Below are 144179 nucleotides of genomic sequence, written 5' to 3'. Positions count from 1 at the left end.
TCAAACTTTACATTTTGTACCTGCTCATCGGCTATTTGTCTTCCGTGGTCCCCTAATTTATCACAGTCCATGTATTTACAGATAAGGTAGTTGTCTGCCTGTAAATAAATATTTCTTCCCTCATCCAAAAGAACACAGTGACCACCCCTTTGTGATTGATATCTATGCAGTGGCGGTTTCACAGCGTGTATCTTCATTTCCACAGATTTGTTTGTTCTCATATCATGAATTATTTTCTCATGAGATCTTATCCTGCGCTCTTCTCTTCTTGAAAGAACCGTGCATGATTCTGGTCTGTGAAGTAGGTCATATTCGACTTCAGCCATGGAAGGCTTGGGGATGAAGGACCGTCTGTTACTCATGTCGCCTTTATAACCTGTTTTTAGCAAAACAAATAAACAGTATATAATAATATCAATGCACCATTAGGGCTGTCTTTACATTTTACATTTTAAACAGTTTACATGTTTTAGCCATTCATTTTGTGCAAAATACATTTATTTAGAAATATTTGATCAGGAAACATGCACTGAGATTTACTATTTATTCAAGTATGCTAAAAGGTTAAATATCACAACAAGGCTTGTATAAATCTGTTAAGACACAATGAATAGGTGTACTTGTTAATGCCCAGAGGCTGACATGAAAGCCACATGTAGTATAATTAGAAAAAAAATAGCAGCCTATGCATCAGCAATATTTCAAAGCGCAATTGCTTTCAATCACTATGAACAATGTGCATATACACACACACACACACACACACACACACACACACACACACACACACACACACACACACACACACACACACACACACACACACACACACACACACACACACACACACACACATATATATCTATATCCATTGTGTGACTTTAACTGAGGAATGATTAACTCTGGATCTGGAACACGGATGTAACTATAGCCGGAGCAGCTGGTACAAGATACCCAATGCCCAAGGCTTCAAGGCAGGGGTGGCCAACTCCAGTCCTCAAGGGCCACCAACAGGTCAGGTTTTCAGGATATCCCTGCTTTAGCACAGGTGGCTCAATCAGTGGTTCAGTCTTTGACTGCATCACCTGGGCTGAAGCAGGGACATCCTGAAAACCTGACCTGTTGGTGGCCCTTGAGGGCTAGAGTTTGCCACCCCTGCTTTGAGAGCTTGATTGCCCAGGCTCCAGTCATACTGGGTATTTTTTAGATATTGTTTGTATTTTCCCTGGTGCTGGTTATATGGCTCCAGCAGGAGTGACTTTTCACTGCTAGGCAGCTGTCAATCACCACAGCGCAGTGATCCTTAGCAGTGGAGGACAGGACTGGGGGGCGTAGAGGGGGAGGCGTGTACAGGTTCGGAGGGAGCTTGTCACCAAGGCCCACTCTTCACTCGTTCCATCCCTAGTTCGAAATGCTGCACAGTATCATCATGACATGAGTCAGTGACGTCCATTTTTCTTTTTTGCCAGGTGTGATTTTGGCTGCGACTATTCTTTATTGCTTTCTTTTGTCAGGCTAGCATGTTTCCTAAATTGGTGCACACATTAAAATGAAACTCCTGAGTTCTATAAATGTAGTAGAATAAATGAAATGTGTTCCTCATTGGTACCTGCTAGAAGGTAAGCCATTAGGCTGGCCCACGTACCACTCCCTGTAAGAATGTAATGTTTAAAAATCAATTATGTATGCTCATTATTTGCAATATTAATGGCCAGAATAACACACATAGGGGCCGATTCACTAAGCTACGTTAATTAGCGCTGAAATGGGTTACATCGCTCGGGCGAAAAAGGGTGAAGCCATAAGCGCTATTCACTTAGGCTGTTTGGCGCGTTTTCGGCCTGCCTTGCCCAAAAGGGCCATAGCGCGCGATCACCTTCTTCCCCCCCTGATATCGTGCTTAAAGTTAGATAGCACGATAACTATTATAAACAAAGCAGCCTGTAAGAACTGCATGGAGACGCTGCGTCTCCATGCACGGCTCTTACAGGTGATCGTGCTGTACAAATATGATTTTTAATACTAGTGTACATGAGCAGGTGGTCTCCTGAGCTGAACCGCATTGGTTTTAGGTCCGAGGACCCCCTACTTCAGGAGATACAGGCCCCGTTATGGGGTGCCAGTATCCCCTGCAGAATGTAAATGTCCTGGTCACAAGACACGGGAGCTTTACAAGTGCAGGGGATGCTGGCACCCCATAACGGGGCCTGTATCTCCTGAAGTAGGGGCCCCCCAGACCTGAAACCAATGCAGTTCAGCTCAGGAGACCCCCTGCACATCTACACTAGTATTAAAACACCAATACTAATAAATAATAATTCATTACCGTAGCGGATAGCCGCTTTGGTAATGAAGCTGCATTAAAGTACATTTTAATAATAGTGTGCGTGAGCAGGGGGACCCCTGAACTGAACCGCATTGATTAATGGCTCAGGGATCCCCTGCTTCCCGAGTTACAGGCCCCGGTATGGGGCATCGGTGCCAGTGTCGGCGCCATCTTTATAGCGTCCAAGACATGACGTGGGCTCTATAAAGATGGCGGCGACACTGGCATCCGATGCCCCTTACCGGGGCCTGTAACTCGGGAAGCAGGGGGTCCCTGAGCCACAAATCAATGCGGTTCAGCTCAGGGGACCACCTGCTCCCGCACAGTATTAATAAAAATACATTAAAGCAGCTTCATTACCTTAGCGGCTCTCCGCTAAGGCAATGAAGGGGTTAAGGCATAATAGCATGTTTATTGGGGACAATTGCCCCCAATAAACATTGCTATATACAACACACCTCCCCCCCGCCCCCTAACACATACACACTACAGTAATGGGCAAAATTACTATTATCCACATATGGATAATAATGCATTTGCCCATTAAATATACATTAATCACAATAAATACAATAAAAACATTTTGTACTCACCCTTGTCCGGCACCCACGATGAAGGTCATCCTCATTTTCCTCACCTTCCATACACTGGGGTGCTGAAAAATATACACAAGAAGAAAAAGAGCCAAACTAATGTCCCCTAACCCCTTAATGACCTTAGCGGCTAATAACCGCTACAGTCATTAAGGGGTTAAGCCACCCTGTCCCGATACCCACCCTTCACCCATTTATTTGTACAGTGGCTTTATCATGTGTGTATATATATATATATATATATATATATATATATATATATATATATATATATACTGTATATGCATGATTAACCAATATACAAATAAATGGTTAAGGATATACTGTACATGCCGAAATACAAATCTATCCCAATATCAAACAGCACCAAGCAAAATCCATATCTAAGAAAGGCAAATAAAAACACTCAATTTGACAATGTGTACATGATACAATTAATCTGTGCATCATGTATACTATGCCAACCAATGCTCCAAATCAAATACACTATTCCAAACACGATACAAATACAATCATTAAAGAAAAACAAAGCATCTCAACACAATTAAATTACCATCAATTAATCCAATCTCCAATCAATTACAATCCAAATCAATTACACACTTCAAATCCTAAAAACAAACCATTGTGAAAAATAATCTATGTCAAAGTAACCATCACACTAAATCTAGCTTCCAAAAATAAGACAATGAAATAATCTATAGCAAACAGCCTTTAAATAAACATTTGAAAAAATGAAATGTAGATTAGAAACACATTTTTACACAAAGCAGCAAATTGCAATTCCAAAAAACATCAAAACAAGGCAAGCAAACAAGTTTTTATTATACCTGTATGTATGTCCAAATATAGTTTACAGACATAAATACAGGTGCAATAAAAGAGCATCAAAAACAATTGAATAACATTAAAAATCAACATACAATACAACCACTGACTTGTCCTGTATTTATGTATATCCATAGTGACATACATAAATTCAGGGGAAATAAATGGACATAAAAAAAATGAACGTCATGAAAAAAATTTAAAAAAAAACCTGTAAAATAAAAATAAAATACATTTGTTTTGTTTACTTACCATTAGATGAACCACTCACTGAAATCAATGGGAACCGGAAGCTCTCGAACAAGTAATCCAACAACAGGAACCAGGTAACCATAAATAAATAAACCCTTACAATCCACAAGTGTCTGTATCTTCTTTCTTCTATTTGTAATCCATAGTGGGGGTCTTCTCCATCTTCTCCTGTCTTCTTCCGGGTCTTGTTATCTTCATCCGCCACGCCCTGATCTTCTTTCTTCCATAGGCGGTCTTTCCTCCTTGCCGTCTAGCTTCAAAATGAGACGACATAGGCTTTTATAGGCCTATGATGTCACATTTTCGTCATATGGTTCTCACGGTCCTGATTGGGCCGTGAAAACCATGTGATTTGGCCGGAAAAAAAAAATTTGATGACGTCATTTAAAGGCAGTGACACCAGCTAATCAGAATGGCTGTGCTTCAATTGCCTTTAAGATGACGTCACCCAAACAAACATGGCCGGCCTCACATGGTATGGTAGCCAATCAGAGTTGGGATTGAGTTCCCACGCTCTGATTGGCTACCATACCATGTGAGGCCGGCCATGTTTGTTTGGGTGACGTCATCTTAAAGGCAATTGAAGCACAGCCATTCTGATTGGCTGGCGTCATTGCCTTTAAATGACGTCATCAATTTATTTATTTTCGGCCAAATCACATGGTTTTCACGGCCCAATCAGGACCGTGAGAACCATATGACGAAAATGTGACGTCATAGGCCTATAAAAGCCTATGTCGTCTCATTTTGAAGCTAGACGGTGAGGAGGAAAGACCTCCTATGGAAGAAAGAAGATCAGGGCGTGGTGGATGAAGATAAGAAGACCCGGAAGAAGACAGGAGAAGATGGAGAAGACCCCCACTATGGATTACAAATAGAAGAAAGACACTTGTGGATTGTAAGGGTTTATTTATTTATGGTTACCTGGTTCCTGTTGTTGGATTACTTGTTCGAGAGCTTCCGGTTCCCCTTGATTTCGGTGAGTGGTTCATCTAATGGTAAGTAAACAAAATAAATGTATTTTATTTTTATTTTACAGGGTTTTTTTTTGTTTTTTTCATGATGTCCATATTTTTTTTTAATGTCCATTTATTTGGCCTGAATTTATGTATGTCACTATGGATATACATACATACAGGACAAGTCAGTGATTGTATTGTATGTTGATTTTTAATGTTATTCAATTGTTTTTGATGCTCTTTTATTGCACCTGTATTTATGTCTGTAAACTATAGATGGACATACATACAGGTATAATAAAAACTTGTTTGCTTGCCTTGTTTTGATGTTTTTTGGAATTGCAATTTACTGCTTTGTGTAAAAATGTGTTTCTAATCTACATTTCATTTTTTCAAATGTTTATTTAAAGGCTGTTTGCTATAGATTATTTCATTGTCTTATTTTTGGAAGCTAGATTTAGTGTGATGGTTACTTTGACATAGATTATTTTTCACAATGGTTTGTTTTTAGGATTTGAAGTGTGTAATTGATTTGGATTGTAATTGATTGGAGATTGGATTAATTGATGGTAATTTAATTGTGTTGAGATGCTTTGTTTTTCTTTAATGATTGTATTTGTATCTTGTTTGGAATAGTGTATTTGATTTGGAGCATTGGTTGGCATAGTATACATGATGCACAGATTAATTGTATCATGTACACATTGTCAAATTGAGTGTTTTTATTCGGATTTCTTAGATATTGATTTTGCTTGGTGCTGTTTGATATTGGGAGAGATTTGTATTTCGGCATGTACAGTATATCCTTAACCATTTATTTGTATATTGGATAATCATGCATATACAGTATATATATATATATATATATATATATATATATATATATATATATATATATATATATACATACATACATGATGACGCCACTGTACAAATAAGTGGGTATCGGGTCACAGTGGCTTAACCCCTTAAAGACTGTAGCGGTTAATAACCGCTAAGGTTATTAAGGGGTTAGGGGACATTAGTTTGGCTCTTTTTCTTCTTGTGTATATTTTTCAGCACCCCAGTGTATGGACGGTGAGGAAGATGAGGATGGCCTTCATTTTGGGTGCCGGACAAGGGTGAGTACAAAATGTATTTATTGTATTTATTGTGATTAATGTATATTTAATGGGCAAATGCATTATTATCCATATGTGGATAATAGTAATTTTGCCCATTACTGTAGTGTATGTGTTAGGGGGCGGGGGTATTTTTTTATAGTATTGTTTATTTTTGGGGGGCACACCATTGGTACCGCAGGCCCGCGGATGGCCGCGGAGACCCCCGGATGCCCGCTGGGACCCCCGGACGCCCACAGGGACCCCCAAACACCCCGCGGGGACCCCTGTAGTCCCACGGGGATCACCCGTGGACCCCCGCGGGGTTAGCCGGGGACATCCGCGGGCCTGTTATATGGATGGTGTGCTTGCAAAAAGGTAAACAAAGAAATATTTTCTAAGTCCAGCTCCTTTTGCACCTGCCTTTAGCTGGCGCGTTTGTTAGGCGCGTTTTTTAAGGCCGATTCACTTAGCGCTGCTTAGGGAGTCTCCTGTACTGGCAAAAAGCAGCGCAATAGCCTGATCGTGAGCATTTTGCGCCGAGGGCTGAAAAAATCCCTTTTAAGAGCGATAAAGCGCAGTTATCACTGCATAGTGAATCTCACTGCAGCTTTATCGGTCTTAAATGTACTTTGCGCTCTTAAAGCCACTTAACGGAGCTTAGTGAATCGGCCCCATAATGTGCCCGCAATGACACTTCATTTCTTGCCATGAATAATGGCCCACACTCTTCTCAATGGTGAATTTAATGGGCATGTACAGTATAACTGAGTATTTAATGAAACTGTCAATAATTAATAATGGACAATATGCAATGTATCACTCCTGTAGGCATTAGGTGCAATGTATAGTTGTTTATGTGCAATGCAGAAACTATATTTATATCTAGAAATTATGTGGCCTAAACCATATAGCTAAGGCATTGAAAATTATGTGTTACTTGGTAAGGATGTACAGTATTTAAACCAAATGTTTTTATATTTTATTAATTTTCCATTGAAATATAATACTGGTTATATTTGCTGAAATGAACAGGAAGTCACGTGGCATATTTTGTTCTGCAATCTGTTAAATACTATTTAATCTAACTATTTTATATTTGTCTTAGTAGTGTTACATTTACCCATAGCTATTCATACATTGAATGTTGTCTGTCTAGTAAAAATAAATAAATAGAGTCTATACTTATCTTTACCATGTGAATATAAATGAATAAATTCAGAAGAATGCAACAAGAAGCTTTGTCGAGTTGCTGTGTCGAACTCGAGGGACTCTATCTTTCCAGTCCTATGATATATTTGGATTTTGATTTGCTAAGCGCAGTTGTCAGAAGGACTTAGCTATACAAAGAGAAATATAAGCTTATGTAATTCTGTGTCAGAAAACTTACCTTTGTTAAACTTTGACAATTCTTGTAAAACACTGTTGTGCATATCTTCCCAGTGTGCTGTGTGCTTACAGTCTTGCGGATTTGGAACTATCCTTTGGATGTTGTTTGAAAGACAATCTACATCATTAGCTCCAGATATATTTCCCAAGGAAGCAGGCGGGCAGGGAGGATAAAACTGAACCAATCTACAGTTTAGACAGATAAAGTAGCTCTCTTTGAGAGTTTGTTCTTTCTGTTTCCCATTGGTTCTAAAAGACATGTCTAAGGCATGGGGATTATATCCTGGCTGTAATGTTGGTGGATCACTGTTCTGTTCTAAAGGCGGTTTCTCATTGCTGGAAGAATCCACAACAGACATTCCGTTTATCTGACTTTCCTGATTTAAATGGAATTGAGGATATCCGTTGGAGAGGTAATTTGCTGTCCCAGGATTACATGGGATTCGCCGAGTGTTTAACGACAGCACTTTCCTGGTGTCGGATCATTTGGTTTGTTTGGCTGGAATTTAAAGTTCAAGATGATGGTAACAAGGCAAGTTAGAGCAATTGTTCCTGTGGTAAATGAAACAAAATAGTGTTATCAATGAGAGGAACACACATATTACAAATGATAAATATACAATCCGGAAAAATGTTCTCTTCCGTAGAGATGTGTCAATGTCTTTGAATGGGCTTTTCAAAATTTGGGGGCAATTTCTCTTAAAATTAGCATTTTCGCAAATTAATTTGTGATAGTTCACATTGCTCAGAAATTCACGAAAAACACACTGAGGCGAGACGATTTCACTAGATTAACGTACATTTTATTGCAGATTTCGACAGAAATGTGACACTTTTTGCAAGACATTAGCCAAATTGACTGTAAGTGACAGTGTATATAGTGCATAAGGGAGTAACTCAGTGAGTAACGACACTGACTGGCACTGAGTGTGAAGCATGGGAGCCTGGTTCAATTCCTGGTGTCGGCTCCTTGTGACCTTGGGCAAGTCACTTTATCTCCCTGTGCCTAAGGCACCAAAAACATAGATTGTAAGCTCCAAATGGCAGGTACTGTGTCTGCAAAATGTCTCTGTAAAGCGCTATGTAAAACTAGCAGCGCTATACATGAACAAACACTAATAATAATATAGGGCTAAGGGATCTCGCATATTGACTTTTAATGTTTGACAACAAAATATTTGGCGAACTTTGCCATTTTTGCAAAAACGTGTTTATTTGTTTTTGTGAATTTCACCTGATTCACAAACTTCAACAATTTCTCACGTATCTACTCTGTCATGAAGAGTAAAGGCCATATTTACTAAGTGGGGCTAAGTCATAGGACCTGTTACGGTGCTATAAGAAACCTTACAGCAGCATATGATGTTATGACTTACAACCACGTAGAAAGTACTTCCCACTCAACCAACTCATGTAACCAACCTGAAAGTCCTGTTCTTGGACATCTGTATTAAGTTTGATACTTGCAGATTTCCATTCATTTGTATAATGACATTAATTGTAATGCATCAAGTCACTTGTAGTTGTAGAATGCTTTATCAAAAATATGGTAATGGTTACATTGGCGGATTTGATGATAATTTCACAGCATTAATTTACTGGCTAAGATGTTTAAATATAAATGGATATTTACCAGACTTTCATTTTTTTGTATTTTATTCAGAGAACCCAGAGTGAGAGAAAAACTAAAGTACCAAAACCAGAACCTAATAGGAATTGTAGCAATATTAATTATGTGATCTGTATTACCTGCAAGACATACAGCAACTACTAAAATTACATTTTTAAAGGTAGAATGGATTGTCTGTATTTGTGACACAGCCTTAACACCTGTCTAAAAGGGCTCTAATAGAAAAGCTTCCTGCGTAAGCTGCAGGGGATCTCTGTAGCCCTAAGGAGCTGTGTGCTGATCAGCGAGGGATTCCAGGGAACCAGAACCTCTATTCCAGGATGCAGTGGACCCTGGAACCCGCCAGAGGTTGCACCCCATGGATACCAACCCAGATCCAGATGGAGGGAAAGAGCCCCTGATAACAGGTACCTCTTTGGACTTTGGGTCAGAGGTTGGAAAGAGGCCTATCCTCCCAGCCCTGCACATAGGGACTGGCAAGTATGAGTCGGCCCTTACACAGGATAGTCTGTTTTGTATATTTGCATGCTACCTTCAAGCTGTGTTATTTTTTAATCTACGGGCTAAATAAATACCAATGTTTATTTCCCCCAAATCTATGTCTCCCTGGTTATACCTCTGCACTTGTCTCCTACAGTATCTTTTAAAATAACTGTTATATTGTGGGATGCAGGCAAACAGTTCCTCTCTGTCAGTTGAAGCACAGTTTGAACAGCTGGGTTGCTGGAATAACTATATTTCACCACCGAGGCATTTCTTTGCGCTTTCTCCTAGGCATTATTTACTTCATCATTCTTGGGGTCCAGGAGTACCCCTACGTAAATCAGCAAGAGCCTGGTTCAGCAATTACTGCGTGACTATTCCGTTCTTCATCCACCAACTATTTTTCAACATTTGTTTTTTCTCCTACTGCCTGTTGTTTTTCTTTATATTCATTGACCTATATTCTATTCATTATCGTATGTTTTATCATTGTTGGTATCTGTTGGTTTCAACACCGTAAACTCTGATTCTAATTCCCACAAGAGTTCTCGCTGAGCACACGACGTGGCTTGTTTTCTTTTTAACACTTTGCTGGAATTGCTGCAGTAAATATTATTCCCATTTTTTCAGGATTCTTGCTGCAGAAGATGTACAGTTTCTTAAAAGGTCAAATAGATCTTGAAGTTCACAAGTGCAGTTCCACTGATTATGATCCAAGCTTAGAAAGTATAAGCTGCGAGAGCAAAGGAAATATGTCCGGAAGGATTGTTAATCTATTCTTAGAGAGATCCAGTTCCCTCAGCCGGAGAAGGCCATGGAATGCATCTTTGTCGATGAAGCTAATAAAATTGCTAGATAAATCCAGATGCTTAAGATGGTACAGTGTATGGGTCCTAAAACTTTGATATGTCAGGCTAGTAATCTGATTCCCATTTAATACAAGTCTGATAAGATTCCTTGTGCTATTAAACCAGCTTTCGTAAACGCTGCCCAAAACATTGCTTTTGAGCTGTAAGAATTCAAGATTTTGACGAGGAAGAAAGGTTTTGCCATTAATGGAGACAGTTGATATTTGGATGTGATCCAACAATAAAGTCCTCAATTCAGTGAGATTATTAAAAGCTCCTGCTTTTATTCTCTCAATTTTGTTACTAAGTCTAAGCAGCGTTAGATGTGAAAGCTTTGAAAAGTTGGAGATGTGAATTAAAGATATATTTCCATCTGTAATAATGAAAGCCTTTGTATTTGTAGGAGCGGCTGTAAAAGAAAGTGTGTTCATCTAAAGGGATGGAAATATTTCAATGCAATGCTTCATTTACGAAGTGAAATGAAAGTTTGTGTTTATGTGTTTATCTTTTAAATTACTTTTATTAGCGAACTATTATCCTGAGCTGTGAAAAGCACCTTGAAGAGTCAATATCCCATTTTTTATAAAGCCATTTTATTCCATAAAACACATTCGGGTGATTGGGATGTGAGGTGCGTTTCCGGTATGCGTAACAATGCTTGAACGTGCCCATCCGTAATAGAAAATAAAGTAAATTGCCAGCTAGTCACATAGTCTAACTTCATTTATTTATTCGCAATTTCACATTTTCAAACATTTAAAAAATTCAAAAATATTGTTATAAACAACTGCAAATGCGCAGATGGTAAATCCTACACTGTCTGAAACCTGTTCCCAAAGTCACTGTGAAAGCATTACGCACTGTATATGTCCCAAGAAAGGAGGTCTGCTTACACACCAACTGAAGCCCACCCATTTATTCTGCCAAGCACACTAATCTACCCCCCACAAAGCTTACCCCTTTCAAGCACACACATCTACCCTCCCACAGCTTATTCCCCCTCCCCCAAGCATACCAATTAGAAGCCATATAGCTTCCACCCCCAAGCATACCAATTAGACGCCATACAGCTTCCACCCCCAAGCATACCAATTAGATGCCATACAGCTTCCACCCCCAAGCACACCAATTTGCCATCCCTAGGTAGCCCCCCCCCAAGCACACCAATTCACCCACACCAGCTTTCCACCCCCAGCACACCAATGTACCCTCCCCCACTCAGTATCCCCAAGCACACAAATGTATCCTCCAGACAACGTACCCTCTCACAAACACATCAACTTACCCCCCCCCCACACAATTTACACCTCCCCCCAAGCAACTAAAAAACCTTGGGGCGGGGTGTAGGAGGAGGGTGAAGGGGGGTAGGGGGTAGGTGCCTCCTGGGAGGGTGAGAGGTTAGGTCACTGGGGAGGGTGAAGGGGGGGTGAGAGGTTAACCTCTTGTATGCCATAGAGGTTGTACCACTATGACATACATTGGGTAGTTACAGTAGGCTATTTGTATTAACCCCTTAGTTGCCGTAGTAACCATAAAGTCATGTATGTACATTAATGGCACTATATAAATAGAGACATACAATACAATGTATAATACATGCCTTCATGGTCTCTATGGCTTACAAAAGGTTAATACACAGGTCTTGGGTACATTTTTTGGCCTAGCCCAGGGTATTCACTTTGCTAAGGGGATATAGGAAGTCAAAGTGGCCCACCAGAACCCTGGACAAGGCCGAATTATATTTTGCTACCTGGCGTTGGGAACTGTATAAACATGACCTAAAAAAGGCATTAAATCCCAGTGTAACGGCTGCTGTGGGTGTGCGTTGAGGTGGTCCACAGGCCCATCTCTTGCACATCGTTAGCTGTTTTAGCTTTAAGCCGGCACTTAATGCCTCGTTAGTCAGCTTTGAATATCCCCATTAGCACTTAACGAGTTTAGTCTTAATGGTCTTCGGAGGATTTAACCCCTATAGTTTAGCGGGTGTTTTTTGGTAAAATACAAAATAAAAAAATTCCACGACTGCATTTTGGATAGTTTTGCTCATCTGCCGTCTGGATTAAAAATGCTTCTATCAGATTCTGTGAAATGATATTCGTCTGCTGTGCGAATTGACGTGAAATCTTCTCTATTGAGAATATATCCTCACTCCCCTCTTCCCAGCCAGTTAACCCTTTATTCACTGCCTATTCATCATGATCATTTCAATGTTGAATACAGTGAAGTTGTCTTCACTTTATTGTAGTTATAGAAGAGTGTCCGAAGGCGAGTTGGGAGTTTATTTAATCTGGCCCATAGTGCTGTCGGATTGGATTCAAACAGGAATTAGCTTAACATCTCCGTGTGTACTAGTGATTTGACAATCACTTGCCATATCTAGGTGTGATTAGCACCAAGATCTCAGGGAGAAGGATAAAAAACAGCTCCATCTCCCTTTGTCCTTGGAAAAGGTTCTTTATCACCTTGTTTTTCATCTAAAGGAGTCTGTAAACGCTGAAAATCCTTCTCCCGATCCCTGTGTGTGGAGCGGTGCACGAGCAACCATGTAAGATACATTTGAAATTCTTACAGCTATAATCTTCTGTATTAGTGACAGGGTCCTTACCGATGATGCATGGTAATCCTTGACAGACAGTTGCATCATCTGAACAAACGACACAAGGAGGAGGACAGCCCGCTACTAACTGAAACGATGTTGTGAGCAAGAAGAGAACGATACCTGAAACATACATTAGATGACAAATACATTTGTTACTTAAACCATTACTAAATCTTATCGATTGGTTGAGACTCTGAGATAACCACTCCCTGTCCCCTTCACATTGATCCTGGATTATTCATTATTCAATACCCCGGGGAGTAGAAAACATAGTTACATAGTTACATAGTAGATGAGGTTGAAAAAAGACGTAGGTCCATCAAGTTCAACCTATGCTAAATTTAGACAACAGATACTTTATCCTATATCTATACTTACTTATTGATCCAGAGCAAGGCAAACAAAAAACCCCATTAAGGGGAAAAATTAATTCCTTCCTGACTCCAAGAATTGGCAATCGGATTAATCCCTGGATCAACATCCTTCCCATGTATACTTATTTGGTATATCCCTGTATACCTTTCCCATCTAAAAAGATGTCCAACCTTTTTTGAACAAATCTATTGTATCTGCCATTACAGTCTCCATGGGTAATGAATTCCACATTTTAACTGCCCTTATTGTAAAGAACCCTTTCCTTTGTTGCTGGTGTTCCTGATAAACTCGAGTCCATAACTGTAAGGAAATGTTGGTTCTGTCCAAAGGCGGCTGTTATATAGTATATTTTGCAGCACTCTGGTGCATTGATTAGTTACGATTAAGTGCCATTTAATTGATTGCAGGTCCATTAGCAAACGTGGATGTAAAAGTAAAGTATTAAGCAATCCAGCCAATGTGTTATATTTTATTTTGTTATACCACATGGCCTCCCAGAATAAGACTATGTTGGTTATATCTTCTGCTTTCTGAGTTTATGAAAAGCTTGGTTTCCCTTTCAAATTCATATTTCTGACTCTCCATCAATTTTGAAGACATCTGAACACATTATTTTTTTTAACTTTTTACCTGCCCCTCCTGTGAAAGACGCATGGCTTCCCGTGATTTCTATAAAAATGAGCAGAATTTGTGGCTGCTTTGAATACATCGGGAGTATATCATTGGACTGTAACAGTGCTGATTCTAGCACTAGGGCACGGAATCTCTCTCTGACTTGAATTCCGTGCCATAGTACTGAATCGCAACTGAAAGATACCGGTAGACACCCTTTGTGTAATGCTAAGCAATGACTCCAAGAACTGCTAAGTCCATTAAGTACAGTATGTACGATGACAAAAAGAACAGCTGATTTTATTCAGTATACAAACATTTGTTATTAAGCTGTGGTATTTCCTCCTTTGTCAACAGGGAAGGCCGGAATTTTCCGAAGTAGTTTCAAGACTAGAGGAATGTCTCTGCAATATTGAGGTAATATTTTAAGTACGCTTAGATGCCATTACTAATTACAGTTGTGAGTATTTTGGGGGTTTGTCATTAAACTGCAATAGTACCGATCAGTGCCCGAGCACATGGAAATTCTCATTGAAAGCAGTGAAAGTTTTGTGTGACGGTGCCCTGATCGGCACTATCGCAGAATAACCCGTCCTTGATTGTAAAAACAGAAGGTCTTCTTAGATTTGTTTTATTGCCTCATCCTGTTAAATCCATGGCAGCAGAATTGCTTTCAAGTTGGTTTTGAAGTGATATATAGAGCTACTATTAAAAATAACAAACTTCATGTTTATAAGTTTCTGCTTTTGTCAGCGACAATTGTTTAATATCCCTAATGAATGAGAAATACTAAGATCCAGGTTTACAAATCACGCCATCTTTGAAGGTTTGTTTTTTACTGAGCCAGTAAATAGGACATTATATTATTATAGCCCCTTTAAAGCAATTTAAGTGCGATTAAATCCACCAAAGACTAGTGTTACCTGTTATTGTGCGTTTCATCTCTGGATGTAACACTAGTGATCTTCATTTTCATAAATCTGAGCCATAGAATGCTAAAATCCTATCTATGGGTTTATTTCTCTTTCTTTACAGCTGAATGGTTTGTTTGTATATTAAGTGACCAATTCCGACATTAAAGATGTAGGAGCTTATTCAAAAGAGTGCAATAGTATCGATTCGGCACAACCGCCCCGGAAAGTCTTTGCGCAATTACCACAGCCCCACTATTATTAAATAAGCCCTAAATATTTTTGCCCGTTGTCGTTGCAGGTAAATAATTGTAGGCGGTTACAGAACTGACATTCGGTAGTGTCACACTTAATGATAAATGCAGTTTGTCCTCCTTCTGCACGTCACATATCTCGCAGTCACAAGTCGCCCGACTAGTTGAGGAGCGCTGTATAAATATATCCTGCTGCAGAATTCCTGGGGAGCAGCCAGTATTCCTGTTTTGTCGGATATATTTCATTCATTGTAGTCACCCCATGATTTCCTTATGACGAGGTAGCGTGGCGTGTGAGCAGGAGCACTGTGTGAGCACATTTTTATGCACAATATAGATTTTAAATTAGGGATAACTACATCTCAGTACTTCAGAACAGTGACAATATATTATAGTTCCTTAATACAACCTTTTCCTCTATGACATTAACTCCTTCGGTGCCACGAGTGTTTGTCACCTGCGTGGCCGCACACATTTCCAAACTTTTGGTATACATTGGTTTAAGTCTGATTCCTGTATCCGCTTTATATGTATGGTCACATATAGTACGGCACACCTGTGAGCATGTGACCTGCATACAGGGCAAGGGTTAATACGCAGCTCACAAGCTGTCCCACTTCTCACCGTCGCAAAGGTCCCTCAATTGAACAATATCTCGCGTCAATCCGTCCCCATATACCACCTGTCACGCACAGCACACAAGTGGGCACGTGACTCAGGCTGAGGACCCGCTGCGGTTGGCGGCGCGCGTGGCCGCGCATGCGCGGGCCACCAGCCCCTTACCTCAAGTCTGCTGGTCCCCGCTGCCTCCTTCTGACGGGGCTGACTGCGTGTTGTGACGCGTCAGCCGGCCGAAGCTACAAGCTTCTGGTGATTAAGCGCTGACTCGTCACGTGGTGCACGAGTCAGCCAATGGGGAGGAGGAGGGGAGGAGGAGGGGAGCTGCTTGATGGCTGCTACGCATGTACCACTGACACCAGTTAACTCTCCCCCTCTCTCATTGCTACATTAATGCAAAACGGAAATGTAATTTTTGAGCAAATTAAATATACATATGGGCATGTTATCTTCTCAGAACCCTCTGACTGCATTGTTGTTAGTGTGCCTGTGTGTGTAATGGCCCCGCCTCCCATGTCATGGCCGCGCCCACCCAACCCGTTTTGGTCACGCCCCCCGCGCCAAAACAAGTTCACTGCAGACCGCAGATCGCGGTGCAGTGACTTGCACGCGCCGCCGGCAAGCAAGGCGGCCGTGCGGGCGCTTGCAGCAGGGCCTTAGCCTCAGATATGCAACCAGGGTTAATACACACGGCTACTCTAGCCAACTCGCCTTTCTCCTCCGCAGGGTACTTTCAATGAGTTAATATTAACCCCTTACTCAATTGCCATCATATCTATATGCTGCCACCACCCAAGAATTATGCAAAAATATATAAATTAATATATCGATTTATTATCGAAAAAAAACACTTAACCCACAAAAATCTGTTGTAGCAAAATCTGTCCAAAAATGTTAATACTCTCTCTAGAGCGTGCGACAGTTCATTCAGAGCCCCAAAGCATTACTTATTAAAGAATGTGTTAAAATAACAGGAAAAAAATAGCGTCTGTTCCAAATGCGCTTTGGGAAAGAGAGTTATTACCACACATCAGTTACTGAAATGTTACGCATGTGTGTGACCATAACACGGCGCCCATGAGCATGTTACAATGTTAAATGAATACACATGCCCAACTGCCATTTGCGACTGTTACAGTAGAGATGGCTGCTCAACCTTCTGCCTCCACTGCTGGGGCTGCTCAACCTTCTACCTCCACTGCTGGGGCTGCTCAACCTTCTACCTTCACTGCTGGGGCTGCTCAACCTTCTGCCTCCACTGCTGGGGCTGCTCAACCTTCTACCTCCACTGCTGGGGCTGCTCAACCTTCTACCTTCACTGCTGGGGCTGCTCAACCTTCTGCCTCCACTGCTGGGGCTGCTCAACCTTCTACCTCCACTGCTGGGGCTGCTCAACCTTCTGCCTCCACTGCTGGGGCTGCTCAACCTTCTACCTCCACTGCTGGGGCTGCTCAACCTTCTACCTCCACTGCTGGGGCTGCTCAACCTTCTACCTCCACTGCTGGGGCTGCTCAACCTTCTACCTCCACTGCTGGGGCTGCTCAACCTTCTGCCTCCACTGCTGGGGCTGCTCAACCTTCTACCTCCACTGCTGGGGCTGCTCAACCTTCTACCTCCACTGCTGGGGCTGCTCAACCTTCTACCTCCACTGCTGGGGCTGCTCAACCTTCTGCCACCACTCATGGGGCTGCTCAACCTTCTGCCACCACTGCTGGGGCTGCTCAACCTTCTACCTCCACTGCTGGGGCTGCCCAACCTTCTGCCTCCACTGCTGGGGCTGCTCAACTTTCTGCCTCCACTGCTGGGGCTGCTCAACCTTCTACCTTCACTGCTGGGGCTGCTCAACCTTCTGCCTCCACTGCTGGGGCTGCTCAACCTTCTACCTCCACTGCTGGGGCTGCTCAACCTTCTACCTCCACTGCTGGGGCTGCTCAACCTTCTACCTCCACTGCTGGGGCTGCTCAACCTTCTGCCACCACTGCTGGGGCTGCTCAACCTTCTACCTCCACTGCTGGGGCTGCTTAACCTTCTACCTCCACTGCTGGGGCTGCTCAACCTTCTGCCTCCACTGCTGGGGCTGCTCAACCTTCTACCTCCACTGCTGGGGCTGCTCAACCTTCTGCCACCACTCCTGGGGCTGCTCAACCTTCTGCCACCACTGCTGGGGCTGCTCAACCTTCTACCTCCACTGCTGGGGCTGCTCAACCTTCTACCTCCACTGCTGGGGCTGCTCAACCTTCTACCTCCACTGCTGGGGCTGCTCAACCTTCTGCCACCACTCCTGGGGCTGCTCAACCTTCTGCCTCCACTGCTGGGGCTGCTCAACTTTCTGCCTCCACTGCTGGGGCTGCTCAACCTTCTACCTTCACTGCTGGGGCTGCTCAACCTTCTGCCTCCACTGCTGGGGCTGCTCAACCTTCTACCTCCACTGCTGGGGCTGCTCAACCTTCTACCTCCACTGCTGGGGCTGCTCAACCTTCTACCTCCACTGCTGGGGCTGCTCAACCTTCTGCCACCACTGCTGGGGCTGCTCAACCTTCTACCTCCACTGCTGGGGCTGCTCAACCTTCTACCTCCACTGCTGGGGCTGCTCAACCTTCTGCCTCCACTGCTGGGGCTGCTCAACCTTTCACCTCCACTGCTGGGGCTGCTCAACCTTCTGCCACCACTCCTGGGGCTGCTCAACCTTCTGCCACCACTGCTGGGGCTGCTCAACCTTCTACCTCCACTGCTGGGGCTGCTCAACCTTCTGCCTGCACTGCTGGGGCTGCTCAACTTTCTGCCTCCACTGCTGGGGCTGCTCAACCTTCTACCTCCACTGCTGGGGCTGCTCAACCTTCTGCCTCCACTGCTGGGGCTGCTCAACCTTCTGCCTCCACTGCTGGGGCTGCTCAACCTTCTGCCTCCACTGCTGGGGCTGCTCAACCTTCTGCCTCCACTGCTGGGGCTGCTCAACCTTCTGCCTCCACTGCTGGGGCTGCTCAACCTTCTGCCTCCACTGCTGGGGCTGCTCAACCTTCTGCCTCCACTGCTGGGGCTGCTCAACCTTCTGCCTCCACTGCTGGGGCTGCTCAACCTTCTGCCTCTACTGCTGGGGCTGCTCAACCTTCTGCCTCCACTGCTGGGGCTGCTCAACCTTCTGCCACCACTGCTGGGGCTGCTCAACCTTCTGCCTCCACTGCTGGGGCTGCACAACCTTCTGCCTCCACTGCTGGGGCTGCTCAACCTTCTGCCTCCACTGCTGGGGCTGCTCAACCTTCTGCCTCCACTGCTGGGGCTGCTCAACCTTCTGCCTCCACTGCTGGGGCTGCTCAACCTTTTGCCACCACTGCTGGGGCTGCTCAACCTTCTGCCTCCACTGCTGGGGCTGCTCAACCTTCTGCCTCCACTGCTGGGGCTGCTCAACCTTCTACCTCCACTGCTGGGGCTGCCCAACCTTCTGCCTCCACTGCTGGGGCTGCTCAACCTTCTACCTCCACTGCTGGGGCTGCTCAACCTTCTACCTCCACTGCTGGGGCTGCTCAACCTTCTACCTCCAGTGCTGGGGCTGCTCAACCTTCTGCCACCACTGCTGGGGCTGCTCAACCTTCTGCCTCCACTGCTGGGGCTGCTCAACCTTCTACCTCCACTGCCTCCACTGCTGGGGCTGCTCAACCTTCTGCCTCCACGGCTGGGGCTGCCAGATGTGAGGATCTCCGCTGTTTGTTAAGCTGCTCATTGCCGTATGATTTGCTTATGAGGAAGCGTGAAGTACGTTAAAATATATCGATCCGTTATTTTTAAGAAAAATACCAGAACATCGTAGCACTAAGCACCTTTGGGGATATGCGTTACGGATATGGATACGTTAAATAGAGATAACGGAACGGACCTTCAGAGGATCTACCCCATAAAGTGAAGGGCCTTCTAGGACTCTGTGTAAACGTTTATAAATTGGCTTTGAGTTTGTTCCACTATGATGATTATGAGAATGGGAACTGGGTGTGAAGTGTAGTGGAAGTGTGTCCCCTAAACTTCCATTGTTATCTTGATCACAATAAAAATGTATTTATCTACATATTTCTACAAAGAGAAAATGACTTGATATTAGAAGTAAGCATGTACTCTGGGGGAAAGGGAAAGTAAAGGAGTTTAATGAGAACAAAATTGGCCTGGCTACAGTTGTGCTGTAAAGTGTTATATAACGAGTATTGTTCATAAATACATAGCTGCTGCACAAAGATCTCACAGGGAAACAAGCCTGCCAGAAAACTTCAGGTGATAGACAGACATATTAAGATACGTTGTTGCAAGCAGCTATAATTCATAATGCTCATAGCACAATGTCCCTGAGTTTGAACAGGTGACTGATGCTTGGCCATAAAAATGAATGACCCTTTCTATCATGAATGTTGGCAACAATGAAGCAAATGATGTTAAATTAAAGAGTGCAGGACTGGCGCACAGGCAAATTAGGTGAGCAGAGAATAATATTTTACGATTTGCCTTATCTTTTTTTCATGTGCAGAATACTGATTTTTCTCTTACGTGGCTTTTTGATTTTTTTTTCAATCTTAGTAAACTCATTTTTTTATTTTAGTAACTGAATATTGGAAAACCCTGCGTTCTTACACTTCTGAAATAATGGCTCATTTGAACTGACAAACAATGCATTTTGGGGGACTCGGCTGTAAGAACTCTCTGTGCAGCTCGTTTTAATACATATATTTACAGACATTGTTACTAGGACGGTTGCACTATTAAAAAAAACCTCATGTTCTCTTCCTAGTGTATTTGGTTGTGCGCTACATCGTACTTTTATAACCTCATTAAGTGGTTCTAGGTTTGACTTTGGTTTCAGCCAAGTTTAAAATACAGAAGTACGAGTCATTTCAATATACAGTCCTGTTACTGGCTTACACGGTTAATCCAACCTTTCCGTGTATTGCTTTCTCTTTGCAGTTGATGTCTCCCGCCTCTAGCAGCAGCAGTGGTTCCCTTTCTCCTTCTGCCTCCTCGGACTGTTTAGTAGGCCGTGGAAGTCCTGGTCGCAGTCATGTTGCCGCCCTGCGTACGCGCTTTGAGTTGGAATATGCTTTAAATTCAAGAGCTCACTCTGTTTGGCCACAGAGGTGAGTGGACAAAATTCACATTACCGTAGCCTTTTTTTTTTTTTAAGTCACATTTTTGGGGGGGAGGGGAGGGGCAGGATCATGACACCGTCCTTTACCAAATATATATCAGCAGATAGTAGATTTACAGTGACACTGTCTAATCCATTTGGATACATGATATTTAGAACATTGTACTGTGAGTTGCTTTGAGATGAGAGCCTCAAGATGACAAGGCTCTCTGCAAGAGATGTAGCAGGCGTCAGTGCGGCCTCTAGGGGATATGTTGTGATATAGCAGCACAAACACTGCACTGAATCCTATGGAAACTCTGCAATACCAGTGTTATTTTGTGTTTTCTGAGAGTACAATGTCACACACTACAGCTGTACTTTGCAATAAAATGTTCAATACATTAACAAGTACTGTAGCCCTAAAATGAATTATTGTTAGCAAACACAACTGGAAGTTTTTCTAAAAGTCCCACGAATTTTGGATAAGTTGAATGGAAATGGACAAGAAGCAAAAGGTGACATACTGCGTGTGCTCATTTGCATGTCATTACCCAGAATCCCTGGCTGCAGTGGAAGCACTGTATGCTAAGAGAGAATAGGGAAAGACCAGGTTGCAGACCTATCTGAGACATGCACATGTACTCACAAGTGATATTTGTATTTATTGGATAAGTCGATAACCTTTTTTATGTTACTAGGGCATTCCCATATCACAATAACTGCAGGAGATTATAATCCGTTTCTTACTGAACCTGACGTGTTTCAGACAATTAAATAAGTAAATGGCTTGGTTCATTTTTGTGCTAGCTCCGAAACCACAAAAAAGCATCTATGGTATCTGTTCCTCTTTGTTACATAGTTACATAGTAGATGAGGTTAAAAAAAGACATACGTCCATCAAGTTCAACCTACAATATGCTACATTTTGACGACAGATACTTTATCCTATATCCGTACTTACAGTATATTGATCCAGAGAAAGGCAAACCAAAAACCCAGTGACACATTATCCAATGATATCTCATAATGGAAAAATAAATTCCATCCTAAAACAGAGCTCCTTATACTTCCTCCCAAAACTGGCCCTACTACCTCCTTCCACATTACTGTTGGAAATACGATCATTCACCCAGTAGCCCAAGCACGCTGCTTAGGGGTCACACTCGATTCCTCTCTCTCATTCTCCTCACATTCAAAATGTTTCTAAAACTTGTCACTATTGCCTCCGCAATATCACAAAGATACGCCCTTTCCTCTGTTACTCGACTGCTAAAAGCTTTACACTCTTCTGCCCCTCCTTACATCTCAGCCCTAATTTCTCGTTATGCACCATCCCAACTCTTGCGTTCTTCTCAAGGATGTCTTCTTTCTACCCCGTTTGTATCTAAAGCTCTCTCCCGCCTTAAACCTTTCTCACTTTCTGCCCGCACCTCTGGAATACCCTTCCCCTCAATACCCGACTAGCACCCTCTCTATCCACCTTTAAGACCCACCTTAAGACACATTTGTTTAAAGAAGCATATGAATAGCACTGGATTATCCTGGGCACATGATACATAAAGCTTGGGCCCCTGCAGACACACTTACTAGAATTCCCTCCTACTGTCTCTATATGTTCCCCTACCTACCAATTAAATTCTAAGCTCCTCGGAGCAGGGACTCCTCTTCCGAAATGTTACTTTTATGACTGAAGCACTTATTCCCATGATCTGTTATTTGTATTGTTTGTTATTTATATGATTGTTACGTGTATATTGTTACGTGTATTACTGCTGTGAAGCGCTATGTACACTATTGGCGCTATATAAATAAAGACATACATTCATACAAGTGTGTCTGCAAGGGGTCAAGGTCGATATATGAGGTGTAAAGTTTCAGCCACAGAGATACTCATATACTTCGATAAGGAGGTGTGTTTTAAGATGGGTCTTAAAGGTGGATAGAGGGGCTGCTAGATGGATATTGAGGGAAAAGGCAGAGGTGGAAAAGGCAGAGGTGTGGAGCAGTCAGAGAGAAGGATTTAAGGCGGGAGAGGGCTTTAGAGACAAAGGGGGTAGAGAGAAGACATCCTTGAGCAGAACGCAAGAGTCAAGATGGTGCATAGCGAGAAATTAGGGCTGAGATGTAAGGAGGGGCAGAAGAGTGTAAAGCTTTAAAGGTGAGGAGGAGAATTGAGTGTGTGATACGGGATTTGATAGGAAGCCAGGAGACGGATTTCAGTAGGGGAGACGATGAGACAGATTTAGGAAAGAGTAGAGTGATTCTGGCAGCAGCGTTAAGGATAGATTGTAGGGGAGACAGGTGAGAGGCACGAAGGCTGGACAGCAGGAGGTTACAGTAATCGAGACGGGAGAGAATGAGGGCCCGAGTCAGAGGTTTTGCAGTGGAACAACAGAGGAAAGGGCAAAAGTTTGTAATATTGCGAATGAAAAAATAATAATGTTTAGCTACCTTTTGAATGTGAGGGGAGAATGTGAGAGAGGAGTCGAGTGTGACCCCTAGGCAGCGTGCTTGTGCTACTGGGTGAATGATGGTACTTCCAACAGTAATGTAGGAGGTAGTAGGGCCAGGTTTTGGAGGAAGTATGAGGAGCTCTGTTTTTGCCATGTTAAGTTTAAATCAGCGAAGGGCCATCCAGGATGATATCGCAGAGAGACATTCAGAAACTTTGGTTTGTACAGCAGGTGTAAGGTCAGGGGTTGAAAAGTAAATTTGTGTGTCATCAGCATAGAGGTGATATTTGAACCCAATAGATGTGATTAGGTCACCTAGAGAGAGTGTGTAAAGAGAAGAGGTCCCAGGACAGAGGTACCCCCACAGAGAGATTAATAGCGGAGGTGGTGTTGGCAAAAGAGACACTGAAAGTATGATGGGAGAGGTAAGAGGAGATCCAGGATAGAGCTTTGCTAGCTGTGTAATATCTTTGCAACACTATCCTGTTTGGGATAATTTGTTGCAAATGTTCCAGCAGTTTGAGCTGTAAACTGTAACAATAGATATTACAATGCTTGAAGGATTGATTGAAACTGAAAGGCAGCCATTTCATTAGGCACACAATCAAGATTTTTACCGATTTATAACAGGAGCACCAAACAATTGCCAGCTTAAGTAACAATGTGGAATTATACATTGTCACATACTTTTACATATAAAAATAATAAGAAAAAAAATGTGGAAAGTAGTATTGCTGCTTTAACAGAAAAAAAGGCAACAAAAAAAAAGCACCACTTTTGAATTGAATCTGCTGAGAAATGTTGCAAGTGGAATCTTCTTCACAGGTAACAAGATTAACCGACATTAATGTCTAAAATAGACACTTGTCTAAAATTAGGTTATATGAGAAAATATAGTCTTTGATATTTAAGCTTTACTAAAATACAGCACATACAAATGGGAGTTTGTGTCAGGATTCAGGGCGTTTATAACTTGCCTAAAATGATTATTTTTCATTTAGGTAGAAGGATTTAGATTTATGCCGATTGACTGAAATTTGGTCTGTCCACAACACAGAAGAAACTGCATATAAAGTACACGCACTTAGTGGCATTGCTACAGTATATGGGGTATGCTCTTCACAATACTTCACCTAAGCTTATAGAAAGTCAGGGAACAGATACAATGTATTGTATATGCATACTGTAGTAATAGCGGTAAAGAAGAGAATTTAAAAGCCTACAGGAATTGTACATCGCCTTTTATCAGCGCCTATTGTCAGGGCCTTTATTGCATTTGATATTATAAAAACCATCGTGAATTTAATGAAACACTTGGTATTTTTTTTCATGGAAGAAAAGTATTTAGTACACATGGATTTCATCATACTGTAGCTTTTTGCAATGTGAAATTTAACAAATCCTGCTTTTAAGTCAAAATCCTTCTTTCTATCTAGCTGACTTTGGAGTTATAGGGGGCTATTAATTAAACTGTGACAGTACCTATCAGGGCTGTATCACGTAGAAACTGCCATTGACTTTCATAGGAATTTCCGTGCTGTAGTCCCCTGATCGGCCCTATCCCAGTTTGTTGAATAACTCCGTAGATTTGAGCCTGTTGCTTTTCCCAGGCTATTTGGCTACTAACAAACACGTGAACACATTATTCAATACACTGCAACATGTTAGCCTTCTTGCCAGTATACAACCAGAAAAGGGGAAATTGAGATTAAAAAGGAAGCTTCCCCTATTGGCATAAACTAATCACAAATGGTTATCTCAATTGAAATCATTTCTAGTATTAAAAAACGGCATTAACAGAAAACAAGACGATCTTTTTAAAGCATTCTCTCTAGGGATTATGTAAAAGAAGTATTCCAGTAATACAGTATTTTCTGTGCAAGCTGGAAGCTTTTGTGTGTTCTGGTAACATTCTGTACAGAACCTTTTGCAGTGAATGCTAGAATTTGTCAGGTTAGGACGTACTTATGTTTCTGACTCATTATGCATTTTTACAGTATTTGTTCTTTTCAAAATGTTCAACGTGTGTATTTCAAGCATATATTAATGTATTTTTTTTCTTGTTACTAGTACTGTATCTGCTTTAGCATTTTGTATATGCTGAAAGAATGTAAGGTAGCCCTTGTTTCAGGTGAACTTGCCAATGAATCAAGCGTAAACCTTCCTGAGCAAAGGGAAGATAGCTTCACATTGAATATGGTGAAAGAGATATTCGGCAATATTTACCAAGCAGTACGTGAATGGCAATTGCAAAAATAGCAGTGGCGTTCCAAGTTTAGCACTGTGCCATCTCTAGTTCTGACAACCCGATGGAAGCCCAGATCCACACAGTTACAGTGATTTACTGAGGCATTAACATATCGTTAAGTGGCAACGAGCATCTTCAAAGCTCACACATTAACGCAGTGTTAAGTGGTGTTTTCAGCCGTAATTGGCCTTGCGTTAAGTATAATGGACATTAGTGCTAATAATATGCAAAAGGTGTTCCCTGGAGCTGATTGATATTCAAAGTGTTTTTGTGTCAGTTATGATACAGAAAAAATAACAAATATAGTGTTGGAATAGAAACATGGTTTCCAGGGTTACGAAGGGAGAGCTGCAGCGTCACTAGCTTTTTTATTGGCCAGCGGAGCAAGCCCTGAACCCAGCGGCTACACTGTTTCACCAGTTTGCCCGGTGGACAACCGTAGTAGCCCAGGCACGATGCTCTGGTTCTGGTTAAAGAACTATAACAGGGATTGCTGCTTTAACGGATAGGAAAATGTGAATAAAGAATAATAAATGATTTCCCTTCTCTGGGGTCTTGGTCTATTCTCAAGAATATAAAGCATTGCCAGGTCGCGCCTGCCCATCAACAGAGCAGCAATTATAGCCACGGCTCCAGAAAATGTATTTAGCAAATTCTGGGTTGTTATAGAAGTGATACAGGAGTGAAGCGCAAACCCAAATCTATTATAAATAATAATAAATCCAGTGATTAAAATACAAATTAATATCACCAAAAGGGAGATGCAGCTGGCTGTAGGTGTTGCTCGGGCATGTAAAAGAAAAATATATACATAGTGCAACGGTGTAATGCAAAAAATATATAAAATTAAAAAATCGGGATCTAAGCCTGGTCTCCTCAAAACCGACGATGTCAGCAACGATGGCGGAGGGCACAGGGCTGTACAGGACAGTACAGCCTCACAGCAGTAGATCAGCACAGCAGCGCTTCGGTCCACAGGAACTAGAATAACCCTACATATTTGTTTGGTTTTAAGGCTATTTCGCTGGCTGTATCATACAGCGGTATCTTGACTTACTTTTGCTGAAGCCACTGTTTAAAAAACAAAAAGCCACCAGTTCAATACAAGTGACAGCAACAACTTTCACCGGCACCGATGCAGCTGGTCCATTAGTTCCGAACAGGACAACCCACAGTGAGGATTCTCCCGGGGAAGCTGTGGCTGAAACAAACCTAAGTCTGGCTACATCTATCCTGGAACCAGGGTCACGTGTGAAGTATGAATAGCTCCAGTTAGCTTTAACTCATGTCTTCCCTCTTCCAAAGCATAACAAGTCCTTATTGTCTTTCTTAACTTTATTGCAGAAGGAGAAAACAAAGGGTACTTGTAGGTGTAGTGTGAGTAGAGAGTGCTTATCTGTCAGAAATGCTTGCATGAGGTTAGACTACGGAAAGACAGAAAGGCCTTGCCGGAGGTAGTAGCAGACAGGTACTGTACTCACTGTGTCCAGGGTGGAAAAGGAAGTGAGGGGCAGGGGTCACACTAGAAGTGAGCTGGGACTATGTTAACTGTCAGCAGAGACAGAGGGGAATGGGAACGTCTAATTAACTTGGAGGACTGGAGATGTATCGAGGGCAACCATAGAGAGACAGACTGGAGGGAGAAAGGCAACATTGTAATATATCACACAGGCACAGTGTGTGTGTGTAGAGCAAAATACATGCAGCTGAACTTAAGGAACTGACAAGCAGAAGCTGCAAAGAAGGGGGGGTGAACAGAGACATGAATCTTGTTCCAGGACAACATCTGTACATGCCGTTGAAGTTATCCCACTTACAGGAAACATACATCTAGTGTTGTGCAATTGTAAAAATAGACTGCTGGTCTTCTCTGCAAATGGAAGAAAGAGGCACGTGGTGACCTGAAATGGCACTGAAAGAGACAGGCACAATCTCAGGACATGAACACAGTCCCCCTCGTTCCAGAAAGCGGTCATACTCCGCAGATGTGGCATGTGGGACTATTTCTCTTTGTAAAAGGAGAGCAGGTCCAATAAAAAGTACTTTAAACCACTCCATTAACCATCAACATCTGCTAAATCCTGTACTGGTCACAATCGTGTGTGTACATTTGGAAAGCAAGGAGAAGGAAGATAAGGCAGACCAGGCCCAACACCAGCATTTCTGCGTCCCAGTATAGATGTCAACAACTAAGCCCTTAGGGTGTTGAGGGGGCGGGGGGGTTCCAAGACCGTTGGCCCGGTCATCTCTCCCCTAATGGAGGCCCTAAATCTGGCAATAATCCACTTATCTTGTAAATTACACATGAAAGGAGACAGATACCGTAGGCCCCCAAGCAATGCTCCCTCTGTATTATGAAGACTATGGTGAGTGAACATTGCAGGTAGCTGCCTCCTCTAAAGCAGAAGTTCATGTTTGGAATCAGCATGCCAGGGTATAAAGCCGTTCTGTACCATTAAATACAGGGGCACTTTGGCGTGAAGGATTAACGTGTTGGTAAACATGAACTTCTCCTTGTGAGTGATGGGGAAAACACAGATTAAACTGTAGAAAGAAAATAATTGAGGACTGCAAATGATTTGTGTGTTATATAGGGTTCGTTAAAATAAATCTGGGCCGCTGTAGTTTAAAATGTTTAGTATTGCACCCCTCTTCCCTTTAATCCTACATGCAGCCATGCAGCCATGCAGTACCCTGAAGACTGTGCTAATATAAAGGTATTGTGCCAAGTGAAGAGTAGATATTTACATCATGGCAAAGAGCTAGCTACTGTAAGGTTCATGAACTAGACCTGCTCAGTATCAGGATATAACACCTAATGCCGAAGTTATAGATCCTTCGTCAAAATCCAGGTTAAACATAGTTTGTGGTTTTCACAGTATTCCGGTGTGAACAATTAATGTTCAATATGCTCTTTACATGAATTTATCTTCGTTAAGCCTGCATAATATGCTGCAGTGCAGACTGCGATATTGTGACAATAAAAATGCTCTTTCTGTGGCTGCTTACATTATTAAAAGTTATGTTTATTATAACAGCTTTTTATTAAAATTGGAAATGAGTATTAGGACAGTAAAACCATGACTAATGATATTTTATTCCAAAAGCTCCACAAGGTTAATGTAAGCATTATCAGGAAACGCAGACGTGAAAATACGCTTCATAAGCACAATAGCACATCAGTTTTATGGAGCATTGAAAGTCAATAGCCCTTGGTATCTATCCTTAGAAAAAGCACTGTATATGGTCTGATTAATGTATCTTAAGAATATATGTCTTATGCCACTGAGTATTTTTATAATAGAATCAACTTTCCTACGTCTGGTAGTTTTTCTAGTACTTTTGACATTGAGAAAACATTATGACTTGGTAAAGTGACAGTGGCATTTTAAGAATAGCTCTTCCTTGACCATTTGTGAAAATGCTTAACAAAATGTGCTATCTAAAGAACGCCAAACAAATATACTTTAATATCAATTAAACCACCTTAGAGTTCCAACACGTGTTACAGGAATAGGAAATCAAACTGATCTACATGGGGAAAAAATCCCGATACATGATTCACATACTTGACGGTTAAAGTTTCATTGGAATATATCCTAATAGGGATCATAAGCTCCCAATGGATGACATGGCAACAAATATTTAGAACTTTAAAAAAAAAAGCAGACTAATTAAGACACACATTAAAGGTGTCCAAGTCTCTAAAGACATTAAAAAGGCTCTCACAGATGAATTACCCGCACATAAAACCAATGTTTGGGAATGCCTTCTAACCACACGGAGTGCAATTTCCATTAAAATCTCAGGTGTTAATGTAAAATTTACAGGATTTCAGCCTTTTCTGTTGAAATATAAAAGTGAGGCTCCTTATGGCTTCATGTTGTTTTAATGTATGTAATGTATATTTATATGTATATTTTGATATAGGTTTGCATAGATATTTTTATATATATTTATAGATAACCCAACCATGTTTGCAGCACTTTACAAAAGAGACGTTGGAATACATGGATTTATAATGCAATACAGTGTACCTTCCATAAATATAAACACAACAAATAAGGTATCCCTGCTCCCAATATCATGGTGCCATGGGCCAGCTCCTATCTGGCTGTTTCTCTCTATGTTTCCAAGTACAAGAGGGCGTCATTCCCAAAACATACTATGGGGGAGATTCACCTATGTCCGCTTCAGGTTAATTCACCAGATAAGTAAAATAGGACTATTGTGCACCCAAAGTATTAAATAGGGGTATGCTCGTATAGGAGCTTAAAGGTGCTATAGGTGCTGATATTCACTGAATTAGTATCCACAAATACAAAAACGGGAACCAGCGCTCATTAAAAGAATTAAGTAGAACTCCCATGTTGCTGTTGGAGTTTGTAACAGGGGAGTTATCCCTGTTCAGGTAATATGCCTCTAATCCAGCAGTGTGGTGGTTAACTGCTGGTAGTCAATTAACAAACACCACCTACCTGATTAGATGGCTTAGAAAAGCCTGTCTTTTGAGACAGGAAGAGAGACTCCTTAGCTCACACCTGAGCTGAACTTGGAGACACTTGTCTTGAGCCCTGCCAGAAGAAACAGCAGAGCTGCTTTCAAGACACAGGGAAAACTTCTAAACCTGAATGCTGACAAACCCTGAAAAAAGGGTAGCAACCAGGGACAGAGAAGATTTTCCCTCCAAACCACAAGGAACAGATAAAACTTTTATTTACAAGACTTTTTATATCTGTTCATTTCATGCTGTATGTTTGGGGCTGGGAGACATGCTTATCTAAGGGAGTTGTGAACTGCATAGTATTTCACTAGAAATACTCCCAAGTGAATAGAAGCTTTGTTTACCCCTTGTTTGGATGGTTTCCTGATGTTAAGGAAAAGGCGCAATAAAAGGCTTATTTAATTTCACTATTATCAGTCTCCCTTGCATACCTCTGTGAGCGTCCGCCTACAGAGTTGCCTGGCTTATTTTTTTCCTCTGGCTACCAAAAGCAGGATTTCCCTGGTTGTGCTCTATCTACACCTACTGCCACTTAGAACTCCCATGTTGGCTGAATTCCTGGTGAATTTATTTGAAGGGGGTTAAGATGACAAGTGAATGAGGTGTTTTGTCCCCCACTTACAACACAAAGTGTTTCGGGACCATCGACAGCAGAGGAAGGGAGAGGTGAGCCCAAAACGCGTTGCCATTCAAGGCAATCTGGTGCCTTACCCGACAACGGACCCTTAGTGAATCTTCCCCTGTGTATGCAGCCATCAAGCAGACAAATGCATGTTTAATTTGTATATAATATGATGTGCATGAGGCCGCCACAAACGACATATTCCACTTGTGCGGGTGTGAGAAGAGAAGCACCTTCAAGAAGTTGTGAGCAGGTTGTTTTTCATGTAACAAATTTACTTCACCAACTTAACAATGTAACAATATTAGGAACGCCCCTAAATCTGTTAATATTCTGAGTAGAATTTTAATATGGGTGCAGAATATTATCACAGTACTGTATTTCACAACTGAAATGCAATCAGAAGGGGACAGTTTGAATTATTGTTTTGACTCAAACAATAGTATTAAATAAAAGTCATGTAAAGTACATACATGCTATACATATGTCTAAAAATATGACCAAGAATAAACTGGATTTTGAAGATAAATGCTGTGCAATCTAACCCCCAGAACTGAGATCAAAGGTCTTCTCTGAAAAAAAATTGTTGTACACATTACCCTCTAAGCTATCTTTCTGAGTATAACCCATTTACCTCGAGCTGCTCTTATTTGAAATTTGCTAGTACTAATGAGCTAATTAAACGAAGGATTTTGCTTGCTGACTATACTATGAGTCCACATATTGCTGAATTTCATATCTTACAGTTAAGCTTTCTCATTTGAGAAGGGAGCTGGTTCTACTCTTTGTGTTTAGTACTATGCTGATCAAGTGTGAAGACGCAGAAGATGAAATGATGGCTTCAATCCCTTATGGAAAAATACTTTGCCTTTTTGTTAAGCCACAATGCCACTTACTTTAGGAGGATAAAGCATAGCTCTTCTATCCAACAAAATGTGAACAGAAGAGAGACAGCTTTACTTACTAATGTCAAATACTGTATTAAAATGTATGTAATCGCAGTTATACCACATCATGCCAAAACGTTTCCAATGAAGTATGTTAACCTTACCTGCCATGTGCGGGAAACGACTTATTCACAAAACCGCCGCTCTTCTGAATGCCAAAGAAATGATGTGCAATGTAATCAGATAATGTGTATTAACTTGTCATCAGTTATATCCATCCACATTATCCACATGATATCTCCAATATATGTATTATATAATATTGTTATATGCATTACGTAGTATCGACGAATGGCTATGTCTTTCAGTATTGGTTCCAGAATCTGAGTAAATTCTGAAAAATGCTTGGGATCCCTCGTTGTTACCTGAGAAGTATTTGCAGTATCAAGCTTTGGGGTATTCTTACCTGGAAACTGCTGATAAACATACTGGAAGAGACAAACGCCAACATCCCAAGACGGGTTGCTAATGTTACTGTAGCTGTGAAGGAAGCTATTTTTCTGGAACATGATAGCACACAAGCTTATTAAAAATGTAACAGTTAACTCCAGGCAGATATCCACTGTCTCGCTTCATAAATAATGTATCTGCTGCTTTATGCTAAATTCAAAATACAATCAATACTTTAGATTTGCTTTAATCTGATAAAAGTAAATACAGGAGGGGAAGGGATGTTTCCCCTCATCATGGCTCAGATTCACGGCCGGTCGGTAATCGCCGATAATATTCTGTGTTCCGCTAAAAAATAATGCAGGATATCTTTTCCGACTGAATATTGTATGCACTAAGAATAATACTGTATTATCATATTGACCCCATCCTAAGGACACTTTTTAAGGTCTATTGGCATACTTTATTCTGAATATTTCAATAATACGGTATGGTACTTTTGTGATGATGCAACGGCTTTATACTTTACCCATTGTTTCAACAGTAATGTTTTTTAAATTGTGTTTTAAATGCTGCTTGTTCTTGTGCACTCTAAAAACGCTTCTATTCCTGTGAATTTTATAGCACTGAAGAACCCCCATCACATGGCCTGTCCTTAGAGGAAATGAGAAAAAGCTTCCAGTACCCACCAATAGACAAAAATGGTGAGTACAGATAAGATGCATTCTATAACCAATAATAACACTAAGGGGTCTATATATCAATATCAATATCAACACAAAACCAGGACATTTTCATCCTCCAGCTACTATCAAAGGATTTTTCTCCAATTTTCCACAGTCTGCCCCATCTTGTAATTTAGTAGGATGAGTTACATGGGGCACAGATTATAATGAGATGTATCACATTCTGCGTCTCTGCCCCAGCTTGCACCTTGGGGGGAGTCAGTAGCAGAAGTTGGGGAGGAGTTACATAGTGCACAGATTATAAGATGTATTACATTCTGCGTCTCTACCCCAGCATGCACCTTGTGGAGTCAGTAGGTGGAGTTGGGGAGGAGTTACATGGGGCACAGATTATACTGAGATGTATCACACTCTGCGTCTCTGCCCCAGCTTGCACCTTGTGGAGTCAGTAGGTGGAGTTGGGGAGGAGTTACATGGTGCACAGATTATAATGAGATGTATCACATTCTGCGTCTCTGCCCCAGCTTGCACCTTGGGCAGAGTCAGAAGGAGGAGTTGGGGGAGTTATATGGTGCACAGATTATAATGAGAGGTATCACATTCTGCGTCTCTGTCCCAGCTTGCACCTTGGGGAGAGTCAGTAGGAGGAGTTGGGGGGAGTTACATGGGGCACAGATTATAATGAGAGGTATCACATTCTGCGTCTCTGCCCCACATTGCACCTTGGGGAGAGTCAGTAGGAGGAGTTGGGGAGAAGAGATGGGTGAATTCTTTTTGCGGATTTAGGTTAACCTCGGATCGTCCGGTTTCTTTGGTCTGTGGATTTCGCGGATTTCCACAAATCGGTCTCAAAAAGGGGCGAATTGTCTTTTCCGGATTTTTCTGATCACCAATAATCCAATCCGTGGATTCCACAATCCGCTGGTGGATTTTAAGAATCAAATCCGCAGATTAAGCAATCCGTGGATTGTTAAAATCACCCAGCGGATTGTATCCAATGACTGTTTTTGATCCGCACGGATTGAAACTGGAACATTCCGTCGACGGATTTTACACCGTGGAATGGATTTTTAATGGAAATTCCGCAAAACGGATTTTGACCGTCTCGCCCCTCTCTATTGGGGAGGAGATACATGGCGCACAAATGAGATGTATAACATTCTGCGTCTTTGCGCCAATCTTTCTCTTTTATTTGCCAAAAAATCCTCCATATCTAAAGTGCCGAAATCAAAAAGTCTGCATCAAATGTTAGAAACTGTTCTTACATATACCACAGCTCTGCTCCAAAATCCGGAACAGTGCGTCAAAACACACTTTTCTTAACGTTGATACATCGACCCAATAATATTAATGTTTTACTTCAATGAGACCACTGTATAAAATAATATAATTCATATTTTTTAGAGGTTGGGTGGGCAATAATATATTGCCTATTTGTCCATATTTACTAAGCACTGTTAAGCCATAGGATATTTTACGTGTCATTCACTTAAATAGTCGTTTTATGGCAGAAACCCGTTTACTAAATAAGGGGCGTAGTGTATATTTGTGGTATTTCTTCTTTCTGTATAGATTTAAATGTTCAGGACTCTGTTTGCTGTGTTTTGTGGCTGAGCGATGCACTATATATACCTTTGATAATGCTCCTCTTTGGGAATTTATCATGAACAGAGCTGTCAAATAGAAATGTCCCCCTGATTTGTAAAGCGTTCAAGCTGTGACCTTAATCTCTACACCTCTGCACTAAGAAATTCTAAGTTCCTTCATTCTGAGAGTTGTAAGAAAGTCAAGGATCACACGGCTGGTGCCTCTGTCCTGTTAAATTGATTATCAAGAGGCTTGAGGCAAGATTTGTTAAATCAGGGCTTATAACATAACGTTACTTTAAACCCTAAGGCAGGGGAGCCCAAACTTTTGCTGCTGCACCCCCCTGCCTTGCCTCCTCCTCGCACCCCCCCCTTTCCTTGATGTGCGTCAAATGACGTTGTAGGGTGATGTGACGTCGTGCCATGGAGACGAGTCCTGAAGCCGGCAGAGACAAGGTAAGTTGCAGTTGCACAGACCTCACGCGATCTCCCGGCATTTAATTTAAATGCCTTGGGGAAGAGCGCAGGGCCTCTGCAACTGCCGCCCCCCCCCCCCAGAAAAATCTCGCGCCCCCCACTTTGTGCACCCCTGCCCTAAGGTAACGTATCCTCAAAGTTAATTATATGCAAAAACACTGGCCGCTGAACATCTCTTTAGCACTAAACACAAAATTGTTGTAGCATAATCTTCCAAAAATGGGATGTTACAGTAGGTGTGTCTGGTCGTTACTCCCATCCAGACCCTGAAATTGGCGTTTAACTCAAGTTGCGAAGAGAAGGGGGGAGAGGGAAATAACGCTGGAAATAATGCTAACTCATGTTTAACTGTGGTGCCTTGTTCAGGGTCTGGATGTGAGTAACACCAAGGTCTGACCCAACTAACAAAGTGAAGTCCCTGCATTAACCTCAATGGATTTATGTGACCATCCATGTCAAATTAAGTACACATGTTGTTAATACTAATGCGGGTGAGAGGGGACAGGAGGAGGAGTATTTTTCAGAATGTGGACAGGCCTCAACCTCTGGGTGTGCAAGGGCAGGCACCTCCCTACCTGGGAGGGAAAGATCAGTGTAACTGAAGGGACTAGGAGGATGGATGGATGCTAAACAGACTAGCCCAGGAGTGGCCCGCTCCAGTCTTTAAGCGCCACCAACAGGTCAGGTTTTCAGGATAACCCTGCTTCAGCACATGTGGCTCAATCAGTGGCTCAGTCGGTGACTGAGCCACCTGTGCTGAAGTAAAGATACCCTGAAAACCTGACCTGTTGGTGGCCCTTGAGGACTGGAGTTGGCCACTCCTGCTCTACCTCTTCTATTTCGAGACTCGGAGGAGGTGCAGAGAGAAGGGGTCACAGAAATATTGCAGCTGAAGATCTGGAGCATCAGCGAAGATAAAAATCCAAAATCAAACGAACACGAGGACTCAGGTAGTGAAAAATTGCAGAGGCTTTATTGAGACATAAAAATGTGGCAGTCTCCGAGCAGAAAGCTTTCTCCCACGTGTGTCACGCCGTAGTGGCACTTACACAAGGAGTCCTGAGCATAAAGGAAACAGACACCTATATATACGTGCAAAGTAAATTTATTAAAAAAACAGAATGCTTGTTGTCAATGCCTCGATCTCATTGGCCGGGTTCATAATTGATTAATGATTTCATTTTGTCATGCCAGATTCAGGTGCATCTGCTGTGGGTTTTTTTTTAAATCAATTTACTTTTGCACCTATAGGCAGATGGGGAAGGACTCCCCCGGGGTGCTACTAACACTCCTCCGTATGATGTGGTTCAATGTGTATATGATGAATAATCAATAGAAATGGAACGGATGATGTGATGTTCTATATTTAGCTGTACCGTGGCACCATGTGCGATGTATCCAAAACAGGTGGCAGAGTAAATGGGGGATGGAGGAGGGGGGCAACAGGGGAAAATAGATAAATGCTAATGTAAAGCACTCCCCTCGTGAGACGCAATCCCTTACCCTCCTCCTATGTAATCCTCCTGCAACTGCACAATGTCCTGTCGCACACTGGCCACTTCCCAGCAGTAGTAAAAAAAGGGAATGTACTCACTGATGTAGATGGTATACTTGTTTGTCTTGAATAAATCCGTTCCTGAAGGTGTGTGTTGCCGGGTACATGCAACTACACATGCGGGGTCTCTTGATAAGGCTTATTTATTGAGCCTTAAAAAACATACAGCACACAAAACAAAATAGCTTCTCTTCAGCAGACAAAACAAAATAGCTTCTCTTCAGCATGGCAAACAAAGCAGCTTCTCTTCAGCATGCAAGACACAGACAGTTCATAAAACATGTACTTTGCAAACAGGCCTTCTAGCAGTAATCTCCTCAGTATTTCAGTCCTCTCTCCTGACCAGCTAGACTGCATGTGTGCACAGCCTGGGGGTTTTAAAACCCCTTGATCATGCAGCTGGTGTCAGACTAATTAAGCAACCCTTCCCAACTTAACTTCGTCACTGCTGCACTGCAAGCCTAAACATAGGTTTGCCAGGTATATGGCTGGTAACGTTCATTCACCCTGTCACATCCCTCCCCTGTTAGTGTGTGGCTGGGGCCACGCACGGCTGAAGCCCGATCATCCACCCCTTCTCTAGAAAAGAAGTCAGCATTAGCATTTTCTTTTCCAGGCCTGTGCTGAATTTCGAATGAGAAGAGTTGGAGGGCCATATACCACCTGGTCAATCTAGCATTGGAGTCCTTCATACTATTTAACCACTTTAATGGAGCATGGTCCGTCACCAGAGTAAAATGGACTCCTGCCAGGTAATGCCTCAAAGCCTCGATTGCACACTTTACTGCGAGGCACTCCTTCTCAATCACTGAGTAGTTTTTTTCCCTCAGGAACAATTTCCTACTCAGAAAAAGGATTGGATGTTCCACTCCCTCAAACTGTTGTGACAACACTGCCCCTAGCCCTATCTCTGATGCATCGGTTTGCACTACAAAAGGCCTTTTGAAGTCTGGGCTTCTAAGGACGGGACCCTCTTATAGACACCTTTTTATGTCCTCAAAGGCTCTCTGACACTCCCTTGACCATACCACTTGTGTAGGGGCACACCTTTTTGTGAGGTCCGTTAATGGGGCTGCAACTTCCGAGTAGTTGGGGATGAACCGCCGATAGTACCCTGCTAAACCTAGCAGAGAGTGTACCTGCGTTTTTGTTTGGGGGGTCGGAACTTCTTTCAGGGCAGCTACCTTGTCGGCTAGTGGCCTTACTTTTACACCTCCCACTGCATACCCCAAATATTTGGTTTCCGCCTTACCTAAGGCACATTTCGTAGGGTTGGCTATGAGCCCTGCCTCTCTTATAGAGTTGAGGACCCGATTTCAGCCTATTTAGATGGGCCCGCCAGTGTTTACTATAAATGACAATGTCATCTAGGTAGGCTGCGGCATAAGCCCTATGGGGTCTCAGCACTTTATCCATGAGTCTTTGAAATGTGGCTGGGGCTCCATGCAGTCCAAATGGCATTGTCACAAACTGGTATAAACCCATGGGAGTGGCGAAGGCTGTTTTGCACTTGGACTTTTCCTCTAAAGGTATTTGCCAGTATCCTTTTGTTAAGTCCAACGTGGATATATATTCCGCGTTACCAAGGGCGTCAATTAATTTGTCCACCCTTGGCATCGGATATGCTTCAAACTTGGATATCGCATTGACCTTTCGGAGGTCCACACAAAATCTTACCTTCCCATCGGGTTTAGGGACCATAACTAGTGGACTACACCACTCACTGCATGATTCCTCAATCACTCCTAAGCGTAACATTTCCTGTACCTCCTTCTCTACCGGTGCCCTTCGACTTTCAGGCAACCCTATAAGGATGGGAACGTACTCTTACCCCAGGTGCTGTCTCGATCACATGTGAAATTAAATTAGTTTGCCCTGGCAAATGAGAAAAAACATCATGGAATTGTGTAATTATTTCTAACAAGTCCCCTTTTTGTTCAGAGGACAACTGTCTACCCATTGGGATTTTATCATCACCCTCGATGTTCTCCCATGGGGGCTGAGGACCCAAATCCGTTTCCTCCTCACCGGGTGGATGAATAGAGATCGTTGCATCTTCCAGAGTTTCAGCAAGTTCACATTGTAAATTTGTTTACCCTTCCTGGACCCTGGTTGAGCGATCTCGTAATCCACATCACCCGTGCGGCGGAGTACTTCGAATGGGCCCTGCCATTTGGCTAGGAGTTTGCTCTCACAAATGGGTAACAACAACATCACCTGATCTCCTGGGTGAAACACTCTCATACGAGCATTTTGATTGTAATGTCTCTCCTGACTGTCCTGGGCTGATCTAAGATTCTCCTTAGCAAAATGGCCGACCACATCTTGGCGCTTCCTAAGGTCCAATACATATTGCAGGGTATTCTTAGAAGGGGATCGCTGTTCCTCCCTGGACTCCTTTAGGAGGTCTAGGATACCCCGGTGTTGGCGGCCATACAGCAGTTCAAATGGAGAGAATCCCGTGGAGGCCTGGGGAACTTCCCGCACTGCAAACAGCAGTTTGACTTCTTCCTTGTTGGAAGGACTGCTACTTTCGTGGCACTTGGCGGTTGCGCATGGAGGGGCCGTAGTTTCCCTGTTGTTCCAATCTCCCTCTTTGGGTCTCCGCAAGTGCTGGTGAAGTTGGATCCGTCAGGTCCAGGGCACTCGCCTGATCCTCGGCCCCAAGGAAGTTCTCCACGATTCGGACCGCCAAAGCTAGGGTTTCAGCAGCATGGCGTTTTACCCACGAGCGTGCGGAAGGGGGTATTATCTGTAGGAATTGTTCCAAAACTACTTGTTCAAGAATTGCCTCCTTAGTGCGCTCCTCGGGTTGTATCCAGCGAGTACACAAGTCCAATAATCGCTGAGCGAGGACCCGGGGTCTCATCTTAGCGGTGTACTTCATGTTCCGGAACTGCTGCCGGTAGGTCTCTGGGGTCAGACCTAAGCGATCCAGTATGGCGGCTTTTACTTGTCGGTAGTCTATTGCCTAATCTGCTGGGAGGCCCTGATATGAGGCCTGGGCTTCTCCCATGAGGAGTGGGGCAAAAGCAGTAGCCCAGCGATCTGCAGCCCAGCCCTGAGCTTCGGCAACCCTTTCAAATGTCAGTAGAAAAGCCTCTGGATCCTCGTTCGCAGCCATTTTCCTCAGGAGAACCGGGGGTTTGTTTGCAGGTTCTGGACTGGCAGACCCCTGGAATTGGGTCAGCAGCCTGGCCATCCGCTCATTGCCTGCTGCAATAGTCTTTCATCTCTCTCTGCTTGTAGTTGGGCCTGCTGGCACAGAAACTCTTTTAAAAATTCTTCCATTTTTCTCATTCTTGTGTGTGTATGGCCCTTTTACTGCAGGAGCCTTTCAAAATCCCGGCACTTCTGACACCATATGTTGCAGGGTACATGCAACTACACATGCGGGGTCTCTTGATAAGGCTTATTTAGTGAGCCTTAAAAAACATACAGCACACAAAAACAAAATAGCTTCTCTTCAGCATACAAAAACAAAATAGCTTCTCTTCAGCATGGCAAACAAAGCAGCTTCTCTCCAGCATGCAAGACACAGACAGTTCATAAAACATGTACTTTGCAAACAGACCTTCTAGCAGTAATCTCCTCAGTATTTCAGTCCTCTCTCCTGACTAGCTAGACTGCATGTGTGCACAGCCTGGGGGTTTTAAAACACCTTGATCATGCAGCTGGTGTCATTCTAATTAAGCAGCCCTTCCCAACTTAACCTCGTCACTGCTGCACTGCAAGCCTAAACATAGGGTTGCCAGGTATATGGCTGGTGACGTTCATTCACCCTGTCACAGTGTGCATCACTCCCACGATGTATAGAGAATATAAAGAGAGATAGGAGTAAGCACTACAAACAAATCCTGAATACATTTTGATTGCATTTTAACCCGCCTCCAGTCCAGATTTGTTTGCAGTGCTTACTCCTATCTCTCTTCATATTGCCTTTGCACCTATATACGTGTCTGTTTCCTGTATGCTCAGGACTCCTTCAGAAAGCGCCACTACGGCATGAAACGCGTGGGATGAAGCTTTCTGCTCGGAGACTGCCACATTTTTAAGTCTCAATAAAGCCTCTGCAATTTTTCACTACCTGGGTCCCTGTTTCATTTGATTTTGGATTTTTATCTTCGCTGATGCTCCAGATCTTCAGCTGCAATATTTCTGTGATTACTTCTTACTTGGAAGCACGCGACAAAGACAAAGACCAAAAACAACGGGACTGTGCCGGCCAAACCGAGATGTCTGGTCACCCTATATATCTGTGAATTTATAACTACTTCAAATACATCAGCAGTTGTCATTCAGCTGCTTAAAGTGGTAGGAAAGACGTGACCTGGACAAGGGATTTAACCCGTATGCTGCCAGAGGTTTAATATTATTAACACTTTAATATATGTTGCTAAGGGGGACTGCACCATTAATGAAGCAGTGTATGTAACACACCTGTCTGCCACGTGTAACTGTCGTGCACTGAGAGGCGCACATCTGTGCCCAGGACATACTTGAAAACGAGCGGTAACTCTCAATGTATTACTTCCTGGTAAAATATTTTATAAATAAATAAATCTCTCGCCATGATGTGGCTAACCCTTATTTCTTGTCCAGTTCCTGTGCTACGTCATCCCTCACTGGTGTTTTTACGTGGATCTGCGTCACAGCGAGTTGAATGTATGTCTTTTTTTGCCCTGTACAGGATACGTGTCGGATCCCATGAGCACAATGCGCTTCCACTCCTGCTGTCAGAGCAGCAGCTTTGAAGATAATAACTGACAGCTGGAGCCATTATCCCTGCATAAGGGTAAATCCACGCGCATGGCGGACGCGAACGGCGGATCCCAGACGGATGTGTTTATAGGCCTTTCTGGCTTCTCTTGTAACCTTTTCTTGTGAAGATGATTATTCTTATTCGTGTCAGATAATGCAAGCTCGGCATTTTATTTTGCAGCACATTGGTTTTACCAATATCCTGGGAATAGTTTACCTGTGTCTTTTAATGACTGTCAAACAATCTTATCACCTAAATACATTAGATAAAGACAGCAAAGCATCTGTTTCCCATGTAAATGTTCAAAGATAACACAACTATTCAAAAAAATAATTAGACACATTTAGTCGGCCTCAGTGTTTCCCCAGATACAGATGCAGCAACGAGTATCCGAACACTCGCCTTTGAAAATCTTTGGCAATCTCCGAGTAATGGTGCAACATTTCTGTGACATTTCTGCAGACAGACTAATGGCCCATCAGATTAACACAGCGGGGGTCCCTGGCAGTCTCATTCAGTTTGAATGGGACTGCTCGGGACCCCCCACTGTGTTAATCGGATGGGCCATTAGTCTGTCTGCAGAAATGTCACAGAAATGTTGCAGCATTACTGGGAGATTGCCCCAGACTTTCAAAGGCGAGTGTTCGGATACTCGTTGCTGCATCTGTATGTCAACATACCAAGCAAGGCATGTATCACAATATCACCGCGTTTCCAGAGCGCGCATCGGTAATGTCGCAGAATGCTACTGTATGCCCGGGCATACGTAAAACAAAGCCATGGTTAGGGTCTGTACATCTGTAATAAACAAAGATTCTTATCCGCTACATGTAATCATGCCCGCTACATGTAATCATGCCCGCTACATGTAATCATGCCCGCTACATATAATCATGCCCGCTACATGTAATCATGCCCGCTACATGTAATCATGCCCGCTACATGTAATCATGCCCGCTACATGTAATCATGCCCGCTACATGTAATCATGCCCGCTACATGTAATCATGCCCGCGGTGTCCTGTTCCCTTGCGTCCCCGGAGGGGCTGTCCCTTTAATCAATGCAACAGTTTACTTTGCTATTTGCAAAAGATATTTAGGGCCACATTTACTAAACGGCCTTTAGCTAGCTCGTGTGAATAGGCCGTACGTTGCTTTCCAGTTCAGCGCCACTTATTAGGACGATCCGATCTTCCTACTTTGGGAACAACAATGCTCCCTGCTGCACAATGCAATTCAGTGCAAAGCTGTCTCGCAGTGAATGGGTTAAACCAGGGGTGACACATTCCAGTCCTCAAGAGCCCAAACAGGTCAGGTTTTCAGGATATCCCTGCTTCAGCACAGAATGACTAAGTGACTGAGCCGCCTGTGCTGAAGCAGGGATATCCCAAAAACTTGACCTGTTGGTGGCCCTTGAGGACTGGAGTTGGCCACCCCATGGGTTAAACAAATAGTAACCCCTTTGATGCCAGAGGGATACACAAGACATTGCTGGGCGGTGTGGTCCCGGCCGGTATCAACGGGGTTAAAAAAGGTCTTACCAAGAGTTTCTTTTGGATGAACTGTGTATTAAATGTGTTTATTGCTCATTTTAGAAATGTATTGGGCATATCTGTAATAACATCCAGCGGTTGCTTGAATAAATAATTTCGGAATTAAATAAACATTTCACTCGTTTTTGAAAATGATACGGTACAAGTTGATTGACAGTGAGCTTAGCTCGTCCACTCACTGCACAGGAGCCGAGAACGTCACTTCCACTGCGTGCATCCGCTCACTGCACAGGAGCCGAGAACGTCACTTCCGCTGCGCGCATCCGCTCACTGCACAGGAGCCGAGAACGTCGCTTCCGCTGTGTGCATCCGCTCACTGCACAGGAGCCGAGAACGTCGCTTCCGCTGCGTGCATCCGCTCACTGCACAGGAGCCGAGAACGTCACTTCCGCTGCGTGCATCCGCTCACTGCACAGGAGCCGAGAACGTCACTTCCGCTGTGTGCATCCGCTCACTGCACAGGAGCCGAGAACGTCACTTCCGCTGCGTGCATCCGCTCACTGCACAGGAGCCGAGAACGTCGCTTCCGCTGTGTGCATCCGCTCACTGCACAGGAGCCGAGAACGTCACTTCCGCTGCGTGCATCCGCTCACTGCACAGGAGCCGAGAACGTCACTTCCGCTGCGTGCATCCGCTCACTGCACAGGAGCCGAGAACGTCACTTCCGCTGCGTGCATCCGCTCACTGCACAGGAGCCGAGAACGTCACTTCCGCTGCGTGCATCCGCTCACTGCACAGGAGCCGAGAACGTCGCTTCCGCTGCGTGCATCCGCTCACTGCACAGGAGCCGAGAACGTCACTTCCGCTGCGTGCATCCGCTCACTGCACAGGAGCCGAGAACGTCACTTCCGCTGCGTGCATCCGCTCACTGCACAGGAGCCGAGAACGTCACTTCCGCTGCGTGCATCCGCTCACTGCACAGGAGCCGAGAACGTCGCTTCCGCTGCGTGCATCCGCTCACTGCACAGGAGCCGAGAACGTCACTTCCGCTGCGTGCATCCGCTCACTGCACAGGAGCCGAGAACGTCACTTCCGCTGCGTGCATCCGCTCACTGCACAGGAGCCGAGAACGTCGCTTCCGCTGCGTGCATCCGCTCACTGCACAGGAGCCGAGAACGTCACTTCCGCTGCGCGCATCCGCTCACTGCACAGGAGCCGAGAACGTCACTTCCGCTGCACGCATCCGCTCACTGCACAGGAGCCGAGAACGTCACTTCCGCTGCGTGCATCCGCTCACTGCACAGGAGCCGAGAACGTCGCTTCCGCTGCGTGCATCCGCTCACTGCACAGGAGCCGAGAACGTCGCTTCCGCTGCGTGCATCCGCTCACTGCACAGGAGCCGAGAACGTCACTTCCGCTGCGTGCATCCGCTCACTGCACAGGAGCCGAGAACGTCACTTCCGCTGTGTGCATCCGCTCACTGCACAGGAGCCGAGAACGTCGCTTCCGCTGTGTGCATCCGCTCACTGCACAGGAGCCGAGAACGTCGCTTCCGCTGCGTGCATCCGCTCACTGCACAGGAGCCGAGAACGTCACTTCCGCTGCGTGCATCCGCTCACTGCACAGGAGCCGAGAACGTCGCTTCCGCTGCGTGCATCCGCTCACTGCACAGGAGCCGAGAACGTCGCTTCCGCTGTGTGCATCCGCTCACTGCACAGGAGCCGAGAACGTCACTTCCGCTGCGTGCATCCGCTCACTGCACAGGAGCCGAGAACGTCACTTCCGCTGTGTGCATCCGCTCACTGCACAGGAGCCGAGAACGTCGCTTCCGCTGTGTGCATCCGCTCACTGCACAGGAGCCGAGAACGTCGCTTCCGCTGCGTGCATCCGCTCACTGCACAGGAGCCGAGAATGTCACTTCCGCTGCGTGCATCCGCTCACTGCACAGGAGCCGAGAACGTCACTTCCGCTGCGTGCGTCCGCTCACTGCACAGGAGCCGAGAACGTCGCTTCCGCTGCGTGCATCCGCTCACTGCACAGGAGCCGAGAACGTCGCTTCCGCTGTGTGCATCCGCTCACTGCACAGGAGCCGAGAACGTCGCTTCCGCTGCGTGCATCCGCTCACTGCACAGGAGCCGAGAACGTCACTTCCGCTGTGTGCATCCGCTCACTGCACAGGAGCCGAGAACGTCTCTTCCGCTGTGTGCATCCGCTCACTGCACAGGAGCCGAGAACGTCGCTTCCGCTGCGTGCATCCGCTCACTGCACAGGAGCCGAGAACGTCACTTCCGCTGCGTGCATCCGCTCACTGCACAGGAGCCGAGAACGTCACTTCCGCTGCGTGCATCCGCTCACTGCACAGGAGCCGAGAACGTCGCTTCCGCTGCGTGCATCCGCTCACTGCACAGGAGCCGAGAACGTCGCTTCCGCTGCGTGCATCCGCTCACTGCACAGGAGCCGAGAACGTCACTTCCGCTGCGTGCATCCGCTCACTGCACAGGAGCCGAGAACGTCACTTCCGCTGCGTGCATCCGCTCACTGCACAGGAGCCGAGAACGTCGCTTCCGCTGCGTGCATCCGCTCACTGCACAGGAGCCGAGAACATCGCTTCCGCTGCGTGCATCCGCTCACTGCACAGGAGCCGAGAACGTCGCTTCCGCTGCGTGCATCCGCTCACTGCACAGGAGCCGAGAACGTCGCTTCCGCTGCGTGCATCCGCTCACTGCACAGGAGCCGAGAACGTCACTTCCGCTGCGTGCATCCGCTCACTGCACAGGAGCCGAGAACGTCACTTCCGCTGCGTGCATCCGCTCACTGCACAGGAGCCGAGAACGTCGCTTCCGCTGCGTGCATCCGCTCACTGCACAGGAGCCGAGAACGTCACTTCCGCTGCGTGCATCCGCTCACTGCACAGGAGCCGAGAACGTCACTTCCGCTGCGTGCATCCGCTCACTGCACAGGAGCCAAGAACGTCGCTTCCGCTGCGTGCATCCGCTCACTGCACAGGAGCCGAGAACGTCACTTCCGCTGCGCGCACCCGCTCACTGCACAGGAGCCGAGAACGTCACTTCCGCTGCATGCATCCGCTCACTGCACAGGAGCCGAGAACGTCACTTCCGCTGCGTGCATCCGCTCACTGCACAGGAGCCGAGAACGTCATTTCCGCTGCGTGCATCCGCTCACTGCACAGGAGCCGAGAACGTCACTTCCGCTGCGTGCGTCCGCTCACTGCACAGGAGCCGAGAACGTCACTTCCGCTGCGTGCATCCGCTCACTGCACAGGAGCCGAGAACGTCGCTTCCGCTGTGTGCATCCGCTCACTGCACAGGAGCCGAGAACGTCACTTCCGCTGCGTGCATCCGCTCACTGCACAGAAGCCGAGAACGTCACTTCCGCTGCGTGCATCCGCTCACTGCACAGGAGCCGAGAACGTCACTTCCGCTGCGTGCATCCGCTCATTGCACAGGAGCCGAGAACGTCACTTACGCTGCGTGCATCCGCTCACTGCACAGGAGCCGAGAACGTCACTTCCGCTGCGTGCATCCGCTCACTGCACAGGAGCCGAGAACGTCACTTCCGCTGCGTGCATCCGCTCACTGCACAGGAGCCGAGAACGTCACTTCCGCTGCGTGCGTCCGCTCACTGCACAGGAGCCGAGAACGTCACTTCCGCTGCGCGCATCCGCTCACTGCACAGGAGCCGAGAACGTCACTTCCGCTGCGCGCATCCGCTCACTGCACAGGAGCCGAGAACGTCACTTCCGCTGCGTGCATCCGCTCACTGCACAGGAGCCGAGAACGTCACTTCCGCTGCGTGCATCCGCTCACTGCACAGGAGCCGAGAACGTCACTTCCGCTGCGTGCATCCGCTCACTGCACAGGAGCCGAGAACGTCACTTCCGCTGCGTGCATCCGCTTACTGCACAGGAGCCGAGAACGTCACTTCCGCTGCGTGCGTCCGCTCACTGCACAGGAGCCTAGAACGTCACTTCCGCTGCGTGCATCCGCTCACTGCACAGGAGCCGAGAACGTCACTTCCGCTGCGTGCGTCCGCTCACTGCACAGGAGCCTAGAACGTCACTTCCGCTGCGTGCATCCGCTCACTGCACAGGAGCCGAGAACGTCACTTCCGCTGCGTGCATCCGCTCACTGCACAGGAGCCGAGAACGTCACTTCCGCTGCGTGCATCCGCTCACTGCACAGGAGCCGAGAACGTCACTTCCGCTGCGTGCATCCGCTCACTGCACAGGAGCCGAGAACGTCGCATCCGCTGCATGAGACTCTGATAAAATAAAGTTTAAAAAAAGAGATACAAGAGAGAACTTAAATAGCTGAGGAGCCTGTATTCACTGCAGCGTCTAAAGAAAGCGCGCCTGTTTTCAGTTTAACAGCTTGACGTAAAAGGTGGCACTGTATGGTCATTTGCATGTCATTACCCAGAATCCCTGGCTGCAGTGGAAGCACTGTATGCTAAGAGACAATGGGGAAAAGCAGGGTTGCAGACCTGTCTGAGACATGTGAATGTGATCACAAGTGATATTTTTATTGGCAATTTTAGACTGAAATAGAAAAAAAGAATAGTGCTTATTATAAAATTAACCGTTGATAATGACGTGGTATATGTGAATTCAAACAAAATAGCACATGTAAGCTAAACACAATGTGAATGGGGGGCCGCCCAGGAAAGTCCCCTGAGCGATCAAGATCAGAAAGCGTACAAACAGAAAAGTGACTTTCAGGTGCCTCCAGTACACATTAAATGTCCAGAACAACAATGAACTGAGCAAATGTGTACAAGGGATCAAACCATATGTGATATGTCTTGTCCAGCAAAACCATATGTGATGTGTCCTGTCCAGCAAAACCATATGTGGTATGAACTGTCCAGCGCAACCATATGTGATATGTACTGTCCAGCGCAACCATATGTGATATGTCCTGTCCAGCGAAACCTTATGTGATATGTACTGTCCAGCGCAACCATATGTGATATGTACTGTCCAGCGGAACCATATGTGATATGTACTGTCCAGCGCAACCATATGTGATATGTCCTGTCCAGCAAAACCATATGTGATATGTACTGTCCAGCGCAACCATATGTGATATGTACTGTCCAGCGAAACCATATGTGATATGTCCTGTCCAGCGCAACCATATGTGATATGTCCTGTCCAGCAAAACCATATGTGATATGTCCTGTCCAGCGCAACCATATGTGATATGTACTGTCCAGCAAAACCATATGTGATGTGTCCTGTCCAGCAAAACCATATGTGATATGTACTATCCAGCGCAACCATATGTGATATGTACTGTCCAGCGCAACCATATGTGATATGTCCTGTCCAGCGAAACCATATGTGATATGTACTGTCCAGCGCAACCATATGTGATATGTCCTGTCCAGCGCAACCATATGTGATATGTCCTGTCCAGCACAACCATATGTGATATATCCTGTCCAGCGCAACCATATGTGATATGTACTGTCCAGCAAAACCATATGTGATATGTACTGTCCTGCAAAACCATATGTGATATGTACTGTCCAGCAAAACCATATCTAATATGTCCTGTCCAGCAAAACCTTATGTGATATGTACTGTCCAGCAAAACCATATGTGATATGTACTGTCCAGCAAAACCATATGTGATATGTACTGTCCAGCACAACCATATGTGATATGTCCTGTCCAGCAAAACCATATGTGATATGTACTGTCCAGCGCAACCATATGTGATATGTCCTGTCCAGCAAAACCATATGTGATATGTCCTGTCCAGCAAAACATATGTGATATGTCCTGTCCAGCAAAACCATATGTGATATGTCCTGTCCAGCAAAACCATATGTGATATGTCCTGTCCAGCGCAACCATATGTGATATGTACTGTCCAGCGCAACCATATGTGATATGTACTGTCCAGCGCAACCATATGTGATATGTACTGTCCAGCGCAACCATATGTGATATGTACTGTTCAGCAAAACCATATGTGATATGTCCTTTCCAGCAAAACCATATGTGATATGTACTGTCCAGCAAAACCATATGTGATATGTACTGTCCAGCGCAACCATATGTGATATGTACTGTCCAGCAAAACCATATGTGATATGTACTGTCCAGCGCAACCATATGTGATATGTACTGTCCAGCGCAACCATATGTGATATGTACTGTCCAGCGCAACCATATGTGATATGTCCTGTCCAGCGGAACCATATGGGATATGTCCTGTCCAGCGCAACCATATGTGATATGTACTGTCCAGCAAAACCATATGTGATATGTCCTGTCCAGCGAAACCATATGTGATATGTCCTGTCCAGCAAAACCATATGTGATATGTACTGTCCAGCGGAACCATATGTGATATGTACTGTCCAGCGGAACCATATGGGATATGTACTGTCCAGCGGAACCATATGTGATATGTACTGTCCAGCGGAACCATATGGGATATGTACTGTCCAGCGGAACCATATGGGATATGTACTGACCAGCGCAACCATAAGGGATATGTACTGTCCAGCAAAACCATATGTGATATGTACTGTCCAGCAAAACCATATGTGATATGTGCTGTCCAGCAAAACCATATGTGATATGTACTGTCCAGCGCAACCATATGTGATGTGTCCTGTCCAGTGTTTCAGGAATATTAGATGGTCCTCAGGACATGTGGGGAGAGAACAACATCGTTTAATAATGTATTAAAAAAGAACTACGGGGTAAGGATGAGAAATTACATGATCTGCAATAGGGAATCACAATTCAGGGTCAAACAAACACACTGGGACTCACTAAATCAAGGTTGCGCAAACTAGCGCGGCGGTTGCAGAGGCCCCGCGCTCTCTTACCCAAAGCATTTAAATTAAATGCCAGGGGATCACGTGAGGCCTCTGCAACTTCCCTTACCTTTTCTTAGGCGACGCGTAACCATGGCAACACGGCGTCAAATGACGCTGCGGGGTCACGTGACATCACCATGGCACCGTGGGGTCACGTGACGCCACTGCGTCATTTGAGAAGGTAAGGAGGGGGGCGCAGGGGGGAAAGTTTGCGCACACCTGCACTAGATCAGCGGTGTGCAAACTGGGGGGGGGCGCAAGATTATGTAGGGGGGGGCGCAGCCTGCTTCCAGTTCTCTGCTGTGTCTGCCTGCAGAGGGGGCGGGGCCTTGCTGCGGGGCCTTCCCTCCTCTTCCTGTCTGTTACCCGCCCGTTTTCAGCAGCATATGGGGGGACCTGAGCAGGCTTAGTTACTCCCTCCCGTGTGTGTGTGTGTGTGTGTGTGTGTGTGTGTGTGTGTGTGTGTGTGTGTGTGTGTGTGTGTGTGTGTGTGTGTATATGTGTGTGAGTGTGTGTTTTGTGTGTGTGTGTGTATGTATATATATATATATATATATATATATATATATATATATATATATATATATATATATATATATATGTGTGTGTGTGTGTGTGTGTATATATATATATATATATATATATATGTGTGTGTGTTTGTTGTGATTGAGTGTGTGTTGTGTCTGTGTGTGTTGTGATTGAGTGTGTGGTGTGTGTGCTGTGCCTGTTGGTTGTCTGTCTGTGTGTGTGTGTGTGTGTGTTGGTTGTGATTGAGTGTTGGTTGTGTGTGTGGGTGTTGTGATTGAATGCAGCGGTGCACAAACAGAGGGGGGGGTTATTTAGGCGGGGGGCTTGCGGCAAAACCTGGGTGCGCAGGCAAAAAAGATGTGCGCGCGTGGGCGGCCAAACAGAATAGTGCAGGTGGCGGCCACGTGGTACGGGGGAGGAGCACGCCCCAGCGCTGTGATGTCAAACGCCCCTCCTTCCGGTGACTGCCCTACAATAGCGCTGTGTTCCTGCTCCTCCGCTGGCAGCCTGCTTCGCTGCGATCCTCTGCGAGGGAAAGGGTCGGCTGCCACTATATCACTGATACTATGAATGTACAGAAATAATAAAAAAAAGTGTAAACACTTCCCCGCTCGTGCTTGCAAAATTATGCAGGACACGCTGCGCTCATGCTTGGAGAGTTGGTGATGTCACCGCTCTCAGCGGCAGCGTGGACGCAGCCTAATTTTGCAAGAGCGAGCTGTTGAAGTATGGAAGTGTTTAGGCTGCGCTTATAGTGCTGGCGAGGGGACGTCGCCCGAAAACAAATGCATTGTCGCCGTCGCGTGCGCTTATAGTAAGCGTGACGTGGCGACGCGATTTTTTTAAGCCGGCAATATTTGATTTTTCAGGGGCTGTCGCCTCATAGCTAGCGTCGCCGTCGCGGGCTCTATATGCGCGACCTTAGACACATATTTGTATTTACATTGTATACCGTTTAATAAAGGTTTTTTTTAATGTGATTTTGATTACATCAGGCAGGGGGGGCCCGAGAAATTTCATGGATAAAAAGGGGGGCTCGGCAAAAAAAGTTTGCTCGCCCCTGCACTAGATGACACTATATTTGGCCACCCCTGTGCCAGTGTCCCGTGTGGCACTATCGCAGTTTGATGAATAACCCCTATTCTATGAAATGACATTGCTCCTGAACCAGACTTTCAATCAAACATGACCTGCATGAAAGAAGCATTTTGTTCTGAGCTTGGATAACTGTTTAGATCAATGTATTCCTATTTTCCCAATTTGATTACTATTTCCAGTGTAAAAAGAGCCGTTGAGAACTTAATGCAGGTGTCAGTTAAAAATAATGTTTGTCATAAATTGTATCCCAGATGCTCATGAGAACCATTACCCAGTTTGCAGGAGGAATCCGGACATGTGCCATTTATCTCACAGCTCATAACCCACATACCGCAATTGATAAATGCAATTTTAGTTAAAGTCACCTTGTAAATGCAAATGTATATAAAACAATGGGATTGGAAACATATATATATATATATTAGGTGTACAGTACTTATGTGTTAATCGTGGTAATTATTTTATGTTACTTTTGTGTTAAGTAAAAATGATTCTAAAAGTTATACTCTGTGTCAGGGGGGCGCAGCTCCCCTCTCTCTTCCCCCCTCCCCCCCTCTTACCTCGGCTCCGGCATCCATAGCAACGTGACGTTACATGACCTCGCTGCGTCTTTTGACGCCGCGTTGCCATGGCGACGCATCTAAGAAGCCGCCAGAGCCAAGGTAAGTGCGGTTTACAGAGGCCTTAGCCGCTTCCCCGGCATTAAATTGAAATGCCTTCGGGAAGCGCGCGGGGCCTCTGTAAACCCCGCGCCCCCCCGCAGACAATCTCGCGCCCCCCCCAGTTTGCGCACCGCTGCTCTATGTAACAAGAAGAGGTGATTACAAATCAAAGTATAAATATTCAGAGGAATGTTCCAGTGACATTTCTTTTACCGAGAAAACATTTTGTAAGCACACATTTTAACCCGTTCATTCCCAGAGAGCCCGCAACGATCCTTCTGGCATCTAAGTTGTGAATGGCGCTCTGTCATTGCATACAGTAACTAATCCTTAATGGCTGCTCACAATGCTGTCTAACCACACTTAAGAATGTTACTAACGCAGGGGGGCGAGACTGGTTTCTTTGCTCTCCCCTCCTGCTCGCTCCCCTCCCCCCCTTACCTTTTCTCCAGCGTCATATCATGTTGCATTGCCATTTGAAGCCGCCGGCGAGAAGATAAGAGACATACGGAGGCCCCGCATGCTCCGACTGCGTTATATTTAAATGTTATGGGGAATAGTACGGGGCCTCTCTAAGCGCCCGGCGTCCCCCAGTTTGCGTACCCCTGCACTAACACACACTGATACACATACATGCACACTGATCTTGCAAACCCACCCCCCCTTCACACCTCCACACTCTCCCCCTCCTCTATTCCCATCCCTCTACCCATGTATTTCTCTCCCCCCTCTCTTCCTCACTAACTCCTCTCTATATTCCTCAATCTCGCTGTTACTTCACGTGGCGTTCCTGTTGGCATGGCAATGTGGCGCCATCTGCCGCCACGCAGCCATATTGCCAGTATTTGCAGGGGGAAGATGCCGCGAAGAGATGCCGGGAGACGTTGCAGCTGCCGCCACCACCCAGAGGTTTACCAGGTAAACCCGTAGCCCGGAGATAGGTGGCCAAAACCCATAGTCTCCGCAATTATCCGGAAACCCGGAGTGGTGGCAATCCTGCACTTACCTTGAAGATGGTCCCAGGCCTCTGGCGCCCTGGCTCTCTTCAGCTGCTGCGGGCCTCTCACTCCCACGCTGGGCACCTCTCTCCCGCCGGTGCACAACGGAAGCTGGGCCCGATTTCCAATTGGGTTCAGCTTCTGGTGTGCACCACCGGGAGAGAGATGGAGATCCCCAGCAGCTGGGGAGAGCCGGGGCCCGACGGCAACCAGAGGTCCGGCAACCAGATGCAGAAGTTGGGCATGACCTCTGGCAAGACCCAACTTCAAGTGCCAGCCGAGCCCCCTGCAGCCACCGGGCCTAGGACACTTGTCCCGGCTCTCCCCCCGTTGTGGCCCTGATACTGGTTCTCATACATGCACACTTGGTTTGCTATGTGTCCAGTATTCAACCGGACTGTCCTGTATTTGGACACTTTCCAGTAAAAAAAATAAAGGCAATACTGGACATGTATGTGTATATCGGTATTACCTCTCTGGGTGTGTATGTGTATACCGGTATATGGCTCGGCTCCTCAAACCCACCTTAGCAAACTTGATACCCTCTACAATTCAATTTGTCGTTTTGTTCTCCAATGCAACTACAACACACATCACTGCGAAATGCTCAAAGAACTAGATTGGTCATCACTAGAGTCTAGGCGCAAAGTTCACCTTTCCTGTCTCACCCTCAAATACTTTCTGGGCAAGCTACCCAGCTACCTGAACAAGCTCCTCACCCCTACCACATGCAGTACCTATCACCTGAGATCAGACTCCAAAAGACTATTCATGGTCCCAAGACGCAACAAAGTATCCGGACGTTCCTCCTTCTCCTTCCGTGCACCCCAAAACTGGAACAACCTACCAGAGACTCTCATATCCACCACCAGCTTAAGTTCTTTCAAATCTAAGGCTGTCTCACACTTTAATCTGGTCTGTAACTGTTTCATACGCTCATAATATATATTTTCTTTAACTGTGCATGCAATGTCTTGTATATAAATGTATACCTTGTTCATTTATGTAACTGTATTTGTAACCATGTATTATTTTGCTTTACTCTGTGCCCAGGACATACTTGAAAACGAGAGGTAACTCTCAATGTATTACTTCCTGGTAAAATATTTTATAAATAAATAAATAAATAAATAAATTACCTCTCTGGGTGTGTATGTGTATACAGGTATTACATCTCTGGGCGTGTATGTGTATACCGGTATCACCTCTCTGGGCGTGTATGTGTATACTGGTATTACCTCTCTGGGCGTGTATGTGTATACCGGTATTACCTCTCTGGGCGTGTATGTGTATACCGGTGTTACCTCTCTGGGCGTGTATGTGTATACCGGTATTACCTCTCTGGGCGAGTATTTGTATACCGGTATTACCTCTCTGGGCGTGTATGTGTATACTGGTATTACCTCTCTGGGCGTGTATGTGTATATCGGTATTACCTTTCTGGGCGTGTATGTGTATACCGGTATTACCTCTCTGGGCGTGTATGTGTATACCGGTATTACCTCTCTGGGCGAGTATTTGTATACCGGTATTACCTCTCTGGGCGTGTATGTGTATACCGGTATTACCTCTCTGGGCGTGTATGTGTATACCGGTATTACCTCTCTGGGCGAGTATTTGTATATCGGTATTACCTCTCTGGGTGTGTATGTGTATATCGGTATTACCTCTCTGGGTGTGTATGTGTATACAGGTATTACATCTCTGGGTGTGTATGTGTATACCGGTATTACCTCTCTGGGCGTGTATGTGTATACCGGTATTACCTCTCTGGGCGTGTATGTGTATACCGGTATTACCTCTCTGGGCATATATGTGTATACCGGTATTACCTCTCTGGGCATGCATGTGTATACCGGTATTACCTCTCTGGGCGTGTATGTGTATACCGGTATTACCTCTCTGGGCGTGTATGTGTATACCGGTATTACCTCTCTGGGCGTGTATGTGTATACCGGTATTACCTCTCTGGACATGTATGTGTATATCGGTATTACCTCTCTGGACATGTATGTGTATATCGGTATTACCTCTCTGGACATGTATGTGTATATCGGTATTACCTCTCTGGACATGTATGTGTATATCGGTATTACCTCTCTGGACATGTATGTGTATATCGGTATTACCTCTCTGGACATGTATGTGTATATCGGTATTACCTCTCTGGACATGTATGTGTATATCGGTATTACCTCTCTGGACATGTATGTGTATATCGGTATTACCTCTCTGGGCGTGTATGTGTATACCGGTATTACCTCTCTGGACATGTATGTGTATATCGGTATTACCTCTCTGGACATGTATGTGTATATCGGTATTACCTCTCTGGGCATGTATGTGTATACCGGTATTACCTCTCCGGGCGTGTATGTGTATACCGGTATTACCTCTCTGGGTGTGTATGTGTATACCGGTATTACCTCTCTGTGCGTGTATGTGTATATCGGTATTACCTCTCTGGGTGTGTATGTGTATACCGGTATTACCTCTCTGTGCGTGTATGTGTATATCGGTATTACCTCTCTGGGTGTGTATGTGTATACAGGTATTACATCTCTGGGCGTGTATGTGTATACCGGTATTACCTCTCTGGACATGTATGTGTATATCGGTATTACCTCTCTGGACGTAGTGACCTGATGGGCTTGAGGGGCCGCAGGATTTCCCCCGAGGAAGGAGAGATCAGGGCTGAGCAGCTTCCTTCATGCTGATTGGGTGTTGCTGGGTAATGCAGCCAATCAGGAGGAGGTGTCAGAAGCCTGGGGGTGGGTCCAAGGAGAGAAGGAAACAGCATGGAGTGGTGAGGATTGCGTGTGGCTCGAGCGCATCGCACCTGTCACCATTGTATCCAATATTTTTGGAGAAGCCATCTGGCATTCCTAATGCACACTGATACACATACATGCACATACATGCACATACATACACATACATGAATTATTAGCCATTTCAGAATTTGTCAAAGGAATGTGGGACGGGTTGACATAGTTGCACCATAATTACATTATGTGATGGAAATGCTCAATCTCTGCAATCTTTGGCTGCAGCTTCTGCAGAAACCATGATCTTGCACAGGGGTAACCAACTCCAGTCCTCAAGACCCCCCCAAAAAGTCAGGTATTAGGGATATCCCTGCTTCAGCAGGCAAAGAGTGAGCCACTGATTGAGGCACCTGTGCTGAAGCAGGGATATCCTTAAAACCTGACCGGTGGTGGCCTTTGAGGACTGGAGTTCCCCACCCCAGATCTAGTGCTTCTATATTATCTTACAGAGAACTATTCGAAATCAATAAACGCATTTAGGAAAACTTGATTGATTTGTCGATCTACAAACACAAGCTATAATCATAAATAAGGTATGCAAACTAAGTCTGCTAGACTGCAAATGACATGTTATCTCCACACATTACTATTTCATATGTGAAAGTAATTAACAGAAATTAAATTGCCAGAAATAACAAACGCTGAAGAGGCTGCAAAATGTTTTTTTATGTCTAAAATAGAATTATGGAAGGGCCTCGTGGCTCAGATATGTACAATATATTCATTTAATTAACTCCTTTATCATTGGAGAGCTTTTAAGCGCAATACTGTGAAAGCACTAACAAACAATGATGCATCTTCCAAAAACAGACGCGATTGCTTGACATTCATAATGAATGCTACAATATGCTCTCCTACGCACCCACCTACGTCCGTATGTCAAACTCTACTGAGTAAAGGTAATTAAGAATGTACTTCCAGTGTACACAGTGCCATGTGAGCATAAATATAACAGATAATATCATATACATGAACTTACTCAAGTAAAATCACATCTATGCAATTGTATGGCTTTGAATTTTGAGCAATGTAGAACAGTACTAAGTTAAATAAACTCACATATATGCAAAAATGGATTTGAGGCAAAAGGTGACACTGTGTGCTCATTTGCATGTCATTTCCCAGAATCCCTTGCTGCAGTGGAAACACTGCTAGTTTTGCTATATGCTTTACGGTGGAGGGTTTTTCGTCACCTTTTTCACCCACCATAACTTAGCTAAATCTGGTGAAACCTACCCAGCCTTAAAATTGCAAAGCCAGTACAACCAGCCTCTCAACGATGAGACCCAAAGGTCGCTTCTCTGGCTTTTGGCTAAGATCAAGTGTAGTGTCTATCCAACACAAGAAGAGATGGGGGAGCACAGTGTGAGGGAAGATAGGGTTGAAGTATACTTTCTTTCTCTGATGGTCAATGGAGTGTTCACACCTTCATTGAACCCTCAGAGAGAGATGGGCAACTCCTTGGATGGGGAGCTAACATACATGAGTAAAATGTGTCCAGGTACACAAAGTTAAATCAATAAATAAATAACTTACACGGCCTTGTGTAAGTTGTATCCCATCAAGGTTTCTTTTACATTCGCATCTTACTTCTAGATGATGGTTCTTCTTTCTTTCTACTGTAGTGTCTATCCAACCTGTGGCAGGAGTAGGATGGACAGAGGCACACATTTGTTCCTACGGCCTGGTCGAGATGTGGGATGCAAGGTGATAATGGTGAAAGGCAGGGTTGCAGACCTGTCTAAGACATGTGAATGTGCTCACAAGAGATCTTTTTATTTGCTATATGCTTTACGTTGGAGGTTTTCTCTTCACCTTTTTCACCCACCATAACTTATCTAAATAAGTCTAGGGCAGCAAAATTTTGGGCCGGCAAAAATGTCCGCCCCCATATGCATATGCTGCCCTCTCAGGCCTGATGGGAAGGCACTTACATGTTGCTGCCGCCCTCCTTCTCTTTCTGAATCGCAGAGTCAAATGACATCATGACGTCGCATTACCATGGCAACGCATCGCTGTGTGACGTCCATTAGTGACGTCTACGGCGTCATGTGACGCTGCGATTCAGAAGAAGGAGGGCGGCAGCAAGTAGGCGACCGCAACATGGAAGTGCTTAGGGGTGGCGGATCTATAATCCGTCGCTGTACGCAACAGTAGGCACCTAATGCAGGCCACGTCAAATAGACACAAGAGCGCACATCATACAATTCAAATACAGGTTCATCATTTAAATCCTGATGAAGGTCCTGTGTTGAGGACTGAAACGTTGGACTTTTCTCTCACTGATTTTTTGTTCACCTACCTGCGATGTACGGCGGCTTTCTTTACTCGAGCTGTGGGTTTGGGTAATGTGTGTGTAGTGCTGTTTCCCCCACCCTATGGGAAATGTGACGGCTACTGAGTGTGTGGTGCTTTACCTGTGGCTCACAGGAGGCCTGAACCTCCGCTGCTGGAGCCGGGGTGTACCTGATCCGTCTGGTGACAGCGCCTCCACCTCTGAGGGATCCTGACAGCGCTGGATAACCCCTTCACAGGACCCAATGCAATAAGAGCACACACTTGTATTTAATGACAGTTTACTGAACACAGGTACAACTAGTTATATCATTAACCCACATACAATATAGGCCTCGCACGGCCGCAGCCCCACCGTGCCCTCCAACCGTAGTGTCCACCCCTGATGGGATTTCCCCAAAGTACTGAGTGGCCCCTTGCGCTCTCAACCTCCCTGGTGTCCACAAGAGCCAACCCACCCAATGTGTGAGACAGCGCTGCCCATAGTAACTGAAAGTGTTATAGTTGGTGCACGTTGTGAGGTACCTGCCCAGGTGCTACAGCACCCTGGTATGGCCGAAAAGCAAAAGGGATCCACTGATCCAGCGACGTCGATGTCAGAGAAGCCTCCGCCTCTGCCTGGTGTGAACTCCGGTAGGAGGGTCTCACCTTTGATAGTCTATGATAGTGCGGTGGTGGTCCTGCCCCAGACCACAGTCCGCAAATCGCTGTGTGGCTTCAAATGGCACTATCACTAACTGTATACAGCTGCAGGGAACATGTCCTTAGTTTTTCACACATGGCTTCTCCATTTTGGCTTTATTTTTGTTAAATAAATGATGACACGGTGTAATATGTCATGTGTTGTTGTTCATCTGAGGTTGTATTTACCTAATTTTAAGATGATTGTTATTATGTCCTGATATGTAAATCCATAGAATTCAAAGAGGGTGTACTTTCTTTTTCACACAAGTGTGTGTGTGTGTGTGTGTGTGTGTGTGTGTGTGTGTGTGTGTGTGTGTGTGTGTGTGTGTGTGTGTGTGTGTGTGTGTGTGTGTGTGTCCACGGATACACCCGAGTGACATACTTTGTCAGAAATGCTAAGATAATGTAGCTCTATAAAGAATCTCACAATGGGATATGAAATGGGTTCTCCTACTCTTCAGTGACTTTCCTTTTCTTATTTAAATATTCTTGAGCAGACCGCACACAGCAAAGCACTGGGCTGTAAAATCTAGAGCCATTCTAAGTTCCCGAGCTATTGCTCTGCCTAGACACAACACTTTAGGTGGGCCCTGAGATAACATGCACACTATTTTATTATTAATAGTATTTTTGTTTTATATACAGCCAACAACATACATATGAAATGTACTGTATGGGCATATGGGCGGTGTGACATACCGCATAATTCGTATTCTATACAGTATACAGACGTGATGGAATAAACATTTGGCAAGGTAATACCTGAAGACATATCTAAAGACATCATAACCCATATAGTATGTTAGGAGATGTACAGACGTAAGAGAAGTTTGTGTAAGTGCAGGAGGTGGCTAAGGTGGTACACAAATAGTATTCAAATATTTTCTTGAACGGTAGATTTTCTAATAAGACTTCAAGATATAAATATAATTTGTTTTCTTGTGACCCGTTTACTTCTAATTTTTTTCTGATCTGGCCCCTCTGGAGAACTACGGTAGTTGAAGAGCCCTTGTCGTAAAAAGTGGTTTCATGAGTGACAGAAGCAGTAGGGACAAGTAGAGTTGAGGAGACAGCTCTCCGAAATGCCATTGTTTAGGATTAAAGATGGAAATCAAAGAAGGACAGAAATGAGGCCAAGCAGAGACATGTATAGAGGGAATAAGCAGAAGACGATCGTAGGATGAGTGGTATTATAATTTATCGTGTTGCAGATCTTTTATATTTATAAATTGCATTAATTATGAGAGTTTTCTGTAAAGTTTTACATGATTGACAAGGGTTTCATAGTACAACTCGGTGTAGCCAGATGAGTTTGGGCAAATTAATTTATCCATAGAAAGTGGAGAATCTAAATCCATGCACTAACTTTATACATATCCATGTTACAACATGTGCCTCTAAATTGATTGTAATAGGTATATGCAAAATAAAGCTTTTAACAGAATTGCCTAATTTTCTGCTAGACAAAGCACAAGAATTCTTAAAAGTTGATGGTGCCCAATCACAAGTGGTCACTCAGAATAAATTAGTCTTTTATTTTTGGTAATGAGATATTGCATTACAAACACTTCAAAATAGCCATCAAAAACAGTGATTAATAGAGCTCTAAATGAATACTTATTAGTTTGATTACTGAAAGAACACAAACGCATACACATTGTAAATGTTATGCCAACAGAATGCATATGTAGTGTAATTAACTAGACTAAGATTGCAGACACTGGGGGGGGGGGGGGTCAGGTGGGGTGTTCCTCACAATTTCCCCCCAAAATAACTCAATTTGCACCAGGTTCTTCGTTGAAAAAAGTAAAGAAAGTGGTTGATTGATAAATCTATTATTTTTGATGCAGTTCAAACTGAAGCATTGCTTTATTAAATACTCCGTTTGTTTGGGGGAAAAAAGTTGAACAACATGTGAATATTTTACCATAGTGTTGTCTTCATAAATCATCATATTGGAAGCCTTAGCCTTTTGTATGCATGAAGTCCCCTTAAAATCTAAATATTATTGGATTTTAGATAAGTAGTAGATTGAATGTAATAAATATTTTTACTTGGCTTTAGTGTTATGATAAAAATGAATTGAGGTGTACAACGCATGCGCCAAACAACCAACGAAGACTTGGCATGAAACCCAGGGCTGAAGCATGTGTGGGTTGGAGCAAAGTGTATTTCTTACATTTACAGGGACAGCTTGAAGCCTATATTGTACTCTCTCCAGGTAACCTTCCTTCCATATAACTTTCCTTGCTTTGTGTTGCATATTTACATTTTGCTTGTGGCTATCCGTATCCTATCACGCTTGTGCCACTATTTTCTTCCTCTCCTTTGGTTATACACAGGGTACCGCTTTGTAAAATACGTTCTAAAAGTCCGTTGTGGACCGAAATATGGGGCACCAGGACACCCACTTTTACTGCTTGCATGTGGGCACCGATCATATAAAAAATGTAGAGTTCTAATAAGATATACGTCCAGGTATTTTTGGGTGATGGTTCAAGATATGGGAATAGTGGGTGCTCCAACAGTTCAGGAATATGTTACAAATCCTTTTCGATGTGTGTATCATATAGGTACAACTCTAATATGGAGTGGGTATAAATGTACTGCTAAGTGAGTGACCAATGCATAATACTTCATCATTCTCCTAAAGGCCACAGTCAAAACAATGATATTATCACTCCGCTGCAACCTCATTTGAGAAAAATATGTGATAAAAGTCCAAAAACTCACCAAAACTTGTAGTAAATCCGGAGTAGCAATAATTTCTTCAATAGACCCTACCCCCTCCTAGAGCCAACTAGATTATTTGGTGGCGTGTTAAGCCACTGAAGTTCAAACAGCAACAAGGGCAAAAAGCAGTGCACTGCCCAGAGAGCCAGGTGGTATCAAAATATGAATATTTCTTTTCTATTAAACATTACCAAAAGGCGGTGAAAAACCTCCTACGCGTTTTGAACGACAACGTGCTTTATCAAGGAGTATGGTGTGTGTATCAGGGACCCGCTTTAAATACCTTATGGAAAAAATCCCTTCAAACAAATTTTCATGCCAAAATCGGGTGCGTGAGGTCATTGTGGGCGCGTGCACGCCCGTGTAAGCACGTACACCCAGGTGCGCACGCAATCCCCAGTTCAAGAACCGCCCCCCATGACATCAGCGCCAACCCAATTTTTGGGTGATGGGCAGATTTGCTCTAACAGCGAAGGGCATGTGTTATTCCCATTCTGTAAGAATTTAGCATGTAGTAGAAATGCCTGAATGTGTTAGATAAAATATTATAATATCTGTCATATTAATATTGTTACCCTGCGGACATCCAACTGAGAAAACACACAGTGAGGCATATTCATCCAGCACCGGGTAAGGATAAGCACATCTCCTGTAAACTCCCATTGATGTAAATTGGTGTTGCTGCCGGATCAGGTGCAGTAACCAGTACTGATACTCGATGAATATGCCCCATACTTGTACCCCACCGTTATCATTAGATGATGCCCAACCCAATTAACAAAGAAGATACTGATGTAGCCCAGCTTATCTTCCTTGGGGCCACAGGAAAAGGGACGGCTCGTCAGGCTCCATCTGTACTACTTTTATCCAACATTTTGAGAGCCTGTAACATATTATTGAATAATGTGTCAGTGATGGCGTTTGTTTCTTGTAACATTTAAAGATTTGTATCTCATATTTGTATTTAGTCCATACATGTTAAATTAATTTCATATGCATTCTGCTTCTGGTGTAATTGAATGCGCTTGAAAGCAGTGCAGTGAGCTTTAACATGTTTTAGTGCTACAGTAGGTAACAGAAGGCTAGCTGGCTTCTAACAATAGTTTAGCACTGACAGCAGCTAGGATTGATATATTTTGATTTTAATGCATAATAATATTTACAGATGTAAATAGCAGGATGGCACTTCAGGCAAAAGTTGTGTTGAAAATAGTTAGGGAATTAACCATATATTTTTTTCTCAAGGATTTATAGGAGCTCACTTCTTAATAACGCTAAAACCTCTTCTGCAAATAAAGCTTGGAGGATTGGACTTCATAAGCTGCAGCGCAGATTGTAGCAATTACAATGGATTTTATTCAGGACATCAGCTACTTTAAAATAGTCCCAAAATTGTCTTTAGTACAGTCCGTTTTAAACTCTTCCTTCCTTCTTCCTAGGTCTTCTGTTTTCCAGATACCAGGGTTATATTGATGAAACTGTAAATAAATGAAACTGCATGTCATTAACATTGTGCACACCTGTTACATAGCATGCTATATCAGTGGTTTCCAAAAATGTTTGGTTAAGGAACCCTAAGTAGAAACCCTCTCTAATAACGGGTCTGAGGTCAGATGCATTGTAAGGAACTGCAACTCTCTCTAATAGCGCGTCTGAGATCAGATGCATTGTAAGGAACCCCAACCCTCTCTAATAGCGTGTCTGAGATCAGATACATTGTAAGGAACTGCAACCCTCTCTAATAGCGCGTCTGAGATCAGATGCATTGTAAGGAACCCCAACCCTCTCTAATAGCGCATCTGAGATCAGATGCATTGTAAGGAACTGCAACCCTCTCTAATAGCGCGTCTGAGATCAGATGCATTGTAAGGTACCCCAACCCTCTCTAATAGCGCGTCTGAGGTCAGATGCATTGTAAGGAACCCCAACCCTCTCTAATAGCGCGTCTGAGATCAGATACATTGTTGTAAATTCTTCTGTATTTGATACAATTTTCAAATGACCAGAAAATTGCAGGGAACCCTTATTTTTCCTTGGGGGTTGCGGTCCCATCAATTCCTTTGTTTACTCTTTACCCTTTAGGAATGCCTGGGGAACCCAAGGGCAGGGTGACCAGATGTCCCGGGACAGTCCTGTTTTTTTAATGGCTGTCCCGGCTGCCCCGCATTCTTTAAATTTGACGTTTTTTGTGGCTGTTCCGGTTTTGGCCATCAGAGCAGGGGGGGCAACAGAGAGCAAAGAATGCAGGCAGGGAGGAGTGCAGGAGGAGAGCGTAGGCCGGTCTGACTGCAGCTGCAGAGGGTGGGGGCGGGGTCTGACTGCAGCTGCAGAGGGTGGGGGCGGGGTCTGACTGCAGCTGCAGAGGGTGGGGGCGGGGTCTGACTGCAGCTGCAGAGGGTGGGGGTGGGGTCTAACTGCAGCTGCAGAGGGTGGGGGCAGGGTTAGTGTCAACAGAGCCTCAGCAGTTACATAGTTACATGGTAGATGAGGTTGAAAAAAGACGTACGTCCATCAAGTTCAACCTATGCTAAATTTAGACAACAGATACTTTATCCTTTATCTATACTTACTTATTGATCCAGAGGAAGGCAAACAAAAACCCCCAGAGTCATATCATCCAATGATATCTCATAAGGGGAAAAATAAATTCCTTCCTGACTCCAAGAATTGGCAATCGGATTATTCCCTGGATCAACATCCTTCCCATGTATACTTATTTGGTATATCCCTGTATACCTTTCCTATCTAAAAAGATGTCCAACCTTTTTTTGAACAAATCTATTGTATCTGCCATCACAGTCTCCATGGGTAATGAATTCCACATTTGAACTGCCCTTACTGTAAAGAACCCTTTCCTTTGTTGCTGGTGAAATCTCCTTTCCTCCAACCTTAAGGGATGGCCCGAGTCCTTTGTGCTGCCGAGGGATGGATAGTTCTTTTGAACGCTCCTTGTATTGTCCCCGAATATATTTGTATATAGTTATCATATCCCCTCTTAGACGCCTCTTTCCTAATGTAAATAAATCTAATTTAGCTAGCCTCTCCTCATAAATTAGATTGTCCATCCCCTTTATTAATTTGGTGGCTCTTCTCTGCACTCTCTCTAGTTCCATAATGTCTTTTCTAAGGATTGGTGCCCAAAATTGTACTCCATATTCAAGGTGTGGTCCTACTAATGCTTTGTAAAGGGGCATAATTATGTTTACTTCCCTTCCATCCATTGCCCGTTTGATGCAAGATAAGATCTTGTTTGCCTTTGCAGCTACTGCATGATTTTGGGCACTATTGCTAAGCCTGCTGTCTACAAGCACTCCTAAATCCTTCTCCATCAAGGATTCCCCCAATTTATCCCCATTTAATTTGTAAGTCGCCTTTTTATTCTTGCTTCCCAAGTGCATAACCTTACATTTATCTGTATTAAACCTCATCTGCCATTTACCTGCCCACGTTTCCAGTCTCTCCAAGTCCTTCTGAAGAGAAATTACATCCTGCTCTGATTCTATTACCTTACACAATTTAGTGTCATCAGCAAAGAGAGAGAGAGAGACACCCCGCTGCCTTGCGGAGGCCCTCCTCCCATGTGGGTGAGTGACAGTGTGTGGGTGACAGTGAAAGACAGTGTGTGAGTGTAAGAAGGTGACAGTGTAAGAAGGTGACAGTGTGAGAAGGTGACAGTGTGAGAAGGTGACAGTGTGAGAAGGTGACAGTGTGAGAAGGTGACAGTGTGAGACAGTGACAGTGTGAGACAGTGACAGTGTGAGACAGTGACAGCGTGTGACAGAGTGTGAGAGACAGTGTGTGTGAATACAGGCACTGACCCACAGTCAGTCACCCACCAACTCCCTCTCTCTATTGCTTCTTTAGATATTGTGAAGCGGGGGCGTACAGGCACTGGCTAAGGGGTTCAGGAAACTAGTTATTCACAGCTGGCTTTTTTTTTTCTAGATCCGACACTTCTCACACTCTCACACAACAAGGACTAATTGTAGTAAAATATAAATGTAATACAATAAATAAACTTATTTCAAAAACGAATGTTATTAATTCTTATTAGTTCAATTTCTTTCTTTAAAAAAAAGTGGGGCGGGGCTAAGTGGTGATTTGTCAAGCACTGTATATATATATATATATATATATTTATTGAGAGAGAGATGTAGAGGTATCTGTACTTTGTTAACCGAGCTTAATAATCAAAAACAAATAGTCAATACCATTATACAATAGGGACTACATAGTATCCACACACATTTATAGCCACACATTTGTAGCCACAGAACGGTATCGTCTATTCGTTTTTGATTATATATATTATTTTTATTTTTTTTAACCGAAACCAGGTATGAAGCCCAATGTTCAAAGCCTTTCAAGGGATAATTGAAGGGTCATACATTTCAACAAAGTCAGAAGTTTACTAACCATCTTCCATTGATGTTTGCTGGTGCATCCCTTCATTGCTTGTGGTACTGGTATCCTTTGCATCTGAATGTGGTAAATCCGTTTCTCTTCTGATTTCAGATATTTGTTCATTGGCTGCGGAATCAGTCAGGACGTCTCTTATAACGATTTCTTTCGTAGTTGGTGTCTCCACCAAATCATTAAGACTAATGTCTTTATTTGGTTCTCTGATCTCTACTACGCTTCCTTCAACTACTGCACTATCCAGTTCTGCAGAATTTGCAGTATCTGCTGTCATTTCTTCAATGGGGGTACTTTCTGATACTTCTTCCATTGTTCTCTCCTGTGTGCCATCCTCTTTCTCACTATTTATTGATTCATCTTTTGCCATTTTACAATGAAGAGCAAGTTCTTCCACTGCCTCTCTAATTGTTTCTTTATGATTGGTGACAACATCGTCCATATTTATGCTTTTTGGGGCTGTATCCAATGTTTTTCTGTCATCTTCCTCCTTGATATCCACATTGCTAGCAATGTCCTCAACCTCAGCATCTGTGTCACCAGTTTGTTTGTCTGTCTCAAAAACTAAAATTCCAGCATCCGTGACTTTACCACAAACTTTGTCTTCCTCAATGCTGAAACAAACTACATGTTCCTCTTTGGTATCCACACCACCCACTAATTCTCTTTCTTCTGTGCCAATATCACTACCTTTCCCTTCATTGTTGATACCCATTATACCTGGTGTTGTGTCACTTGATGCGCTTTTCCCTTTGCTATACACATTGCCACATCCATCCCCTCCTTCTTGCTCCCCAGCAGTCATATTATTTGAGACCTCTTGCTCTCCAGATGACATCACATTGACTGTATTTTGATCCTTGGTCTCAAAATCACTGACACCCTCTTTTATCTCATAAGTACCTACATTTTCAGACACATCTTCAGTGTCCTTCTCCTTACTCAGATCAACTGCTTCATCCTCTACTTTCAACACACCATCAGCTACTGTTTGTTCCTGACTGACTGAATTTTCCCTCCTAGTCTCTTCATCACCAGATGCATCTTCCTTCTCATTACTCACATCACCAGATGCATCTTCCTTCTCATTACTCACATCACCAGATGCATCTTCCTTCTCATTACTCACATCACCAGATGCATCTTCCTTCTCGTTACTCACATCACCAGATGCATCTTCCTTCTCGTTACTCACATCACCAGATACATCTTCCTTCTCGTTACTCACATCACCAGATGCATCTTCCTTCTCGTTACTCACATCACCAGATGCATCTTCCTTCTCATTACTCACATCACCAGATGCATCTTCCTTCTCGTTACTCACATCACCAGATGCATCTTCCTTCTCGTTACTCACATCACCAGATGCATCTTCCTTCTTGTTACTCACATCACCAGATGCATCTTCCTTCTCGTTACTCACATCACCAGATATATCTTCCTTCTCATTACTCACAACAGCAGATGCTTCTATCTCCTCACTCCCTGGCTCACTAGACGGCTCTTCCTCCTCCTGGACAACATCACTAGATGCATATTCCATTTGAGTATTTACATCATCAGCTGCTTCTCTCTCCTTTTTTCCCATATCACCCACTTCCTTTTCTTCTGATTCTCCCTTCTCCTTCTCTCCTTTGCTAGCTGTCTCTTTTTTCTCCTCCACACCACTGGCAAATTTTTCTTCTTCTTTCCCTGCATCATCAGGTGTGTCTTTCTTCTCCTTTATCTCATCACCAGGTGGGCCTTCAGTCTCCTTCTCCACCACTGCAGCTCCTACTTCTATCTCAGCATACATGTCATCAGTTGGTATTTCTTCCTCTTTCCCCACATTTCCATCTGCTTCATCACTCTCAGTACCTACATTATCAGTTTCCTGTTCAAATCCTTTCTCCAAAGAACCAACAGCCTCTTCCCTCGCAGTGTCAACATTTTCTGTTGACTGTGCTTTATCTTTACCCACATTACTAACAGCCTCTTCCTTCTCTGAACCTGCTTTACTTGTTGATTCTTCCACTTCACTACTATATGCTTTCTCCATTTCAGCATTTACACTGTCAGATGTTGCTTCTTCCACACCCTGACTTACTCCATCTCCTGTCTCTTTTGTCTCTGCACCCACATCTGATTTGGGTGCTGTGTCTTCTTCATCATTTCTTATCATACCCTGTGTCTCTTCTTCTTCAGCACTCACCTTAACACATGTATCTTCTCTATACGTGTCTTCATTATGAGATGTCTCTAACTCTTCCTTAATTGAATTAGCAGATAATTTATCTCCATTACCGACACTGTGTACTGTGTCATCCATCTCAGGATCATTATTAGCAAATGACTCTCTAATCTCATTAACGACATCAGCCTCAAGACAAACAATAGCTTCTTCTTCTGCAGCATTACTTGATTCAATAGGTACGTCTTCAAGTATTTCTTGGGGTTCAACCATAGACTCAGCAGCCCTTTCTTTCACATCAGATTTTTCATCCTTCAGTGTCCAATTACTTTCATCTTCCAGGCCTCCCTCCTTTATCTCAATGATTGCTCCTTCACCTGAGATCTTATCCTGTTCTGGTCCATCCACAGAGCTTGTATCTGACTCTAAGATCAATGATGAATATAATGGCACCTCTGTTGATTGGTTAGCAGTGACTCTTTCTAACTCTTCAGAGTCTGCCTTAGTATGAACAGCTCCTTTCTCCGCGTTTTGTTCATCAAGCTGTGGTTTAGTCTCCTTCATATGGGACATCCAAACGCTATCAAATGCAGAATATGTGGAGGTCTCTATGGCCTCGATGATTGCATCCTCATGCAGGTTTGCAAGTTCTTCAACCTCACATGCTGAAACTTTATGGGTACTTTCTTTACCTTTCTCTAGTCCAAAGTAACCTAGTTTAGCCAATTCTTTTTCCTCTAGGATCCCTTTGTCCTCGTGTATGTCTCTTATCTGTACCTGTTCTCTCTTGAGCTGAGCATTTTCTACTTTCTCAGCTGTCACATTTAATTTTGCTCCTTCTTTCATTATTTCTTCTCTGATTGTTTCAAATGTTGTTTCCTTCTGAAAATCCTTTGTGACTTCCTTCACACTCTCACTGGTTACGGTTTTATCAGTAACATCCATTTCCTCCAATGTTTCTACTCCAGGTTCCTTCAACACTTTTAAGTGTCCATTTACCAATTCTTCCTGTGATTCCATTTCAACGTTTAATGGTTCTTCTGCCATCACCTCCTCTTGTAGCATTTGTTTATGTAAATTTCCTGTCCCATTTTTTAACTCGTGTAAGGAATCACACATGGGATTTCTGTGTGACTCTTCTACATTTGGGGATACGTCTGGCAAATAATGTGATTCTGCCAAAGCTTCCAGAGCCACTACTTCTGTACTCTGTATGTATTCCTCCTCTGTCAAACTTTGCTCTTTAGTTTTACACTCCACAATCTCCTCTGCTTCTTTAAAGGACGCATGCCCAGCTGTTGTTGGATCTAGTAAAGTATGTTCAGCCAATACTGTAAAACGAAAAAATTATACAGTAAATATGTACCCATGTGGCATATAAATATTATAGCTGTCCTCTCTCCAGTAAAAGATTTGCATAAAAAGTAGCTTCCAATATTAAAAATGACATTCTGCTTATACACTATTTACAATATTTGCATGAAAGGTATAATTATGATGCTTGATCTTTTGAAAGCTGTCAAGACAAGTTAACAGATCTATTAATAAATGGACTGAATTTTCAATTTTATAACCAGCTTTTGCTTTAGGTTTAACAAAAAGTGATTGTTGTCATCTTACATTTGCTTTTAATGTAGACGCTCTTGAAGATGTCCTCCTCATCTGTACTTGTATCACTGGACTCAGGTTCTGGATTCAAAAGTGCATCACTTCCAATGGCCTCTGCTATTTTCTCTTGGACTGATTTGCAATCTTTAAAAATACCAGCACATTATAACATAGGGAGCAAAGAATAAACAGTTGTGGAGGCGAAACTGAAATTTGAATATGGTTTATGTCACACACACGCAGAATCAAAATATCAGTGTATTGTTGATCAATACACTAAGATGAATAGAGAATGATTTAAAGAAATAAATCTCATAAAATAATTCATGCAGAAATAGAATAAGCTGATTCATGCACAAAACATGCTCAGAGATTTCTTGAGACAAATCAGTTAGTTTAGAATGCTCCATATTACAGGTTATTCCCAATGTCTCTTTACATTGATATTTGTTACAGTGATATGTACTTTATATAATACATTTATGTTTCTACCTGATAAATTTTAAATATGAGCCATTAAAATTTCTGTTCTGAAAGTTACATTTTTGAACCAAAGAATACCAGGCCTTAGTGTTCGTTTCCCAGCCAATGTCATCTTTATTTTCTTATGAATTTGGGTTATAATCCATAGTATCACTGATTATGATTATTTTGGAAATGTAATCAAAAACAAATGTACGCTATATGAATAAAAAATCAATCTGCATTTGAATCTATCTATCTATATATATATAGCATATAAACAAGAACAATAGGCACTCCGTCAGGTAAATCAAGATGATGGGTGCAAATCCTGTAGAGAATAACTAGGCAATACGATAGCGTGTATGAGACGAATATCAAGAGGCCGCACTCCAATGGATGGTCAAAAAAGCTTTGTATTGTTAAGACATCATAACCAACGTTTCGGTCCTACATCACCTTGAGAAAGGTCCCGCATGTAGGACCGAAACGTTGGTTATGATGTCTTAACAATACAAAGCTTTTTTGACCATTCATTGGAGTGCTGCCTCTTGATATTCGTCTCATACACAGTATCGTATTGCCTATCTATATATAGATATATATATATAACTGTCATATATATATATATATATATATATATATATATATATACACACACATACACACTGTATACATCAATAACCGAAGTAATGATTCTAAACAATATAAAGTTCATATTTGATTCCAGTTAACATAAAATAAATGTGAAGTTATTAATATGTCTATTAAGAGTGGGTGCTAAAACCTTATAAGCAAGACAATGGCTTCTATTTACTAAACCATGCTTGGCCTAAGGCAGCGGTGCGCAAACTGGGGGGTGCGACCCCCAGGGGGGCCACGAGACTGCCGGCAGGGGGGCGCAGGGTTTACAGAGGCCCCGCGCCCTTCCTGAAGGCACTTAAATTAAGGCCTCTGTAAACATTTACTTACCTAGGCTCCGGCGGCTTCCTTCCGTTAAAATGCCGCCGCGAGGTCATGTGACATCACGTTTGCTATGGCAACGTGACGTCATGACGCCGGAGCGTGGGTTAGGGGGGGGGAGCGGGAGTGAGGGGACCACCGGCAGTTGGGCGCAGGGAAAAAAGTTTGCGCCCCCTGGCCTAAGGCACCTTATGCAAGTAAATGAAGGGAATTCAAGGCTCTACACCGCTTATTAAATATAGGTCATTGTGTCTCACTTAAAATGAACAATTAATTTGACAATACATCATGGCCCAGGATTTATCAACGCGCGATACCGGGTACCGCACCCCGATCCGGCGGTACCTACCATAGACTTGAATGGCAGTTATCGGGTGCGATATCCCCATCGGCGCTTGATGACTCTGCCCTATTAACTTTGAAATAGTTCTGAACACCTTTCTCACCCAACTAAATAATTCCTAATTATGTTATACCTAGTAACCTCTGGTAATAGAGCAACTGTACATTCAAACTAGGCAGCCGGATAAGTATATAGTGGGGACAGTGGACAGGACTCATCAAGATCAACCAGTTGTACCAAAGGGTCTTTTAATGGCGACTCATCAATCTTTTTTGAAGTCACCAAAGAAGTTGATAAAGTGAGATGGTAAAGGTGGAATTACTGAATTACCAGCTCTGTTATGTAACAGTTAGCATGGAAATGGAAACGTTAGGACTGTCTAATTCATGCAAAACGCGTGCTACATTTCCCCCGTAAAACATCCCGTGAATAAAAACGCACTAAATAGGAAATATAAATGGTAGTCTGATTAAGTTCTTTCATTTGCACTGCGCAGCAGTGCGAAGCCACCGATAAAATGGTCATTATACCGAATATACAGTATGTGTATACTTGGGACACTGGATAGTAGACCACATGCTTGTCACTGCTGCCCGGCCTTCACCAGATCAAGGGGCTGTTCAGTCTGAAAAGTGACACGACTAATGTATAATCTATCACACTTTCCAAGTTTCACTATACTCTCAAACCATATACACATGCAAAGGAATGGGAGCAGCTCTGTAACCGAGTAGGAGAGTTTACTAAACAGCTATCCTGATAAATTTCAATATGGATTTGCATCATTTGAACCGTGGGCTCCTCGGGAACTAATCTGCCATATTTTTAGCTCCGGGGACCACCCAGTTCCCGAGATACTTTGCTGTTTAGTTGCCGGTCTTACTTCCTGGATATTTAAACAGTCATCCAATAGGAAACCACCACGTCATCCCCTGATGCCGCTGCAGCTTCCTATTGGCCTCCGTGAACCGCAAGGTTTGACAGCCATTTTGATTTCCCTTAAGGGGAGGAAAACACTGCAAACTAAACTGGTGACTATCGGAAGAACCGCAGGGTCCCTGAAGCTACAAATAGCACGGATCGGTTCCAGAGGTCCCGCCAGTGTGCATTCTGTAAAAAAATCAATGGTTAATAAATGGGTAGGCAGGACTGCTGCTGTAAGCATCCAATTCCTTGTTTTTCTACAGTAAAATAAGTACTTTCCACAAGGCGTCCCTGTAGTGTATAAAATAAATGCAAACAAAAATAGCGCAGCATACAAAGTGACACGACACATAGTGCAATACCTCAGTGCTTATCTGCTCATGAGTAAGGGTCATTTAGTTAAACTCTTTGGCCAAAAGGTTATAAGCCTGCAGCCATGTCACGGCATGACCAATCTGCAGGTCCTAACACTACCTGGCACAAGTCTCATGTACCTCTCTTTTCTGCTGGAGGGAGAAAGACCATACTGGGTGTGTGACTCACAGGATCATGATAAAAACTGCTAATTGGAAAGTGGGGCAGGCGAGCTTTAAACCCTGGGGAGGAGGGGCACACCTCCAAGCAACAACAGCTCCAATAACCCAACAAGCTCCAGAACCCCAAAACCCACCCTCACATCATATATGCAGCATAAATATTAGTGTCAAAAAGCAGTGCTACAGAGCGTAAAATAAATGCACTTTTTTTAAGTGATGAGCAGCCTGAAAGTGTTATGTATATTAAGAATTACCGTGTACACATCACGGAGGAGGAATAACCGAATGATTTAACTCCTTGAGTGCACAGGCCGTGTGTGCGATGCAATGCATTGCAGGACTCTGACACGCAGGGAGAATAAAGGGGTAGTCCCCCTCCCAACAGCAAAGTGAGCTCATGCAAGTGATATGGTTCAGGGGGATAAATCATACTGACTGATGCTTTTTTTCCCCTCGTTTTAAATAATAGAACAATAAGAATTGTGTGAACATTTTCTAGCATTTGTAACTCTGGCAACATGAACCTGGAGAGTTGGCGCCACCCTTTTGTGTAATGTCACTGTATGTGGAGAAGGATCATTCTTCCAATCCACAGTTCTTTTGCCCCCACCTACTCTCGCCATTGAAACTCAGTCATCTTATTTTACAGATAAACCAATGATCGCTACAATTTCACTTTTACCGCGTGGTTTTGGCTGCGCGGCCCCTTTAAGTGACAATGACAAATCAAGGCAAACAGGATGAACGCTCTAAATGCCTGTTACTTATTAACCCTGTAATGTTCAGACTTTGTACACATGCTGTCTAAAATATATACTGTATGTATATTATCAGTTATTAAGACAACCAAAATGTGCAATATGGCCAAACATTGTATTTGTGTTTAGTTTATAGAGCAGAACACGTCTGAGTCTGTGTTATCAAGCCATCCGCAGTCTGAATAAACTGCAAAAGGTCTGATTGTTCTTTTAGCTTTCAACTTCTATGAAGATCTTTTATGTTGCTAGCAAAAACTCGGTACAAATCCAGTGTTCTCATATGTACATTATAATCCTACTATAGCCACAAAATACCAAATACAGGTGACTAAGTAATTGATACATTTTTGTTGAGACCTATTCTACTTTGTAATAGTGATGTATTTTTTCCTTATTAGGTTTTTGTAGTTGTTATATTTTTTCATGGGTTGTCAGTGTTTAAATGTTGTGTTACATGAATGTTTCAGGAGGCCCACATCACTCATTCAGATAATACAGAGATAATATATAATATAATAATACAAAATGAAAAAAGGACAACTAGAAGTGCTGTGGTTGCTTAGAATTACAGCGACTTCCCTTAACCTATAAGCTTAGTACTGCCTCAGAAAACATTCGAGTTGGGCTTCTTGGAGATACATCTCAGTAACTTCTTGAAACAATCTATTTGGCAATAAAAAGCCTACAAATGTTCTTTGCATTCACGAAACACAAGGTAGAAGAAAACCTTCCAGATGTAATCTAGCAAAAGAAATGCAAGAAAAATGGCACAACGTACACTGATTTATTATGTACATGCGGTACTATTTGGTACATGCTGAAGTGAAATAGTACAAAACAATAGAAGCGAATGAAGGCAGCCGAAATACAATACAGTAAGAACACGACCACAGCGGCACAGAAAGCAACTGATTACAATGCATTAGCATATCCATTTAAAATATACTGAAAGCGCTTTTAAGTCTAAATTCAAAGTGATTGTACAATGGGAAAGCAGGCTGGAGCCGGAGCTCTTCATATTTATTTTGCGTGAACATATCTTTTTTTAAAGCAGCTCATTTATATTCAGATTAATAATTTTCAAGATTTTTTGATAAGTCTCGCGCCTTACAAAGAAATAAAGTGCTTTTCCATTAAGAACATCATGTTGTGCGGGGGGGGGGGTGAGGGGGGGGGAGGAGAATGTAAGATTGGAAGGCATGCATCAGCATAAATTACATACATCTCTATAAGCAATATACTGACTAAATGAAATGCACGTTTTCTATAATTGCCTGCATTGGTAAATGACATAATGAAGTATAAAGCTTGCATACTTGGGATCTTGGCCCTGAAACGTCATTAACAGAGAGGGTGACAATGATTTTCTCAGTGTCGAGGTACATTGGTGTTGATTTGTTAGTAAGAGAGGATGGATTTAGTCATTAATATGGTGCGGACCCATATGAGGCGTTACAGGGCAGCTACACTAATGCAGGGGTGGCTGACTCCAGTCCTCAAGGGCCACCAACAGGTCAGGTTTTCAGGATATCCCTGCTTCAGCACAGGTGGCTCAGTCATTGACTGAGCCACTGATTGAGCCACCTGTGCTGAAGCAGGGATATGCTGAAAACCTGACCTGCTGGTGGCCCTTGAGGACTGGAGTTGGCTGCCCCTGCACTAATGGAATGTGCCAATATTGGTTTGTCTTGCAATTATTCTTTTCTATCTTTGTACATTGAATAAACAATCAGATGTCAGATGGTGTTAACATTGTGACAAATCCTGTAAATGTTACATTTTACTCAGATGTTAAAGGGCATTAATTAGGAAACAACACAACATCAATGGTGCGTCCCCTACAGAAGAATATCACCATACTGTGGACTCTATGTATCAAATGGTGAATCGTTATTTTGTCGCACTCCGTGCTAAAATATACCTGCGCCATTTTCCTGCGTCTGTCTGCGACGAGATGAGGGAATGATGGAGCAAGTGGGAGGAGTTAGGGGCAAGGTTACATTAGCATATTGGCGCAGGTCTGTGTATTAAGGAATCTGCGGCTTGCACAACTTTTTGTGGTGGTTTTGTGCGATGGTTTTCTCTTTCACGTTAAAAAGCGACGTAAGTCTTTTTTTAGCGCAGAATACGACAAATGCTAAAACAATAGAAATACACTTAAAAAATTAATAACAATTTAAAAAAAAAATTATGCACCTGGATCAGTACACATGTACCGGTTTAATATATAGAGCCCATTGTCTGTCTGTAAAGTTCCCCTCGATCAGGAGTGCACAATCTTTTTCCCCTGCACTCCCCCCCCCCCCCCCCCCCCCTGCCAGCTCTGCCCCTCCCCGCCTTGGCTCCGGCCTTATAATGCCACGAAGTGAGCCTAAGACAAAGTCATGTGTTTTATTTCTGCAGTAATACTGATCCATCTGGCAGGGTTAAGATCTTGGTTTTAAGTACAGTTCTTTTTCTCTTCATTTGATTAGAACCTATTAGTTGTTATAAACCTCTAGATCAGGGGTGTCCAACTCCAGTCCTCAAGGGCCACCAACAGGCCAGGTATCAGGGATATCCCTGCTTCAGCACAGGTGGCTCAGTCAAAGACTGAACCACCTGTGCTGAAGCAGGGATAGCCTTAAAACCTGGCCTTGAGGACTGGAGTTGGACCTCCGTGAAAGTTCTTGAAGGGGCGGAAACGCATCTCATGGAAATATACTCACAAATATAATTCACGGGAGAAATTAAAGCTATTCTTTGAAAGCGCTGTTAACAGTTTTCTAATTGAATGGTCTCTTTTCATGTTTTCCTCGTTAATAAAAATGCTACCGGAAAAGGATGGAATTCAAATAAAGTTCTCTTGTTTAAAGTAGGGTTAGCCTGGATTTTTGCAGGGATTTGCTGTGATATTAAATTGCCCTATTTGTTGCCAGAACGGCCTACCGAAGCATTGGAAACGTTGCACGTTTTACCCACAGTATTTTTTCATTCCAGCTTAAAGAAAACGAGAGAAAAAAACACTTACATCTTGAAAATTATGAGGGAAAAAAAGTGTGCAGAAGAACTCCACAACTCCAGTTAAAGAATAATTATACCAATCCTTTCTTGCAAAATAAATATAAATAGACATGGTCTTACAGTGGAATACTGAACCATTATTTGCTAACCAACATTGCCATTTAAAAATGGTAAACACCAAGCAATTATATGATATGATGTTTCCCAACGTGTACAGTTAATATGACTTTGTTTTAGATATACATACATTGCATTCTGCATGCTCTTTAGAATGCATATTTACGGCAAACAAAACATTCAATGGCAAGAGCATGCTCTGCATTAAGAACATGATGTTTCTACATTTCTAAAGTCTGTACTCACCAGCTTCCTCTTCAATCTCAGAAAGTTTAATACCAATATTATCTACTGCTCCTGTTCTGCTCTCATCGCTGTGCACTCGCACGTCACACTCCTTTCTCTGACTATTTTCCGAAGAACTAACGCAAAGTGTGTCCCTGTGGTCTCTGATAGCATGGGACTGTGGGTCTTCCCCGTGAGCACTAATCTTTGGGGCATCTTCTTCAAGACTTGTTTCTTTCTCATTTACTTCACCTGTCTCTTGTAATTGTTTTTTTTCATTTGCCGATTCTTCATCATGTGTTTGTTTCTCGGTCCCGGTTTCCCTGGGTAGTATAGGATGGTTTTCAGACTCTCCCGGTATTTCTTGATCCACCCTCTTCTCAACACCGTCTACTCTACGAGTCTTTGCTTTTTCTTCATTATTTCCATTTTCTGATTCATCCTCACTGGAACTACTAAATTGTGTACTGCTGGATGAGGACGACGCCGAGTGGTGTTTCCTATCTATAAATGGGAGAAAATAATTCAATCTTAAATCTATTTTCATAAAAACCTTTTATTGTATGCAGAAAAATATCTTCAAAAATTATACAATGTGTTTTCTTTGTGACAAATACCACAGTTAATCATTTGTTTAACCTAAGTCAGGGGTGCGCAAAGGGGGGGGGGGGCGGGAGAATTTCCAGGGGGGGGCAAGGCAGCTACTGAGGTCCCGCGCTCTCCTCCAAGGCACTTAAATGCTGAAGTGGGACCGCGCGAGGCCTCTGCAGCTTCTCCTACCTGATCTCCGGTGATGCGCCGCCATGGTAACCGGTGTCAAATGAAGCCGCGGGGTCACGTGATGTCACATTGCTATAGCAACGTGAAGTCACATGACCCCGCACCATCATTAGACGCCGGAGCCGAGCAGGAGGGGGGGCGTGAGTTGGGAGGTGAGCAGGCAGGGGGGCGCAGGATCAAAACTATGCACACCCCTGACTTACTGTAAGTAACTAAAAGAGGAAGGGGAAAGGATGTGGCTGATCTGTGTGTGTGCAAGAATAAAGGGAGGATGTACCAAGGTAAAAAAAAAAAAGTATGAATAGAAAATTGTTTCGACGCGTGGCTCACTATTCTGTTTGCGTTTGCGTCAACTGTTAGTACGTTTCCGACAGTTGTCAAAGACGGGTGGAGAGCCGTGTTTGTCCTTTCTTCCATGTAACAACAAAGGAGGGAGAGGGAGTAGCGGGTATGATACCTTTTGTTGGACAAACAAGTAGTTGATGTGTTATAAGCTTCCGAACCCGCGAGGGTCCTTCATCGGGTTACTCTGACCCTGAGAGGTGGGAAAGCTTGTAACATATAATCTACTTCTGGGTCCAATAAAAGGTATCATACTCGCTACTCCCTCCCCCTCCTTTCTTTCTTGCTACAGTTGACACATACTGTTAGCCAGAAGAGTTGCCAGATTTGTTTCACAGAAATATAGCATAAACATTGACAAGAGATGCAAAATTTGATACACCTCATTATAACCTGTGCATCATCTAACTCCTCCCTACCTCCTCCTCTTACCACTCATTATAACCTGTGCATCATCTAACTCCTCCCTACCTCCTCCTCTTACCACTCATTATAACCTGTGCATCATCTAACTCCTCCCTACCTCCTCCTCTTACCACTCATTATAACCTGTGCATCATCTAACTCCTCCCTACCTCCTCCTCTTACCACTCATTATAACCTGTGCATCATCTAACTCCTCCCTACCTCCTCCTCTTACCACTCATTATAACATGTGCATCATCTAACTCCTCCCTACCTCCTCCTCTTACCACTCATTATAACATGTGCATCATCTAACTCCTCCCTACCTCCTCCTCTTACCACTCATTATAACCTGTGCATCATCTAACTCCTCCCTACCTCCTCCTCTTACCACTCAGTATAATCTGTGCATCATCTTACTCCTCCCTACCTCCCTACCTCCTCCTCTTACCACTCAGTATCTTACTCCACCCTGAATCACAAGTTGACGCATACAACATGGAACTAACACCTTGATACATTGGTACATATACGCTCTAGCACATGTTTAGGTTCCTATACAGTACTGGTGAGCTGATATTTTTAGGTGAGCTCTTCCAGCACCTTTCTAGAAGCACTTGTTCTATAGTCTAACTATCATGCATTTTTAGTAGTACAGCACAGTACTTACCATGTTCTTGCAGAAATATAATTGTTTTCACGAGAGCAAAACACATTGATTAAAAAATGCAAACCATAAATGAGCTATTTGCTATGCCTAAACCTTCAAAATCCTAATAATTACAAACAATACTTTATGTTTTAAATCTTTACATTATTCTACTTAGAGCCCAATACTTTCACGTAGCATTTCCATGTGAGGGGAAAAAAAGAACTGCCCCCCCGATTCAAACGGAAGAGAAGCTCCCCTTTACTTCCTGCACCCCATCACATATATCGCTCCAGGAGCAATCACATGACGCAGAGGTACCAGGGGTCTGTCGGCAGACCCCTGGCACTGAAAAGGTTCAGTCAAGCTGTGCTAGTGGCCCTTTGGTTTCTTAGAGAACTGATGTTCCCTGAATGAATGAAGGGCTATGGTCCTTTTGGTAGACGCTCTTGGTTAGATCCCTGAATGAATGAAGGGCTATGGTCTTGCTGGTAGATGCTGTTGGTTAGATAAACGATTACAGGCAGAAATGTCGCCATTCAGGAAACCGATACAGGTCAGAAGAGCTTCAGAATTAGACGGATTCCCCTGGAATGTGGATATGATTCTTGCAGAATGTATGCATTATTCTGAAAGAATGCTCATATTCCATAGAATGTTTTACTGCATTTAAGTAATTCACTATGATAGAGACATTACAAAGCAATGCATTGGGGACCTCTTTGGTGGCTAGTGGATTGTAATGCGGCAGATCTTGATTGGGATGCGTACCCCAAACAAGTTACACAGGTTATTCATGCCATGTTGGAATTTCAATGTTGGCCGTTGATTTTGGGCCATATTACTAAGTGATGCTAAGCCGGAATATACTTTTTTTTTATCAACTGGGTGAACCTGCAATCTTTTGCAAAAAAGTTTGAAATTGTAGCAAATATTTTTTTTTTTTTTTTTTAATGTCCTGCTTATTTTGAGGTTTATTTTTCTTTATTTAGGCGTAGTAAATGTAGTCATGCTATCGGATGAATTAAATTTACAGTACTTACCAAACATTCCTAAATAAAGACTGTTGTTTTTCCTACTAACCCACCTAGAATGCACGAGGTGAATATATATATATATATATATATATATATATCATATTGTATATAATATCATTGTATAGATAATTATATGACATAATTTTTAATATGCTCATTTCTCATGATTAGACCATAATTTGACTGGGTAATTATAAATAGCTAATTTAGCCACACAGAAATGTTGATTGCAGGCCATGCAAATGCAGTCAGCTGTCAAATAATTTGTATTACAATGCAGAGATTGACCATACTTTCCCAAGAAGCCCATGTGTTCTGCCAGCCAATCACAGGCCAGAGATTTATTCTGCCAGCCAATCACAGGCCAGAGATTTATTCTGCCAGCACAATCACAGGCCAGAGATGTATTCTGCCAGCACAATCACAGGCCAGAGATTTATTCTGCCAGCACAATCACAGGCCAGAGATGTATTCTGCAAGCACAATCACAGGCAGAGATGTATTCTGCCAGCACAATCACAGGCCAGAGATTTATTCTGCCAGCACAATCACAGGCCAGAGATGTATTCTGCCAGCACAATCAGAGGCCAGAGATGCTTCATTGCTGCACAGTGATTCCGGGTGCAATCTTTTTCAAACCTGATTTCTTTTTCTGTTTGCTTAGTTGATGATTTCTATGTTTTCTACAACGTTTTGGGCTCTTTCTTGCAGCTGCAATCCTTTCCTTGTCTGTTACGCTATATTTCCCTATTTGATATGGAAAATAGAACATCAAAGCAATTTTTACAAGTTCAAAAGGAAACAGAACTTGTGTGAGGAAAGCAATGTAATATACGTTTTAGAGCACGGATTTAGTAATTTTCTAATGGGTTAATACTGGGCTTAGTGAATATATGATGAAGAATAAAATCATGTGTCTATAACAAACCATGTCTTCTTTTTTAGCTTTTTCTTTACACACTTGAACCCACCTCTGAATAAAGGTACATGTTACTGGGTTATCTGAACAAGCTCCTCACCCCTACCACATGCAGCACTTATCTGAGATCTGACTCCAAAAGACTGTTCATGGTCCCAATGTTCAGCAAAGTATCCGGCCGCTCCTCCTTCCCTTACGGTGCCCCCCAAAACTGGAACAATCTACCGGAGACTCTCACAGCCACCGCCAATCTAAGTTCTTTCATAACTAAAGCTGTCTCACATTTGAATCTGGTCTGTAACAGTTATATACGCCTATATAATATATAATATACATTATCTTTAATTGTGCAATGTCTTGTATATAATGTATAACCCTGCTCACTTAATGTAACTATGTATTTGTAACCATGTATTTGTCATCATAACACTGTGCCCAGGACATACTTGAAAACGAGCGGTAACTCTCAGTGTATTACTTCCTGGTAAAACATGTTATAAATAAATACATTTATTTATTACAAACTATCTGTAATTTACAGTGCATGTAAATGAGTTGAACTGATCCACCCATGATACAGTATATACGGGAAGCAACTCTTTCCCAATTCCTATTCCTCTTCCTGACTGACAGACCAAGGCCCATATTTACTATGCAGTTCTATTCCATAGGACCCCGGAAGGCACCATACAGCCCAGTTACAGGTGTAGCAGACATTATTACAGCTGTTATTGTACGCTTGTGTGTTACCGCAAGCGCAAGTTTTGTATGGCGATGTATCATCTCCTATATCTGTACTTGAATGGACAAAATACGTGTCTTATAGAATAGCACTGCTTGGGAGAAATGGGCCTAAATGCTTGATATATCAAAAAAAGATGCATTGTTAAAGTCCGTACAATAAAGATTTTTTTATCATGCCCGTTGTGTCGGGACAGTGCTTCATGGCTACAGCACCTGTTTATTTAATAAAATAACCTATTTTATTGTTTTAGATAAGAACCTAAAATGAACGCTTCTATTGTATTTGTATCCCCCTCACCATGAGGTTATATCTTTATTCCTTTCCCATTCAGTTATATACTTGTATTTGTGATGTCGTTGGACAGGAAGTGATGCGACTTTGCAAAGGTTTGGATTTTGTGTACCTCCCAGAGCTGCTGTTATAGTATTCTATAAGAACAGTTTCTAGAACTTCTATGTAAAAGAACATTGTGGTCAGATGCAATGTTTTAATAAGTCAGTTATCCAATGTTCTTAGTCACAGAAACTATTTATCTAAAAACAAAAAAATATGGAAAAACAAGAATTATGCAATGTGTTGCTGCTAGCACTGTGACTGTAATGCCTTGCTTCAGTGTCAGGTTGCACTGATCCCCAACTCCACAGAAAATACTTTGTAACAGGAACATAGTGATTTAATGGCACAATGTTCCAAAGAAGGACATTTCGACCTTTCGCTCATCACCACCCGACAATTAAAGAGTTAACAATGTTGAAGCACATTCAGAATTTGAAATAAACATTTCTCTAACAACATTTTCGCCTTCCTCTAGCAAGATAAAAAAATATGCACGTGGAGAAAGCGCTAATCCAGTGTGCTCACATATATAATGTATATGTATGCAAATACCAAACAGAACGAACCTTGTTTATCCTCCTCCCCGTCGTCGCTGTCGGAATGCCCATCTCTTTCATCTCCCTCGCTGTCACCAGCCTCCGGTCCCGTCTTTGATGCCTTGTTACTTTTCTTTTCATGGTCTAAATCATCTTTTTCATCATCTGAGGGTGACTTTGACTTTCCATTCACTTGATCATCAACCTGTCCTTCTTCATTAAGTTTCTCATCTGGCTTCTCTTCATCCACTTCAAAATCCTCATCATATTCTGGGGGGGGGGGGAGGAAACCGAGCAGCACTCAACACAATTATACATTTTATAGCACTTTTAAAGTCTTTGCCAGTTAACCAATGGAAGGTGTTAGGTGATTTTTAGACAAGTAAATATTTGACGTGCCTAATTGGTTTACACGGTATAGTCCAGTGGGGGCCAACTCTAGTCCTCAAGGGCCACCAACAGGCCGGGTATTAGGGATATCCCTGCTTCAGCATAGGTGGCTCAGACTGATTAAGCTGCCGGTGCTGAAGCAGGGATATTGTTAAAATATGACCTGTTGGATGCCCTTGAGGACAGGAGTTGGCCATCCCTGGTATAGTCCATCTATACATTTCCAATACGGTTATTCAATACAACACTGAACACATACTTATGCATAGTTCATAATACTATGCATAATACATAGTATTATGTATTAATACAGCAAATATATATACTTATATGTGATTGTTGCCCCTCATATAAACAGTTTGTTGGTAGAAGTACCCACAGACGTCTGATACATTGGGATTGATGAAGCCAGGCAAAGCAAAGAGCAGTTCTCCCAAGGCAAGTTTGGCTAAGTGACAATTATATGGATTAATCAATGACATTTCTTTGGTGATGTACTCCACTGATCGAGAAGGACTTTTTGTTCTTTAGTTGTGATTGTTTCTCTGTGCCTCTTGTCCCTTTGAATATTAAAAGCTGCACACATACTGGTTACATCTCAGGATATTTGGTTAATTAGACCTGTACTTTCTATTCTGCATTTATATCTATTTGCGAAGGATAATATTCGCCCCTCAATGGCTGCTCACAAATATCGCACAACCACAAAACTCTTTGCATAAAACATAGAAAACAGACAATTAGTGCAAAATTATGTCAAGCATAGAGTTCAAAATTGTTTTAACGAAGAGAAAAACTACATTTTGACTTTCTTATAGAACCAACGTTTTGTGCTCACAGAAGGTAAAGAAAGATTTCGCCATGCTGGCTCTCAGCACTTTGTAAACAATTAAAGACTAAAGATATTTTCTAATACCTCCCAGAGCAATCTATTCCCCTATGTTTTACAGTTACATAGTTTAATGGTGTGCTTATGTATAAATCACAACAGTGAGCAAAGAAGCTTGGCACAATTCGATGTACAGTATAATACTATGGGTCTGGGGTTTGAGCTTGCTAATATTGTGTATGTGCTTATGTATAAATCAAATTATATATGCAGGGGGTCCGGCGGTTGTCTGTATGGAAAGAAACGGTTCATCAGTCCTATTATGTCTGTGTATACATGCAAATCCATTTCTGGATCAATGTAGCATGCCCTAAAATTCTGGATTTTCCGATCCCAATAACATATTGTTCTAGTGGAGTAATGGTATTTCAATATTCAATAAATATTCAACGTAAGAATTAGATGGACAAATTGACATTTGTCACGCAAAAGGATACATTTTGAGGTACAGAGGTGTCACAGTGGCCCAACCTGAGTATTTGTTATGCCAAATACAGCACTAAATTTATTAAAGAAAATGGGTCCCATTCAAAGCAATTGAAATGTTGTTTCCTTGGAGGGGGGGTGGAGGGGTGGGGGAGTATTGCTATAATTTTACCCCAGTTTTACAACTGGAAGACCCAGCAATGAAGTAATATAAACCTTAAATGTACCATCTCTGGCTTCATCGTCTGCTTCATACTCATCAGTTTTGTCCTCCACTCTCTCGTCTTCTTTTACTTCCATCTCCCCTCCTTCATAATCCATCTCTGTTTTATCCTCGCTCGTGTCTGTCTTCGCACCGCACGCTGATAATGTTTCGGAGGTCATTTGTTCTCCTTTCACACCTTCTTCATCATATTTCTCCTTTCCTTCAAGGACTTCTTCATCCATCATTGATCCCTCTTTCTGGACATCGTCATGCTCCTCTTCCTCTTTTGTCTTCTTTAGGGGTGGAGATGGTTTTTTATCAAGACCCATTGCAATGATGCACCTAAAAATGTAATATATATTTTAAATATATATATGTGAGGCATTAAATATATATATATATATATATATATATATATATATATATATATATAACCCCCCCCCCCATTCTAACGTTTGTTATGTAAGTTGCATCAAACATTTACAGAGTATAGAGCAGTGATGGTCAACTCCAGTACTCAACAGCCACCACCAGACAGGTATGAGCCACTGATTGAGCCACCTGTGCTGAAGCAGGGATATCCTGAAATTCTGACCTGTTGGTGGCCCTTAAGGACTGGAGTTGTCCACGCCTGGTATAGAGGTCCCATTGAATAAGAAATGGTGCCTCACCTAAATAACTGAACCAAAAGCTCAATCGAGGTCAAGAACAAGTCAAAGAGTAGCACCTTGGACATGCATAAAACGAAACACTTTGCATATGCATAAAACTAACATTTCTGAATCCCTATTCAGTTTTTCTTTACTAATGAAAAACATTAATGATTGTATAAGAGATTTGTATGTGCGTTGATGATAAAAGTAGGAGTAGTTTCACTGTCAATGTATCGTGGTACTTTCCTCCAATTACACCCCATGAGAAAACACTTTGTCAAAGAAATCCTCTCTTTTCCTTGATAGCACAAACCCCAAGTTTTAGTCACTGACTCAACTGGGTGTTTCTTAAATGGTAACCCCTGCAGTGCATTGCCTAGCCCCCTGGCAGCAAAGGGGTTCACTTCAATGCACCATAATGTTTGTAATTAGCGCCGCTGATATAAAGGTTCTAACGAGGAACCGGGAAAGATGGCAGTGGTGCGGTGACTTTCCTGCCACAAGAAGATCAAGAGGAAAACGGCCGTAAAAATAATGTTTTTATTAGTAGCATGGGTAAAAAAAAGAACAAAGGTAAGTGAAGACCACCTATCCTGTGATGGCAGATACAATAGATTTGTTCAAAAAAAGGTTGGACATGTTTTTAGCAAGGAAGGGTATACAGAGATATACCAAATAAGTAAACATGGGAAGGATGTTGATCCAGGGAGTAATCTGATTGTCAATATTTAGTGTCGGGAAGGAATGTATTTTTCCCCTTATGAGATATCATTGGATAATATGTCACTGGGGTTTTTTGTTTGCCTTCCTCTGGATCAATATACTGTAAGTACAGATATAGGATAAAGTAGCTGTCATCTAAATGTGGCATAGGTTGAACTTGATGGATGTATGTCTTTTTTCAACTTCATCTACTATGTAACTGTAACTGTGTAACCTATGCGTTTCGCGCAGCAGCACTTTATCAAGGTGTACAAATATACAACAACAAAAAAACAGCATATATAAAGCCTCCAAACCGATGTCACCCACCAATGCAACGCATCATCCGTATGCAATGACGTCATCACGTCTGGAGCTTGACAAAACACGTATAACTTTAGGAGGAACCGACTGAATTCTGGTGCTGGTAATGGTCAGGGTTTTCCATACCTGTAGCACGGAGAAGCGCCTTCAACGTTAATGAATCTGAAGTAGCCATTTTTGCCTCCCAGCCTGGCGCCCTTGCGATGTTTGTACTCACAGCAGGAGCTCAAGCGATCCACCTGGATCCCATTAATGTAGAAGGTGAGGCTGAAAGGGAAGCCCCGGTGCCGTCTCGATACGAAATGAAAGGACTCTGAAATAAGCATACTTCCTGTCAACAATGTCCGATACGAAGACTGGGCAGTGAGTGTGAGGGTTTATTGGGGAGTGGGAAATGGTATTATAGAAATGGGGAAGTCTAACCTTTACAGTAAATGGTGTGGAGTTCTGATTTACTAATTAAAAGAAAACTAAATACTGTTGTGCCAACGGTTATTCTAAAACAAATCAGTGGCAATTACCAAAAAGACCCTGCTGGGTACATGCTGGGTACATGCTGCAACATTTCAGTGACATTTCTGCAGAGACTAATGGCCCATCGGATTAACAGCGGGGGTCCCTGACAATCCCACTCTGCAGAAATGTCACTGAAATGTACCCAGCATGTACCCGGCTAGTTTAAGGCAAGTTTTAGAATACTCGTTGGCTCGTCTGTATATGTTTATATCATCTACTAAATGATGCTATTCCACAAAACACCTTACAGCACATACACGATTGTAGTCAAAAACTATTTATCCTTTAGAATACATTCTGTTTATTAATACTTTACTTAACGTGTGATATATATATATACAGTGTTCGACAAACCTATACATTTGCACGCCCCGGGCGAGTGGATTTAACATCGTGGCGAGCTCCTATTGGCACAAGCAGCACACGTGTGGTACTAGGTGGCGAGTAGATTTTTTTGTTCAGCGAGTAGATTTTTTGGTGATTTGTCGACCACTGTATATATATATATAGTAAAAAAAAAAAGTTAAATAAATGTAAAAACAATGGCCCACTAGAGTTGCACTTTTTAGCATTATATATATATATACTTATTAAGGTTATGGTGGGTAAAAAAAGTGACTAAAACCCTCCACAGTAAAGCATAAAGCAACTGTACAGGAATATTTACAGTTGCTAGCTATATATATATATATATATATATATATATATATATATATGTATATATGTATATATATATATATATATATATATATATATATATATATATATATATATATATATATATATATATATATATATATATATATATATATATAGAGAGAGAGAGAGAGAGAAGAAATGACCTAGGCGCAAATAAGCCAGGAAAGAAACAAAGAGAAAAATATCATAGGGCAGTATGTCTGTTACTTTCAGAGTTAAGGTGGTAAGGTATACACTTACACTTAATCAGCCAAATATAAGCCTTTAATCCACCACTGGGATTCAGGAACACTGCTGCTGGGATTTCTTTGCTGTTTGCATGGATCTCAGACTCTCCACGACTGCTGCTTGCTTCAGGGGTCACCTTTTCATCTGCAGCTGCGTGTCTCCTTAATATGGGATATAGCTCACCAGGGAGGGGGGGGGGGGGAAGGGGAAGAGGGACAATGGAACAAAAATAGTATAAAACCTTTTATTGTAAAAACTATCTAAAAAATAACCAACAGTATCTCACTCACATGGTGTGAAATAATTTCAAGCAGTTGAGAGTTTAAATTGAGTCTCTCACACTCGTAGAGTAAGCTGTCCGGTCCACTGCACTGCTGCTAGCCTGGTTTACTTCCGCGTCACGTGCTCCGGCTCCAATTCTCGCGAGACTTCGACCTCCAATGACGTCACAGCGCTATCTCCACTCCGTTCTGCAGCGCGTCTCACTCTGCTCGGTTTGCAATGCCTGCAATGACTGCAGGGTCTGCCCTACGCGTTTCTCCTCTAGGGCTTCCTCAGGGGCATAATACCATTGTATCTCCCCACCCCTGGTATATATACCCACCTCCTGTGACTGATTGGATGCTTGCAAACAATTATAATAAACACTTTACCTCCGTGACGGGTACTAATTAAAAACGAATGGTGAACACAAGATGAACCAAATGTTCCTATTACCCAGACTGGCGATACCTATGTGTACTTTAAGAAGAGATAATTACATAATGTGTACATTTGACAATACTGGTTTATGCCTTAGCCTATAAAGTCAATTAGCTGTAATGCCATAATCTCTTGTTTCCCTAATCTAATCAGGGATCATATTGAGTACATGAACTATTCAGGGATCATATTGAGGAACATATGCTAACCTCATATATCTAATTGCGCCAATTGATATTAGAATAGAAATTTAGACACTATATATGTTGTATGACAACTAGAATCGCTAGGTTGGGTAACAGAAAACACAACAAATTTTCATACACACACAAGAACAATTAGAAGGTGAATTAAATGGAGCTTAATGCCCCTACCATTAAGACAAGTTGTATACATTGTTAAGGCTAGGATATGCATATATACAATTTTTAAATACTGCCAGAGCTCACTTAATTGGCATAGGTTCTTTTTAGCAAATAATTTAGAGCCAACTCTTTAAGTGCCAGCAATAGAGAGATTTGTACTTAGGACTGGAAGTCAATAATATGTTATATTTGGATAGTGTATTGGCAAATCATCATAATGACACATCAAGCTTATTAATAATGAAGGGACCAGAAAATTTAGTCAGATATGACAACAAGAGTATTACTAAATATTGGAACTAGACTATATATACAGATGAGGGACATTGAGTCAGGAGTTAATAGATTACGATATATACAAATCTATATATAGCTAAGTGAAACAGAGACTTAAATACAGATGAATAATTTGGTAGCTGGTATCTTTGATAAACAACAAACCCAAATTAAACACTATAAGTGGACATACCACATATCATATTTCCGATACAACATATTAACATTTCCTGTGGCTTAGATAGAACATATTCAGATCATGAAAAAACTTATTTACTTCGGTATTAAACATTGCGAACATAGTAAAGATTATTTCTATGATTGGCATAGTAATCGTTACTTGGTACACCCTTATAGATCTATACTGTTGGTGTTCCTGATTGTTATATGTGACACAGTATTTACACTATATAATCCACTATATCATGTGGAGCATTATATTAGTACTAATGGCATGAGTTAGATGGTATCAAGAGTGATACAACCCACAGTCATATTGGGGTAAGAGATAGCTACACACTAATATTAAACATAATAAACATAAATGCTTCCAAGGGGGACAGGATGGATAAGCACCTATTTAATGATCTTCCCATAAGCTAAGTGAATTGAAGTCAAGAAAGAAGAGCGGTACTTTCAGTAATCAAGAACACCAAAGGCCATTGAACAGTAATTACATTCTTCCTACTTTATAGCACTCAGACTAAACAGATAATTTGGCTTATCTTACTTCTCTTAAGCAGGAGTTGACAGTCTAAGATTTGTACAACAATTCAAAGGATTTTTGGGAGGCATCTTACAGGCCTACATAGGGGAAGATGGAATATGGACAAGAACACTTAATTGAATACAGTACCGAAAATATAGAGGTATGTCGAGTAGGATATTAATATTACTCTCTCAGGAAGGACCCCAGGTCAATATCAATATTCATACCCAAAGGTGCTAACGTTTTTAGGGTATAAATCCAGAAAGTTTCCTGTCTGGATATTTTTATGACCTGGTTCCCACCCCTCCAGTTGGGATGAATTTTGTCTATTCCAACAAATTGTAGACCATTTGGGTTTTGGCCGTGGTATTCCTTAAAGTGTTTTGATACACTGTGTTGGACAAAACCTCTTTCTATATTTTTCACGTGTTCAGCAATTCTTAGTTTCAATTTACGTGTTGTCCTCCCTATGTATTGTTTATTACATGGGCACTGTAGCATGTATATTACATGACTTGAGTTGCAGTCAATAAAATCCTTTATTTCAAACTCTTCATTTGTTGTTGCAGATGTTATTTGTTTATAAGACTTTGATGTATTTTGGCATAATTTACAGCCTCTGCATGTCAGACACTTATAGAAGCCATTTGTTATACTTACAGGTTTGATGCATTCTTTTTTCAAGCAGCTGGGAGCTAATCTCTGTTTGAGGTTAGGGGCCTTGGTGAAAATAATTTCGGGTTTAGTTGGTAAAATCCCTTGTAAAATAGGGTCTTTTTGGAGAATATTCCAATGCTTTTGGAATATCTTCCTAATATGTTTGGAGGAGCTCGTAAATTGTGTAACGAATGGCACAGATATTTTGCCTTCCTCACCTCTATTTTCCTTGATTTCTTTTGATTTGTAAGTTAACAAGTCTTTACGCTCCATCTGTTTGACTCTGCTAAAGGCCTCATCTACAACTTCTTTCTTGTATTTTCTATCAATAAACTTTTCCATTAGATCATTTGCTTGTTCCTGGAAAACGTTATCCTGAGTACAGTTTCGTTTTACTCTTTGTAGTTGGCCCAGGGGGATGTTGTTTATCCACCTATCTAGATGACCACTATCCCCCATCAAGAAATTATGGCAGTCCACCTCTTTTACAAACGTTTTGGTTTCTAAAACCCCATTCAACACATATAACTGTAAATCTAAAAAGTCGATGGTCGTTTGACTATATTTATATGTGAACTTCAGGTTGTAGGGATTGTTGTTAAGTGTGGTAAGAAATAGCTGTAGTCTCTCCAGGCTCCCGTCCCATACAAATAGAATATCGTCAATGTATCTCTGCCAGGACACCAGACTTGCCCCAAACTCATGGTTGGACCAGATGTATTCGTCTTCCCACATGCCCATAAAAATGTTGGCATAGTTTGGGGCAAATCTGGTGCCCATAGCAGTGCCCCTGATTTGCAAATAGTACTTGTCGTCATACCAAAAGTAATTATGGCTAAGTATATGTCGAATACAGTCTACAATGAATCTGGTTTGTATTGGGTCTAATTCCCCATTTCGAAGAAGGGTATCCCTAACTGCGTTACATCCTTGTGTGTGATCTATCACTGTGTACAATGTGCACACATCACATGTAACCAAAAAGTAGTTATCGCTCCATGTCATATTCTGTACGGTGTTGATTATCTGAATACTGTCCTGCACATAGGATCTCAAGTTCCTAACTGTACTCTTTAGAAATGTGTCTATGTAGCCCGAAAGGTTAGCGGTTAGGGATTTTATCCCTGAGACTATAGGGCGTCCTGGGGGGTGGGTGGTGCTCTTGTGCACTTTAGGCAAGTAATAGAAGATTGGGACTCTTGGGGACTCGGTGTTTAGGTATTCCCATTCTGATTTTGTAAGAATCCCATCCCTTAATCCTTCATTTAGTAGTCCCAATAGTTCTTTTTTGTATTGTTCTGTTGGGTTACCCTGTAGTAGTTTATATGTTTCACTGTCACCTAATAATCTGTGGGATTCTATATCGTAATCTCTTCTATTTAAGATAACCACCCCCCCCCCCCTTTATCTGCCGGTTTGATTACAATGTCCTGTCTTTTGGACAACTCGTCAACTGCTTTTAATTCACCTTTCGTTAGATTTTTCAGGGTTCTTGGTTTCTTGTCTCTCTCTAGCTTTTCAATATCTTCTTGAACTGATTTTGTGAATGTATCTATGTGTCCTCCTTTTAAATAGCTTGGAAAGAATATGGAGTTCTTTTTACATGCTGTATGAACAAATCTCTCACAAGTGGAGATTCCACCCTGAGTGACCTCATGTGTCAAGTTTTGTTTTAGGAAGTATTTTTTGAGGGTTAGGTTTCTAGCAAACTTACTCACATCAATATATGTATTGAATGTGTTGATCTTATTTGTGGGGGCAAAAGCTAAGCCTCTTTGCAGTATGTTAATATGCTCTTGGGTGAGAGTGGTGTCGCTTAGATTAAATATACCAGTCTGCTGCTTTCTTACACTGTTTGCTTTTTTGATGCTGGTTTTTGTCCCTCCTCTCGTTCCTCTTTTTGTGGGCTTTCTATCTTCCTTTTCTGAGGAGTATGGGATTTGGTGTCCTCCTTCAGTTGTGCTTTTATTACTTCCCCTGGTCTCTCTCTCTGTTGCTTCCGTTCTAAAAAAGAAGACGCTGATGTGGATGGTCTCTCCTCATCCACAAAAACATCCTCCCTTTCTTTCTCTTTGGGACACATGAGGTCCCTCAGGGTGGAATCTCCACTTGTGAGAGATTTGTTCATACAGCATGTAAAAAGAACTCCATATTCTTTCCAAGCTATTTAAAAGGAGGACACATAGATACATTCACAAAATCAGTTCAAGAAGATATTGAAAAGCTAGAGAGAGACAAGAAACCAAGAACCCTGAAAAATCTAACGAAAGGTGAATTAAAAGCAGTTGACGAGTTGTCCAAAAGACAGGACATTGTAATCAAACCGGCAGATAAAGGGGGGGGGGGTGGTTATCTTAAATAGAAGAGATTACGATATAGAATCCCACAGATTATTAGGTGACAGTGAAACATATAAACTACTACAGGGTAACCCAACAGAACAATACAAAAAAGAACTATTGGGACTACTAAATGAAGGATTAAGGGATGGGATTCTTACAAAATCAGAATGGGAATACCTAAACACCGAGTCCCCAAGAGTCCCAATCTTCTATTACTTGCCTAAAGTGCACAAGAGCACCACCCACCCCCCAGGACGCCCTATAGTCTCAGGGATAAAATCCCTAACCGCTAACCTTTCGGGCTACATAGACACATTTCTAAAGAGTACAGTTAGGAACTTGAGATCCTATGTGCAGGACAGTATTCAGATAATCAACACCGTACAGAATATGACATGGAGCGATAACTACTTTTTGGTTACATGTGATGTGTGCACATTGTACACAGTGATAGATCACACACAAGGATGTAACGCAGTTAGGGATACCCTTCTTCGAAATGGGGAATTAGACCCAATACAAACCAGATTCATTGTAGACTGTATTCGACATATACTTAGCCATAATTACTTTTGGTATGACGACAAGTACTATTTGCAAATCAGGGGCACTGCTATGGGCACCAGATTTGCCCCAAACTATGCCAACATTTTTATGGGCATGTGGGAAGACGAATACATCTGGTCCAACCATGAGTTTGGGGCAAGTCTGGTGTCCTGGCAGAGATACATTGACGATATTCTATTTGTATGGGACGGGAGCCTGGAGAGACTACAGCTATTTCTTACCACACTTAACAACAATCCCTACAACCTGAAGTTCACATATAAATATAGTCAAACGACCATCGACTTTTTAGATTTACAGTTATATGTGTTGAATGGGGTTTTAGAAACCAAAACGTTTGTAAAAGAGGTGGACTGCCATAATTTCTTGATGGGGGATAGTGGTCATCTAGATAGGTGGATAAACAACATCCCCCTGGGCCAACTACAAAGAGTAAAACGAAACTGTACTCAGGATAACGTTTTCCAGGAACAAGCAAATGATCTAATGGAAAAGTTTATTGATAGAAAATACAAGAAAGAAGTTGTAGATGAGGCCTTTAGCAGAGTCAAACAGATGGAGCGTAAAGACTTGTTAACTTACAAATCAAAAGAAATCAAGGAAAATAGAGGTGAGGAAGGCAAAATATCTGTGCCATTCGTTACACAATTTACGAGCTCCTCCAAACATATTAGGAAGATATTCCAAAAGCATTGGAATATTCTCCAAAAAGACCCTATTTTACAAGGGATTTTACCAACTAAACCCGAAATTATTTTCACCAAGGCCCCTAACCTCAAACAGAGATTAGCTCCCAGCTGCTTGAAAAAAGAATGCATCAAACCTGTAAGTATAACAAATGGCTTCTATAAGTGTCTGACATGCAGAGGCTGTAAATTATGCCAAAATACATCAAAGTCTTATAAACAAATAACATCTGCAACAACAAATGAAGAGTTTGAAATAAAGGATTTTATTGACTGCAACTCAAGTCATGTAATATACATGCTACAGTGCCCATGTAATAAACAATACATAGGGAGGACAACACGTAAATTGAAACTAAGAATTGCTGAACACGTGAAAAATATAGAAAGAGGTTTTGTCCAACACAGTGTATCAAAACACTTTAAGGAATACCACGGCCAAAACCCAAATGGTCTACAATTTGTTGGAATAGACAAAATTCATCCCAATTGGAGGGGTGGGAACCAGGTCATAAAAATATCCAGACAGGAAACTTTCTGGATTTATACCCTAAAAACGTTAGCACCTTTGGGTATGAATATTGATATTGACCTGGGGTCCTTCCTGAGAGAGTAATATTAATATCCTACTCGACATACCTCTATATTTTCGGTACTGTATTCAATTAAGTGTTCTTGTCCATATTCCATCTTCCCCTATGTAGGCCTGTAAGATGCCTCCCAAAAATCCTTTGAATTGTTGTACAAATCTTAGACTGTCAACTCCTGCTTAAGAGAAGTAAGATAAGCCAAATTATCTGTTTAGTCTGAGTGCTATAAAGTAGGAAGAATGTAATTACTGTTCAATGGCCTTTGGTGTTCTTGATTACTGAAAGTACCGCTCTTCTTTCTTGACTTCAATTCACTTAGCTTATGGGAAGATCATTAAATAGGTGCTTATCCATCCTGTCCCCCTTGGAAGCATTTATGTTTATTATGTTTAATATTAGTGTGTAGCTATCTCTTACCCCAATATGACTGTGGGTTGTATCACTCTTGATACCATCTAACTCATGCCATTAGTACTAATATAATGCTCCACATGATATAGTGGATTATATAGTGTAAATACTGTGTCACATATAACAATCAGGAACACCAACAGTATAGATCTATAAGGGTGTACCAAGTAACGATTACTATGCCAATCATAGAAATAATCTTTACTATGTTCGCAATGTTTAATACCGAAGTAAATAAGTTTTTTCATGATCTGAATATGTTCTATCTAAGCCACAGGAAATGTTAATATGTTGTATCGGAAATATGATATGTGGTATGTCCACTTATAGTGTTTAATTTGGGTTTGTTGTTTATCAAAGATACCAGCTACCAAATTATTCATCTGTATTTAAGTCTCTGTTTCACTTAGCTATATATAGATTTGTATATATCGTAATCTATTAACTCCTGACTCAATGTCCCTCATCTGTATATATAGTCTAGTTCCAATATTTAGTAATACTCTTGTTGTCATATCTGACTAAATTTTCTGGTCCCTTCATTATTAATAAGCTTGATGTGTCATTATGATGATTTGCCAATACACTATCCAAATATAACATATTATTGACTTCCAGTCCTAAGTACAAATCTCTCTATTGCTGGCACTTAAAGAGTTGGCTCTAAATTATTTGCTAAAAAGAACCTATGCCAATTAAGTGAGCTCTGGCAGTATTTAAAAATTGTATATATGCATATCCTAGCCTTAACAATGTATACAACTTGTCTTAATGGTAGGGGCATTAAGCTCCATTTAATTCACCTTCTAATTGTTCTTGTGTGTGTATGAAAATTTGTTGTGTTTTCTGTTACCCAACCTAGCGATTCTAGTTGTCATACAACATATATAGTGTCTAAATTTCTATTCTAATATCAATTGGCGCAATTAGATATATGAGGTTAGCATATGTTCCTCAATATGATCCCTGAATAGTTCATGTACTCAATATGATCCCTGATTAGATTAGGGAAACAAGAGATTATGGCATTACAGCTAATTGACTTTATAGGCTAAGGCATAAACCAGTATTGTCAAATGTACACATTATGTAATTATCTCTTCTTAAAGTACACATAGGTATCGCCAGTCTGGGTAATAGGAACATTTGGTTCATCTTGTGTTCACCATTCGTTTTTAATTAGTACCCGTCACGGAGGTAAAGTGTTTATTATAATTGTTTGCAAGCATCCAATCAGTCACAGGAGGTGGGTATATATACCAGGGGTGGGGAGATACAATGGTATTATGCCCCTGAGGAAGCCCTAGAGGAGAAACGCGTAGGGCAGACCCTGCAGTCATTGCAGGCATTGCAAACCGAGCAGAGTGAGACGCGCTGCAGAACGGAGTGGAGATAGCGCTGTGACGTCATTGGAGGTCGAAGTCTCGCGAGAATTGGAGCCGGAGCACGTGACGCGGAAGTAAACCAGGCTAGCAGCAGTGCAGTGGACCGGACAGCTTACTCTACGAGTGTGAGAGACTCAATTTAAACTCTCAACTGCTTGAAATTATTTCACACCATGTGAGTGAGATACTGTTTGTTATTTTTTAGATAGTTTTTACAATAAAAGGTTTTATACTATTTTTGTTCCATTGTCCCTCTTCCCCTTCCCCCCCCCCCCTCCCTGGTGAGCTATATCCCATATTAAGGAGACACGCAGCTGCAGATGAAAAGGTGACCCCTGAAGCAAGCAGCAGTCGTGGAGAGTCTGAGATCCATGCAAACAGCAAAGAAATCCCAGCAGCAGTGTTCCTGAATCCCAGTGGTGGATTAAAGGCTTATATTTGGCTGATTAAGTGTAAGTGTATACCTTACCACCTTAACTCTGAAAGTAACAGACATACTGCCCTATGATATTTTTCTCTTTGTTTCTTTCCTGGCTTATTTGCGCCTAGGTCATTTCTTCTCTACATTATCCATTGCGGCAAGTGTGGAGCCGCAGACCTAATTGGCTGCATTCAAGCAAGAATAGATTGTAAGGTATAACACCTCCTGTTTGACTGATTGGCAAGGGGTAGTTAATATTTTTACTACTTCAACCCCACTAAGTGTTTGGAATTTGCGCTGATTGTATTCTGTTTTCTATATATATATATATATATATATATATATATATATATATATATATACACACACATATACACACACACACAGTGTGTGTGTGTGTGTGTGTGTGTGTGTGTGTGTGTGTGTGTGTGTGTGTGTGTGTATATATATATATATATATATATATATATATATATATATATATATATATATATATATATATACACACACACACACACACACAGTGTGTGTGTGTGTGTGTGTGTGTGTGTGTATATGTGTGTGTATATATATATATATATATATATATAGCTAGCAACTGTAAATATTCCTGTACAGTTGCTTTATGCTTTACTGTGGAGGGTTTTAGTCACTTTTTTTACCCACCATAACCTTAATAAGTATATATATATATAATGCTAAAAAGTGCAACCCTAGTGGGCCATTGTTTTTACATTTATTTAACTTTTTTTTTTTTTTTTTTTAACATAGAATTGAAGCAGGGGGTCTCCGGAGCTGAACGCCATCAATTTCAGCCTCAGGGACCCCCTGCTTCACGAGATACAGACCTCCACGGCATGGCTTCCTATTGCCCCGCAAGATCTTTGAAACGTGAACATTATGTGAACCCCAGCAGCTACTGGTACCCCCTACGGAGGGACATATCTCCGGAAGCAGGGGGCGCCGGAGTGGCTACACCCCCCCCTCCCTACAGAGGTAAGTATCTCCTGAAGCATGGGGTGCCTGGAGCTGAAATTAACGGGGTTCAGCTTCAGAGATCCCCCACTTCAATCCTATGTTTAAAAAAAAATGCCCCGCTCCGATTGCCTCTTTAATATCCACTCAGTGAACTATAATAATTTTCACGCGAAATGTCGTCGAACTGCTGTTTATAAATCATCACCTCCTTCCAGAAGTCTGCCTTTAAAAATGCAAAGATTTTCGCCCCCGCAGTGTTGCTGAAATATTTTGATGTCCTCTCTGTAGTCCGTATCATCGTGGGACAAGTGCACGCTCTTCCCAAGGTAAATCATGGCTATTGCTACATTGCTGCGTAGGGAAGTTCTATGAAACTTTCCAGCGTCCTTTAAGGAAACAAAACACAAATGAACTCGTGAGCAAATCAAAAGACTTTCGCTTGTAAAAAGTCTGTGCACAAAGCAATCCTAGCAGCTGAACACCCGAGGAATGTCTCGTCTGCCACTCGCTGATCAATGGCAGTGATCAGAGAGAGGAATCATGTCGTATGTCATTCAGGGAATGTGACATGTGGCAATCTGCCTGCCGGCACTTGTGACAAATCAAACACAAAAGGCTCATTAATCAGTGTTATCAAATGGTGATATCAAAGTCTTGTAAGGTCACCGGGGTTATTCGCTGAGGTATCCCGGCTGCAAAATAATTGCACCAAATTTATGAAAGGGAAAAAATCCCGTTTATTTCAATGGGACTCGTTTACTTGGATAAATATGGTGCTTTTTTTTTTTTTAAGCTGGTTTTGCCCCAATTTTGTAGCCGGTAGAGTTTAGTAAATGGACCCTATTGTTCAGTACAGAGTCCGTCAGCACATCTTCCACAGGCTTTTCTAGTCTAACATCGTACAGTGTTTGTGGATGGGTAAAGCTGAGGCGGTCACTGTATAGAAAAGACAAAAATGCCCAACGCTACATCTAAGGTGACAAAATACACACTGCAATACAGTATATAGGGGCGATGGCAGTGCCGTGGTGGTAGAAAAATGTTGATAAGTGAATATTATTTATTTATTTATAAAATGTTTTACCAGGCAGTAATACATTGCGAGTTACCTCTCGTTTTCAAGTATGTCCTGGGCACAGAGTAAAACAAATAATACATGGTTACAAGTACAGTTACATAAATTAACAGGGTATACATTATATACAAGACATTGCATGCACAGTATTAAAGTGCAATACTATAGAATCGTAGGTCTGCTGCTCGACCCAAATAGGATCCTCATAGAAGTGGGTGGGTGTCATGCGGGGAGCGCAGGTGCAAGTATGCAGTATAAGATAAATACAAGAAAAGCATATAAAATGCAAATGTGTGCATTGGTATTCAGTGTGCAAAAGTGTGCGTAGTGAATATAGGTGATAAGGGACAGTGATGATAATGATAAACAATGGGCAATAATATTATTCACACGGCCATGTGAGAGCAAGAAGCCCTAAACGGCATCTTTTGGGGGGTATTCCTCAGAGTCTCTTCACTCATTCCTCGATCAGCAACTTGGATCACAAGTGGGAGGTGGGAGTGTGTTCTCCCTCACTTCTCCCAGGATCAGAGACTTGGATGTCAAGATATCCAGATATGGATAATAGGCCTTTTCCCCATTACAGTGTGTGTTGGGGGGTTTGGGGGTAGGTTGTTGGGTGGCCATTGCTTGTCAGTGGGGCTGGGACCCATTGAAGGCATAAATAACCACAGTGACAATCAATGGACGAAATGGCTCAAGTTTTGTTTTACAGTAATGTGTTTTATTGTATTGCACTGTAATGATTATTTGAATGGGCTGCCATTCCTGTGTGGTGTTGGTGGTAGAACAGGTGGGTGAAGGGTGAGTGTTTAGGCCTTGCGGGAGGGGTTAAGCTCTTCATTACCTTAGCGGTTGTAACCGCTAAGGTAAGGGAGGGGCTAATCCCTCCAGGGTGGTATTTGGCCCGTGGTGGGTGTTTAGGTGTACTAGGTAGGTGTACTAACCGCTAAAGTAATGAAGGGGTAACTCCTCCCAAACTCTCCCAATTGGTCTAAACACCAACCCTGGGGCCACAACAAGCTTCACCCACCCCCTCTACCACCAGCAGACCGGGCACTGGTATTTAACCGCCTCATTACCTTATCGGTTAGGCTAACGTAATTCCGCTGGCTGTAAATGTATTTTTATTACATAGGATTGAAGTAGGGGATCTCCCGAGCGGATATTAATGCGGCTCAGCCCCGGAGACCCCCCGGCTTCAATCTGATGTAGTAAGAATACATTTTTCTCCGTCAGAATCACAACGCGGATCCCATGTCGCCACCCTCCATGTGGCGAGATCAGAATGTGTGAGTTGCAGCTCTTTGAGAGGGAGGGCCTTCTCTTCTCCGGGCCTGCCTCCTGCAGCGTCGCGTTGCCATGGTGACCGACGTCATATGACAACGCATTGCCGCTTGGAAAGGCCCCCAAAGTCTTGGTGCCTAGGGGCCCCAGAGGGTCTTAATCCGCCACCGTCTACAGTATGTTCGGTTTAGCAAATATTTCAATTAAATGCTGGAATAACTCATACTAACCTATGAAGTACGAGTAATGGAGTTTTGTACCTGCGCTGAAAGTTCAACATCATTTGGAGCAGTGGTCGGACGAAACCGCCTCCCTCTGCACGTTGTATTCATGGTCTGCTTTGGACTCCTTTTTGGCGGAGGAACCGGCATCACAAAGTTGTTAAGTATGGGGAGCCGATACGGAGATATTCCCGTGGAATGATCCACCGTATTTATTAGTTTAAAAATATCTTTGTCCCCCTGCAATCACATATCGGTGCAATCAGAGGGTATGTTAAAACTCGAGCATTAAACCTGTGGCTTGAAAAGTCTATTTTCTAACACAAAACAGGTAGTGGTTCACTTGGGTCTACTTTTACACTCGGGGTTTTATCACGCGACACACTTAGACAGACAGGTTTACACAAGCTCTGTCCAGGCAGAATGTCGACAACAAGGAAGCAAATGTAAGCCCATTTACCATTAATGCATGAGGGGTCAGCCTTGAAGGAGATCCCTGCTTCAGCACAAGGGGTGCTGAGCCACTGATTGAGCCACCTCTGCTGAAGCAGGGATATCCTTAAAACCTGGCCTGTTGGTGGCCCTTGAGCACTGGAGTTGGCCACTCCTGCATTACTGGGTAATGGGTAACCCACGTTATACTCTCTGCATCCACTAATTCCTTCCCAATGCCTCCGATTGCTCCTAGTAACCACTCCAAATACGTCTCATTCACTCTGCCTGGGGGGCGGGGGGGGGGGGGAAACCTTGATACATGGTCGTAAGAGGGTTGTGACATTAATAGCATCAATTAACTGGGGGACACGCAGTTCTGATAACTTGATTTATAATCCCCTATGTGCACTGTATACAGACCCGCTAATTCCTTTCAATGGTCTTGCCCATAATTCTTCACATTGCACAAGTCCTATGAAATATGCAGAAATGTGAAAATAAAGAAATGCAACAAAATTATGTTTTATGGGTTTTTTATATATACTGTACTATCCTACTGGTTATGGGGTGGCCAACTCCAAACCTCAAGGGCCACCAACAGGACAGGTTTTCAGGATAACCCTGTGTCAGCACAGGTGGCTCAATCAGTGGCTCAGTCTTCGACTGATAGAGCCACCTGTGCTTACGCAGGGCTATCCTGAAAACCTGTCCTGTTGGTGGCCCTTGAGGACTGGGGTTGGCCCCCTGTGTACTGGTGCATCTGTTGATGAACTAGAAATATTGAGGAATGTTTACAAAGAAAACCCTTTTTTCTGACCCCGGTAGATAACTGCTGGTCTTGCTCGTAACCAGATCGTTTTTGCCGAGAGCCTGATGAAGTCTTCGGGGCATTTCCAGAGGTAGAATAGGACTGCAGCGGCTGTAACCGAACTGGCCGTTGAATATTTCCGGGTGCCGTTTTGGGGCGCGGAGAGGACGCCTTAGGGGTTGGAATAAAACAAAAGTCAATTGTTATTCTTTATATTTGGTTTCAATAAGCATTAAATTGAGTCGTATAAAACATGTCAAGCAGTGAAACTGGTTATGAATCAAACGCAGACCTTGCATTCAAATCTGAACAAATTGTTAAAGATACATTTGGTTATTCATTTTTCCTTCCACAAACAATAATGAGTGTGATGGGTAATAACAAATGAAGGACATATAAACCCTTCACCACTCAAGTTACAGCAGAAAAATAAACGTATAGGTGTATCTGCCCCTCTTCCACTGGGTTCCCTAATACAGGGGTGCACAAGATTTTCCAGGGGGCGGGGGTGCGGCAGTTACAGAGGCCACGCGCTCTCTTCCCCCAATGAATTTAAATTAAATGCCGGGGATCGCGCAAGGCCTCTGCAACTTCCTGTACCTTGTCTCCTGTGACACGTCGCCATGGCAACGCGGCGTCAAATTACTACGCGGGAACACGTGGCGTCATTTGATGCCGAAGACAAGGTAAGGAGGGGGGCACGAGCAGGGGGGAGAGCAGGCAGGGGAGCGCACTGTTGCTCTAATACAGCTATATCCCTTTGTCAGTGATTAAAATACAGACAAGGATTCTGGGTAATGTGATACAATTCAACACACTGTGTCACTTTGCTTCTATTTTGAATAAAAGCATTTCCTAGGGCACTGATTTCCAACAGGGGGTTCAGGGACCCCTATGGGTTCCGGAGGTGTCTCCAACGGGTTCACCAAAATAAATCTGTAATGGGCGATAACATGCAGTATAGAGGGTTCCTGAGCCCGTCTGGGGATTGCGCAAAGCCCCAAACTGCACCTTAGGTTGGGCGTTTTAGCGGTCAATTACAACAGGAGCTTCCAAAGGTCACTCCCCACAGTGGCATGGTACTGTGGGGCGTGACTGTGAATGTTCCTGCAGTGAGTGACAGCTATACCACCCATGCTGTCTGCACACACTGAGGGGCAGTTTGGGACCTTTTTAAGAGTGTGTTCCCCCACAAGCTCAGGACACTATGCTGCCTGGGATCAGTCAAACGTTTTTTTTAGCAACAGTCTGATCAGCCAGCAATAAGATTTATTCAGGGTTTTGCGGATAGAATATTTTCTAGCAGGGGGAGCACAGTGTAATAAAGGTTGGGAACGGCTGTCCGGAGATTTAACTTGCTGTATTACACAACCTGTGTATCAAAGCCACTCATTGTGCTTCTGTACATGTCTTTTATTGTGGTCAGTCTGTGTGCTTACTCTGAAGTAACAATTTCAGCTACTTTGATTAATATGTAGAAAGAAGGTATTGGATTTACAATAATGGAATTTCCGAAATAATAATATAATAATTATATAAAAACATAATAATAATTTTTTCATCATACAGCAGTATTAAAAAGATACGGTTATAGATTTTGATGCCATTTATTGGACACTCATAGAAATTATTCAAAGATAATATACATTCACTACATTCAAGCATGACCTCTGCATCTTGAAAGGTGACATATAACAATATCTATTAATATAACATACAACACAAAATAGATGTTGAACTGTCGAGTTGTTTTCTGCTTACATTACAGGTCCAAATATTTTACATTCATAGCATCTAATGACTCATTTAAAAATAATTAAATACATACAAAATATATTGTAATTGAATAGAGTTAGGAATGGCTACTGGGTGAAATGTTTCAATAATTACCGAGCAAATTTGAATCTGGTTATTGTAACTATTTGTGTTTAAGAGATAATGGGGAAGGGCAGGGTTGCAGACCTGGCTGAGACGTGTGAACGTGCTCACAATGTGGGGGGTTTTATTTACTGGACACTGTACGGGGGAGGGTTTTTGCCACTTTTTTATCCATTATAAGTTATTTAATATGTGGTTGAAACCTATTCCCACGTCCCATGCAAAGCCAGTGTGACCATTCTCCCAGTGAAGAGACCCCAAAGGGGGAAACGGCTGCCCGTGACCCCGGCTGTGCTGCAGAGCCGGGTAACGCGACCGCATATGCGTGCAGGGCTGCATGTTACAATGCATGCAAAATCAAGAGTGACTCACTGTGTGTGCTCATTTGCATGTCATTACCCAGAATCCCTTGTTGCAGTGGGAGCACTGTATGCTGGGCGATAATGGGGATAGGCAGGGTTGCAGACTTGTCTTAGACATGTTATTTTGCTCACACGTGGTATTTTTATTTGCTGTTTATGCCAACAAATCCCATCATTTTAAAAATCACTCATTATGAATCATGCTTTGGGTCAGGGGGGCGCAAACAGGGGGGCGTGGCAGTTATAGAGGTCCCACGCTCTCCCCCCAGGCATTTAAATTAAATGCCAGGGGACCGCGCGAGGTCTCTAGTGATGCGTCGTCATGGTAAACCGGCGTCGCGGGGTCACGTTACCGTGGCAACGTGACATCACATGACCCCCGCGCGTCACTTGACGCCGGAGCCGAGGAGGGGAGAGCAGGCAGGGGTGCGCACAGGGAAAGGTTTGCGCACCCTTGCCTCAGGTGATTATTTAATTTGAATTGTTCAAAAATGCCATTGAAATAACATTCTGTTTCCGTATAACTAATCTTATCTCTAATTCTCCAATAAAATCACCAGGAAGTCTCCAGCAACCACAAAGCATGGCTTCAGGCTCAGAGGTATTGGGGATCTGCATTTCGTGCTGCAAAATAATGAATACAGTTACAAATCCACAGCCCAGGTTCACACAGCTGGAACTGTAGGATCACAACACAAAAGCTGCACACTCTCCTGCAACATGTTACAGCTTAAGGCTGCTCAGCATTGTGGCAATGTGTGTGCACATATATAAAGGAGCCCTAACATGTTACATGTTACAGCTGCTCAGCATTGTGGCAATGTGTGTGCACATATATAAAGGAGCCCTAACATGTTACATGTTACAGCTGCTCAGCATTGTGGCAATGTGTGCGCACATATATAAAGGAGCCCTAACATGTTTATTATTCAAATATGTTTTGTGATAGTAGAATTTATAAAAAGGTTCCAAGGACAAACTAAAAAATAAAAAAACAGATTTCTATCATCTTCAGAAGGGCCAAAACCAGCAAAACTCAGGTAGTCAGAGCTGTCCAATCAGGTCACTGATCCCATAAGAAGATCCCGTTGTTCATTCTGATGTGGAATGTTACGTGGTAATTATCACTGCATGTAAACATGTGAATACCTTTATACTACATGGCCTCCAACAGGTCAGCTTTTCAGGATATCCCTGGGTCAGCACAGGTGGCTCAATCAGTCCCAGCTTCAGCACAGGTGGCAGCCTCTGATTGAGCCACCTGCACTGAAGCTGGGATAACCTAAAACAATCTGACCTGTTGGGGGGGCTGGAGGACCAGAGTTCAGAACCCCTGTTATGATGTATTACTGGACATATCTTTCCATCAGCCAAAGAAAACAAATCTTTGGAATCTAAATACGTTTGTTTGTTTGTTTGTTTGTTTGCAATATTACTGTATACTAAAATGAGTTGTGCAAATTGATTTTAATTTGCAAAGCAATCCTGCCACAAACCTTGTGTAACCCTTTCTAATTCATGTGAATCCAATACACGCACTTACGTTTCCCTGCAGACAACCAAATCAAACAGGAGTTGTTGTCTTTTAGCAAACCTCACAGTAATCTCCGCGCAGCGCACAAACAGATTTCCGCCAAGTTAAACAACGCAAGTTACGAGAACTCCCGTCAACGTTTATCAGGAGGAAACAATAGAATTATTCTGGTGCCAAGAACATGTTGACAACATATTCAAAGTTATGTATTTGGTTTATAACCAAGAGATTAGTGTTTGTACTTCTCTGTTTAACTACCGGTGTAGTCTTGAGAAGAGTAAAGAACAGTATTGAGATGTAGATTTGCATAGGGAGTGAAACACGGGACTGGTGGTTATACAAAACGTGAATGCAATGTTAGGTAATGTTAGTTACCAATGCAATGTTAGGTAATGTTAGTTACCAGTGCCATGTTAGGTAATGTTAGTTACTAATACAATGTTAGGTAATGTTAGTTACCAATGCAATGTTAGGTAATGTTAGTTACCAATGCAATGTTAGTTACCAATGCCATGTTAGGTAATGTTAGTTACCAATATAATATTAGGTAATGTTAGTTACCAATGCAATGTTAGGTAATGTTAGTAACCAATATAATATTAGGTAATGTCAGTTACCAATGCAATGTTAGGTAATGTTAGTTACAAATACAATGTTAGGTAATGTTAGTTACCAATGCAATGTTAGTTACCAATGCCATGTTAGGTAATGTTAGTTACCAATATAATGTTAGGTAATGTTAGTTACTAATACAATGTTAGGTAATGTTAGTTACCAATGCAATGTTAGGTAATGTTAGTTACAAATACAATGTTAAGTAATGTTAGTGACCAATGCCATGTTAGGTAATGTTAGTTACTAATACAATGTTAGGTAATGTTAGTGACCAATGCCATGTTAGGTAATGTTAGTTACAAATACAATGTTAGGTAATGTTAGTTACTAATACAATGTTAGGTAATGTTAGTTACTAATACAATGTTAGGTAATGTTAGTTACTAATACAATGTTAGGTAATGTTAGTTACTAATACAATGTTAGGTAATGTTAGTTACTAATACAATGTTAGGTAATGTTAGTGACCAATGCCATGTTAGGTAATGTTAGTTACTAATACAATGTTAGGTAATGTTAGTGACCAATGCCATGTTAGGTAATGTTAGTTACTAATACAATGTTAGGTAATGTTAGTTACAAATACAATGTTAGGTAATGTTAGTTACTAATACAATGTTAGGTAATGTTAGTTACTAATACAATGTTAGGTAATGTTAGTTACTAATACAATGTTAGGTAATGTTAGTTACTAATGCAATGTTAGGTAATGTTAGTTACTAATACAATGTTAGGTAATGTTAGTTACTAATGCAATGTTAGGTAATGTTAGTTACTAATACAATGTTAGGTAATGTTAGTTACTAATGCAATGTTAGGTAATGTTAGTTACTAATACAATGTTAGGTAATGTTAGTTACTAATGCAATGTTAGGTAATGTTAGTTACTAATGCCATGTTAGGTAATGTTAGTTACTAATGCCATGTTAGGTAATGTTAGTTACTAATACAATGTTAGGTAATGTTAGTTACTAATGCCATGTTAGGTAATGTTAGTTACTAATACAATGTTAGGTAATGTTAGTTACTAATACAATGTTAGGTAATGTTAGTTACCAATGCCATGTTAGGTAATGTTAGTGTAACCCTGTTTCCCCCACCCAATCTCATATAGGGTCTATCCCGGGGAAAACTGCTCTGGTTACTTATGGCAGTGTGGTGCATACCTACTGGTAACAGGGGGCCCTGAGTCTCCCGCCTGGTGTTATATGGGAGGTCAGGACAGGCTTCTGGGGTCTTGCCCGAATCATACTCATGGTGACAGCACCTCCTTCTCTTGCAGCCGCCAGATATGTGGGGTGAAATCTCTGCAGGAGAACTACCTCTTCTTCTCTCTGATAGATATCAGTCTCAGGCAAGAAGTACGTGGAAACAGATAATCTTTATTCTGGTTGCTCTCTCTCTCTCAAAATCAAGAACAGTGTACATCTTACACCGAATCAATTCTTAGCAATCAGGTCTTCACCTTTAGGATGTCCCTGGACATTCACTCCCGGCTACTAGCCACCAGGAGCAGTCCTTGCTCTTCCCTTACCCCCTTAGGTAATGTTAGTTACCAATACAATATTAGGTAATGTTAGTTACTAATACAGTGTTTGGTCATGAAAAAAAAAACAAAGAAAATATTTAACCCCCCCCCCCCCCCCTCCATGCTGCAGTGACTGGTGCAATATTCCTCAGTAAGACATTATCTGGCACTGAATGGGATTAAACAAGTGATCACAGCACACAGATAAAGTTACATGCACTGCGGAAGCCAAATATATATAGGCTATCCAATGTAAACTCCATAGGAGCAAGCAGGGAGGGTTGCTATTAGATAGTCCGATATATCTTCCATATACTCACTGACTCTGATGAATCAGACCGTTCTCCATCAATTGCCATGTGGCGGATGTGCCCACATTTTGGCCCAGTTGGTGGGCGGGGAGGGAATACGGGATATGGTTCTTCTTCAGGCTTCTTTGAAAGGTCCACCTGGAAAATCAAATCATTTTCCGTTTCTTAACGGGTACAGTTTGTATGGCTAACGCACCAAAGAGTCGGTCGCTGCCACAGCTTCTGCATCTGGAAACTGTCATCACCTATTTCACTAAATATATGACCTTGAAAATGATACTAAATATAAATATGTTTAAGCAAATGGAGCAAAGGTTCAATAAAAAAGCCAGGAAAAAAAAACAGACTGTAATAAGCCAAACAGTTACAATATGAATATAGGGGAATATAAAATGCTACAAAACGTGGCAGGAATAAAACAAATCATTTATTACGGCTGCAAAGAAGTGGGTTACAGTATAAACAACGCAAAAACAGCACAGGGTTTATAAAAAAGAAGGATTCCCAAACAGCAATTATACATTTGGTTTAAGTGCACTGGTTTTGCCCTCATTTTACTGCCACTTATGTAAGTAACCCCCAGGTGCTCACACATTGTATTATTTTCTGTTAACAACACGGTTTAAGTTCCAACTTTAGAAAGATGCCATGTGCTCCCGCGTTAACGAGGGGTAAAGCTCGGCAATGTGAAGCGATTCCATCCAGCCGTTTGTTTTGTAATTGTTTGCATATTTAGGTCTACAAACGTATCCATGAAACCACAAACACTACACAACATGCAGCACACACATCGTACGCAGACCTTGTTTGTGGCTAATTAGGGATTTGTACCTAACTCAAAAATTCTGATCAGGGTTAAGTTCGAAAGTTGTTTATATAAAATGACAACGTAGCACACACAGTGTACTTAAAGATGTTTTGTTATCCTCGTACACCATAAAGCAGAGGCGGCCAACCCCACTCCTCATGGGCCACCAACAGGTCAGGTTTTGCAGATATCCCTGCTTCAGCACAGATGGCTCAACCAATGGCTCAGCCTGAGCCACTGATTGAGCCATCTGTGCTGAAGCAGGGATAACGTGAAAACCTGACCTGTTGGTGGCCATTGAGGACTGGAGTTGTCCGCCCCTGTCTTGAAGGTTTGTAACTACTGTAGGAATGTGTGTTGGGATTTTTGAAGAAAAAGCCCTGATATGTTAAGTTTTCATAAATAGTCTCAAAAACTAAAAATATTCAGGCTGCAGAGATGGTCTGTAGGCACCGGGTTAATATCCGGTCACATAACAATTCTGTACCTTCATTTTCTGAACCCGTTCTTTTCTGGCAAATGTTTCCAGTTTCCTTTTTATATCAATCTGGTGGTGACGCTGAAAATAAAGGTGGGATTTAAAAAGCAATATTAGACGAGGAAAACGGATCATACGGGAGTTAAACTGCATTAGAAAAAGGGAAACGTCCTATAATGCAAATAGGGAAAAAAAACAGTTTGATACCAATTGTACAAGTAACAATTCATCTGATTTTTACCGCGTTCGCGCCTCTTCCCGGTGATAATATTTATTTATAAAATGTTTTACCAGGAAGTAATACATTGAGAGTTATCTCTCGTTTTCAAGTACGTTACCGTATTTTCTGTCTGTGCACCTCCAGCCAGGAGTGAAGCTGGTTAAATTAAAGTGCAGGGACCGTACTCAGACGTCAAACATTTCTACGTGTATTTACCAATGGGGAAAATGTAATCAAACCATATTGTAGCATGACCCCAGAACAGGACGGGAGAGAGGCTTTCTACAGTGTTTCCTTCTCCCAGAACAGGACGGGAGAGAGACTTCATACAGTGTTTCCTTCTCCCAGAACAGGACGGGAGAGAGACTTCATACAGTGTTTCCTTCTCCCAGAACAGGACGGGAGAGAGAATTCATACAGTGTTTCCTTCTCCCAGAACAGGACGGGAGAGAGAATTCATACAGTGTTTCCTTCTCCCAGAACAGGACGGGAGAGAGAATTCATACAGTGTTTCCTTCTCCCAGAACAGGACGGGAGAGAGAATTCATACAGTGTTTCCTTCTCCCAGAACAGGACGGGAGAGAGAATTCATACAGTGTTTCCTTCTCCCAGAACAGGACGGGAGAGAGACTTCATACAGTGTTTCCTTCTCCCAGAACAGGACGGGAGAGAGACTTCATACAGTGTTTCCTTCTCCCAGAACAGGACGGGAGAGAGACTTCATACAGTGTTTCCTTCTCCCAGTAGAACAATTAATGTATCAGGTTGTCAGGCACGTATCCGTGAATCTAAATTACAAACGCAATCTTTTCAATGGCAGTCGGAGACACTAACACCAGATGCCTGGTCACTAGCAACGATATCTTGGTACACTTTGTAGCTTTTGTATCATTGTTTATTTTTTCTCCATGTGAGATTGTATCTCTAACGTCACAAAGAACAAAGTAGTGTAATAGCTTTCCGCAAACAGGACGGAAATCACAGGGGTGGACAACGCCAGTCACGTGCAACCAACAGGTCAGGTTTTCAGGATATCCCTGCTTCAGCACAGATGGCTGAATCAGTGGCACAGACTGAGCCACTGATTGAGCCACCTGTGCTGAAGCAGGGATATCCTGAAAACCTGACCTGCTGGTGGCCCAGGAGGACGGCAGTTGGCCGCTCCTGCACATACGATATTACATTGTGAGGATTCAGGCCACGCTGAAGGTCGTCGGGTGTTTTAGATTTCGATCATCCTGCGGTACTTCCCAACTGCAAAAACATATTTAAAATTATATGTCCTTTCAAATCATGGAAGTCTTAACTAAATATGTTTCCCAAATCGGTCGACCGTCCATAAAACATTTTTAAACAAAGTTAGAAAAACTGCAATAAAACAAACTGCTAAAATACCCAATATACTAATTAGGTGGGGAAATATTCATCTTGTGTTTTGAAAAACTAATATAAATGGGGGAGGAAAATATGTATATTATTTGCAATAACTGCTTGATGTATTTTTATTCAAATTCTTTATCCTTCTGCAAATGTTTCTGAAAGCATTTTTAGTTCTCATCACCTTACATCATATATCCTGATATGCAGGGGTGCTCAACTCCAGTCCTCAATCAGTGGATTGAGCCTCCTGTGCTGAAGCAGGGATCTCCTTAAAACCTGACTGGTTGGTGGCCCTTGAGGACTGGAGTTGGCCACTCCTGTGTTAGCAGTTCTACTCTGTGGCAATGTGGAATAATGTCACCTCTGTTCTAACATCCACTTTAGCATCCTGCCTCACAAAATCAACTGTGAAAACCACCATGAGGAGAGTGAGTTGTAGCAACATATAAAACTAACCCCTGTCACAAGTTTTAAATATCTGGGCATATGGTTTGACTCCCATTTAACATTTTGGTTGCACTTTGATGCCCTGAGATCCAAAACCTATGCCAAACTAGGTGTACTTTATATGAACAAATCCTCTCTAAGCCCGCTTGTCAGAAAGCGCATCGCACAGCAGATGCTAATGCCAACTATAGACTGTGGGGATATAGTATATGGTAAAGCGCCCCAAACCCACCTTAGCAAGCTAGCCACCCTCTACAACTCAATATGCCACTTTATCCTACAATGTAACTACAACACACAACACTGTGAAATGCTCCAAGAACTAGATTGGCCATCCTTCGAGTCCAGGCGCAAAGTATATTTTTCCTGTCTTGCCTTCAAGTACTTTCTGGGCAAGCTACCCATCTATCTGAACAATCTCCTCACCCCCTGTTCTTGGTCCCAAGGTTCAACAAAGTATCCGCCCGCTCCTCCTTCTCTTACCGTGCACCCCACAACTGGAACAATCTACCAGAGACTCTCACATCCACCACCAGTTTAAGTTCTTTCAAGACTTCAGCTATCTCACATTTTAATCTCGGCTGTAACTGTTACATACGCACATAACGTATATTGTCCCTTACTGTCCATGAAATGTCTGTAAATATAATGAATAATTTCTGTAACCTTGTATTGTCATCATAACTCTGTGCCCGGGACATAGGTGAAAACGAGAGGTAAGGCTGCGCTTATAGTGCCGGTGACGTCAGGCTGCGGTTGCAGGAAAAATCAAATTGAGATGACTTCCAGCGATCGCGACCCAGCTGTCGAGTCGCGCTTACTATAAGCGCACGTGGCGGCGGCGGCAATGCATTTGTCTTGACGTGACGTCGCGTCACTGTCTCCGCAACTGTAAGCGCAGCCTTACCTCTCAATGTATTACTTAGTGGTAAAACATGTAATAAATAAATAGCTCGGCCAACGTTATCTGGAGAGCAGAATAAAAACTGGTGTCGCTTTTGCACAATATTCACACATACTGCTACTTACTGGGCAGCTCCCCATCCTGTGATTGTTACCAGGCTGCATTTAAAATGATTGATTTGCTCATAAATTGTACCACAAATAACACATGAACGTGCTGAGAGGAATAGGGATTCCAGCTTTTATTCACTTTGAGTGATCATTTTGTTAGAGGTTATTTATCTACGCGCTCTCATCCCGTGTGAACAAAAAGGAGCAAAAAGAACTAGGCCGCGTCCTTCAGTGCTTGAAAAATAGGTTTTTCAAAAACACAATTTTAAGTTCCAAGATTTTAACATCTCACAGTTGATTTTTACAGTATAAAAATATTGTATTTCTTGTTAACTGAAAATGATCACTGCGCAAGATACCATGCAGAATAAAGACAGCTAGTTATTTCCAACACTGCTTCTAAGGCCTGGGTATAATCAGTGCCGTCTTAATGCATGGGCACGCTGGGCAGGTACCCGGGGCCCCACGAGCATAGGGGCCCCATGCTAATCTATGCACAGACCAGAATTTAACACTAATTTTCCGATCACCCGCCTCAACATTCAAATCTCCCGCTAACTCGGTAGAAGGAGAAACATTACGACTTGTAGCGGAGAGTTGGCGGGGCCAGTGCACTGCTTTGCCCGGGGCCTATAATGCTGTTAAGAAGACCCTGGGTATAATCCTACCTCCATGTCAATGACCTTGTGAAATATGGCGTGGGCCAGGCACTCCCGGATGTATTTTTGATGATCGCGCCTCATAGCGTTGATTCTGTATTCTTTCTCAGATAATATTCTTCCACTTCTTGTAATCTATGAATATACAGTACAGAACCTTATCAAAATGTATCACACATTAGGTAATATCGCTGTGCCGCTTCATAGCAGTTAGTTTAAACTAGACCATTGTTTTCTATAGACTTACTTGTCAATCCTTACACAAGTATGAAACCTACTCTAGCCTACAGTATGTTTAGCAATATCCCTCTCATTGTAATGGCCATTATTGTTTATTTCATTTACCCTCTTTTGTATTTCCCTTTTTTAACAAGAGAGGAGAGAGAGGAGAGAGAGGAGAGAGAGGGGAGAGAGGGCAGAGAGATGAGAGAGAGGGCAGAGAGATGAGAGAGAGGGAAGAGAGAGAGGGTAGGGAGAAGAGAGATCAGAGAGAGGGGAAAGAGAGAGGGGAGGGAGAGAGGGGGAGAGAGAGGGGAAAGAGGGAGAGGGGAGAGGAAGTAGAGAGGGGAGAGAGCGGAAAGAAATAGGGGACAGAGAGGGGAGAGAGGAGAGAGAGGGGAGAGGGGAGAGATGAGACATGGGAGAGAGAGAGGATACATTAGGCTCATATGGGTACACATATTACCAAGTGTCGTAAAAAAAAAAACTGTGTAAATATGTATTTTTCAGAATAAACCTAAAGATTAATGCTGATGAATTCCTACCAGCCCAGATCTTTGGAGATGTCTTCTGATCCGCGTATTGTTGAAATAACCTGATAGGTGTTGGTCTGTGAGGCTGTTGTAGGCTGCAAGTGGTCTGAAACATACAATACATTTGTCAGTTACACAATTATAGCGACAGTAACATGTATTGTAACATAACGAGGAGCCCTATTCTGATTCACCCTCCTGTTCCACATAACCACAACTCCAACCTGCGGAAGTCACTGGGGCAATGTCCCAGGTAAAAGCAGGATTTATGGATGCCAAAAAACAAGGGTCAAATATATGTCATGCTGTATAGTCCGAAGCTGCCGGTTTCAGATGGGCATCCCCCGTAACTTCAATGGGGATTTTGGATGAAAAAGGATGGAGCGGCTGCTTCGGACACTATAGAATAATGCCCATAGTGTATGGTCGCTGCATTTAAGTTTGTAGAATACGGGCGCAGAACTCCAATATGAAAGTGTGATGTCATAATGAGCTATAGAATGATTTGCAGATGCTTCGAGCTGAGCGGTATCTCCCGCGTGACCGCTGTATTCGCAGGTTTTTATCCTCTCTGCGCTTGGCCGGGCGGGGAAAGACACGCGCTAAACTAACATGTAGCGGTGGGAGAAAAAGTAACGCCTATAGGGGCGGGAGTCACGGTATTATGAGATGAGCAGGCCGTGTCCTAACTTTGTTATTTAAATAACTTAGTAAGGCGACATCTATCGGAAAAGGGAACGATTACACTCGAGGAGAAATGTGTTACGTTTTTATGGCTGATTTCATCACTGTTATTTTAAATTCAGGCATTTCACGTCAAGGCGCTAAAATACGGGATAATTATCCACCCCGACTGGGACAATGGGACAAGTCAATGAAATAAGGAACAATCCCGTATAAATACAGGACGTCTGGCATCCCTACCATAGTATCAATTTAGCAAAGTTACGTTGTTAAATACACAAAGCGCCTCTCATGTTTATAGTATAAGTATACTTCCGTGACAACAACAAAAACACATTTTAGGGCTTCAAATCATTTTTTGACAATATTGAAAGCCTGATAAATAAACTATGGGACATTATAAAAAAAGAAATCTGCCAATCTCTTTCCTGACAATTCCTTTAAAAACACAGAGTCAGTTTTACCAGATGAAATACTGCATTCACACACAGACAAATCATACCGGCAATAGAAACTTCAAGACCCCGGCACATTTCATCCATCACACATGAAATTCACTGCTTTTTGTTGAGTTCAGGATAGCCCTTTCCATTATTAAAGAATGATATGCATATGTTTTATGTATGGTGTAAATTTAATAGAAACAAAACGTGAACAGCCTACACTGAAACTTTTTGCAGAGTAAAAACGAGGTGAAATAGTTAGGCTGAAACCAAACGGACGTGCCAAATAAACAACTGTCCTGACTTGTATTTCTATATTACATGCCCTCCAAGATATCTGAACCTAAAAAACATATTTACTCAGTACGTACTGTACAGCAGGGATGCTCAGTTCCAGCCCTTAATCCTCCCCAACAGGTCAGGTTTTCAGGATATCCCTTCTTCCGCACAGGTAGCTCAATCAGTTCCTGCTTCAGCAGAGGTGGCTCAATCAGAGGCTCAGTCTTTGACTGAGCCTCTGATTGAGTCACCTGTGCTGAAGCAGGGATATCCTGAAAACCTGACCTATTGGGGGGGCTTGAGGATTGGGGCTGAGCGCTTCTGCTGTTCATTACGTCTATAATCATCTATGTCAAATGATTCAAAAGAACGTCTTTTCAATCGTTACGTCCCTGTTATTTTCAGTAATCGTCATTCACTTTACACTCGTACATTGGCTGTTTCTCTATCGATGTTAACACCAGAAGAAGCAGAGATTTGAAAGAAATATTAAGGTCAATGGATAGAAGAATGAGAAGAAAGAAGCGCAAGAACCCCTGTCCAAAACTTCAGTGACCAGGAAACTCGTTTTACCAATACCCACATTAAATGATCTTCAGGCAAATTCATGGCGTGCTTTGTATTCAGAGCACAAAATAATACTTTATAAATATTAAGTGAGGCACAAATCACGGCTTCCAAGGCTTGTTATATAGTAGGCGCTGGTGCAGCGCGGGGGTGCGCCCGGCTTTGCGCGTACACATGGCGTGCGCATTTAGTTGTTAGGATGCAAGCGGTGACACGCGTGGTTAGGGGACGTAACTGACGTCACAGCGTTAGGCCGCGCTGTGATTGGTTTGCGGCGTGGCAGCAGCGCGAAAATACAATTTTATTGTAATTTCCCTGGTCGGCCGTGCGCGCGCGTCCCTAGTATAGAAACATCTGGCTAACAGCCAATTATAATTGACGCGCGCGCGCACGGTAGCGCACGCTTGCGCACTATATTACAGGCCTAACACTTTGTGGCAGATGAGTATATATTTCCCTCCTCATATTTCTCGACCCAGCACTCTTCTTAGCGTTGCTACTTCATGTATCTGTGGAAATACGGTGGGTAGAAATGGCTCTTCTCATTGCAAAGCTATATCCCTTCACAAGCCCCAGTAACCTAGCGATGTCGCACGTGGAATAAAATGAGACAAAAGCCGGATCCCCCGGGGTGTGCCTGGATCCCTCGGGGTGTGCCTGGATCCCTCGGGGTGTGCCTGGATCCCTCGGGGTGTGCCTGGGTAATGAGGGACATGAAAAACCAATGCTACCTTGGGCTATTTTTAGAAATCACGCCCTTTAGGAAATGTACATCATCTTCCACTAATAAACATGCTTTCTGCTAATTAACCAACGCGAAAATGAGACATTACGATGTTAAAGTGCCACTGAGTCATACTTCTTAGGTTTCGCTTATAGTGCCAACGACAGCGACAGCGACGTCGCGGCAAAACAAATGCATTTCCGCCGTCGCGTGCGGTTATAGTATTTTCCAGCGAGCGTGGCCTGACCGTCGCGTCGCCGGCACTATAAGCGTAGCCTTAGTCGGGTAATTGCTACAGATAAATACGGTCAATTAAAAATAAACGTTACAGAAAGTATAGTTGACTCTATGCTACGTACTGATTACAATGGTGCTATAGCAACTGCCTTGTGTTCCTTTAGCCTCTGTTTGCAAGCTATGAGGAATTACAAGATGTTTCCTTGTTACTGCTTTAATAAGGAAGTAAACCTTGCAGTGCTTTGCGCCCTTCTGTTTATTTGAGATTGGATATATGATAAAGTGCAATTAACCTTTCCATTGTACTAATTACTATATTAAAAGTAGCTTTGGTCGATGTCAAACCCCTAAAAATCACGAGCAGGTATCTTAGGGGCAGTGCATGGGACGAATAGTAGTAGGCTTAAGCTAGGGGTCGCCAGCTCCAGTCCACAAGGCGTAGGGGTGCCAGGGGTCCAGAATTGAACCGACTGTCCTATATTTGGACACTGTCCATTACAAAAATGAGAGGTAATACTGGACATGTATGTGCATGCCGGTATTACCTCTCTGGATATGTATGTGCATACCGGTATTACCTCTCTGGACATGTATGTGCATACCGGTATTATGTCTCTGGACATGTATGTGCATACCGGTATTACCTCTCTGGACATGTATGTGCATACCGGTATTATCTCTCTGGACATGTATGTGCATACCGGTATTACCTCTCTGGACATGTATGTGCATACCGGTATTATCTCTCTGGATATGTATGTGCATACCGATATTACTTCTCTGGACATGTATGTGCATACCGGTATTATCTCTCTGGACATGTATGTGCATACCGGTATTATCTCTCTGGACATGTATGTGCATACCGATATTACCTCTCTGGACATGTATGTGCATACCGATATTACCTCTCTGGACATGTATGTGCATACCGGTATTACCTCTCTGGACATGTATGTGTATACCGGTATTACCTCTCTGGGCGTGTATGTGTATACCGATATTACCTCTCTGGGTGTGTATGTGTCCGGTATTACCTCTCTGGGGGTGTATGTGCATACCTGTATTGCCTCTCTGGACATGTATGTGCATATCTGTATTGCCTCTCTGGACATGTATGTGTATACCGGCATTATCTCTCTGGACATAATGACCTGACTGGCTTGGGGGGCTGCGGGATTTCCCCGAGCAGGGAGAGAACAAGGCTGTTGCTAGGGTGCTAGGCAGCTTCCTCCTTATTGATTGGCTGCTGCTGGGTAATGCAGCCAATCAGGAAGAGGTGTCAGGAGCCTGGGGCTGTGGCTAAGGAGAGGAGGAAACAGCATGGAGCGGAGAGGTGTGTGTGTCTGTCTCAAGCGTGTCGCACCTTTCACCATTGTGTCAAGTATTTTTGGATAAGCCACCTGGCAACCCTACTCAAGGGCCACAAACAAGTCAGGTTTTCAGGATATACCTGCTTCAGCACAGCACCTGTGCTGAAGCAGGGATACCCTGAAAACCTGACCTGTTGGTGGCCCTTGAGGACTGGAGTTGGCCTCCCCTGGCCTAGGCATTATCCAATGCGTCTTAAATATGACATTGTCAAAAATATGTTTATTAATTGATTATCACAGGTGGGAGAGACCACCCCTTTGTGAGATGCAAAACAATGTGAATAGTGATCCTTCTAATAAACCCTGCAACACTAAAGCCACAAGCCGCATACCCTTTGTACATTTGGTGACATCGCCAGTTTTCTCTGTTCAGATCATTGACATCTTCTAACATCAAGCCCCAGTCAGAAATAAGGCTGGTGCACTTAGAGTAGCAGGTAAAATTGGATTTGAGAACAGGTAGATCCCCGAATAGCACTATCTGAGTCTTTATTTAAGTACATTTCAATTGTACATTCAATGCAGAATATGGGAACGTAATGGGTGTTTCTCAAATATGATTTATCAGGTCCTTAAGAATTGCTTCAAACAGCAGTCCAAGCTGCAGTTTTTTTTATTTTTCCCTTTAATATGTGCATCAATACAGTCTACACAATAAGTCATTAGCTAAGTAGCCGATCGATCCGTTCTCCTGTAATCGATCGGGGAAGATTTGGCTCAGGGGTTCACTAAATGGCTGTCAGTGCAGCAGAAGAGGACCAAAGATGCAAAGTTCTGTGGGGAAGATCATGTGACCAGGCAATCACTAGATACAATTGGTGCACTGCTAGGGCAGGGCTCAAAAAAGGGTGTGCCAGAGACTGTTTCCGAAGAGGAAGGGGATATGACTTTGTAAATGGTTGCTATAAAAACAAAAAAGGCTTGTTGCATTATAATACATTAAAAATGTCACTCAGAGTTGTGTTTTTTTTATGCTACAAGTTTTTTTTCATAGTACAGAACTGATTTATTTTTTTTTAAAAAACACATGTAGGATATTGCTCGGTCTGCAGCTTTAAGGCCAAGTGTAGATACTTCTGCAATACTATTTGATATATGTGTGTGGAAATAATGCAATATGTTATTCCAACCTTTTACCAATGGAAAAATACTCCAGGTTTGTTTTCTCGCGTGCACTGATAACACTGGAGCTCATGTATTAAAACTTCCCAGGTATAATACCAGTGGGGAAAAAAACCAGCAACAGAATTAGGGAAACAGCCAAACAAGCAACAACTTTCTTTTTCTTCTCATCAAATCTCTGGACATGTATGTGCATACCTGTATTACCTCTCTGGACATATATGTGCATACCTGTATTACCTCTCTGGACATGTATGTGCATACCGATATTACCTCTCTGGACATGTATGTGCATACCGGTATTATCTCTCTGGACATGTATGTGCATACCGATATTACCTCTCTGGACATGTATGTGCATACCGGTATTATCTCTCTGGACATGTATGTGCATACCGGTATTATCTCTCTGGACATGTATGTGCATACTGGTATTATCTCTCTGGACATGTATGTGTATACCGGTATTACCTCTCTGGGTGTGTATGTGTATACCTGTATTGCCTCTCTGGACATGTATGTGCATACCTGTATTGCCTCTCTGGACATGTATGTGCATATCTGTATTACCTCTCTGGACATGTATGTGCATATCTGTATTGCCTCTCTGGACATGTATGTGCATACCGGTATTATCTCTCTGGATATGTATGTGTATACCGGTATTATCTCTCCGGGTGTGTATGTGTCCGGTATTACCTCTCTGGGGGTGTATGTGCATACCTGTATTGCCTCTCTGGACATGTATGTGCATACCTGTATTGCCTCTCTGGACATGTATGTGCATATCTGTATTACCTCTCTGGACATGTATGTGCATATCTGTATTGCCTCTCTGGACATGTATGTGTATACCGGTATTATCTCTCTGGACCTAATGACCTGACTGGCTTGGGGGGCTGCGGGATTTCCCCGAGCAGGGAGAGAACAAGGCTGTTGCTAGGGTGCTGGGCAGCTTCCTCCTTATTGATTGGCTGCTGCTGGGTGATGCAGCCAATCAGGAAGAGGTGTCAGGAGCCTGGGGTTGTGGCTAAGGAGAGGAGGAAACAGCATGGAGCGGAGAGGTGTGTGTGTCTGTCTCAAGCGTGTCGCACCTTTCACCATTGTGTCAAGTATTTTTGGATAAGCCACCTGGCAACCCTACTCAAGGGCCACCAACAAGTCAGGTTTTCAGGATATCCCTGCTTCAGCACAGCAACTCCGTGCACGCGCCCGCCCACGAACCAGCGTGCACTATATTACAAGCCTAAGAATAGTACAGCAATGCACAATCTGAGGAGAGGAATAAGTGAGGCTTTTTGTAACAGAGAGAAACACCGAGATCTAATTCTGTCCAATGCTTTACAGCCAGAAGGTAAAGGGCGAACAGGCAGTAATATGTTTACATCAAAGCGTTCTATTCTACCTCGCCCTCTAATAAAGGTTACTGTAAGGTTAAGGATGTGGCAATATATTCCTTCACTTCCTTGTTCCATTTAACAGCCATACAGATGTAGTCAGTGTTATTGCAACCCAAAAGTGCGCTCCCGGCGGGTGAAATAGCGCCATAGCCCCGCCCCCTTCTTACGGGCAGCCGATTCCAAACAATGGCCGCTTGTCCCCTGGTACGTTGTGTGTGACGTCCGGCAGAGAGCTCGGCGGGTTGCAGTAACGCTTGCTACACCTGTAGGTACCGTACCACCTGGGAGACTGAGCGTGCATGCTGGCGTATTTCCTCTGGCTTCCAAAGATATTGGGATGTTTAAAATGGGATTACAAGTAAATAAGCTTCCCCAATACAGTAATAATAATAATAATAATAATGTGTGATAACTGCCCCATTTGGCTGTTGTAACAGACCAAGGGTGTGTCACTCCAGTCCTCAAGGGCCACCAACAGGTCAGCTTTTCAGGATATACCTGCTTCAGCAGAGGTGGCTCAATCAGTGGCTCAGTCGAAGATTGCACCACCTGTGCTGAAGCAGGGATATCCTGAAAACCTGCCCTGTTGGTGGCCCTTGAGGACGGGAGTTGGCCGCCCCTGCTCTAGTGGATACGCACTGCGTATAACCGGATGTTAATTTAGGTTACCGAGCATCTGGGCCACAGAGTTTACTTACTGCCATTCAAGTGAATGGGAGTTATCGCTGAAGCAGGTATGTTACCCCACACCAGTGCTTGATGAATCTACCCCATTGTGTTACTGTACAAAAAAAGGCTATCGGGTGTTAGTAATTCTGTCTATCTTGGTCAGCTCTGCTTCCCAGCTCCGCCGTGCTCCCTTCCACATTGCGTTAACTACAGGGCCCTGTTTTAAGATAGTCCGGAATAGTTTGAGTCCCCTAATATTCTGTCACATTACATTTCTAGGTTTGGTTTTTATGACTCTTCAATAAAGAATATTTTTTGGCCAGACCTGTTCTTCTCTTTGGATCGTGGTGCGCTGCATTCTCTTCTATTTGCTGGACATTACATTTCTAACACCAATACGGTGGAGATTCAGTATACCCCAGTGCCAGGTATTACGCTGCCATTCACGTCAGTGGCAGCCAGCCCGGCCTCTTATCCCGGACCAGAGCTCAGGGAATCCCAGTATCTCTGGGCTGTGCTTGGCCACTGAAATGAAGCTGTTTGGTAGAGGCACACACCAAACACATACTCTGTAAATCTCACCTATATCTGGTTTACAGCTACACAAAAATAAGCATAAAATATTTTGAAAGGGGTCCATCAATACCCGACTAGCACCCTCTCTATCCACCTTTAAGTCCCATCTAAAACACACCTGCTTAACAAAGCATATGAGTCGCTCCGTGGCTGATACTAAACACCTGATACATAAACCTTGGCCCCTTGCAGACGCACTTAACAGAGCACACTCCTACTGTCTCTGTACGTTCTTCCTACTTACCAATTAGACTGTAAGCTCTTCGGAGCACGGACTCCTCTTCCTAAATGTTACTGTTATGTCTGAAGCGCTTATTTCCATTATGTGTTATTTGTATTATTTGTTATTTATATGATTATGCCACGTGTATTACTGCTGTGACACGCTATGTACATTAATGGCGTTATATAAATAAAGATATACCTACATACATCATATATGAAAAGCATTCTATGCCCATTATATATTGTATATGTCCCAGAGATTCTTTGGTAGACTATAAATAAACTTGAGTCGCCCCGAAGGCGCCTCCCTAATAGAGACTCCCCAATATGCCTTCACTGCCCCTGTCAACCAAGACTGCATGGAAGGGGTTAACTGAATGAGAAAAAGAGATGTGCTCAGCACATCGGCCGTTTCCGATATCATTCCCATTTTCCCCGTTAGATGTCAGCACCGACGCCATTTATATGTTAGTCCTCTATGGCTCGTTGCTGCTTCCCTACTCCGCGCAGTGCATGGCTCTGCGTAACCCCCACATGTCCCGCGTAATCTCATTTCGGTACGGGGTTTGGGGCGACGCGAGCCATAGAACGGTTAGAATCCCTGTTCTGAGAATTTCTTTCAAATTTGTTTCAAAATTCAAAATGTATTTCGTAATGTACAAAACTTGTGTCTAATTTCAATACTGCAATTATTTGCAAAGCGAATGTATAATACTTACAGGTTATTATTATTATAATTATTATTATAATTATTATAATTCTGTCTCTTCCTGTCTGTCTCTTGTGTAACAAAATAACTGCTGTTGTTCTCAAACTGACTATAAAGTATTGTGATCCCCCCTTAACTGCAGGCCTGTATTTACTTAACATAAGAAATAATGATGAGGATAAGTGTAATATTACAAATACAGGAGACTGTGGGAGACGAGAGACATGTCTGCATGACTGTACACGTGCATTCCCTTTATATAGCAGCAACTATTTATACAGAACTTTACAGGATAACTTACACACATCGGAACATAGGAAGTTTATATACAATGCATGTAATAGTGGGGAAAACATTATATGTTATACACCATCACCTCCCCCCATCATCACCTCTCCCCCTCACCATCACCTCTCCCCCTTATCATCACCTCTCCCCCTTATCATCACATCTCCCCCCACCATCACCTCCCCCCATCATCACCTCTCCCCCTTATCATCACATCTTCCCCTCACCATCACCTCCCCCCATCATCACATCTCCCCCTCACCATCACCTCCCCCCTCACCATCACCTCCCCCCGCAGGCGGGGGGAGATGGTATGCGTCGGCGCGCCCCCGGCGTTAAACAGAAGATAAGCCGGCAGAGGAATGAGCAACTCTTAGGGTCCGTCCCCAGTCACTGCATGCACACGCGTGTCAGAGCGCCCTGCGGCGCGTGCCCCAGTTTCAGGCGCAATCTGTTGTCTGGGACACGCGTCCAGTGAAGAGCAGCAGATCGCGACGGGGGTGTGGCGGGGACGCCGCCATGATATCACGCGGCTGGTTCACCCTCGCTGGCTGAACCGCCGCCGTGACGCGGCCATCGCTCGGCCGCCACAAGACGTAACTCTTGTCTTTTGGGAAAGGTGGTCGCGCGTCGCGCTTTCTGCAGGCGCTGACAGGTAGTAACTGGGGCCGGCCCCATAGAGGGCCGTATCTTGTTCGCACCACGCACACCGTAGCGCACGCAGCAGCGAGCAGTGGGGACGAGGCCTTACAGAGGGAGAGCAGGAGGGCAGGGGAGGAGCGCGCTCTAGTGGTCTGACCCGGAAGTCTTTCTTACTTCCGGTGTCGGCTGCTAGAGGGCGCTCCTCCCCTGCCCTCCTGCTCTCCCTCTGTAACAGCTGCTCATTCCGCATTTCCCCCCCGGCCGGTCTGAACAGAGAGGGATGGGCTGCCGACAGGAGGGGGGGGGGCGCGAGCCCACATGAGCTCAGGACCCCTGGCTATAGCTGCGCCCCTATATTATACTCAAATTAGCAAAGCCGTTAACTTAGAACCATTAACAATCAATAATGAGTATCACACTTTAGTGAACAAACTGCAAACAGTAAACAATGAGAGAAAGGCTTCATTGACCTTATTAGTTTTCATTCTACGGGGCTGGTGCCCGGAGCTGCAGCAATCACCGCTATGTGATGAAGCCCATTACAATGCTCATAATCTTTACTGCTTATCTGGAAATTACCCCCAAATCTAGAGATCAATTTTAACGAGAAGTTGAAGTCGCTTTATCAGAAACAAATATCTCCTGCCCTAAATGTTCGGAACGATGCATTGATCTGGCTGTAAATTGTCTCATTTCTTTTTATAGCTTATACGAGTTTATTATCCAAAAGCAATTAATAGAAAGTGGACAGGTTCTACAGCCCTGCTAAATGCCTTTTGATCACACATCTCACCCCTGGGAACACTAAACTTCAATTCTCATTTTGTCTACAGAGATGGAATTACTTGATGTAACTGAACCATGTTTTAATGTGTTTAGCGATCCTGAGTCCTGAATAAGCAATTATATATTTTACTACTGCAGAGGTAAAAGAACATTGTGCATCCAGCAGTAAATGGATGAAATGCAAGACTGGGAGCACTAAAATGAGTTTCCTCTTTCACCATATGAAGAAATACTGAAGCTACACTTTCCTTTTAATAATACATGAATAATGTAAATCTCTTTCCGAAAACCATTATAGAAAGTTGAATGTGTTCACACCTACTCTATGAAATCCAAAGCATGGACTATAGGTTCAAGAAGCTACTGTACGTTTGAATACTCACTGGACCAATAAAAGAGGCCTGGGCAAAGGTATTTTGGCTTCCCAGGATAACAAGAGTATGGATGTAATTAGTACCAGTATCATTTGCAATGTGCTCATCTTTTGTGAGAAGGTTTGAGATGCTGCGTCAAAACAATATGTCAATAGTGTCCATTCAGTTATTGTTCAATCAAAGTAATTGAATTAATAATCGTATAACATTTTTAGTGGCGAGAGTAAAAATGTTATATTTGTGTACGGGTCTCTTTATGATACTGTTGCAAGGTACTTGTGTATCGTTCTCCTTGTTGCACAAGTAATCAATATGAGGTGTACTTAAATGGAGCAATAGCAGGAGTAAAGGAAGTGTTATGTGACACCTGTAATTATACAATGTAGCAATTGTAGAAAATCTTTACTAGAGATTTGCATGTCTGTCCTAGTTCAATTTGTGAAAATCCCCTCCAAATTTTTTTTTAAAAATTCTCAACACCATACAAAATGTCTGAGAATATATTTGGCCATTTGCAGGGCAAAAATAAGAATCTCCTAAAAAAATGTTATGCACATAAATATAAAATCAATAGCAATTTTCCAAGATTTGACCACATTTTGCTTAAAAAAATGGTTACTTTTTTTGTCAATGTTTGGGTTATTATATTTTACTTTAATAAAGTTTATCTAAGATATTAATATTTGGTGTTTTTTTTTTGATATTTTAAATACTTTTACAACAGCCCCAAATGTCGAAATTTCGCCACGAAGAAGAATACACGCAAATATATCTCGCGCATCTCTAGTCTTCACATAAATGGCCCCTATTGCATACGAAACTACTGCCCGGTGCCGGAGAACATTTTTGTCACGTCACTAGGAAAGAGCTGATCTCTTTTCTAGCACGGGGAAAACGTCCTCACAATATATTGAGGAGGGGCCAGTGTTTGCAATGGAACAAAATCTGCTTATTAAACTTTATAAAAGCATAATAATTTACTGCGGGTCTACTGTATATTTTCCCACACGGCTGGAAAACAAGGTTGCATAATGTCTTATTATATTTGTGTTTGTTCAAATAGATGAACTGCATTACCTCTACATCAATAAGAGGGGGAAACAGAGCAAATATTCAATTCTGATCTTCTATAAGGTAAATGTAACCCCTTTAAAGACAGGAAATCTTTGAAAGTCTCCTTGAGGAATGAAAAGTGAGTCTGATACAAAAGAATGTCATAAGCAAAAGACTGTACATCAAGGTATATCTGCCCCCATAAGGCTGCGTCCCCACTAGCGCTGGGCCCCTTTTACTTACATATATCTGTATATGCAAGTCCCCGCTCACGCGGTGCGCGTGCGCTCACCCACGGTTGACGCTTGGGTAAACAAAATTTTTTACTTTTGAGCGTGCTCAACCTGCCCGCAATGCCCCCCCGCTTCCGAAATAGCAAGGACACCCGGCGCTCAAGCATGAGCGCGGTCAGCGCTAGCGGGGCCGCAGCCTAATGCACTCTCATTTATTTATTAGCAATCACACTATACAATGTGACAAAGTCAATCAATATTTAGAAGATACTCGAGACCCAAATTTGTCAACTTGAGAATGAAGCTAGAGACATCCAGAGAACATGAGGTGTATTTACAGGCTATGTATAGAGTATTAGCGCACACTGAAATCGTAGCGCCTACACTAAGGTAATATCTAATGATCCCTGAGCTTGCAATGCAACTTAAAGAGCGTATTAGCTCTTAGAAATCAGTCACTGACGCCAAAACCTCTGCTTTGTGACTCATCATCAAATCAAACATTACAACTGATAAACTATTATACATTATACTCCATAAGGATGTTCCTGGGGCATGAACACACGTAGGATTAGGTAACGTCATATGTGACATAATTATAAAACCGCGTTTTGGGCGCTAATGTTCAATAACTGGTCCTTTCCTGACTTTGCCTCCGCATCATTACACGGACATATTTGTGCATATTTTGTGAAAGCTCTTATCCTGCCCTTTCTAGAAGGAAAAAATAGATCATGTGGAGGATCACAAAACCTCGAATAACATTTCCTAAACTATTGCACACGTGGGTTTTCCAAGTATAGGCCATTACCAAAGGGGCATAGATTTTCTTTAAATGTACCATTTATAATAGTGTATTTAATTACAAGTGGTATAAGGCAAAAAAAAACTAAAATAGTTTTTTTTAATGTCAACGCATCTCCTGATAACTCATTCGCTTTCTGAGGGAGCAGCAACGTATTGCAAAGTAATGCAGCTAAGGCAGGGGAGAGCAACTCCAGTCCTCAAGGGCCACCAACAGGTCAGGTTTTCACGATATCCCTGCTTCAGCACAGGTGGCTCAATCAGTCTCAGATGCAGCACAAGTGGCTCAATCAGTGGCTCAGTCTTCGACCTGTGTTGAAGCAGGGATATCCTGAAAACCTGACCTGTTGGTGGCCCATGAGGACTGGAGTTTGCCACCCCTGAGCTAAAGGGGTTACATCCCTTCTAAAATGCCTATGTGGCTGTAGTATTGGTAATGAACATCCCTAAACAGGACTTGCCTCCACATGTGCCTAGAAAGCTTGCAGCTTGGCCGTCCGATCCCTGCTCACTTACCCGATATAAGGGTGGCTCATATTTGCAGGATGCCTCTCTAGATGTGATGGGCATGCAGTGGAAAATTATTCTTCAGAAGGATACAGTTTGCCCAAAAAAATAAAGGGAAAGGAAAAGGGGGGGGGGCAACTAATAGGGCTTCCTCACCGCTGGATTCTAATCTTTTATTCCACAGGCAAATGCTTTATAGCGCAGCGTGGAAGCCCTCACTGCTCGCCCTGCTGCTTGCACTAATGACATCCCCGTTGCTAGGGTGAGCCACATGATGATGCTTTGAAGAAGGGAGGCTATGGTTGTGTACGGCCAATCGTGTTGAAAAAAATCCCTATTCCTTCCCTCGCTGTTTCTCTATCCAATCAGCACAAGGACTCGGAGCACAGGGGCGAGCGAGCTGCTGATAGGTACTGTCACTGATACTGTATGCTCCCGTTTCCTTGGTGCTGCTGCAGCCAGGCACAACAATGCTGCTTTTGCAACACAGTCAATCCCCGAGTGAAGGTTAGCAGTGGGATAGAGGAACATGGCAGGAGATCTGAATCGTCATACGGAAACATCGGCCAGAGGAAGCAGTATCAACGCATGTAAAGGTGCAATATCCCTGTCCCCCGCCCCCAAAAATAAGTGTGTGTAAACATGCCCCCGCTTTATAGTACTGATGGTGGGTACAAAAGTTACAAAAACCCTCCACGTACAGCAAATAAAAATATCGCGTGTGAGCACATTCACGTCTCAGACAGGGCTGCAATACTGCCCTTCCCCTTTATCTCTTAGCATACAGTGCTTCCACTGCAGCCAGGGATGCTGGGTAATGACATGCAAATGAGCAATAGTGTCACCTTTTACTGCATGTCTATTTTAACATGGACCTCTGTAAGCTTATGCCTGCCACAATACACAGCTTTTCAGCACAGCCTGAGGGAAAGTGCAGAGGCAGTAACCTGCTCACAGACAGCTCTTTCAACCATTTTGGTCTCCTCAGTGTGAGGCTGGTTATACTGGCTCTGCAATGTGAAATTGGAATAGGTTTCAACCACACATTGTATAAATTAGGGTGGGTAAAAAAGTGACAAAAACCTTCCCCTGTAAATACAAAATGCTACTTGTGAGCACAGTCCCGTCTCAGACAGGTCGGTATATCACAATGGACATGAAACAAAAGGTAACACTGTATTGCTCATTTGCATGTCATTTCCCAGAATCCCTGGCGGCAGTGGCAGCACTGTAAGCTAAGAGATAATGGGGAAAGGCAGCTTTGCAGACCTGTAGCAGCATAAAGTTGTGAATTTCTCTGCAATAACACCGTGGGCATTTTCATGGGGTGATTGCGATCAGCGCGCCACAGGAACGCAGATCAGAATATAGCCGACTCAGTGACGCCATGATTGCTTGATCTCTCCGAGGAGCAGCCTCGTGTTACCAATGGTTCGGAGGGGCTGTGGCCCTGACCATTTATATGCTGACCTATAATAATGATGGGACCAAAACATTGGTGATTATGTAAAAGAACGTATATTTTTTTTTTTTCAAGCTGTGCGTGCTCGGGATTCCTGATTTGCTGCTTTTGATGAAAGGCTGAATCCACCTGCATGAAGCACCTCTAATCACCACTTCCTTTTTTATTTTTTCGACGTTCAGTGTTTGCACTGTAGATTTTTAGGTACGCAGAACTAGTTTTAATACACTTCATCCCACTGCCATCATACCACTGTGGAGAATAATCCCTCAGTAAGGCTGGCTACCCAAGGGGGGAATACCACACAGACATAACTTTGCACCCCTGGATAAAGTGCTTTTGTTTAGGCTATTTATAAATTGTACTTCTCTTAGGGAAAGAAAATTCAGGTGCTGGATTTGTTTAGGACAGGGTTGGGCAACTCCAGTCCTCAAGGGCTACCAACAGGTCAGGTTTTTTTTTTTTTTCCAACTTTCTGTTTATTATTTTTCAGGTATAAATTGTACAATCCACATTGCATTACACTGTCCTGGTGGACAGACTCTACATCAGACATACCACATTTAACAGACATAGGGAAGGGAAGACAACAGGACATAGACAGGTAGAGGGATAAGGGGAGGTGAGAGGGGGGGAGGTGAGAGGGGGGTAGGGGGGGTTGGGAAGGCGTTCCCATTCTCTTCCTGAATCCCTCTGTCAGACGGTCACCACCAACTCTCGGTGCTGTGACTCTACCACTTATTGGGGTTTTGAAGCGTCAGCTTAAACCTTGCACCCTATAGGGGGGGGGGGCCTACCGTCAGTCTTCTATGTCCACTCTGTTGCCTTTTCTGTGCATCCAAGGAGAACTCATTTTGTCCTATTAAAGCCAGATGGTGGCATTGCTCAGCCCTGGGATATCCGTCTGGGCTAGCCAGGGCAGCCAGACCTTTTGAAATTTTGAGCCAGACTCGTTAACTTTTCCATCTGGCATACAAACCAAATTCGATTTCTAATTTTGTCTATTGATGGAATTGCGTTCTGGTTCCATAATGCTGCGGTCTCGCACCGCATAGCTGTTGCAAAATGTGCTATTAATTTGTTCCCCATTCTCGAGACTTCGTCTGTGGGTTTGCTTAGGAGGAACAGCCACGGGTCTAGCTGAATTTGGAGGCCCAAGATCCTCTGCAGCCAATCTCGTATCTGTTGCCAAACTGGCATAAGCTTTGGGCAGGACCACAGCATGTGCACCAGATCCCCCTGTTCCCCGCACTGCCGTGGGCAGAGCGGGGAAGCGCCTTTGATAAATTTAGCTAATCTGACCGGGGTGAGGTACCACCTCAACAATTCCTTATATGAGTTCTCCTTCAATGTCGTGCAGATAGCGCTACTGGCAGCAGCTTTGAATATTTCAGTCCAATCTTCGTCTTCTAGTGTTTCATGTAGGTCCGACTCATGAATCTGGGTCTGATTGTGTCGTCATTGTCAGTACCGACCACCTTTCTGTATAGAGTTGGGATCAGTCCCCGGGTGCGCCGCACGCAGAGCCTTTCAAAATTCGTTAAAGGTGGTCTCACCGTGTGTTTGTTGTAAAATGCCCGGACCTGGAGGTATCTAATAAATTCTGTGTTAGGCATGCCTGTTTCTGACTTCAATTGGTCGAATGATTTAATAGTGTTTCCGCCCTCCAGGTCTTTTAATCTATGGACCCCTAATTGTGGCCAGAGCGGAAAATTCTTCCCCTCTAGTCCAGGAGCAAAATCCGGGTTACTATACAGAGGGGCCATTAGTTTGTGTTTAGAGGTCAATGAGCAACTATATTTGGACACCTCCCAGACCGCAAGTGAGTTGAGCACTGATGTCAAAGGCTCTTTTATATCTTTTATTCTTTTTTCGGGTACCAGATTAGATCCCTGAGCTCCAGTGGGGCGCACAACTCCCTCTCCAGTGACACCCACCTTCGCAGCTCTGAGTCTCCATGCCATTGCGTAATTTGGCACAACTGCGCCGCCTTATAATAGGACAACAAGCATGGCACTGCCAGTCCTCCCGCTTCCTTAGGTTTCTGCGTGACTGCTGCCTTTATCCGCGTTTTTTTGCCTTTCCATATAAATGTTGTTATCGAATTTTGTAAATCTTTAATCTCGGATCTTACCACGGGTATCGGGAGAGTTTGAAACAAGTACAGTATCCAGGGGAGAATGTTCATCTTAACACTGTAAATTCTGCCTAGCCATGAAATACCATATGCTGACCAGTCTCTCAATTCCTTTTTCAGAGTCCTTGCTAGACTGGGATAATTTGCTTGATATAGGGAGGCTATCGTTTTTGTGATATTCACCCCTAGGTATTTGATGGACTTGGGCTGCCATTTAAACTCAAAATTGAGTTCTAATAGTTTTTGCATCTCGTCAGGGATGTTCAAGCTCATCGCCTCAGTTTTCGTCTGGTTGATCTTGAAACCTGAGATTTGGTTGAACCGCCCCAAGAGCACAAACAGGTTGGGGAGGGAGGTGAGCGGTTTAGTAATTGTCAGGATAATGTCGTCTGCATATAACGCTAACTTGTGCTCCTGTGAGTTAATTTGGACCCCCGTTATGTCTCTATTACTACGTATGTGTGCTGCTAGTGGTTCGATGCATAAGGCAAAGAGCAAGGGCGAAAGCGGGCACCCCTGCCTCGTCCCACTTTTGATTGGAAACAACTCGGAGGGGAAGCCCTGGTGGAGGACCCTCGCTGCTGGAGCTGTGTATAATGCTTTTATCGCCCTTAAGATCTTTTCCCCGAATCCAAATGCCCCAAGCGTGGTCTCCAGGTATGGCCAGTCTAATCTGTCAAAGGCTTTCTCCGCGTGCAGGCTTAACACCAAGCTCCGAACCTTGCTGGCATTGACAAAGTCAATTATATCTATTACCCTTCTGGTATTATCGGCCGCTTGTCTATCTCTAATAAAGCCAACCTGGTCCGGATGGATCAGCCTAGGCAGGACAACACTTAATCGATTGACCAGTAATTTAGAATAAATTTTAACATCCGAATTTATCAACGATATCGGCCTATAACTTTGGCAATTTGTGGGATCTTTGTCCTTTTTGTGAATCAAGGAGATTGACGCCTGGAGCATCTGATCTGAGGGCTCTCCCGCCAGGACCCCGTTAAATAACCGGAGCATGTGTGGAGCTAGTATTCCTATAAATTTTTTATAGTACAGATTAGAGAACCCATCTGGGCCCGGAGCCTTGGAAGACTTTAAGTTTTTGACTACCGCTGTCAACTCTTCCCGTGTGAAATCACCCTGTATCGCCTCCCGCTCCAACCTGCCTAACTGCGGCAGTGCAGCATCTGCTGGAACTCCTGCAGTCTGCTCCTTGTATTTACATTGTGAGTCACCTTCTCCCCGTTGTACAACTGAGCGTAATATTGTTTAAACTCTTCCACTATAACTTTGGGGTTAGAGGTTAAGCTCAGTCCTTACATCCTTCAACTCCTTTAGGGTATCCCCTCTACCTGATCGGTTATGTAGTGCAGAGAGCTCATGTAACCTCCGATATAATTGTACCAATTTGGCATCCCTCTGTTTTTGCCTTTTCGCTGCTATGCTTATCAGCACCCCCCTCATCGTGGCTTTGTGAGCCTCCTACAGAATTGTGTGGGACTCCACACTGCCTAGGTTAGTCTGGAAAAATTGCCTAATCTCCTCCTTGACCACTTTCTCTAGTTCTGGTATCTTAATCAGTGATTCATTAAGTTTCCAGTTTGCTCCCGGGCTAGTAGGCCTAATTTGTGTGCATCTCAGCTCTATTGATGCATGATCCGACCACGTAATGTCGTGTGTTTTGGAGTCGGACATCTGTGGGACCATTCTACTGGACACAAAAAAGTGGTCGATCCTGCTGTAGCTGTCATGGGGGTGTGAGTAAAAAGTATAGCTCCGCTCGCCGGGGTGCTGTTCCCTCCAGATGTCAATCAGGCTCCCTCGTCTGAGGCCCTCCAGTAATTGCCCATTTCCTGTCTGGATTTTTGCTGCTGTGGTGATCTATCTAATCGGGGGTCTATCGTTTTGTAAAAATCCCCTGCCAGGATTATATTCCCCTCTGCCCATCTTTGCAATGTCTGGAAAAACTCATCAAAGAACTGCGGCTCATTCTCGCAGGGCGCGTATACACAGGCTAAAGTTACTCTACACTGCTGCAGGAGTCCTACCAAGATAAGATATCTCCCCTTGCTGTCCCGTTTTACTCTCTCCATCTGGAAAGGGAATTTGTTATTGAATACTATAGCTACTCCTTTCTTTTTTTCTTTGGCGGAGGCCAGGAAAAACTGCCTATAACTTTTGTCTAAGAATCTGGGGCTGCTGTGCGTACTAAAGTGTGTCTCCTGGAGGAAAACCACGTCGGCGCCCCTCCGTCTGAATTCAGAGAAGGCAACTTTACGCTTCTTTGGGCTGTTAAACCCTTTAACATTTTAGGAGATAAGTGTTACTGCCATACTTGTGTGTTATGTGGGTAGCTGTACCAGAAGTGGAGCAGGTGCTTACCCGAGGGGTGTAGCTCTCGCTGGTGATGCTGTCCTTGTTGGTGACATACACTAGGATTCACTCCTTCTCTGAGGGGGTCTGGTACATGGAGGGAAGGAAACACGAGGGAAAAGCAAGGGAAACAACAAACATATAAACACACAAACAGAACCTCAGTGGTCACTAAGGACCCCAGGGTTAATGCCCGGAAGTAACTCTTCCCCACTGGACCCTCCTCCCTCCCAGTCCAGCTCCATGGTCTCTCCTGCTGACCATGAGTTTCCGGGGCTTTAACAGGGGTGCGGGCTGTGCCCACCTCCGTCACGGAAGCGCATGCGTGCGGGCAGGATCGGTGGTAGTCTCCTGGCCACCCGCCGGCTTCTACTGTCCATCCTCGGGTAACTTCCCCCCCACCCAGCGGATTCTAACTTCAGGTAAACCTTAGTGTGCCCAACCTACACGTCCCAGGGAGTGCAACGATTTCCGGAACTAACTACCGTATTCTCACCCCCGTCTTGGTAACAAATTTGGGACCTGTGGTGCTGCTCTCCCCCCTATTAATAACCCCCCTGTGACCTCCATTAACCCGTCCTCCCCCTTTCTTTTGCCTTGTCTAAATGGCCGCCAGCCCCCCTCCCCCTTCAATGAGCTCCAGGCCCCCTCTCTTTAAGCCCTCTCTGCACTCGCTTTCGGACCAACCCTTCCTTGTGCCGCTGCCCTCCCTCATCTCTCGGGAGCTGTCCTGGGATGCAATCTCCTCTCGTCCCCTTCTTTCCTAAACCGCCGCTCACTGGTGCTTGCTGGTCTTCATCTTTCCTCCCCGGCAGCGGAGATCGCGTACCCCTGCCGGGGGGTGCCGGGACACTTCCGGCGCCGCACTTCCGGTGGGCCGTCATCTCCGTGGGACATCCGGGTCTCTGCTGCGCCTCGGGATCTCGTCCGCTGACGCGGCTGCAGCTCATCAGTCGGGGGCCGGACGGGGGTGGAGACGGATGCAACTGGGGGCGGGCTCGCTCTGCTTACCAGACGGTCCCGCCGAAACTGCTGCCGCCATGACTTCTGCCGCGCTTTTCCTTCTTCTTCACGAGGTAAGTCCTGCGTCGCCATTTTGGGGGATTTGCGTCTCGACTTTGGGCACTTGATGCAGGGGGACAAATCCACCACCGCAGACCCTGCTGGTCCCCATTTGAAGTTCGGGTGGGCCTGCGATCAACTCTCTACAAAAGGGGTACTGACACCAACTTAACAGGCAACTTTTAGAACCATAACACTAATTTTAGACGGCTTTTAAACACAGCTGTTGCTTGAAGGGTTACTGTGTGTCTGCATCCGCCCTGTCCTTTCGCCTCTCCGCTGACGTGGGCACTTTTTCCCATTCTGCTGGGCGTGGGGGACGCGCCTCTGGGCTCCCCGGGCTGGTGACTATAGCGGTAATACCCAGTTTTTTGAGGAAAGCTGTCCCCTCCGCAAGATGTTTTAGGGCGTGGGAGCGGCCGTTCCTCGCTACCACGAGGGCAAAAGGAAAAGCCCATCTATATCGGACGTCTTTGTCCCGCAAAACCCTCGTAATAGGCTGCAGAGCCCTCCGTCTCGCCAGCGTTATAGGGGATAAGTCCTGGAATACCGCCATGGTGATTCCTTCATAGGTCACTGTAGGGGTTGCACGCGTGATCTTGCAGATCTCCTCTTTCGTTTTGTAGTGGTGCAGCCGGAGGATCACATCCCTGGGTGGATTATTGGGCATTGGGCGCGAATGCAGGGCGCGATGGCAGCGGTCCATTATCAGTTCGGCCTCCGTTTTGCCTGGCATAATGGTGCTCATCCACCTATTTAACAGGACCTCTGGATCAAGGATCTCTTCGGGGATCCCCCGTATGCGTAAGTTATTGCGCCTGTCCCTATTTTCGCCGTCCTCCTGTCGTTCCTCTAGCTCCGCCACTCTAGTTTCCAGTTCCCCCATCCGTTTGTTAGTTTCCAGATGGCATCTTGAGCTTTCCTCCATTTTCTCCTCCAGCTCATTAGTGCGTGTGCCTATCTGGAGGATGTCTTTCCGGAGGCTCTCCACTTCCCCTCTGAAGAAAGTCTTTAGATCGGTTAGTAACCGGGCTATCTCTTTTTTGATTATCCCTGACTGCTCCGTCTGCGTCCCCTCCATCTCCGGGGCCGAGTCTGAGTCAGAGACCGCCAGGTTCTCTTCTGGCTTTGCCATGCTTCCCCCCCGTAAAGTAGGAGCGCCCGTCGGTTTTGCGTTTGTTTTTCTGTCTGGTTGTGGCCGTGGCCCCTCGTGTGCGGTATGTTGCTGATCAGCGGAGGTTCGCAACCTCAGTGCTATGCTTGGGTCTAGGGATAGCCGCGTCGAGAATGTCTATAATTAGCTAATTATTGCCGGCGGGTATCGGAGCTTCTGCACTACACCTCCATCACCACACCCGCCGCGCATGCGCCTAACAGGTCAGGTTTAAAGGATATCCCTGCTTCAGCACAGGTGGCCTCTGATTGAACTATCTGTGCTGAAGAAGGGATATCCTGAAAACCTGACTTGTTGGTAGCCCTTGAGGAACAGAGTTGGTTACCCCTGGTTTAGGACAAGTCAATATCATAACAAATCAGCATGTTTATTTTCAGGGAGTAAATGACAGTCAGCTTGTTCCAGATCAGGAATGGAGCCAATTTATTAAAATGGGATTTCCGAAAGGTTATAATGTAATTATTTACTCTTCAAAACTGACATATTCCACTATAAATCGGCAAACTCCAAGTCATCATGAAATGGGATCTTATAATGACATGGAGTTACGTTGATAACACTGAAGTTTCCACAAGCAAAAATGGCAAATGTAGGGCATTTCAGCTATCAAACCACGAGCAGAAGTCAAAGTACATAGAATATATACACTTTTCAATTATAATCCAAAAACACCCAAAGTACAGCATGTTAAATGTTTGCTTTTACTAAACTCTGCATATTTAAAATACCTTAGCTGAAAATTAGGCAGTGTAACAAAACAAAAAGTTTGCATCAAAAACCAGTCACAGACTTTCCTGGACACAACTAATGCAATGCTATCTTTATGGTACTGGGGGAATTGAAAATGAATCTTTCTGCACTTGAGGCTTCCGGGCCATCCAGTCATCTGCTTTTTGCAAAGTAGAAGGGTCGGTAGCTCTAGATTGAAGTACCCACAATGCAGCAGCAATTTCCGACAGAATGTCTGAAGTTTGCTTATACTAACCCAGTGTATAAGTACCCTCATATCTTCAGTCAGAAGATGGTCGCAAATTCATTCATGATCTCTAAATCAGGGTTTCTACCTCACTACAAGTAACACGCTGATATTTGTAAGGAAGATTTTGTTGCTAGATCAGGGGTGCTCAACTCCAGTCCTCAAAATCTGACCTGTTGGGGGGCTTGAGGACTAGTGTTAAGCACCCCTAGAAATTAAGAAGTTCAAAAGTGCTCTGTAAAAGACATACCAACACTTCCTAAAACGCTGTTTAGGAGGTCAGTGCGTATGAAGTCAAATTAATTTTGACTATCAGCAGAAAAGTTCATTATTTTAATTTCACATCCAATCGTAATGGTTGCCTGCGGCAAACATTTGGTGGTTTGGGCTGGTAATGTTTTAAACCAAGACCTTGAATGGGTGATGCACTTGTTTGGCATGTACCTCATTCCTCCACTGTCTGTCAGAGGACACCCCAAAAGTAAAACAATCCCGATATAACTCCTAAAAACAAAACACTGCTGTTGAATAATTTTACACCTTTGCAAAATAGTCTATTCAAAGATCATTGGTTACAGGGTTTATTAGCATGACTTTGGAAAATCTGGGAGTCAGTGAGGAGAGAGATAGGAGACACACTCACCTTTGTTTTGTCTTATTTCATCACCCCCCCCCTTCGATTTTCATTTGTTGCGCTGTTACAGATTGATTAATAAAACAATGCCAATGACAATGTATTAAATCAATACTGTTTTTATATACTCTTTTGTAGCACTCACATCACACAAATTGCATATGATTTGTATCATAATGATGGTAAAATTACACTTTGCCATTGATCTATATAGAGATTAACACCTTTGTTAGATGGTATAGCAAAGCTGTTGTGGGTACTGGCAACTACCGCCTGATGAAGCAGATTAGACTGCGAAACATGTGGTAGAGCACAGTGAACATTTCATAATGATAAGCCCCCTGGCTAATTGCCAGTTGTCGAGAGAGAGACTGAGTTTGGGAGACATTCATACAATAGTCCACGCACACCCAGAAGCAGCAGAGTTAGACATCATTCGATCCCAGCGCGCAGGATAGACTGCCTGGAGCTCTGCGTTGCCTCCTTTACCCACAGACGCAACAGCATGGATGGACTTCACTTCTTAAAGATCTTACAGGATAACAGATTATACGCAAGTTAATACTTGCTATTTTTATTACTTTCAATATATTATTCAACATCGCAGCGCTCTCTGCTTTTTCTTTTCTAGATTATATAACCTAGCAAAAACCAGCGCGCCGGGGTGGTTTTAAAAGCAGATCATTGGGGGGAGGAGGGCGTAATAGAGTGAGAAATACTGAATCTGTAAAGCAGTAATGAGAACTGCTTTAGCGCCACATGAGCAAACTTGAGATGGATGACATCCCAAAAACCAATGGTAATGTGTAGAAAAGAATACATATTTCATGACTTGAGAACAAATATCACTTTTAATATTAGAGTGCAAGTAACTTATTTAGAATTTTATTCAAGTACACAAGTTTGCCATTTTGGCTTTTTTGGACAATACCAACCAAAACGATTAACAGCCTCTGTGTGTCGTTTATTTTTGGCTTGCGTCAGTTTTGCAATATAACCATAATCAAGACAAAAATACAATAAAATCTGAATAAAGGTGCATCCGATTTAATAAATCAAACATTTATGGATCAGTTTCATTTTATTAGAACATTTAGTTTTTCGCAAGAATGATCACAACATCGCCAAGTAAATAAGAAGACCATCAAAGCAGATTGTGCATGCCAATATTTCTAGGGCAACGGCGGCCAACTCCCAGTCCTCAAGGGCCACCAACAGGTCAGGTTAAGGATACCTGCTTCAGCACAGGTGGCTCAATCAGTTGCACAGTTTTTGATTCAGCACTAGTGGCTCAATCGAAGACTGAGCTATCTGTGCTGAAGCAGGGATATCCTTAAAACCTGACCTGTTGGTAGCCCTTGAGGACTGGAGTTGGCCACCGCAAGCCCTGGCAAATACAAATCTTAAATTACCAGGACGATTGTACATACTTCATATAAAGTTAATTTAACTTAAGTGCTCATAATATATTTGGGGGGGGAAAAAAAAGACTAGCCCTCAATGTTATCGTCAGTCTTAAAACCCAAATCACCATGATTCATTTGTGCACGATGATGCAAATTTGATGAAATAATCTTAGATCACAAAGACCATCTTGCCAGTGGCTCCTGCACCTTTTATAATATCCACGTGTGCCTGTGGTGCTTTTTCCAGGGGATATTCGGGTCCAATCCGTGGTTTCAACCAGCCAGCTTCCATTCCCGCAAACAGCGCAGCTGCACTTTCCCTCCAGTCCTCCTGTAAGTAAACACAAACAGCGAAACATTTTAATAAACCGGTCAATTTAGCACACATTTTTTCTACAGACCTTAAATCAACTGAAAGCAAAATCACTCATTCAAATATCTTCCTGTTGTCAGCATAAACAAACCCCATATCCTCCAGCTTCTGTGAACGCTCTCCAAAACTTACTTTCTCCTCGTGTTAACAGTACATACAAATAGCACATTCACATCTCATTATCTCCTAGCATACAGTGCTTCCACTGCAGCCAGGGATTCTGGGTAATGACATGCCAATGATAACAGTTTGTCACTATTAAAATGATTCATTGCCTACTCTAGACCCATTTTAAAAAAAGCAGGTGTAATTCTCCATTGTTACTACCTTAGTTGCGCTGAATAGTGAAACTCCTGTTATGCTGGATTCTTTAGCCATGGTGTCCCTGGGGTTTATCTCAATAGGACCTCTGCAGCCTATAATCTGTTACAAGAGAAGATGTTCCATTTAATGTCATTATACAGTATGCAATGTAATATTCTTTGAAGGGGAAGGGGGGGGGGCTAAAAAATACTTACAATTACCCTGCCACCCGTTGACAGGAGTTGTAAATCCTTGCCAAGGTTAATATTGGAAAGCATTTCTAATATGACGTTAACTCCGTCTCCTCCTGTAGCTTCCTAAATACAGGAGTAAATACACATGAAATGCATCAGTGCTGTGCAAAGTCAGACACCATCAAATCGTTAATGGCGCTTGAAAAAGCCAAAACAGGAAAATGACATCACAAGGGATATCCAGGGTATGATAAACTAAACTAAGGGTGCTCAACTCTAGTCCTCAAGTGCCCCCCCACATTTGAGCCAACTGTGCCGAAGGAATATCCTGAAAACCTGACCTGTGGGGGGGGTGGGGGGGGGGGGGGGGGGAAGAGAAGAGAAGGCATCCTGAACTAAAGCATAGTTTGTTGTGTTTTAGAAGTATTTATAAGGTATAGTCTTTATGAAATTATTAACATTGTTAAAAATAGTAAGGTATTGAGGAAATCTACCAAGTAATATGAATCAAACAGATGGTGTATTAAGATATTGGTTGCTTAGATTCCTAATACACAAAACACAGACACACCTAGATATGCTTCAAGTATTTTCATAATGGAGGGGGTGAGACATTTAAATAGCTTACAGAAATGGAAAGTGCTTATTTCATTATAGTAGAGAAAAGAGTAAAAGCAAGCTGTGTTAATGGCTTTTTTTATACTACCCAATACATTTAACTTCATAAACAAAGATAACAGGGTCTTCCCACAGGTCACTGCTAGCACCAACATTGGCAGTTGGGGGCGACATGTTTAAAGAAGAGAGAAGAGGGGGGAGATTGGTTCACGTTTTTAGCTTCTCCCTTTCGTGTGATGTCCCTGTGTTTGGGGGCGGGAGGGTTATATACAAGATACAGATCTCTGCTTTTGAGGATCCTATATTTACAATAGTTAAATGAGTGCTTTAAATTATATTAGTTTAATGCATCAATCTCCCCCCCACCCCCTCCCTTTTTAAAATTTTATTTACCAGATTGGAACCAGGGGGGGGGGGTGTGAGCATTAGGCAGGTGTGTGCCAAACAAATCTAAACACAGTTCAGCTACAGGGGATCCACTGGATCCCAGCCTATACACAAAAAAAATGGGGATTGATAGAATAGTTGGAAGAATAATTCATTGGCAAGTTTACTTTTGTGAGATATGGCAGACTTGCCCTTTAAATCCGGTAGCCGACAAAACATTTGGTAAAGAATTTAACTGTCCAATACTCTTCCTTAAAACACACACAAAGAATAGGACAACCAAAAATCTGTTAAGCAAGGTTATTCTGAGAACTAGAAATATTACCTGTATCTTATCTATATAATCCTTCTCCCTGTGATTGAAGACTTTATGTGCTCCATTTGCCAAAGCCAAGTTTAAGCCTTCAGGGGTTCCCGCTGTACCAAAAACTCTCAATCCGTGTGCTCTGGCAAGCTGGCATGCTGCTATTCCCACCTACGGGACAAAAATACGTACAGAAAAAAGCAAGACAGTGTAAGAAAATTAATAATATACTCAAATCCAGGTACGCCTACATTACATACATACTACTTTGTATCAATGCAATTAGAAGGTTCAAGAACACCTTCAGGGTCAAAGCAACTCACCACACAAACTAAATGCTGGAACGTAAAATCAAACCAGTTTGGGAAGGTTATTTTGTCTGTAATTTTGCGGATAACCATCATATTTGCTTCAAGTGTTTATCTGATCGAGTGACTTTTCTGATCTATGGATAAGTAGAGCAGGGGTGTCCAACTCCAGTCCTCAAGAGCTACCCACAGGTCAGATTGTCAGGATATCCTGAAAACCTCACCTGTAGGTAGCTTGGGGACTGGAGTTGCCAAGCCCTGAAGTACAGTAATGCCAACAATGTTACAGTAAATCTCCTGGAGGTTTTTGCACAGGTTGGCCACTTTGTATTACGGAATGATTGCAATGGTTTACTAAAACCTACAACTCAGGAGCCGGCATAGGGAGCAAACTGAACCAACGACAAAGAAAGCAAGGAAAACAGACTCCACATTACTAAATCTAGCATTACTGTGACATGATTCAAAATATCTAGGCGGGCTTGATACTTTCTATACGACTAATCAGCAAAAATAACTCATTTGTCTAAAATGTATTTTTGCATGCATAAACTCAAGCACTGCAGTACTATTAAAAAATAAAATAAAAAAACAAAATGGAAATTGGGAATGTACTGTGTAAGGAATACAAAATAAATAAAAATCATGGAGTATTTCTGGGTAATTAAGGGATAACATTCTTTCATCTAAAAATAGTCATGGTACTGTATCTATATTAAGTTACAGGGTAGCATGGTTTTATAAAATACATAAATCTGCCTTTAGCACCAATGCATTGCAGGCCTATCCAGGAATTTACACATTTCTTGATTGTTCCATGCTGTTTAACCAGCGTATTTATATTACAAACATGCATGGACATTTGAATGCATGCGGTCTCTTAGCTATAAATTGCAGTAAATCACGGAAGCGTTGCAACTATTGCAGTGCTGAATACTCACTCCTCCACTTGCACCGTGCACTAGGATTATTTCCCCAGCTTTTGCAGAAGCTCTAAAGACAAAATAGAAATAACGTAAGACATCTCACTGGCAGAGTGCAGAACGCCAAAGAGAGTTTATGTTCTGTAGGCACAAGTGAAAGATTTTTGCTGCAATAATGCCAGTTACAGAGTAGCAAAACTCAGCATCATTTGAAAGAAGTTAGCCGCTTATACAATATGTGCAGTCATCTCCTATAATCATAGGCATTTGGTTTAACTAATTCACAAAAAAAGGAAGAAGGTTCCCTTGTACAAATATTGTTTCCTTTTTATTCTAATGACCTAATTTAGAAATACTCTATTAGATTTGTATTTTAGAGAAATACATAAAATACATCCCATTTGTTTAATCACACTTTGTATAAACTGATTAAAAATTAAAATTAAAAATAAGTGTATGAACACTTAGTGTTCGGCACCAGATGGTCACATATTGTAGGACTACAGTTGTCCGACATCATGAGAGACGTCTGGCAGACCCGACTGTTTCAGTGAAAGGCCATTCAATAAAAAGAGGGTCTTTTGCCTTTGTCAAGATGGCCACTGTGCAGCTTCCAGCCAGCTAGTGTGACTTTATAGGTCACAATTATGATTCAGTCTGCAGGCATTTTAAATTCCTGAACATATTTGCATGTCTGAAGGTGAATATCTTGTGTACCAGGGATCTTGGGTGGTCAGATCCTTAAATTGATTAAAAAAAAGGGAAAAATAAATATATAGATTGAGCATAAATCAGGGCTTTAAAAATACCCATGGTTGTGAATTTTTTAGAACATCTTCATATCTCAGCCTAAGGCTAAGGCCCCGCTCACAGAGTCAGCGCCCCGCACTGCAGACAGGCGGGGCGCTGACATACACAGACCGCGATATGCGGTCTGTAGGGAGCGGGAGCCGGAGCGGGAGGGTGGGCGTGGCTTGAGCGGAGGGACCGGCTACTCTCCCCCCCCTCCCTCCACGGCTCGGGTAAGTAAAGCAACACACACACACACACACACACAGGCACACACAGACAGGCACACACAGACAGGCACACACAGACAGGCACACACAGACAGGCACTCATGCTGCTTTCACTCCACACTCCTCCCCGCTCCCCGAAACCTCTCCTCCTCCCGAAGCCTCCCCTCCCCATTGGCTCACAGCCACACCACGTGACGCGTCAACGCTAGGGAACACCATTCTCTTGTATCCCGTAGCGGCTGACGCGCCACAGCGTGTAGTAAGCTGTGCAGCCAGGGGGAACCGGGACCGGCTCCGCAGGATTCCCCTGCTGGTGGGGAACTCACGTGTGGCCACCCGCACCACCGAGCGCAGCGGGACCGAGGCCTTACTTACTGCAATCACTGCTCAGTTAGGTATGGAGCTTTACTCCGCTTCTTACATTGCAGGAAATATTTTATGTGGTATGCGTTATTGTCCTGCTCAGATAGGCCAATCATTTTAAAGGCTACAAATAGTAACGATGAAACAAGTATTCACAAATAATCTTCTATACCATTTGGAATAAGTGTGCTGAGTGCTTTTACGATGCTGCAAAATATGTCGACATGCAGAACTACACCAGGAATGTACTATGTAGGCAAATATACAGTCAATTAAACTATTTAAAATCATTAAAATCATTTCCTAACTTACTTGTGAATTAGTGCTCGGTAAGCAGTAAAATATGGGATAGATATGGCTGCTCCTTGCTTGAAGCTCAGCTGGTCCGGCAGAGGGTAAACTGTATCCACAGAAGCAACGGTGTATTCTGCATACCCACCTGTGACTGTACTTGTAGTAAACACACGGTCACCTTTCTAATTGTAAATGTTAAAGGGTACAGGACAGTACAATTCAATAAACCTGTGTTCTTATAAAGAAAATATTACGTACATTTATAAAGTCAAGTTGTCTCCCAACAGCAAAACAAAAAAAGACCCCTGCCCTTCAAACAGAAGTCTGTGCTATACTATATATATAAAAAATAAAAAAAGGTTAAGACTTGCCATATACACTAATGTAAGCCCGGGTTGTATAAAGGATGGGGTTAGTCTCAGATGTACCACTGTTAGTAAATATCTAAATAAATAAATCAGCTTCCATGTGCTTTGTAGGAGTCACCATCCCTGCAGTGGTGGCTACAACCGAACATGATCCAAACTCTATTGGCCATGTTAGAACATGCTTCTGCTAGTAGTTAAAACACAAAACGAAATACTCTTCTCCTGGTATCACTCGGTACAGAACCTGTGCAGCAGGTGGATTTATGAAGAGGGACCAATAATTGTCACACTTATTATTGCAGACAGTTCCC

At 43.1% G+C, this 144179-nt stretch overlaps 3 protein-coding genes across 9 annotated transcripts in view; 1 reads left to right on the top strand and 2 right to left on the bottom strand.

The window, feature by feature from the left end:
- The window catches only part of TNNI3K (TNNI3 interacting kinase), a 120645-nt gene extending 79012 nt beyond the window's left edge, over positions 1-41633 (top strand). For both annotated transcript variants that reach the window (XM_075615808.1, XM_075615807.1), the window contains 4 exons: positions 14352-14411; positions 20719-20888; positions 32670-32749; positions 41040-41633. In XM_075615808.1, the coding sequence (XP_075471923.1) occupies positions 14352-14411; positions 20719-20888; positions 32670-32749; positions 41040-41116 (387 nt within the window). In that variant the 3' untranslated portion in view covers positions 41117-41633. The remainder of the gene's footprint in view (positions 1-14351; positions 14412-20718; positions 20889-32669; positions 32750-41039) is intronic.
- Positions 41634-60091: 18458 nt separating this feature from the next.
- Positions 60092-127484, bottom strand: ERICH3 (glutamate rich 3). Of its 5 annotated transcripts, none has more exons than XM_075615801.1 (16): positions 127203-127484; positions 113511-113604; positions 112756-112881; positions 109036-109107; positions 107750-107878; positions 101522-101683; positions 100309-100509; positions 97892-98072; positions 86281-86467; positions 84498-84817; positions 82596-82835; positions 80669-80776; positions 76838-77320; positions 69498-69629; positions 65705-69208; positions 60092-62766 (listed from the first exon to the last, which is right to left on the bottom strand). In XM_075615801.1, exons 1-16 carry the CDS (start codon positions 127220-127222, stop codon positions 62753-62755), a joined length of 5973 nt encoding a protein of 1990 aa, XP_075471916.1. In that variant the 5' UTR covers positions 127223-127484; the 3' UTR covers positions 60092-62752. The 5 variants fall into 5 exon arrangements, with proteins under 5 accessions (XP_075471916.1, XP_075471919.1, XP_075471918.1 ...); XM_075615804.1 differs by having other exon boundaries at positions 77069-77320; XM_075615803.1 differs by having other exon boundaries at positions 127350-127483.
- A 10356-nt stretch (positions 127485-137840) lies between these two features.
- The window catches only part of CRYZ (crystallin zeta), a 9470-nt gene continuing 3131 nt past the window's right edge, over positions 137841-144179 (bottom strand). For both annotated transcript variants that reach the window (XM_075615791.1, XM_075615792.1), the window contains exons 4-9: positions 143519-143682; positions 141843-141894; positions 140615-140764; positions 139306-139407; positions 139115-139210; positions 137841-138745 (exon numbers count right to left, since the gene is read on the bottom strand). In XM_075615791.1, the coding sequence (XP_075471906.1) occupies positions 138584-138745; positions 139115-139210; positions 139306-139407; positions 140615-140764; positions 141843-141894; positions 143519-143682 (726 nt within the window). In that variant the 3' untranslated portion in view covers positions 137841-138583. The remainder of the gene's footprint in view (positions 138746-139114; positions 139211-139305; positions 139408-140614; positions 140765-141842; positions 141895-143518; positions 143683-144179) is intronic.

Source organism: Ascaphus truei, chromosome 10, assembly GCF_040206685.1.
Source record: "Ascaphus truei isolate aAscTru1 chromosome 10, aAscTru1.hap1, whole genome shotgun sequence".
Taxonomy (NCBI): Eukaryota; Metazoa; Chordata; class Amphibia; order Anura; family Ascaphidae; genus Ascaphus; species Ascaphus truei.
This window is presented reverse-complemented; position numbering and strand designations above follow the sequence as displayed.

Bases quoted from the DNA above. Each gene is read 5' to 3' on its own strand.
- ERICH3 (XM_075615801.1), bottom strand. From the start codon at position 127,222: ATGAGCCACCCTTATATCGG. The intron at 109,108-112,755 runs GTAGGATTATAC...CTTTATTTTCAG, and splicing joins ACAAGGTCATTGACATGGAG to CGTCACCACCAGATTGATAT. The intron at 69,630-76,837 runs GTGAGTACAGAC...GTATTTTTAAAG, and splicing joins TGAGATTGAAGAGGAAGCTG to ATTGCAAATCAGTCCAAGAG.